This window comes from Apium graveolens, chromosome 6 (assembly GCF_009905375.1).
Source record: "Apium graveolens cultivar Ventura chromosome 6, ASM990537v1, whole genome shotgun sequence".
Classification (NCBI taxonomy): Eukaryota; Viridiplantae; Streptophyta; class Magnoliopsida; order Apiales; family Apiaceae; genus Apium; species Apium graveolens.
The window spans coordinates 67,732,371-67,876,549 of NC_133652.1; the positions used below are offsets into that span (position 1 = coordinate 67,732,371).

Below are 144,179 nucleotides of genomic sequence, written 5' to 3' on the forward strand. Positions count from 1 at the left end.
TTGGTGAGTAAAAGTAACTAAGAAGCTTGAAACAACCCTTGGAAATCCTCACTAAAGCTTTATCTAAACAAAAACACAAGATCAAAATTTCAAGTTCTTGAAAATACTATTCACTCTCTTCTTCCATGAATTATTGGAAGAGATTGTGAAGGAAATGGAAGCTTAGATTCATAGAATATCTATATCTATGTACAAGGAACCTTGGATAATTACCTCACTAATTATCAAAGCTTGGAACTTGAATTTGGATTTTCTTTTCTTGAAAAAGAAGAAGGGCCGAGAGCTTCTTTGCTTGGAAATGAAAGTCAGCTTGTGTTTTTTTGTGTTATGAATTGTTTTTGGCTTGGTTGCTTCCTTTTTTTTGTTTAATTAAATTGTTACCATGGTAAAAATTGTGTGGCTTATAATCAACCAACAAATCCTTCCCATTTTGTCATGCTTATGTCATCCACTTATGTCATCTCCCACACGTGTCTTCTTCTTGTTGGTGTGATGACATCGTCATACATTAACCTCTTTGATTAACTTCTAATTACATGGCTAATGATCGATGATCTGTTATATGGTTCGCTTAACTTTCGTTCTCGTCTATCGTTTGAGGGATCACACCCGGGATCACATTACTTAGGTTCCCTTAAACCTTTCTCAATATTTTATATTCCTTTTATGATCCTCTCTTATAATCCTTAAATTAAAATCCTTTTAATCATGTTACCTTATACTTAATTCTTTCTGTATCTGGTGGGTTTTCGGGAAAAATCAAAGTGTTCGAATTTGGATTCTGACGATCTTTACATACACTTATATACCATATAGAGTACTAATAAGATCTCAGAATAACAATAAAAGAATCTCTACAAAGTGTGGCATGAAAAGTTTTCTTATTCAGCATAATCAGCAAAATCACTATTCATAAGGGTTACAAAAAGTCCAAAATTTTGGGGTTATTACAGTCTCCCCTCCTTAAAAGGATTCCGTCCCGGAATCAAATAGAAAACAAATGGGTGTACTTTTCTAGCATTGTGCTCTCTAGTTCCCAAGTTAATTCTTCCACATTATGATTTTGCCATAGCACTCTAACTAGCTTGATCACTTTGTTCCGAAGCACCTGCTCCTTCTTATCCATAATCTTTATTGGTTTCTCCACGTAAGTCAGATCTGGTTGCATATCCACCTGCTCGTACTCCACTATGTGTCTGGCATCCCGATAATACTTCCTTAGCATTGACACATGGAACACATTATGAACTTGTTGTAGGTTCGGGGGTAAGGCTAACTCATAAGCTAACTTCCCAATCCGTCTTAGTATCTTAAAAGGTCCAATGTATCTTGGGCTTAGTTTCCCTTTCTTTTCGAACCTCATTAATCCCTTCCAAGGGGATACTGTTAGCAGTACTAAGTCCCCTACTTCATACTCCTTGTCCTTTCGGGCTAGGTCTGCATATTTCTTCTGTCTGTCTTGGGCTGCTACCAGCCGTCCTCTGATGAGATCCACTATGTCTTTGGTCCTTTGGACCACTTCGGGTCCGAGCATCTTCCGCTCTCCTACTTCATCCCAATATAAGGGAGATCGACACCTTCTTCCGTACAGGGCCTCATAAGGCGGCATTCCGATGCTGGCATGAAAGCTATTGTTATAAGAAAACTCGATCAACGGTAAGTGATCATCCCAACTTCCTTTAAAGTCTATTGTACAGACTCTCAACATATCCTCTAGTGTCTGGATGGTCCTTTCACTTTGCCCATCTGTTTGGGGATGGTAAGCGATACTCATGTTTAATTTGGTCCCCGCACATTCTTGAAAGCTCTTCCAAAATCTGGAGTTGAACCTGGGTCTCGATCTGAGACAATGGACGCGGGGACTCCATGTCGCGTCACTATTTCCTTAAGGTAAATGTCCACCAGTCTATCGACCGTGTATCTCTCATTGATAGGAATGAAATGAGCTGACTTTGTCAGTCGGTCTATAATTACCCATATAGCATCATGATTGGCTTTGTCTTTGGTAAGCCGACAACAAAATCCATGGCTATCTGTTCCCATTTCCATTCGGGAATCTCCAGGGGTCGTAAAAGTCCACTGGGTCTCTGGTGCTCTGCCTTTACTCTTTGGCAAGTCAAACATTTGCTTACCCATTCTGTTACGTCCCTCGTCATGTTGGGCCACCAGTAATACTCCTTCAAATCCCTATACATCTTGGTGCTTCCCGGGTTAATGGAATACCTTGAACTATGGCTTTCATCCAAAATCTCGTCTTTAAGTTCTTGAACATTCAGAACCCAAATCCTGTAGGAATACCTCATTATCCCCTTATCATCTCTCTCAGTATGGATCTTTTCTCCAGTCATTGACTCTCTGCCTTCATTCATTACTTTTTCTTGGCACAATCTAATCTTTTCCAATAACTCTGGCTGCATCGAGATCTCAAACAGCTTTTCAGTTTCAGCTCCGGTTACCTTTACTTCTATTTCCATTCTCTGGAAATCCCTTATCAATTCCTCCGATGTCATTATCATTTTGAGTCTTTCCTTCCTGCTAAGGGCGTCAGCCACCACATTGGCTTTCCCTAGATGATAGAGAATCTCACAATCATAGTCCTTGATTAGTTCTAACCATCTCCTTTGGCGCATGTTGAGCTCTTTCTGCATGAATATGTACTTGAGGCTCTTATGGTCTGTGAAAATCTCGCACTTCTCTCCATACAAGTAGTGCCTCCAAATTTTTAAGGCAAAAATTATTGCCGCGAGCTCAAGGTCATGAGTAGGATATCTAATCTCGTATTCCTTCAGTTGTCTCGACGCATACGCAATCACCTTACCGTGCTGCATAAGCACACACCCTAATCCTTTGTGCGATGCGTCACTATATATCACAAAATCTCCTTTTCCGTCTGGCAATGCCAACACCGGGGCCATTACCAACCTTTTCTTCAATTCTTGAAAACTGTTCTCACATTTTTCTGTCCATTCAAACTTCTATGTCTTACGAGTAAGTCGTGTCAAAGGGGCTGCGATCTTCGCAAAGTCCTGTACAAATCTACGATAGTAGCCGGCCAATCCTATGAAACTCCTTACCTCTGTGGGTATGGTTGGCCTTTCCCAATTTGAGACCGCCTCTATCTTGGAGGGTTCGAACAATACTCCTTCTTTATTGATCACATGTCCTAAAAACTGTACTTCATTCCGCCAGAATTCACACTTCGAGAATTTGGCAAATAACTGTTCCTCTCTGAGTATTCCTAGAGCTATCCTCAAATGCTCTACATGTTCTACCTCGGTCCTTGAGTAGATTAAAATATCATCAATAAAAACTATCACACACTTGTCCAAGTACTTCTTGAATACTCTGTTCATTAAATCCATGAAAGCCGTTGGGGCGTTGGTTAATCCAAAGGACATTACCAAGAACTCATAGTGCCCATACCTGGTACGCAACACAATCTTGGGAATATCTTCGGGTTTAATCTTTAATCGGTGATATCCAGTTCGTAGGTCAATCTTGGAGAAGTAAACAGCATCCTTTAGTTGATCAAACAGATCATCTATTCTGGGTAACGGGTACCTGTTCTTTATGGTTAGCTTGTTCAACTCTCGGTAGTCGATGCATAGCCTCATACTCCCATCTTTCTTATTAACAAATAATGCTGGTGCTCCCCACGGAGACACACTGGGTCTTATCATACCCTTATCCAAAAGCTCTTGTAATTGGGTAGCCAATTCCTTCATTTCCAATGGGGTTAATCGGTAAGGTGCCTTTGAAACTGGCGCCGTTCCTGGGGCCAAATCAATAGAAAATTCAATCACTCTATCGGGTGGTAATCCCGGAAGGTCTTGTGGAAATACATCTTCAAATTCGTTGACTACCGGAATATCTTGCAAGTTGGGCACCTCCTTCTGCGTGTCCACCACATAGGCTAGGTAAGCCTCATTTCCTTTTCGTAGCATCTTATTAGCCTGGGCCATGGTCAAAAATTTCTGCGTCTGCCTCTTTCCTCTAAATATGACTTCTTTCTTCCCTGGGATATTCAACTTAACTTTCTTTCCCTTACAGTCTATTTGAGCATCATTGCTAGATAGCCAGTCCATTCCTAAAATTACATCAAACTCCCCTAATTTAAAAGGAATCAGATCAACACTAAAAGATTGTTCCCTTATGCCTAACTCACAGGCGGGGTGAATCTGGTTAACAGGATTAATTTCATGGTTGGCTATTTCCACTTGTAAGGGTTCTATCAAGGGTTCAGCCTTAAGACTTAATTTATGCGCAAAGTCCTTTGATATAAAAGATTTAGTTGCTCCAGAATCAAATAAAACATTTGCATTGATTAAATTTAGAGAAAGGGTACCTGCTATCACATCTGAGTCTTTCATAGCATCTTGCACTGTCATGTTGAAAGTCCTCGCGGTAGGTGGCTTATTGGAGGCAGCCCTGCTGGCTCCCGAAGCTGCTGGTTTGTTCATGGGGCATTCCCTCTTCCAATGACCCGTGCGTCCACACTGAAGACAAGTGGTGGTTGGGCGGGTAATGGGGGTTGACGAAGTGCACTTGTCCGAATAGTGAACTTCCCGACCACACTTGAAGCAGATTACCGGCTTTCCTTTACACTCCCCCAGTATGCATCCTTCCACAAGTGTTACAGGCTGGTAATGGGGGTTGAGACTGGTTAGAATAGGACCTTCCTGACTTCTGGCCGCTCTGGCTCACATTCACACTCATTGGCCGCTTAAACCCAGTGCTCTTTCCCGGTAGGGACACTGCTCCTCGATTAAATCTAGTTGGGAAGCTCCCTCCTGCGGAATCTCCACTCATGTTCATACTTTTCCTCTTTATTCCCTTCTTCTCTCTTTCCTTCTGCATCTGTTCACTTCCGGCTTCTGCAATTATTGCTTTTTGCACCAGAGTGGCATAATCAGTAAGCTCAAGGATTGCCACCCTATTCTGAATCCACGGTTTCAGTCCCTGCTGAAACCTCCTAGCTTTCTTTTCCTCGGTGCTCACAAACTCCGGCACAAACCTTGATAACTCAGTAAATTTTGCTTCGTACTCTGCTACAGATAAGTTATTCTGCTTTAGCTCCAAGAACTTGAGCTCCATCTGGTTCTCCATAAACCTCGGTAAATATTATCCCAAAAATAACTGACTGAACCTCTCCCAGGTTATGATATCATCTGTCTCAATGTTTTTCTTGGCCTCTCACCAGTAGTTGGCCTCTCCCTTCAGAAGGTAGGTAGCAAATACAGTCTTTTATGCCTCATCGGTACTCAGAATCTCAAAGGATTTCTCCATTTCCTTTAGCCATGCCCTTGCCTCAACTGGGTCGGCTGATCCGTGGAACTCATGGGGCTTAAGGGACTTGAAAGCCCTGAAAGAGTTTGCCACAGCATTGTTATTTCCTTGAGGGGGTGGGTTGGGTTGACGTTCCAAGTTCTGCCTTAGTAGTTGCATGAACTGTCCCATGGGATCCATGTCTGGGTTTGGTACCGGTTGCTCAACCTCAGTTTCTCCTTCTTTAGCCTCTATCTCAAATCCTTCAACATCAAATGTTTCCTCCTCCTCTTCATACAGAGAGTCATCATGTTCAACATAATCCTCATCTTCCTCTTCACTGTGTTCTTGGTTCCTACCGTCCTGGTTATGGCTTCCCTGGTCCTCAGATTCAGGGTTCGCCCTAGTTCCAATCTTTCTTGGCGGCATGATACTGATAAATTTTTGGGAAAATTCAACGTTAGGTCACAATCATACATAAAATTGTGCCTTGCACAGTTTCTATAATAGGGAGAATGTATCTCGCAATTCTATTATATTATGACATTTCTAATAAGAAGTGCAGTAATAATAACGATAAAAACAGTGATCTCGTCACTAAGGAACTGAACTGAAAGGAAACAAATATATACATAATGCGAGAAATACATATTTCGATCTGGTCAAAGGTACAACAGTGCTACAGTCATCTTCCCAAAAGTGATATACAAGAGTCTATTTGTCTAGTCAGAGAAAGGGATGCTATATACAAGTCAACTATCCCGGAAAATTGGCTCTTACTATGGCCTCGACTAACTAGACGACTAGACTACCACATCACTGGTCCAGAATCATACACCGGAGCGGGTCACCTCCCACACTCTTTCCATCGCACGACGGAAAATGTAGTTAGCCTGCCTCCTAGAGATCCTGCCATGCCTGTCCCCTGGAGTGATCGGAGTCTCGCACGGGCCGTGAGCTCTATCCCATTCAGCTCCCTCCTCAGGGATCGGGGTATGGTAGCTCTAGCCTCATGAGCTCGGGCACGCCTACCAGCCCTCTCCACCTCCAACTCCCTCCTGACCTCATCCAGCCGGGCCTCAACAACAACCACTCGAGTCCTCAGTACATCCTGAACATAGCCGTGAGCTAACAAAGACTGCCTATGGGCAGGGTCGAGAGGTGCTGAATCCGGAGCCGCTGGGGGTGCCTCCTCGGTCTGCCTAGGCTCGGGAGTATGGGTCTCAGAGCTGTCATCATAGGGTCTCCAAGATAGTGGTGGAGGGGTAGGAGCTCTGACCAACGGGAGTGAGGGTAAAGGGGTACCAATGTACTCTACCATAGCTCCGACATGCTCCTCAGCTACTAGGACCTCATCCGGGTCCTCCTCATCTGAAATCGCAACAACCTCCGTCTCCGACTCCTCTGAGGGGTCCTCCTCCTCCTCCTCCATCTCAGGCTCCTCCTAATCCTCGGCATCTAGCAGTGCCTCATCATGCTCACGCTCGAACATCTCTGAGTCCTCTATCTCATGTGCCTACACATTAAACGAGCTAAGTTACTATCATGATAGTTATAAGGGTTCCCGTAAGGGTTGTAACTGTCAGTGCTACTTTAAGTAGTCCGACTATGAACTTAGCAAGAGTTCTTATTATCTTTGTGAGTTTATTATTATATCCCCGCATCATCTATGAGGTTTATAACGCTTGGCTCTGATACCATTTTTGTAACAACCCCAGATCCAGGGTCGGGGATCCAGGTCATCACGGTCTTTCTTGCCACAATATCACTTAACTTAATTAATAATAAATAACCTCATGCTGTGACCCCACACTAACACACACCACAACACGTTATAGTCTCAGAGATGAAATTAAAATAAGTACAAGTCCTTGAATCCATAATTTAAAAGTTATTACAACCCAAAATGATTGCTTGATAAGTTTACAGTTAATTGCCATTATCTGCCACAAGTTATAATTATACATAATTGATTCCCAAAAATAGAATGTCGGATCTACAATAGATCTACCTCTGCAGCTATAGTAGCTACGATATCAACGGAAAGACGCGGGACGCTTCCCACGTGCTTGGGCTGGGTCTGCTTGAGTCTCGCCATCTTTCCTAACTGTTTTTGTGTGATGAAGAAATGAAGCAAAAGTGAGCATTACATCTCGCAAGATAATATATAGTGTAAACAATAATGCAAGTATCTAAATTAATAACTTACTAGAAACCTTTATCAAGTGTAAGGTAATTACTTACTGGATATAAGCTTAAAGGAAGACGAAGTTACCAATTACTTCACTATACTTATATCTTTTTATAAAACTACTTGAACTATCACCGTTCCAAGTATAATAAGTTTTCGAAGTTCATCACATAGGTGGGACTACCACATAAGACTTGCATAGATTCGATCTTTGAAATATTGTTGAATGAAATGAAGTTACGAGATACTTCATTAAGTCCCGATATATATATATATATATATATATATATATATATATATATATATTCATATATATCTCTCATACATTTCCTGAAAATCTCTGTCATGTAAAGTATGAACATAGTTGCAATATCCAATGAATTTTGGAAAGAAAAGAATTTTGGCATAAACCCGATATCTTGCTGATCAGGCAAAGATACCAATAAGTGACCTTTTCTACTAGTAGATGGATGAATCCCCCACCGGTCATCACCCTGGCCGCATTAGGACCTTGTGCTGGACCGCCACCCGTCCTCTTACGCGTTGATGGACTGCCACCCAGCCACTTACACTTTGATAGACCGTACCCCGGCATGTCGCTTATGTCGACTCAATTAGATGGACTTACTTCCCGAACGTTGGGTAAGTAATCAATTCATTTATCAAAACAGCAACCTCGTTGCGAATATAAAATACACCACAGAGCCGGATCCCTTAATTTAAAAGCGAGTATTTAAATCCCCTTCGAAAGGAAAATCTTAAATTTGAAAACGAGTTTTGGGATCCGCTCTAACTTTTAAAATCATTTTGAAGACTCGAAAACATTTTTAAGAATGTTTGGAGTAATGTTGATTTAATAAAATAAATCAGTCCCGATATATTAGAAGTAGAATAATCCTTATTAAAATAATTGAAGTAGAAGTTTTAAAACTTATACTTGAAATGAATAATAAATAACCAAAGATATACTTATACGAAAGTACGATCTTTATTTGAATAATCGAAAATAAGTTTGATTATCGAAATATTATTCTTTAATAAAATAAATAATATTATTTAATAAAAGAAGCGGAGTCATAAGTCCTCGAATGAATATTCAAAATAATATTCATTAAATAAAATAAGCGGAGTCATAAGTCCTCGAATAAATATTCAAAATAATATTCATTAAATAAAATAAAGTTATCGAATAAACCTTAGTCGATTAATAGTTTTGAAAACTATATCTATATCTATATAAATATATATATATTATACTCGGGAACATCGACTCCCGGTTTAGAAAATGTTCACCTTTGGGTCACCTATACCAAGGGTATACGCAACTACTGCTTATCTCTAGCATAGGTATTATGCAACTTATAAGCATTTGAATCAACAATTAGATATCAAGATTACTAAACAGGCATGCATATATACCATATCAGCATGCTCCAATATATCGCAAGATTTGTTAATAACAATTATGCACTTATCACAAGATAATGCATATGCATATATACATCACAACAACAGTATAACGGGTAGAAAACTTGCCTGAGCGACTGGGGGTGATAAAAGGCTCGGAACGAGTCTGGTAACCTATAAATAATATATAAGTTAGAATTAAACCAAAGTCGCTTAAGAATCTATATTTTAACCAATTAGACCCTAACGTTCGCTTTTACGCTTAATGATTCACTTAAGTCGCTCGAGTACCCTCGGCTCCACCATTTTTAATAAATTAACCATTAAGAATTTTAAGGCGATTCTTTCGCGAGTACCCTACCAACTGCCTAATCCACTTTACATAATTGTTCCATACCCCAATTAGTCATTTAAGGGCCTTAACCAAGGTTTCAAAGTAAGGCGAGGGGGTAATGGTTCGTTCGCGAAACGCCGTTACTTAAAACGGTCTTTTCTCCTAAACCGTACATCGGATTTAAGCGAACCACATATCAAAACGAAGCTCGTAACATGAACTATCTAATAATGGCAATGGTCAAAACCTAACAGTGAGTTCACGGGTCCTGATGTTAAGAACAAAAGCAGTCTAAGGTAAATCGGGCATTACGACGGCTATGTTTACCGATTACCAAATTTATACCACTCCAAATCAATCCAAAATCCACCCACAATCATTACTACAACCAAACTCCATCCATACTTTAATACAACAGCCCCAACATCTCAAGATTTCCAATTTATACTACTCTCAATCATGAACTAAAAGCTATACCTAAGTTCATTAACCAATAATCAAGATTTACAACTTCAAACTTATTACAAATCCAACCACACTCTAAGTATACAAGAATCATGCTTCTCATGAACCATATCAATCAAAAAAAACTCTAAATATACAAAAGTAGGACTAGGGTATGAGATTATACCTTCCTTGGTGAGTAAAAGTAACTAAGGAGCTTGAAACAACCCTTGGAAATCCTCACTAAAGCTTTATCTAAACAAAAACACAAGATCAAAATTTCAAGTTCTTGAAAACACTATTCACTCTCTTCTTCCATGAATTATTGGAAGAGATTGTGAAGGAAATGGAAGCTTAGATTCATAGGATATCTATATCTATGTACAAGGAACCTTGGATAATTACCTCACTAATTATCAAAGCTTGGAACTTGAATTTGGATTTTCTTTTCTTTGAAAAAGAAGAAGGGCCGAGAGCTCCTTTGCTTTGAAATGAAAGTCAACTTGTGTTTTTTTGAGTTATGAATTGTTTTTGGCTTGGTTGCTTCCTTTTTGTTTGTTTAATTAAATTATTATCATGGTAAAAATTGTGTGGCTTATAATCAACCAACAAATCTTTCCCATTTGGTCATGCTTATGTCATCCACCTATGCCATCTTCCCATACTTGTCTTCTTCTTGTTGGTGTGATGACATCATCATACATTAACCTCTTTGATTAATTCCTAATTACTTGGATAATGATCGCTGATCTGTTATACGGTTCGCTTAACTTTCGTTCCCGTTTATCGTTTGAGGGATCACACCCGGGATCTCATTACTTAGGTTCCCTTAAACCTTTCTCAATATTTTATATTACTTTTATGATCCTCTCTTATAATCCTTGAATTAAAATCATTTTAATCATGTTACCTTATACTTAATTCTTTCTGTATCTGGTGGGTTTTCGGGAAAAATCAAAGTGTTCGAATTTGGATTCTGACGATCTTTACATACACTTATATACCATATAGAGTACTAATAAGATCTCAGGATAACAATAAAAGAACCTCTATAAAGTATGGCATGAAAAGTTTTCTTATTCAGCATAATCAGCAAAATCAGCAAAATCACTATTCATAAGGGTTACAAAAAGTCCAAAATTTTAGGGTTATTACAGTTCTCCCTCCGATCAGGGTTCGACTCAGCCCATGCCAAAGCCCTCGGCCAAACAAGCTCCACCCCAGGTGCAATCTTAGGAGCATCAGGTAACAACCTCTCGTGTGCCCACAACATCAGTAGCATCGTGCATCCATTAAGCGTTGTTGCACTCTTATGAGCAGCCTTGGTCAAACATCTAAACAAATAGCTCAATACAGCAGCTCCCCATGCATACGATTTAATCCGAGGTGAATCCTGGATGAGCTGTAAGTACCTGCGACACAGGAAATACAGAGTAAGTAAGAATACAAGGCATGATTATGCAAAAATAATGCGGCATTAATGTCAAATTAGAACTAAGATGCTATAAACTACAATTTAAGAACTAAAATGCATCAATTACAAGAATTATAGTGTCAAATTAGAAATAAATGAGAATACAGGGCTTCATATGCAAAATCAAGAAAAAAGGACAAGTGAAAGACTAAGATGCTATAAACTACAATTTAAAAACTGAAATGCAACAAATACAAGTAAATATCTCGGATGCACAGTATGTCGACTCGATAAAGGAAATAATATGCCCCCAATGATGTATGAAAGATAAGCTCGTGTATAAACCACAAGATCATGTTCTGGCCCCCCTCTGGTAGCTCCGCATATCGTTCCCTTAATTTGTAAAGCTTGACCTCGTCCCTGTACATATCTTTATGCCCCACATCATCCAATTTTGTATCCTGCCATTCCCTCATCCAATACGCCTTCGGAGCGTCAAGCTCCCTATGAGTAACTGGACGACCCTTAACGGGGAGGCCCATAATCATGTATTCATCCACGAGGGTGATGGTTAACTCACCAAATGAAAAGTGAAAGGTGTTAGTGTCTAGCCTCCACCTGACGATTCAAATAAATGAGAAAACTGATTACAAATTAGTACCTTTCCACTAAGGCCGTTATCAAACGAATATCGTTCCGAGGAACTGAACGATTGTTCGTGAAAGCCGAGAAATCCCATAGCCTCAGCAACTCACGCTGGGGATCAGAAAGTATCCACTGCTGATGATTAGCTGTGTACTGCCGTACATCCAGCTTATCCCGCACACCTCCCGCTCATATGGCAGTACTAATATGATCATCCTGCATCATCATGAGTGATCTAACAATAGGCCCGCACTCATTCTCTATAGTAATTGCAAAGTGCACAATAAAAAATACTATATAATCGGGAAGTTACTTATACCCAACTTAAACACGAAACATTTATAGAACCGTTATTTTCTATTATTAGTCCTACCGAAAATTCGGCATGACTCATTCGTTTATAAGCTAGCCACAACCAATCAATCAATCAACAAGCATTCCATCCACTGTCTAATCACAACAACATATCTCAACTTACTATGCCAAACTATTACTAGTACATTTCGAACCATTAATTAGCACAAACGAGTCAAATTACTACTAACCATTAAAACTTTTAAAAACCAAAACAAAGAATACCATCTCCGAACCATTAATTAGCACAAAAGATTATACCAATTAGTATATAATTTAGTACGGGTAAAAAATTATAACTTGAAAAGAAGACCAAAGCAATGATTAATAGACAATCAATCACTCCCTGTGCAACATGTTAACAAGCACATCAAATGCGCACAGGAGCAAACTTTAACTCTGGGCAGTAATGTACATGAACGTGATAAGTGGCATTTTATACCACTTAGAACGTCTTAAAATGGCTTAAATTGGTGTCTTGAAATCAAGTATTTTGTGTATTTGATGCGTTTTTCTAGTGTTTATGCATTTCAGGGTATTAGTTGCATTTCGGGGGAGGAATCATCAAGAATAAGCCTTGGCATGTGTTCACCATTGCGAGAGGAAAGGAACGGGCAGATTACGGCGAAGAAACGGAGCAAACTTGGATTTTTTCCAGTAGAGGCCTGCGCGCCCGCGCAGCTATGCTGAGCGGCCGCGCAGGGTCGGGAATTTTGCTGAATTATTTTAGACTTCTACTTCTGTTTGGCTTCCAACTTCTATGTAATCTGAGTTTTATGGGACTATTATATAAGTAGATTTGAGACGTTTTCACACAGGGGATTGAAAAAAAGAAGACTGTGTTTTACGCAAGAAGCGAAGGAGATAAGGAAGAAGACCGATTTAGCACACCGCAACGAAGAGGAAGCATATTTTCTTGTGATTCTTGTTTTGTTGTAACGTTGGATGCTAGTTTTCTTGCTTTGACTTATTTACTCTTGTGACGTACTCTGTTTTAATATAATTAGTTTAGTTATTATTTTCTTGTGTTTGTTTATCATGATTTCATATGAACCCATGATGGCGATAAGTTCTATTATGGGATAATCGTGATCATGGGGTTGCAACAGATTTATTATGGAATTCTTTAGTTAATTGTTTAATACTTTAGTGTGTGATGATTGCATGATATCTAGTATTGGTTGTGCATATTCGTCTTATGTGCGTCGCGAACATATAAGATAGGGTGTTAATCTCTTGTGAAGCGACGGTGGATCTTGAGATTTAGAACTTGCCATGCTAGCATAGGTTCATGTACGTTGTGCATGATTAGTGGGTAACTCTAACAGTTTTATTTGCCCTATGTAATCAAAAAGAATAACTTGTGCTTAAATCGTTGTGTTGTCAATTTCTGTAGACATATGGGAACTCAACATAATTGATGACTATTCAACTTCTATCTTAATTGTGGATGCTTGGTAGAATGGTATTAGTACAATGAAAGTTGGCTTTTATCAGTTTTGTGTTATTCGATTAATATCATCACTGTCACATGCTAAAGGTAATAACAATGGCTATAGAAGGAAGTAATAATGAAGTTGTGATCGCATGAGTGTTTTATTATTGATAAATTGAAGTGTTAGTTAAGTGGTTAATTAAGTAGTTAATTATAGTTACTATTTAATCAACAATTTTAAGTGTTATTATCTTAACATTGAGAAGTAATCATACATTGGTGAGTGAGTTTAATTAGACAATAATTTAGTCTGAGTCTCTGAGGGAACGAACTAGAAAGTATTCTATATTACTTGCGAACGCGTATACTTGCGTGAATATTAGCGCGTGTTTTCGCCCTAACAAGTTTTTGGCGCCGCTGCCGGGGACTCGGCGTATTTGTTTAGTTTATGTACTTACCATCATTGGTCATTAGGACTCAGTGATTAGGACGTAGTAGTTACTTATTTTTTCCAGTTGTGTTTCAGGTACTTTAGCAAGCGTTTATGCAAACTCGTTCTCGTGCTCGCAAGAGGACTTTAGATACAGCTGAGGAGACAGACGAAGTTCTTGATATTCCGGAGAAGTTAGATTTTGAGGATTCGGATTCAGGAACTGAGCAGAAAGAACCAGTAAACATGGGAGATCGTATTGTTCAAGCTGACCCAGCTCTCATGGATTTTTCTCGGCCTAAAATTGATGACATTCAGTCAAGCATCCTTCATCCGGCTATTCAAGCTAACACCTTTGAAATCAAGCCGGGCACTATTCAGATGGTGCAGAATTCTGTTTCTTTTGGAGGAGCGGCAACTGAAGACCCCAACATGCACATAAGGAATTTTGTCGAGATCTGCAGCACTTTTAAGTATAATGGCGTGACTGATGAGGCTATCAAGTTGAGGCTTTTCCCATTCTCACTAAGGGACAAGGCTAAAGACTGGTTACATTCTGAACCAGCTGGGTCCATCACTACGTGGCAAGATCTTGCGCAAAAGTTTCTGGTGAAGTTTTATCCGATGGCAAAGACTGCTGCTATGAGGAGTGCTCTTACTCAGTTTGCGCAGCAACCTACGGAGTCTATGTGCGAGGCTTGGGAACGCTACAAGGAAATTTTGAGAAAATGTCCACATCATGGAATGCCGGATTGGATGGTGATAACTGGTTTCTATAATGGTTTGGGGGCTCAATCTCGGCCCATGCTCGATGCAGCAGCTGGAGGCGCCTTATGGGCTAAAAGCTATACTGAGGCGTATAATCTTATCGAGACGATGGCTGCAAATGAGCATCAAAACCCAACTCAGAGGATGACGCCAGGCAAGGTAGCAGGTATTCTGGAAGTTGATGCAGCCACCGCTATTGCAGCCCAGCTCCAAGCGCTATCAATGAAGGTTGATTCTTTGGCTACGTATGGAGTTAATCAAATAGTTATGGTTTGTGAGCTTTGTGCAGGTTCTCATGCTACGGGTCAGTGTTCTCTTGTAAATGAATCTGTTCAGTATGTGAATAATTATCAGCGACAACAGCAGCCTGTGCCAGCGACCTATCATCCTAACAACAGAAATCATCCAAATTTCAGCTGGGGGAATAATCAGAATGCTATTCAGCCACCATATCAGCAAGGAGTGAGTAAACAGTTTAACCCACCTGGATTCCAGCAACCACAGCAGTATGCTACAATACAATCATATCCTCAACAGGAAAGTGCAGCTGCACCTACTAGTGCTGATTTTGAGGAACTTAAGCTGTTGTGCAAGAGTCAGGCGGTTTTTATCAAGACCTTGGAAAATCAAATCGGTCAATTAGCCAATGCAGTGCTCAATTGTCAACCTGGCACTCTTCCCAGTGACACGGAAGTACCAGGCAGGAAGGAAGCTAAAGAGCAAGTCAAGGCTATTACCTTAAGGTCTGGAAAAGTAGCTGATGCTGAAAAGGCAAAAGAATTAGAAGCTGAAATTAGAGGTGAAGAATCTAAGCAAAAGGAGAAAGTGGCGGAACCAAGGAAGACTACTGTTGAACACACTCTGCCTGAGGCTAATACAGGGGAGAAACAGCTCTATCCTCCACCACCTTTTCCTAAGAGATTGCAGCAACAAAAGCTGGATAGACAGTTCGGGAAGTTTCTGGAGGTGTTCAAGAAACTTCACATCAATATACCTTTCGCTGAAGCTCTTGAACAAATGCCTAGTTATGCGAAGTTTATGAAGACTATTCTTTCAAGGAAGGTGAAACTGGATGACCTTGAAACCGTTGCTCTCACGGAAGAATGCAGTGCTGTTCTGCAACAAAAGTTACCACCAAAACTGAAAGATCCAGGAAGCTTCACCATTCCTTGCACAATTGGCAATCTGACGTTTGACAAGTGCCTTTGTGATTTGGGAGCAAGCATTAATCTGATGCCGTTGTCGATCTTTAAAAAACTGGATCTGCCTGATCCAAAACCCACGTACATGTCACTACAATTGGCTGACCGTTCCATTACTTACCCAAGGGGCATAGTTGAGGATGTGCTCGTCAAGGTGGATAAGCTCTTCTATCCTGCAGATTTTGTTATTCTGGATTTTGAGGAAGATAAGAAGATTCCCATAATCTTGGGAAGGCCTTTCTTGGCTACTGACCGTACCTTGATAGATGTGCAAAAAGGGGAACTTACTATGCGGGTCCAAGATCAGGATGTGACCTTCAACGTATTCAAGGCAGTGAAATTCCCTACAGAAGATGAGGAGTGCTTAAAAGTGGATGTGATTGATTCTGCGGTTACTTCGGAACTCGATCACATGCTAATGTCTGATGCATTGGAAAAGGCCTTAGTGGGGGATTTTGACAGCGATGATGAAGATAGCAACGAGCAATTACAATATCTGAACGCTTCTCCCTGGAAGCGAAAGCTGGACATACCATTTGAATCTCTTGGTACTTCTGACCTCAAGAACGCTGAAGGGAAGCTCAAACCATCAATAGAGGAAGCACCTACCTTGGAGCTCAAGCCATTACCTGAACACTTGAGGTATGCTTTTTTAGGTGATTCATCTACGTTACCTGTTATTATTTCATCTGACCTTTCAGGTAGTGAGGAAGACAAGCTCTTAAGGATTTTGAGAGAATTCAAATCAGCTATAGGATGGACCATAGCAGACATCAAGGGGATAAGTCCTTCATATTGTATGCATAAAATTCTGCTAGAGGAAGGTAGTAAGCCAACTATGGAACAGCAGCGAAGACTGAATCCCATCATGAAGGAGGTGGTGAAGAAAGAAATTCTGAAATGGCTAGATGCAGGCATCATTTATCCTATTTCTGACAGCTCATGGGTGAGCCTCGTACAATGTGTACCTAAGAAGGGAGGTATCACTGTGGTCGCAAATGAAAAGAATGAGCTCATCCCTACTCGAACAGTTACAGGATGGAGAGTATGCATGGATTATAGAAAATTGAACAAAGCCACAAGGAAGGATCACTTCCCCCTTCCATTTATTGATCAGATGCTTGACAGATTGGCGGGTCATGAGTATTTTTGTCTTCTGGATGGTTATTCCGGGTATAATCAGATTTGTATTGCACCAGAGGATCAGGAAAAGACTACCTTCACTTGTCCATTTGGCACGTTTGCTTTTCGCAGAGTTTCGTTTGGGTTATGTGGCGCCTCGGCCACCTTTCAGAGATGTATGATGGCTATATTCTCTGACATGATTGGAAATAACGTCGAAGTGTTCATGGATGACTTCTCCGTCTTTGGACACTCATATGATGAATGTTTGAATAATCTGCGCGCCGTACTCAAAAGATGCGTGGAAACTAATTTGGTGCTTAATTGGGAGAAATGTCACTTTATGGTGCGTGAAGGCATTATCCTTGTGCATAAGGTCTCTAGCAAGGGTCTGGAGGTGGACAAGGCCAAGGTGGGAGTCATTGAAAATCTTCCCCCACCTAATTCTGTGAAAGGAATCCGTAGTTTTCTTGGTCATGCGGGTTTTTATCGGCGATTCATCAAGGACTTTTCAAAGATATCTAAGTCGTTGTGCAATTTGCTTGAGAAAGATGTGCCGTTCAAATTTGATGATGAATGTTTGGCAGCATTCGAGACTCTCAAGAAGAGTTTGATCACGGCACCAGTCATTACAGCACCAGATTGGACAGAACCATTTGAGATGATGTGTGATGCGAATGATTATGCGGTAGGTGCAGTTCTGGGACAGCGCAAGAAAAATCTCTTCCATGTGGTCTACTATACGAGTAAGACTTTAAATGGTGCCCAATTGAACTACACCACTACTGAGAAGGAGCTTTTGGCTATAGTCTTTGGCTTTGAGAAATTTCGATCTTATCTGCTTGGTACGAAAGTAACAGTATTCACTGATCATGCAGCTATTCGCTATCTGGTTTCTAAGAAGGATTCGAAGCCGAGACTCATTCGTTGGGTGCTTTTACTTCAGGAATTTGAGTTAGAGATCAAAGATAGAAAAGGTACTGAGAATCAAGTAGCTGACCATCTCTCTAGGTTGGAGAATCCCGATTCTACTTCACAAGATAGGACGTTAATCAATGAATCTTTTCCGGATGAGCAGTTGTTTGCAATTCAGGAGGAAGAACCATGGTTTGCAGATATTGTAAACTATCTCGTCAGCAATATAATGCCTCCTAATTTGACATCCGCTCAAAAGAAGAAGTTTTTGCATGAGGTGAAGTGGTATATGTGGGATGAACCATATTTGTTTAGACAGGGAGCTGACCAGATCATCAGGAGATGTATCCCGTTCTGTGAGACGGAGGGGATATTACGAGACTGCCATTCCACGGTTTATGGTGGACACTATGGCGGTGAGAAGAAGGCAGCTCGTATTCTGCAAGCAGGTTTTTTCTGGCCTACTTTGTTCAAGGATGCTTATCAGTTTGTTTTAAGGTGTGATCGTTGCCAAAGAGTGGGAAATTTGTCAAGGAAGGATGAAATGCCATTAAATGTGATGCTTGAAGTCGAGGTCTTTGATGTATGGGGAATCGATTTTATGGGGCCTTTTATCTCGTCTTGCAATAATCAGTACATCTTGCTGGCAGTCGATTATGTCTCAAAATGGGTCGAAGTTAAAGCTTTACCGACAAATGATGCAAAGGCAGTGCTACATTTTCTTCATAAGCAAATTTTCACAAGGTTTGGAACACCTCGGGTAATCATAAGTGATGAAGGATCGCATTTTTGCAACCGTAAGTTCACTTCTATGATGCAGCGTTATAATGTGAATCATCGAGTAGCTACTGCCTATCATCCGCAAACAAATGGTCCAGCGGAAGTGTCTAACAGAGAGATAAAGCGCATTCTAGAGAAGGTTGTTTGTCCGTCAAGGAAGGATTGGTCTTTAAAACTCGATGAAGCTGTTTGGGCTTACAGAACAGCATACAAAACTCCACTTGGGATGTCACCGTTTCAGTTGGTGTACGGAAAGGGATGTCATCTACCTGCGGAGCTTGAGCATAAGGCCTACTGGGCATTGAAGAAGTTGAACCTGGATTTAGATGCAGCTGGTAAGAAAAGAATGCTTCAGCTTAATGAACTGGATGAATTTCGACTTCAAGCATACGAAAATAACAAAATGTATAAGGAAAAGGTGAAGAGGTGGCACGATAGGAAGCTACATCCAAAGTTATTTGTGTTAGGGCAACAAGTTCTCTTATTCAACTCTCGGCTCCGACTTTTTCCTGGGAAGTTGAAATCAAGGTGGTCTGGACCTTTTATTGTCAAAACTGTGTTTCCACATGGAGCGGTGGAAATTTTTGAGAATGATCCGGACCAAGCATTCAAGGTTAACGGTCAGCGGTTGAAGCACTACTATGGGGACATGGCAAACCGAGAAGTGGTTAGCGCCATTTTGTTGACTACTTGAGCAGGGTACGAAACGTCAAGCTAATGACGAAAAATAAGCGCTGCGTGGGAGGCAACCCATGAATTATTGTTACAGGAACCCTTAGAAGTTAATAACCTATCCAAAAACACAAAAAAATCAGAAAACAGGGGCTGAAAAAAAAAATTCCAGTGACCCCCTGCGCGCCCGCGCAGCTATGCTGAGCGGTCGCGCAGCAAGCTGAGCGCCCGCGCAGCTATGCTGAGCGGTCGCGCAGGGGTCGAGTACCAGAAATTTTTTTTATAGTTCAGAAAAAAAAAACACAAAAACAGTTTTAGCCCATAAACCCACGATTTGTTCCCACTACCCCATCATTTTATCCCTTAATTCCCAAACCCTAATCTAATCCACACCCTATATATACATACACCTATCCTACATATCTCCCACAAAACTTCCTACACTTAAACCCTCTCACAAACATCAAATATCAGTTCTTACACGCTTTTATTCATGAATCAATGGCACCCAAGAGAGCACGCACTATTGACAGCAGCAGCACAGTTCCTACTGCTGATTCATCGAGGGGTACTGCTGCAAGGCCTCGGTTAACTGACAGAGCCGCGGAGGAGGAGTACACTAGGCTGTTGGGGAAGCCGATTCTGAAGGAGAGGGGGTTTTTGCCATCGGGGAGGGATGGTGAATTGCTACCCATGATTGCAGAAAAGGGGTGGATAGCTTTTTGTGAGTCACCCGAAGCGGTACCGATGAGCGTTGTTCGCGAGTTCTACGCGAACGCGAAGGCCGAAAAGAATGGGTTTTCTGTGGTCCGTGGGCTGACGGTTGATTATCATCCTGCGGCGATTCGCCGTGTGATTGGACAGCGAGAGAGGAAGCCCGAGGAGGAGAACTGGAATGAAAAGACTGCTGAGGATTTTGACTTGGATTTGATTTGTGCGACTCTCTGTCGCCCGGGCACAGTTTGGACCTGCAGTATAGGCAATAATGAGTATCGTCACTTTCCGGCGATCGCCATGAACAGGTATGCCCGTGCATGGAATGCATTTATTTGTGCTAATATTTTGCCTTCTTCACATGCACACGAGGTCACAGTTGAGAGAGCACAGTTGTTGTGGGGAATTCTGAATGAGGAGTACTATGTGGACCTTGGTGAGTTTATCTACCAAGGAATTCTGAAGTTTTTGAGGGGAGCGAAGCATATGAACATCCCTTATGCATCCACGGTTACGAAGCTATGCCGAGCAGTGGGAGTGAACTGGCCGGCTCATGAGCAGTTGCAGTTGACAGCAGCTTCAATTGATTCTGGCACTCTGAATGGGATGCGGGAGTGGACCGGTGGTGAGCCTGAGGAGCATGGGCTGGGTTATCGTCTTCAAGGAGGGCGTCCAGCACGAGGTGCTACTATGGCCAGGCCAGGGCGTGATGAGGCTGGTTCTTCGAGAGCTCAGGAGGGTGCTGGGATGGTTGATGCCCAGTATAGGAGGCTTTCACGGTGGATGGATGCCATGTATGAGACGCAGAGCAGGTTTGCTCAGGAGCTCACCCTTGCGTTAGGGACTGCTTTTAGAGGCCTTGGAGCTGATATCCAGTGGCCAGTTTTTGGTGAGGACTCTGCATACCCGCCGCCTGATACTCCACCCACTGAGGGTGATGATGATGATGACTCCGAGTAGGTATACCCTGTGTTCCTTTTTACTACTTCACTGAGGACAGTGAAGATTTTTAGTTTGGGGGTGGTAGTTAAGGAATATTGTGTGTGTGTCATTTAGTTGCATATTCATGATAGTTTAGTTCATATAGTTGCATAATTTATGTCATATAGTTTTTTTTTTGAATGTCATGTAGCTCATACATTTACCATGATCCTTTTTGCAATGATTTATCGACTGAATTGTGATATTGGTGCGAGTGTAGTGATAGCATTAAAGTGATATTAAGTTGTGTAGGTTGATATACATGCTAGAAACAATTGTAAGTCCACTAAGTCTTAGAGAATGTGTAAGGGCTAGATTGTTGTTATGATTTGGTTATTTTCAAGGTCAATCTACTTATTATGCTTAGAATTCGATTATAGGTTCTTAGTGATAAAGGCATGAAAAAGAAAAAAAATTTGGAGAAAAAAAATATGGAAGTTGTTGCTAGTTGTGGCTAGGCATCAAACGGCTAGTAGCCGGCTCGCATATGTTGCGAGTAGTCTAGGGTTGAGCAAGATGGAGCGAAACGCACTTGCTCAGAAGAAAAAAAAAATTGCATAATTGATCAAGAGTGGACTCTTTGGTATTCGAGTTATTAAGTTCTTAGGGGACTTTGTGCCTAGTGACCTAAGGCTTTTAGAGTCTGGGATCTGCTAACCTAACGCTCGTTACATGGATACCATTGTATAAGTCTCTTGTGGACCTCACTCATTGCACGGTCAAATAAGCATTTGAGTTGTAAATAAAAAGCACGATTCCGTAGTAAGCTCTAGAGTTCTTGTAGTGTTGAATATCACTTTGTGCCTAGAATTTTTTTATTCTTTGTATAATCGTAGGATTGCCTTGAGGATAATCTAGTCATAGTAATTGGTCTAGTTCCGAAGCATATCTGTTAAGCATTTGCACACACCACGTTTCTGGCTGTATGTCCGTTTGCATGAGTTTATTGATCTTTAGTTGTCTAACTGCATTCGTTGAGATGTGGCAATTTGGTTGATTAATTGTAGTAAGGGGGATCGCTGCATTTTCATATAGATTGCATTCATGCATATTTTTATTTGTTTTTGAGTCTGTGACGCTTGAGGGCAAGCATCGATTTAAGTTTGGGGGTGTGATAAGTGGCATTTTATACCACTTAGAACGTCTTAAAATGGCTTAAATTGGTGTCTTGAAATCAAGTATTTTGTGTATTTGATGCGTTTTTCTAGTGTTTATGCATTTCAGGGTATTAGTTGCATTTCGGGGGAGGAATCATCAAGAATAAGCCTTGGCATGTGTTCACCATTGCGAGAGGAAAGGAACGGGCAGATTACGGCGAAGAAACGGAGCAAACTTGGATTTTTTCCAGTAGAGGCCTGCGCGCCCGCGCAGCTATGCTGAGCGGCCGCGCAGGGTCGGGAATTTTGCTGAATTATTTTAGACTTCTACTTCTGTTTGGCTTCCAACTTCTATGTAATCTGAGTTTTATGGGACTATTATATAAGTAGATTTGAGACGTTTTCACACAGGGGATTGAAAAAAAGAAGACTGTGTTTTACGCAAGAAGCGAATGAGATAAGGAAGAAGACCGATTTAGCACACCGCAACGAAGAGGAAGCATATTTTCTTGTGATTCTTGTTTTGTTGTAACGTTGGATGCTAGTTTTCTTGCTTTGACTTATTTACTCTTGTGACGTACTCTGTTTTAATATAATTAGTTTAGTTATTATTTTCTTGTGTTTGTTTATCATGATTTCATATGAACCCATGATGGCGATAAGTTCTATTATGGGCTAATCGTGATCATGGGGTTGCAACAGATTTATTATGGAATTCTTTAGTTAATTGTTTAATACTTTAGTGTGTGATGATTGCATGATATCTAGTATTGGTTGTGCATATTCGTCTTATGTGCGTCGCGAACATATAAGATAGGGTGTTAATCTCTTGTGAAGCGACGGTGGATCTTGAGATTTAGAACTTGCCATGCTAGCATAGGTTCATGTACGTTGTGCATGATTAGTGGGTAACTCTAACAGTTTTATTTGCCCTATGTAATCAAAAAGAATAACTTGTGCTTAAATCGTTGTGTTGTCAATTTCTGTAGATATATGGGAACTCAACATAATTGATGACTATTCAACTTCTATCTTAATTGTGGATGCTTGGTAGAATGGTATTAGTACAATGAAAGTTGGCTTTTATCAGTTTCGTATTATTCGATTAATATCATCATTGTCACATGCTAAAGGTAATAACAATGGCTATAAAAGGAAGTAATAATGAAGTTGTGATCGCATGAGTGTTTTATTATTGATAAATTGAAGTGTTAGTTAAGTGGTTAATTAAGTAGTTAATTATAGTTACTATTTAATCAACAATTTTAAGTGTTATTATCTTAACATTGAGAAGTAATCATACATTGGTGAGTGAGTTTACTTAGACAATAATTTAGTCTGAGTCTCTGAGGGAACGAACTAGAAAGTATTCTATATTACTTGCGAATGCGTATACTTGCGTGAATATTAGCGCGTGTTTTCGCCCTAACAGAACGCGATGCCAGTTGCCAGGATACAAACATGTAATAATGAATTATTAAAACAGCTGATTTTAATTGATATATAAACAACTAATTTTTTGGGAAAATTAAAAAATAAGGCTGGACCTAATCATCGAATAATCAACAAGGCAACATCGAGTAATGCAACATCGAGTAATAAATACCAAAACGAACACAATATTCACTTATATCTAGGGCTCATTGCGGAAGCAGCAATGACCTATTGCGGTAGTATGTAATTGTGTGTGTGTGTGTATATGTGTGTGTATACGTGTGTGTATCATACCTGAGTAGCTGAATCGCCTGAGTAATGTGTTGAAATCCTTTGAAATCGCCTGAAATCGCCTAGAGTGGGAGAATTAGGTTTTTGTTATTATTGAAATTAGGGATTTCAGGAAGAAACGGGTTAAACCCGGGTCTCGTCTGCCGCAATGGGTCATTGCGGCAACGGGTCATTGCGGCAACGGGGGCTGTTCTGTAATTTCGCGAATTTTAAGTAATAGTTTGTTAAAATAAAGAATTTATTAATAGAAATATATAAATACAAAATAAAAAATATAACAACCAAACAATAAATAAATTAGGAATTTAAACATCAACTAAAATTATTTATATATTTATTATCTATTATTTTACAATTATTTAAAAACTAAATTATTTGCAGAAATAAAACATTGCTTAGGCCGCATTGAGTCAAAGCTACATTATTCCCGCAATGTTACATTGCGTTGCCCGCATTGAAGCAAAACTGCTATACTCCCGCAATATGATAATGCGGCAGCTGGTTATAAGAATCATATGTGGCTGTGGAAGGGTACCTATATATATATTATAATATGTTACTACGCAACTTTGAAATGATTGTTTTAAATACTTAATATTTGTATAAGAAATTGTATAATATAACGCTATAAATTACATGAAGTAATTTTGGAATAGTCGTAGGTCATAAACTTGAGAATATATAGAATCAATTTTAATCGATTGTTTCGATAAGCTCTTGTTTCCCATTGGTATGAACATATAATTTTGTTTTATTTGTTATATATTATTTATGAGAATATAAATTATACGTAAAAAAATAATTTTATGAAATAAATTTAGGTTTTAGAAATTTGAAAGTGACCATTATTTAAAGTTTAATGAAACATAATTATTAATCTTGATGCTATTTATTTTATCCAATACATTATCATTTGAATTAAAAATATAATACATAATTGAAAAAAATTATTATTAAAAACCGAAATCATTTAAATTAACGGAGATCGAAAAACTATTTTAAACGGGTTGGGACGATAAAATGAACCAAACCATATGTATTAGTTGGTAACAACAGGAACGCCTAGTTATTCGGATACAACCAAGCTATGGGCTAGTTGTTTAACATCTTCATCCTTACATTCCACTTGTCTTTGTAGAGGAGTTTATATTTGTCAGCTTGAGCTTAACACCATGAGTTAACATATCAATTCCATTTTCATGACGGAAAATAAAGCAAAAAAGATGGCTGACATGCCAAAATAAGGCAAATATTGCATTTCATTACAAGCATACACTCTCAAAAATAATATATAAGGTTACGGTTTTGGCAAAAAAGGATGCTGGGCATGCCAATATAACGCAAAGATTGTGTTTCATCAGAGCATCTCCAATAGAGATTGCTAACAAAGTTGTCAAACCATAACAAATCATTAAATATATTATTTTTTAATTTTCTCTCACATCCATGTCACTCTTGGCAGGCCAAAATAAATAAAAGTAGAAAACATACCGATTTATTTGAAATGTACACGCCTTTCTTTGATCAAATAAAAAGAATCAATGATCTCCTCGGCAGAAATGGTCTCCGCAATCTCCTTTTCAATATACACTATCAAATAATCCCTAAAAAATTCATCTTCCATTCGATTGCAAAGACAGTAAAAGTATTCGAGCCACACCTTCCTAATGGATTTTTAGCAAAAAGAAAACAATAAAAACAATATGCTGCATCTTTTTTTGGGGAGTACTCTAACCAAGGAAATTTATCAAACCAACTCTTTTGAAATCGACGGGGATGATTTTCTGGACCAGAGAAGGGATAAACTTGCACAGGTTGATATGGGCCAAGATCAATGTATTCTCTCCTAATTAAATCTTTTTTATTTGGATGATAAGTCTCAATTTGTTTCCACAAATCAGGATCACGTATTAACGAATTGAAATCAATAATTTCATCAGTGTTCTCAGAATCAATATCTTCATTAACAATCTCTGGATTTTGAGGATTTTACTCGGAGTTTCTGTTTATCCCACCAAAAATCAGAGGCTCAACTCCATCTCCAGTGACTTCAATTGAGGCGGCAGAAGGTTCTTCATCTTCACAAGTAGTTGTTTGCTTCTTCTTGGGTTGAAAATAGGATGTAATCTCTTTTCTCTTACTCATATTTACGGATTAGATGCAAAGGTAGAGTAGATAAAGAGAGATGATATTAGGGATTGTAATTTTGTAACTTGTATGTATAGTGTGTATCGGGGGTTTTGGGACCGGAATAGAACAACTGAACAACTTTTAGATTTTAGTTTTAAGCATCTTTTTTTTTTGTTTCAAATTGTACTATCTTTATCTTATATATTAACAAAATCAATAAAATTTTGTATAATCAATTTTCAATTTCATTTTTTTTTTTAAATCTAGGGGGACAAAAAAAAATTTGATAGTAAATTTTAAAATTTTATATTAAAATTTTGGGGTTATTCCGCAGTTGGCGGGGACCAGGGCTCCCTTCGGTCCCCCCTAGTTCCTCCCCGACTCTTGGCAACATTTATTAAAATTTTTCTCAATAGTTAAGCAACTTTAAAGGTTGTCTATGTGGTCCCTCTATATTAATTTTATATTTAGTTCAATATAAAAGTGGGTTGAATAATATACACTTTAGATGTTTTTTATGACTTTTTATTAATTTAGGAAGTTGTCAAGGGGTTGCTAAGTTTTGGCAACCTTGGTAGGCAACCTTTTGGCAACCTCCTAATTCCAATAGGTAGACAATCAAGGTGTCATGCCACATAAGCTTGGCACATAAGCTTGACAACCCCTATTGGAGATGCTCTTATATACCTTAACTCTCAAAAACCTGTACAGTAGCTTTATCCAGTAAAGCTCAAATTAAACAGCAACCCCCGCCCCTAAACAAAAAAAGGGGTGAAGAACAAATTTAGCCTATTTTTACACAAAATTGACAAAAATAACCAATTTCTGAAAAGTTGGCCAACTTTAGCCGATGGGATACCCAACTGTCAGTGGAGTATCCACTTTATACAAGATACCCAACTGGCAGTGGAGTATCCCATATATGAAATACCCAACTACCAGTGGAGTATCTTATACAAATTGGGATACCCAACTGACAGTGGAGTATTCATTCGGCCAAAATTGGCCACTTTTTTCAGAATGACTATTTTTGTTAAATTTTTTCAAAAATCGGCTATTTTTGTCATTTTTTCCAAAAAAAGGGTTAACGATCACTTCCACTAAAGAATAGACCACAATGGAGAGTCCTGCCAAGTCCAATACTCCTTTCGGTATCTGTTACGTAATATTGCTATTAGTTATAGACTTATAGCCTCCAAAATCGGTTAAGACGAGTAAATTCATCATTTGCCTGTGCATGATTGTGGCCTCGCTTTCTTCTGCCTACACAGAGATATATTATTATAATGAATGAGAATCGGTGCTGGGAGGTCATGGCGACTAGGAAATCAAGATGAGAAACCAACCAAAAAGAGTCTTTCTTTTCCTTCGCTAATAGCTCTTCAAAAGAAATATCGACAAATTTAGTATCTGCATTATCCTCCGGCTCAGCCGTTTTGGCTTTCAACTCCATGCAGGCTCCAATCTCGAGCATCTTCAACAGAAAAGGAGGATCAGAGTTTTCACATACATACTGTACATAAGAATGAAACCTCGACTATGGCAGAAAAGGTTCAGACACAGTAACTAATAAGATTTATAAACTCCAAATTCAGGAAATGAGCAAGAATCAAGATGATCAAATTTATTCAATATGTTATACTTATCTAGTAAATAGAAGATAACATTAAAGTGCACAAATATATCGAAGTATAACAAACACCACTGTAGGGAGTAGGCAGCAAGACATTAAACTGTAGTTCTGTAATTATTTTATTAGTACACCCATCACAAAGATGAGAAAAAACGTTGAGGGAAAAAGAAGTGGCGCAAATGAAAAGAAAAACCAAATAATTATAATAAATATCTTGTTCCCCAAAAGAAAATATAATTGATCCCACTTGAACCAGAAAAAGCTTTTACTTAATACAAAGATAAATCATAAAAGAATAACAGCATACCCTCTTGAATGCTGGTGAGAGCTTCAGCTGTTGTTGGAGCCAGTTATATACAGACACATCCTCCTCTAATCTCTTTTGTTCCATTTCTAGCTTGTAAATCTGCACATTGCAATATAGTGCTGGATAGGTGAGAGAGGAGTACCACACATCAGTTAAAGTCCATAGTAATAGTTACCATACGAAACTTGAAGTACATTGTAATGGTTACCGCACCAACCTGTTGACGAAGACGATCAAATGAAGACCTCTCTGCCTTGGATAAAAGAGCCTTTGCTATAGTATACTTGCGCTGGATGACACAAGATCTGTTTATCATGTAAATAACAATACAATGTGAACTAACCATGGTACATATCAAACAGATGTTCATTCAAATTTCAACCTGAACAAAGATCAAAAGTATGTCCTTCTTTGAAGTAGGGTATGTGGAAACCCTAAGTTACATTAGAAAATATAAACATGAAAGGTCTTAGATACATGGCCATATCCAATTAGGGATTTTCAAAACCTCTACAAACTAGTTATCCACTTCTTAAAGTTAATTTTTTTTGTTTTGTTTTATATAGGACAATCAATTCTAGAAACTAAATACCCACACAGCCTACCCTCTAGGCGATCATCTTGCACAATAGAGCCACAAGCTAACACTCATTTCAAATGCCTTATAATTCCAGACAGAAAACCATGTAGAACTAGGCTATTAAATTGACAGATTCACATATAGAAAACATACTTGTTTTGTAGTTCATTTCTTGTTTCAGTTAAGACGTGCACAAAGTGCCCAACCTGCAATAGTTACAACATGAACAAATAGTGATCAGACTATCAGAAATTTAGAACACTAAGGGCGTTATTTTTTTTTTATTAATGATATTATACAAAGCACAAGTTCAAATTTGCAGTTCATAGCAGGATTGTTTAAGTAACACTCCCAATTCCTTTGGAAGAGATCCAAACTAGCAAAACGAACTAGGTCCTACAAGGAAGATACCTGCATCCATAAACCATATACAACTCTACATAAGGAACATCATATTGCATAGATCCTTATACTTGGCCTGCTCTGTATAAATGTAAGAATCATGGAATGATCCTGGCTAGGAATTGACGAGGTAAAAGACCATGTAAAATATTGTAGGATGATTAGACAATAGATTGTTGATTTGGCAGACATCACTCAAGTGTTTAGATGGTTGATAAACCCATGAGGCCATGACCATAGAAGGACAATATTTAATGTTCACTCTTCTGTGATCTGCCACACAACCTCTCCCAGTTGTCCACTTTAATTTGGAACATTATTTATCTTGAAATGGATCTTATTATGATGTAGCTACTAATATCTACAATTTACTTAACAAAATAAACTGTTTTAGATCAACTCAATGTAAAAACTAATAGATGCCTCCAACTTATAAGGGAAGGTCCTGGGTAATTTTTAGTAGACTGCTTTTATCAGTTGTGCATAGGACCACAGCCACAGGTATATATTTGTGGGACAGCCATGCCCATAGCTTAGAGTAAATCATGAAGCCTGTGTGCATATTTGTGCATCAACTTTTTCTCCTCTAATAGAAATGACGAAGTAACAGGAAAAAATGTACATTTATATACCTTATAGGTCAAACAATATTTGACGGAGACTATCATCGACAAGATAAGAGAAACTTAGACATTTAGGCAAATAGAAAATAGCTTAAAGTTCATTACCAAAGGCTTAGAGGAAGTCAGATAGAAGCTCTAGACAATTAAGCTCAATCACAGTGACAGAAAGCACTCGAAAGAATTGATAGGGTCGAGCAAAATAAAGGGGGTTCATTTTCAGACATATTTTTAAACATTCTCGCTAATAGATGTATAAATGAGGTAGATATCTTAAAGAATAAAGAGACTTGAATATCTACTTCCACTAGCTATGAAAATTATCATAATATTTCAATTAACCTGATAAAAGCATTCTGATCAAGTTCAAGTTCATAACACAACTTGAAAAAGAATCTTACTTAAGCTATGCACATGCGCTCCACACATAAAAACACTACTGAGCATATGTTCCCCACAAAGACATTTTAAGTAGCACGTCTAGTGAAATAGAAAAATCAAGTTCTTCTAATAATTAAGACATATGCACTTGCACGCGCCGTGATAAAAACATATGCATTCTTAATCCAAAACATAAGGAAAAAAAACAAAAAATAACCTGAGCAAGAGTGAGAGCATTAGACTGATGAGACTTAACAAGCTGATCATAATGTTGTTTAATCTTCCTCTGAGTTGCACTAGACGACGTCGTAAAAGGATAAACACAAACAACTTCTTTCTTGTCCTTTTTATCTTCATCTTCCACCTTAACACTCTCTTTTTTCTTCTTAACCCTCTTCTTCTTTTTCTTGCCACACTCAGACACAGACTCCATAACTTCATTATCCAAACCCGACCCATTTGAACCCGGGTCATTATCACCAACCCCTTTAATCAAAGTGGCCCATTTGGGGCTGAGTTTATCATCATCAACATTAGTATTTTTAGTATTAATAAAAAGATTTTCTCTTTTTGTTCTTGTTGTTTTAGTTTGATTGTTGTTGTAGTAAAAAGGAGAAGAGATGAGAATAAAGAAAGAGACTAGAGAGAGAGTGAGGAAGAGAGAGATGAAGAGTAACATGGGTGGTGATGGTGGTTCTTGTTCCAGGAAGCAAAGTGGTGACGCCGCCATGTCAATGCCTTTCATTTAACACAAGCCCACTTTGTTGTGTGAGGATATTTATGAACAAAACACCAATCTTTTTAGTATGTTTCTATTAAGGTCTTTTTTTAATGTGTGTCCAAAGACACACAATAAGCACTAAATTTTATGAGTTTGGTGTATTTTTAGTGTTGTAAATGCAGGGGTCCGTCAATATTTATGATTAGAGGACCAATCAAAATGCACCAAATTCACGAGAGTTAGTGCTTATTGTGTGCATTGGGCACACATTAGAAAACCCGTTTCTATTTTTACAATCTGCATAATACATTCTAACATTTAAATGAATAATAAATATCCCTCTGTCCCGTTATACATTTCCTATTTTGACTTCTGACACTATTTATGGTAAGCGATTGATTATCAATTTACGTCTAATATATAAAATCAAATATAATTATGACTGATCTTATTGAATTCGTATTTATGCGTACTTTAATACAATGAAAATTTTATATTTAATATTAATACAAAATTAAAGATATTAACAATCAAAAGTGTGCATTGGCAAACGTGTACAATACAGAAAGGAAACGTTTTTAGGGACGGAGGGAGTAGTCCGTAACTAATTCATTAAATTATCGATTTATGATTTATCTAGTGAGTGAATTTTAGATGATTTATCGGTGATTTATTGACGATTTTTGAAAAATTGATCGCTTATTATATTGTAATTATTCAATGAAGTTCAAAAATTACAAAAATATCTCATACATTTATAATAAAACAATTATATGTCAGTGTTTTTTTAATTTATTAAGAGTATTAATGTCTGGAATTAAATATATAATCCCATAGGTTGTGTCACGTGTGTATATAAGAATTGTGCTTTAAATTTTGTGGTGTCTATGTATTTTACTATGCCCCTACTAGCCTAGAAAAAACAGTAATAAATCATTTTAGCTCGGACTGTTTTATGGTTCTGGTATAGGGAACATCTGCTGCTGCATGTTACGTATTTGAGAGGTTGAAACTGTTAATCCGTGATTTCTGATGATGCATTGAAGGAGTTTACGGCAAGTTAGTTAGTTAGTTAGATAAGTATTAGACTTTTGTTTAATATTAACTTAATTAACTGGATAACCTTTAACTTATCTTTTCAAAACAAACTTTTTGGATAAACCTAATCTATTTTAAATAACTAATCTTTATCAGGTTTATCTCTTTCAAGAAACAAACTAACGGATTACTGGTTTATACTCATTCAAATATTTCAAACATAATCTCATCTTTTATTATCTTCAAAAGAGTTTGAAATACAATCTATCTGTTACATCTTTTCTATATATAACCGACTTGATGTTTTTCAGAAAACACAACTCTCTGCACTTTCCATCTTACTCTTTTCTGAGAAAAACACTCTCTTGATTACATACATTGCCTATCCAGTTAAGAGATATAGTCGAGTTGTAATCTTTCACATTCCATTCTTTGTACTCGAAAGGTGTATTGTATCACTTGTCCCGGGTTGTGGGAGGTTGATTACAAGATCAAGGCCAAGTAGCTGTGTGCTAGGGAAAGATTTCTTTCAAGTGGACCAAGTTTGTAATCAAGGAAAGTTTGTAAGTACTTTGTTTTAAGTGGATATAATACATTCTCTATGCTAGTTGGCATGTGGATTTGGATGTAGGCCATAGACTAGGTATAGGGGTCAAACCAAGTGAAAAACTCTTTGTGTTCTTGCATTATTTTATTTCCAGCATTGCACGTTTCAGTTTCTGCAATTCACATTCTGCTGTTAAATAGAGTCTGTCTCATTTAGATTCAGTCTGTCTCATTTAGATTCAGTCTGTCTCATTTGCAATAGAGACTGTCCCATTTATGAACAGTCGTACTTTAACTATAATTCGATTGTGCCTACGAATTTCATTTGGTATCAGAGCAGGTGCATTTAACCTGTCTTTTAGTGACTGTTTTGCTAGCGATCCATGGCGCAATCAGAACGTGTGTCAATTAATATCCCTCCTCTCTTAATTGGAGCTGAAAATTACAATGACTGGAAATTTCGAATGAAGATCTTTCTTCAGCGAGATGCTTATGAATGGGATGCTTTTGAGAATGGCATAACTATTCCCATGAAAGAGGGAAAGCCAAAGCCTCTAAAGGATTTGTCTCCTGAAGAAGTCAATGTTTTGAACTACAATGCTAAAGCCATGAATGCCCTTCTAAGTAGAATGGCTGCAACAAAACTACGCAAAGTTTCTACATGTACTACGACTAAACAAATCTGGGATACTATCCAAGTTAGCCACGAAGGAACGTCTAAGGTACGTGAAGTGAAACTTAGTATGCTAATAACTGATTATGAAGCTTTCAGGTTGGAACGAGATGAAAGTGTCAAAGATGCTCAAGGAAGGTTTTTGACCTTGATGAATTTTATCTCACTACTCGACTAGATTATTCCTCAAGCTGAAATCAACAGAAAAATCCTCAGAGCTATGCCTAAGAAGTTCTCCTCAAAGGTCACCATCCTTCAGGATTCTCCATCCATATCAACTATTGAAACTCTCACTCTATTCAGTGAATTAGAGGATTTCGAGAACCAGCTACGTAGATATGATGAAGAAGATGAAGCCCCCAGGAAAAAGACTCTAGCTCTTAATACAGATGCAGGTGATTCTTCTGAAGATTCTGATGAGGAGATTGCACTTCTCACTAAGAAGTTCCACAAATTTCTGGCCAAAAAGAATGCATCTAAACGACCCATGAAGTCTTCATTTCCAAAAAAAGAATTCAGACCTAGTTCAAGCAAGGAAAGTAAAAATAATCAAAACAAGGATGCATGATTTGAGTGTGGAAAGAAAGGTCATTTCAAGAAGGGCTGCTACAAGCTCAAAGCCAAAAAGAAAGCTTTACTCACATGGAGTGACGATGATTCTGAAGTGGAGACTGACTCAGACGATGAATTAGCTCAACTATGCTTTGTTGGACTTGAATATGACTCTAGTGACAATGATGAGGTATATACTGTTCAAATTAATAAAAATTCATCTCAGGATGTACTAACCTTGCAGGCTCAAAATCGAAAGTTAAAAGAAAAGAATGCTTATCTTAAACAAGCATTGAGTGAGGTTCTTAACGAGGTTGATGATTCCATCAAAGATGAATCCTTAGTAGAAGAAAACAAGCTATTATCTGAGAAGGTCTCTAAACTGAAAGAAGAAGTCAACTACCTCAAGAATGAGATCGAGATGAAAGTGCATGTCTTGATGCATTAAAGAAGGAAACTTTTTATGTCGAATCAAATGCATCTTCTGATTCTATAGCCCCTGAACTCGAGCAAAAGGTTACCCAGTTGGAAACTGATCTAGCCAAATGTTTCCATGGAAAAGGAACCCTGAATGCCTTACTTGCCCAACAGAAATCTTCTCTTGACAAAGAAGGTTTGGGGTATGGATCATCCAAGAAGAAAGTCTTTCAAAGTGGCTACAGAAGAACTCCTATGAAATACAAGATGCCTTATGAAAAATGTCAAGACTGTGGCAAATCTGGTCACACTAATTTTGCATCTCGATTATGTGGTATTAAGGGCCACGATCCTAACTCTGCAACTAGATCTAAATATGTGCATAAATCTGTTAATATTGTTCAAATATGGATTAAAAAATCTGACAGGCATTTGTATAAGATTTATGATACTAACATTCAAGGACCCAAAGTCATGTGGGTACCTAAGAGATAAAGGATCTTTTGCAGGTATGCTTTAAAGTCCATGTTCCTCGAAATAAGTGGATTATTGATATTGGTTGCTCTCGTCACATGACTGAAGATAAATCAAAGTTTCTCTCATTAATCGCTAAAGAGGGAGGCTTACTTACTCTTGGAGATTCCAATACCGTACGTATTGTAGGTAAAGGTACCATAGGTAACGACAAGTTTTCTATTAATAATGTTCGTTTAGTTGATGGTCTAAAGTATAATCTTATTAGTGTAAGTCAGTTAACTGATGCTGGTCATAGTGTTAAGTTTGATAAAGATGTTTGTTATATTGGTAATATAGCTAACGAGTTTGCTTTAGTAGCCAAAAAAAGGGAAACATCTTTGTGTTAGATTTTGATGAGCAGCAAGAAGAAATCTGTCTAGCTACTGTTCAAGAACAACAAAATATGTGGCATAGGCGTCTTGGTCATGTTCATATGGATCTACTTCGAAAGATATCTTCACATGAGTTAGTTCGAGGTTTACCAAAGCTATAATACAAGAAGTCAGAACCATGTTCAGCTTGCCAGCTTGGAAAATAGGTGAAAACTTCCTTTACTGTTAAGAATAAAGTATCAACTTCTGTTCATTTGCAGTTGTTACATCTAGATCTCTTTGGTCCAGAAAGATATGTAAGTTTGGGAGGTAAGAATTATGCTTTCGTTATAGTAGATGATTACTCTCGCTTTACTTGGGTGTTATTCTTGCGTACTAAAGATGAAGCTTTTAGTGAATACAAAGATCTTATTACTAACCTCGAGACTAAGTATTCTTTAAAGCTCAAGACTATTCGTAGTGATCATGGAGGAGAATATGAGAAAGATTTCGTAACCTTCTGCAAATCTAGAGGCATTACTCATGAATTCTCTGCCCCATGTACTCCACAACAAAACGGAGTTGTTGAATGCAAGAACAGAACTCTACAGGAAACTACTCGTACTCTACTTCATGAAAGTAATCTGCCACGTAAATTCTGGGCAGAAGCGGTAAACACTTACTGTTATGTGTTAAATAGAGTGATTATTCGTCCTATTTTGCTTAAAACTCCTTATGAATTGCTTAAGAATAAAATGCCTAACATCAGTTATTTTCGAGTATTTGGTTCAAAATGTTTTATCTTAGATACACAGAACACTCAAGGAAAATTTGATACTAAATCTTCGGAAGGAATTTTCTTGGGATACTCTACTACAAGCAAGGCTTATAGAGTTTATAATTCTATCAAGCACAAAGTTAAAGAATTTATCAACATTGCATTCAATGAATCTGCCTTGAAGATATCTCAAATTGAAGAAGATGTTGCTGATCCGCCGTCTCATTCTCAAATGAGACAGTCTCAATCTCAAAAGGGTCAAGTTTTTCAGGAAAAATCAGATTGTCCAAGAACTCCTGATTCATCTACCTCTTCGGGAAATTCTCAAGACTCTCCTCAGACTCTTGATCAATGGTCAAATGACTCTTTCACTTCTCAGCAAGGAAATTCTACTCAAGAAGAAATGAGACAGTTTCATTCCAAGTCTCAGTCTCAATCAAAAGAGACAACACCTATTCCTTATCAAGCAGACAATTCTAACGAAGAGGAAATGATTACTATCCAATTGCCAAAGTCTTCTAGAGCAGTTAAGAATCATCCACCAGATAATCTCCTTACAGATTTGGATCAAGGAATCTCTACGCGAAGCAGACTTCATAACTTATGTGCATTCTGTGCCTTTGTTGCTGAATTTGAACCGAAAAATGCTCAAGAAGCTGTTGCAAATGAATGTTGGTCGGTTTCCATGCAAGAAGAATTGAACCAGTTCGAACATTGTCAAGTTTGGGAACTTGTCTCTCCTCCTTCTAATGCCAAAGTCATTGGTACTCGTTGGGTTTTCAAGAATAAGAAGGATGAAGATGGTAACATCATTCGGAATAAATCTCATTTAGTGGCTCAGGGATACAACCAACAAGAAGGAATTGATTTTGACGGGACATATGCCCCTGTAGCTCGTCTCGAAGCTATTCGAATTCTAATGGCATTTGCAGCTCACAAAGGATTCAAGCTTTACCAAATGGATGTTAAAAGCGCATTTTTGAATGGCTATCTCAAGGAAGAAGTTTACTTAAAGCAGCCCCCAGGTTTCATTCATGAAAAATATCCACACTATGTCTATAAGCTCAAAAAGTCTGTCTATGGATTGAGACAGTCCCCTCGATGTTGGTATGAGCGTCTCAGTCAGTTCTTGCTGAAGAATGGTTTCACTCGTGGTACACTCGATCCAACCCTCTTTATTTTTCATAAACATAATCATTTTCTATTAGTACAAGTTTATGTAGATGATATTGTGTTTGGGTCTACTGATGAATCTTTGTGTAAGTGGTTTTCTAACTGCATGCATAAAGAATTTGATATGAGTTTAATGGGTGAATTGTAATATTTTCTAGGATTGCAAATTAACCAATCTGCTGCAGGTATTTTCATACATCAAAGTAAGTATGTTAATGATTTGCTTAAGAGATTTGCGTAAGAAAATATTTCTGCTAAAGCTACTCCGATGAGTACAACTGTCAAGCTCACTGAGGATGAACAAGGTACACCTGTAGACATTACTAAATATCGAGGTATGATTGGCTCGTTATTATATTTAACTGCTTCTCGTCCTGATATTATGTATAGTGTTTCTCTCTGTGCTCGTTTTCAATCTCAACCTAAAGAATCTATCTGAATGCAGTTAAACGGATTTTCAAGTATCTTAAGGGAACTAAAGATCTTGGAATATTTTATCCCAGTTCTATTTTTTTTAAGTTAATTGGTTTTTCAGATGCTGACTATGCAGGGTCACAGGTTGATAGAAAAAGTACAAGTGATGTGTGTGAATATTTATGTGATTGTTTGATTGCATGGCACAGTAAAAAGCAAACATCTATAGCTCTTTCTACTGCTGAAGGAGAATACATTGCAGTTGGTAGTTGTTGTGCTCAAATTCTCTGGATGCAACAAACATTACAAGATTTTGGTATTTTCTATACAAATATTCCAATTTATTGTGATAATACCTCTGCTATTAACATTTCTAAAAATCCTGTTATGCATTCTCGTGCTAAGCATATTGATGTTCGTCACCATTTTCTGCGAGATAATGTCTCAAAAGGTAATATTGAGTTAATTTATATCTCAACTGATAAACAAAGAGCGGATATTTTCACCAAACCTTTAGATGAAGACCGATTTTGTCTTATGAGACGTGAACTTGGTATGTGCACTATCTATCATTAAGTTATCATATTTTTACATGTGTGCATGCATACTATTTTGTTTATTTATGTCAATTATTTGCATAATTCATCTTTGTGACTAAAATTGCATAATTGAGTGTTTAATTATTTGCTTAATTTAAATGCTAATTGGTCTATAGGATTTATTGATGGATTTTTGCGAATTAATTGCCATGTTTGGTTTAATTTAGTTTGCGTGTTTCAGTCTATAAATATATAATTTATATGTATTTATTTGATGGGACTCTTGGACTTTGGAACTGAACCGAGTTGCATGCATTATCCTTCAAGTCTTTCAATTTGATTTGACTACTCAGTCTGTTTATTCTCAATCTCTGTGCATGTCTCCTCATTTTTCGAGATACACTCTACCTCTCCACTTCTATAACACTTCTATCTCTTCATATTCCTCTCTTCTCTATTAACCTTCACTTCTTTTTCTTTTTCCCTTTTCAAATCTCTCTTCGTCTTCTTCACCATGTCGACTCCTAACACCCGTTCTAAATCTAAACACTCTAAAAACCCTAACACATCCTCTTCTAGTTTGAAACGCCAAAGAACTAATCCTGACACCTCTACTCCAATGTCACCCGAGAAATCTTCTCAGCCTAAAACTTTGTCAAAACCCATTCTTAAAGAACGACTTTGTGATCTTGATTTGCTTCAACAATTTGGGGTTGTTGATTTGTTTTCTGCTCTGGGTTGTGAATCTTTTTTATCTCCACCGGATGTTATTTACCCTTCTCTGGTCCGGGAATTTTATTCTAATTTCACAATGATGAAGGATATATGGTTTATTCTGAGGTTCAAGGTGTTCCGATTGTTTTCAATGCTAATCTGTTATCTCGAGTTTGTGGCGTCACTTGTTCCGGTGTCTGTCCGTATACCACGCATGTAGCTTTCATGGAGATTCCGGGACTGCAGTATGAAAAATAGCTGAAAGTGATTCTTGGTGAAAACTTTGTCGGTACCTCTCTTAAGCCCATGGTACATGATCTTACTCCACTTGCTTTATTGCTTTTTAAATTGTTTCACACCAATATTTTGCCTCGTAAAAGTGGACGTGACCGCGTCACTTATCAGGATGTTGTTTTAATTTCTGTTTTCATGACTAAAACCCCCTGTGATATTGCTTCGTTGATTATCAAGTACATGAGTCATTGTGCGTCTCATGAGTCTATGAATTTGTCCTTTCCTGCTTTGTTGACGAAGATATTTAGACATTTTTCTATTGTTTCTGAGGATGATGACACTGAGCCAGTGTCTAACATGTTTGATCTATCTGTCTTTTCTGCTAATAATATTGAGGTTATTAAGTCTGGTGTTCTTATTTTTAGTGAGGGTCATAAATCTTTTGGTTCATTTCCTGAGTCTCCTCACTATATATCTGATCCTGATCAAGAGGATTCTGTTTTGTTGAACTCGTTATTGTCAAAAGTTTCTGAAAACAACAAGCTTTTAGAGTCTCTTAAAACACAGTTTGCTTCTATTGAGTCTCTGGCATCCTTGACTTCTCAAGTCAGTATGATGCGTGCCTCCTATGAGATGTTTAATAAGTCTGTCACTGCTTCTCTTAAGTCAATAAATACAATATTGGAGATTTTACATGTCCATGATAAGAAAATGAGTAGGGCTATAGATTTTGAGTTTGGTGCGCTGCATGAGGGAATGGTTACCACTGCCAAGGCCTGGGAGGAAGAATTTGTCAAGCTTTTCTATCAACTTGGTACAGAAACCAAGTACATATCTCAGCAGGTCTCTACTCGAAGCATGCCATGGCACCAGAAAAAGGACTGGCTTGGTGATATGACTCTGGCCGAGATTACCTCCTCTTTGCCCCTGCCTGAAGTTCCTCCACCTGAAGCTTTTGGGATGACTCGTGCTGAATATCGCTTATATATCTTGGAATGGCTCTGCAAAAGGGATGGGAAAGCTCCAGATGAAGGCCAGTTGGACAAGCTCTTCACTGAGTATGGTGCTCCGCCAGCCTACCACAACAAGGGAAAGAGAAAGACTCGAGATTCTGCTCCTGTCGAAGTTGATGATTCTGACTAGTTTCTCTATCCACCTTTTATGATGTTGAGGGGGAGAATTTTTATGCTTGTTTTATGTTTTTTTAAGACGATTATTTCATCTGTTTGGTTTTTGTTGGTTAAGACTTGGTTTTTATCTGTGATGATTTTGGTTTGGATAGCACTAGTTTATGTGCTGGATTAAATCACTACGCCATAGATGGCCTATCGCAATGGTTTAATCATGCGTGTTACAAAATTATGTTACCTTAGCTATGCTCATCTTAGCCTACCGCAACGTAGTGTTTTTGATGTTACCATAGCCTTTGTAACATGTTACGATAGATTCAAAGTGTTACATACGGTAACATGTGGAAACTTATGTTACAATAGGGTGTTAATGGATAAAAAAGTAACATTTTATAAACAATTAAATATATATAATTATTTGACTTCAAAATTAATCTGTTTTGATAATATAATTAAACAATAGTATTAATATTAGCTATGATTGCTAAAATATTTTTTTTGTTAAATTTTGTAAATTGCACTATATGGTAACTATAATTTTTTATTAATAAAAATTTGAACACTATTTAAACTTAAAAATTTATTAAAAATAAAAAAGGTGAAATTAGCAATGTTGGGCTCTGTTGGGCTTTCTATCAGGCGGGCTACAGTAGGATTAAAACTTTTGGAGAAGCGGCAATTTTTTAGACAAGTCAAAATTTCACACTCTCCTCTCTCTCGGTTGCTCTCTCTTCTCGCTCTCTCTTCTCACTCTCTCTCTCTAAGTTTTCAATTGAATCGAATCTAATCGTCGATGGACATACTACCTCACAGATCGATGATTCGAGCTAGGGTTTTATATTGATAAAATCTCTCAGATTTGATCTTCAAACTAAACTAGGGTTTTAAATTGGAATTGGGGGTTTTTTTATTTACTGCGAATTTGTGGTCAAATCAGCTTGCGGTACTACCTCTCTCTCCCCCTCTCTCTATGTGCCTCTCTCTCTCCCCCCGCTCTTTCTCTCCTCTAATGATGTATATTTTTGGTTTAATTAATACGCTCTAATTAAAAAAATAAAATTGGGCATTTTTGAAATTCTAATTAGAAATATTTTGTTTATTTTCATTTTGATCCTGTTGTGGGAAGGCAGCCACAAATTGAATGTGTTACTCAAATTCTGGTGCATTCAGGCCTGGTTAATTCTCTTTTGCAGATATGTTTGTGCCCCCTAATTTTTTTCTAACCAAATTTGAGAAGTGATATTCTGACATTTTCTCGCTTTTTAGATGTTTGTTGAGGAAATGATGGAGTTAGTTGAGTTGGATGTGCTAAGAAATGCACTAGTTGGATTATTCACCAAGACCACAATATTTATAGGAAGCTCAGGTTCAGCAAGTTTAAGGGATTCAACTAACAATCTTTATCTCGTGTATCTTATTGGTCGTTTTATTTTTTATGAGGTCGTTTTATGACAGACATGTCACATATTTATATGAATGTGTGATACTGACACATTGGTTGATTAACATAGATACTTATCTGTGTTAGTGCTTTCTCCGGTAGAAATGCTCTTGTCGTAGCTATTTGCGCTTGGATCAGAGTATTAGCTAACAAATCCTGGCTCTTCTTCATATGTGATCAAGTCAATTTTATTAATTTTAAAAGTATTAGTCATTAAAATTCTAGACAATCACAAGATATACATATGCATTAGGCGAGAGTCAAGTGTCTGTTAGCTAGCTATTAAACAGATACGACCCTACTAATAAATAGGGCTTTAATATTTAACAAAGTCAGTTCCTCTTTCTTTAATTATTGGTGAAAATTAATTAAATATTAAAAATACTGATATCACCATTATTTTCACAGATTATCAGCATTCATGGATTCAAATCGCCGCATAAAGTTAAAAAGGTAAGCTGATTTCATAATTATACATACTTACATATATGTTCATATATTGATTCCTTCATTTCGTGTTAATTGTTACTCTGTGTGTGTGTGAAAGATCGGTGAATTGTGGTTCTGAATTATTGGTAGGAGGTGCTGATTGATGCGGTAGACTCGATTAAGCTGATGGATCTGACTCGCTCCATTTTTAATGATGATAACGTGTCATCTAACGTGTTTATCACTTCTCAGGAGGCAATTAAGGACCTAATCTGCCTTAACTGGATTGAATGCTCTGTGACTTCCTTTAAAACGGTGAACTACGACCTGATCAATCTTCAGAATGCTAGTACCTTTGGTTTAAAATTGTTTTCAATAAAGAAGAAGCGGACAAAGATGATCAAATCCAAAGAAGGAATTCAACCGGTTTGCTCATTAGCCTCTGGTGATCAGTGTTCTGTTGCTAAGGGGATCATCAACATCGCTAATTGTGTTGTTGCTGATTATCGCAGTTCGTCTTCTTTGTTGGTAAATTACTTGCATCTTGACTGGTTCTGTAATTATATTTCTTTCTGAATAATTTTATATTCGATATTGATAATGTTCCTGACTTTGAATAATTGATTTCCTTATTATTGGGCTACTCCATTCACTTGCGCTTGTTTTAGAATGAAACATTTTCAGCTGGTAATTTTTAGTCAGTGATATGACTTCTGTTGATACTTGATATTTAATAGTAATACGCATATAGTAATCTGCTGGTGTTTTCGTAGTACAGATTGAATGGAGTGATGATTTAGATCTTATGAAATATATCCCCTACTAATAAATTCTTCTTTGTGAGATTGTATTGTATTGTAACAAAATTATACATACAATGATGTATATTACATTCATTCAAAACTTACTACAAAATTAATATAACTAAAAGTTTTATAACATATTATCAGGGAAGCTCTCAATGAGGTTCCACTTTTAGTAAAGAAGCTTACATGTAATGTTTTTGAAAGTTTAAGGTTGGCTACAAAGTTGTAATTTATATTAAAATTACATAGGCCATATTTTTTTTATTAAAAGATACGACCCTACTAATAAATGCTTCTCTGTGAAATTGTTTTGGAACTTTGGTCTTCTTTTGTATGGCCCTGGTTCTTTTGCTTGAACGTTGCATGCCAAAGCAAACAGTCCAAAACATAGTGATAAAGGTACACACATCCCCTATGATTCTATATTCAACTTGTTAAAATAATTAGATATCTTGTATAAAGAGAATTATATTTGAAGTACTAATAATAATATGTTCTGTTATTGCAGGTTTTGTTGAACCAAATCGTACTTGGTCCATGTGTAATTGTTGTTGTTTTTGCTTGGAATAATCTATGGCTAGGAAAGCTCTCTGAGCTTCCCAATAAGTACCAAAAAAATGTGCTTCCTATACTTCTATTCGGTACAAACTTGTTTTTTATGGCCTTTGTACTGTAATGGTTCCTATGATATTGTATATTAACATAATATTTTCTGGGATTTATGCAAGATTTAGCTTTTGGATCCCTGTTAGTGCATTGAATTTCTGGTCTCTATAGGAGGCTCAGCCCACCTCACACACTCCTCAAATGTAGTCTCGAAGTTTAGATCTTCCTTATGCATTACCAGATATTCGGTACCATCACACACATCTCTGTACTTATCTAACCTTGTATTCGTCGAACAATCCCATAATAACTCGAGTGTTGAAAATGATTATCATAAAAGGGCGAGTAAATGGTGTCAACAATTTTTCCTAAACCAGAGTTAGTAGCATCATCAAGTTAAGGCCAGAGTGCTTGTGCCAGGTTTTAAATTGTGGTGGTTCTCTTGGGCTCACCATCAACCAAACCCAGGCTTTGCCTACTACATGCAATGTTAAAACTCAAGACCTTAGTAGTTGTAAAGGTAACAATTCACTTATACAACCTGTGTTGACTGAGATTCTATTCGCACTTGCAGGAAATACATATATTATCAATATATAGTTTTGTTGCTTACTTATATTTGATTCCATCTTGGTAGCAGACGGTCTGAACAGAACTCCAGCGAGAAACCCAGATTCAACCAAAGACGCACCTCCAGGTAATTCAGTTTTAACATATCTTGTCAATCCACATGATTTTGTATCTTGTTGCTATCGGTAACAGTACTTTTCTCGCCTTGTATACCATTAGAGATTCTAAAAACATGTTCTAAATATATGATTATTAACTAGTTATTATTTAAGAAACAGGTACTGGTTCATCACATGGAAGCCTCAACAATTTGGCAAATAAACCAGCCATAATCCTTGTAAGCAAATAAACCAGCCATAATCCCAAGCCATACTGCCAACACCCAAACTCTTTGCCAGTTATCATGTACGAAGTAATTAATATCTTTATATGGTCTCGAAATTATTTGGTCTATTACAATTTGATGCTGCATTGATTAAGTAGGTTGTTTACTAAATTATGAACCATATTGTCATTACTTTTGACCACATTAATGTCAGAATTAAAAGAATCTTTTGAAATGTCTGTTCTTCTTATAGAATGACGCAGTCCTAAAGGCATGTGCTAAGCCACCCAAAACTGCACAGATGGACAATGAGGGATTACAGTCAAAGAAAGAATGATTTAGTAGTACACATCAAACTGTGGTGTAACCTAAAGGTAACAATGCCACTCATCAGCCTTGCCATTCTTCTTTTCTGTCAAATTTGTGTTGTCTAACTAATTTGTGCATTGTTATCTTTGAGGTATCTTGCAGTTAGGGACATGCTGGTAAAGGAGGACACTTAACAAAAAGTGGACCAAACGCTTGCGTCTGAAGTCAAGGAGAATGTGAAGAGTTTCTAGTGTTACTATTTATTAAGTTTATCTTTTTTTTCTAATATTTAATAAAGAACCTGAACTATTTTGTTTAGTTAAAATAATTGTTGTTGTCGTAGTTTTAGACATGTGATGGTTTAAATGTTTGAGTTAGTTTGGATGTAATACATTTTGTGGTATGTAATGATATTTTGGGATTGTTCGATTTTGAATAGCAGAATTTCATGTAGTATTGCTTTTTACGTATGAAAAACATGTTAATGGTATATATCTTCAATTTATAAAGAAATCATGTCAAATTAATATAATACAAATTATTATAAAAAATGGGGCCCACATTGTTGTTGTCGTAGTTTTAGACATGTGATGGTTTAAATGTTTGAGTTAGTTTGGATGTAATACATTTTGTGGTATGTAATGATATTTTGGGATTGTTCGATTTTGAATAGCAGAATTTCATGTAGTATTGCTTTTTACGTATGAAAAACATGTTAATGGTATATATCTTCAATTTATAAAGAAATCATGTCAAATTAATATAATACAAATTATTATAAAAAATGGGGCCCACATGTGGGCCCCACTGGCGGGCCCCATTTTTTTGAAAATTTTGAGTCCAAAGGTAACATACATATTGTGATACTATAGACATAGATTAATGTTACCTTTGACAACTATTGTAACACAAAAGTGAATGTTACAGCAGGGCAAAAGTAATGTTACCTTAGGAGTCAAAGGTAACTCGAAAAAAAGCAACTTAATTTTTATGTTACCATAGGCCTTTTTCTGGCTGTGGTAACACTTTTTTGGGCATGTTGTAACATTTTCTTGGTGTTGCTGTAGGCCATTTATGGTGTAGTGAATGTTTAAGGTTTTATGACTTTAAGCACTGTTGGTTGCTTGGTTTTTAATCTTGATTTTTAATCTTATTTTTCGTCCCATTTATTTACCTGTCTCATTTGATAAGTCATATGTTTCATTTGCATATTCACATGATTATCAACTGATTGTTGCATATATACACTGTTATTATCTAACATATTGCAACAGGTGATTAAAGTGTTTTTGATAGGGGGAGCATAACACTTCTTTACCCTTGGCATCATCATAAAAGGGGGAGAATGTTAATCCGTGATTTCTGATGATACATTGAAGAAGTCTACAGCAAGTCAGTTTGTTAGTTAGTTAGATAAGTATTAGAGTTTTATTTAATGTTAACTTAGTTAACTGGATAACCTTTGACTTATCTTTTCAAAACAAACTCTATTTTGGATAAACCTAATCTATTTTAAATAACCAATCTTTATCAGGTTTATCTCTTTCAAGAAACAAACTAACGGATTACTGGTTTATACTCATTCAAATATTTCAAACATAATCTTATCTTTTATTATCTTCAAAAGAGTTTGAAATACAATCTATCCGTTACATGTTTTCTATATATAACCGACTTGATGTTTTTCAGAAAACACAACTCTCTGCACTTTCCATCTTACTCTTTTCTGAGAAAAACACTCTCTTGATTACATACATTGCCTATCCAATTAATTAAGAGATATAGTCAAGTTAAAATCTTTCACATTCTATTCTTTGTACTCGAAAGGTGTATTGTATCACTTGTCCCGGGTTGTGGGAGGTTGATTACAAGATCAAGGCCAAGTAGTTGTGTGCTAGGTAGCTGTGTGCTAGGGAAAGATTTCTTTCAAGTGGGCCAAGTTTGTAATTAAGGAAAGTTTGTAAGTACCTTGTTTTAAGTGAATATAATACATTCTCTATGCTAGTTGGCATGGAGACTTGGATGTAGGCCATAGATTATGTATAGGGGCCGAAACAAGTGAAAAACTCTTGGTGTTCTTGCATTATTTTATTTCCAGCATTGCACGTTTCAGTTTCTGCAATTTACATTCTGCTGTTAAATAGGGTCCGTCTCATTTAGATTCAGTCTGTCTCATTTGCAATAGAGACTGTCCCATTTGTGAACAGTCGTACTTTAACTGTAATTCGATTGTGCCTGCGAATTTCAGAAACACTGTGTTCATCCTCTACTGACATGTCCATACTCGGAAACAATCATCAGACGGGTACTACAGGCTTCTCATGTTAAGCCCTGTCTCGTAAAATGCGGGCATTATTAGCTATCAACTCGGGGAATCACATTGGCTCTTATGTTAAGCCCCCTGTCTTGTAAAATGCTGGCATTGTTAGCATTGCAGGTTTTTAACTACAGATACATGGAGGCAAAGAGATGTTCTAATCACAGGCTCACACCTGAAGCTTTCATAGCACTAATCACGCCTGATATAAGGATGTACAACTTCTCCCTCCACTTGGCTTCAAAAGAGCCTTCAAAAACTTTCAAGACAATGTTATATAACTTCTTACTTGAGCTACTGTAGCTTAGTAAGCCAGCTTTGCTTTGTTTTACCTGTAACCTTAGCTTAAGAAAAACACTTGATTTACCATTTTACAAACTATCATATTAATCACAACTGGGGATCAATATAAGAAAGTATTACCTTTTTCGGGTTAAATATCAAAGTGGTCACTTAACTGAAGATTATATATCAGTTTAATCATCAAACTTAACGGATATCATTTGAATCACTAAAGTAATAATAAATATTAAGCAGATACCTCAAAATATGTGCTCGAAAATCAAAATTTATTTTATGGAGTTCTAAACTTTTTTTTTAAATCTTATTACAACCAAATGAAAAGTTATGAATTCATAGTATTTTAGATGATTTTTTGAGATTTTTAAAATTTATCTACTAATTATTTTTATTTAAATAAAGCAAATGACTACAAAATTAAAAATAAATAGTAAATAAATTTTAAAAAATCTTATTATATTATAGAAAATACTAGAATTCATACATTTTCATTTGATTGTAATACGATTCAAAAAAAATATATAGAACTCCATAAAATAAATTTTATTTCTCGAACACATATTTTGAGGTATATGTATGATATTTATTATAACTTTAGTGATTCAAATGATACCCCGTTAACTTTGATGATTAAACTGATATATGACATTCAGTTGAATGACGACTTTGATATTTAACCCTATAAATCTCTTGTTGATAATAGAAAAAGTTCAGAGGCATCTTTTTATATATTGTAAATGATGGGCTATGTTTAAGTGGGCAAGGCTTAAAGGTCGAGGTCCTTCTTTCGGTGTTGATGATGGCTTATTTTATCATTTCGGATTAAATTTTTTTATTCTAATACAACCTAGTACTATATGTCTAAAGTGAGTGTTTATTTAATCAGAATGTTAGTTAGATCTTAGAGCACTAAACAATTTACTAATATGTACTCATTATCGTCCATTTCACTATTTGAACCACTAAAGCAGATTCCCAGTTTAACACAGAACATAGGTTGTAGTGTAATGTAGGTCTGTTATCCGGGCTCGGTTGAAGTGTCCAACATGGATTTTCAATTTCAAATATTGAATTTCGGCATTCTACAATATATTTTGAAAACGAAAAGGTCAAGACAACTAAGGATTCGATAGTTTCATTATTGTAATAGTACCAAACATATAAACCTAAATTATAAACTCTTAACTAAATTAACAAAATATGCTCTGGAAGAATCAGAATGGTATTATTTTCAGAACCTTGTCAATAAGTGTGTATAATAACCATTTCAATACAGGAGATTGAATAAATTTACAAATGCTTAAATGAATACAAGAGCTTTTTAACTACTTACACAGCACATGGTCTTGTCATGTAGATGTGCTCAGGAGAGCCCCTTGGCCTCTTTGACTTGGCTGACAAAGAATGTGAGCGAGCTACACTGCTAACATCAATTAATCTTCTCCGCGTTTGTGTTCAAAATTTATAGGCTCTGAAGCACATGGTGTGTTGTATTATGTATGTACAACTTCCCATGTGCCAAAGCCAAATTAAATGGTTTTGGATTGTAGCAGTCCTTAAGTGGTGTGTGCTTGAAGGTTTCAAAGAATTAGTCTCGTAGTTACCAATTTACTGTTACTTGCTTTAGGATGTCAGTTATTTTAGCTGCAGATCACTTCCACAGAAAGTTTCTTCATTATATTAGGACATGGATCTCCTCCAAACACCCCAGGTGTTACTCCCACTGAGCATGCATTTTGACCAATGCAATTCTGCAACAGAGAAAATCAGAACAGATTGTTGAAATTAGCACAGAGTAGTAGTACAAGATAACTTCAAATAATTTCAAAGAATGACTCTACTCTCTAGAAAGACTCTACTCTCTAGGAACTAGTTTGTTATAATTATGAACTTGTTTGTAAAAGTGTAGTAATTTATATGAAAGAGTTGTGTCAAAGTTGGTCATCCTACATGGCAAACAAAAAAAAGTTGGTCATCCTACTGATTCTGATATGTAAAGCCAGTATTTTAACTTCAAAAAACATGTGAGATTAGTAAGGCCGAGATTTATTCATACCCTTTCAAAGATGTCATAAGATTTATGTGCATGACAGCTACCCTCGAGGAAGCTTCCACATGCACCTTCTGGTGTTCCAAAACTGGCAAACTTGATCGACGTGATTTTCTGACCAGGTGCGCACCAGAGGTGGGCTTTTGGCCTTAAAGGTTTATTTACTTTACCGGAGTGCTGCATTTGCCAATTCATTAGGGTTGGTTGCCACTCGTAGATATCAGCACATACACTTGCTAATTCTCTCTTCACTAAAAAGATCCCAAATGGAATACCACCCAACTCTTCGAATACAACCAACAAATTTCCTGTTGGCTTCAACCAAGAACGTGGTATGTGATACCTGAAATCAAAATCCTCATCAAGTCAACTAATATGATCACCTGGAAAATAAAGAGAAAAGTTTCTAGCACGTAGTTTGCACTTACCATCTTTGGGAAGCCTCACCGCAATTACTGAGGCACTTCTTCTCATCATACCAACCAGCATAGCTACAACCACTGCAAGTACCAGAAGCTTTGTATGCAGGCCAGTGGCGTCCAATGCTTCGACCATTTATCCAAATTTGGCCTTTACCCATCGTGTTCATATCTAAAGCAAGAGGCTGGTCTCCTTCTGGAGTTTCAAAAGTCGTCTGGAAAATGAAAGAATATGTCAGCATCACAGCAGTGAAAATATGCCAAACTTATCAATAAGTATTGTATTGGCTTTAATAAGTTGTTGGATGACTGGGTACATAGGTATGCGTTAAATCTCATTGCTGAGAAATTGAACATAGCTAACCTTGTACCACGTTAGCGGTTGGTCTTGAGCTACCAAAGAACCTTCAGCCCACTCTGTGCTTGAACTTCCACCTAGTGAGTGAAGACTTAGGGCTTCTCCATTTAGACCCACCTATTCACAAAAATGAAGTCAGACACATTGTTCTGCATAGTATTTTGGTTAGTAGTAAGATCATAAGACAGACCTTGTAAGACCAGTTCTGCCATGTTAAGTCCCTTCTGCCTTCATTAAGCCCATAGAGTGTAACTGGTCCTAAAACTCCAGCATTCCATGTCTCGAAATGTGGACCAACATTCTGTAACCAGACAGAAAATATAGAATTAGTAAACTTTCATTTATTAGGTTAGCAAACACAATCCCTACTCTGTGCTGCTTCCTTTTATTCTCCTCAATGAGTGGCTGCACTAGTGTGGCAATTGTCTCGTGTGTCTTACAAGAGAGAGGATAACTTACAGGAAGTCCAACAGCAATGCTTAACAACGAGATCTTGTTGACCCCGGATCTCAAATTTACACCACTACTGAAAGTTATTTTCGGGTTTTCTATGCTTCCATAGACAGTTCCTGTAATAAATGAAGAAAAGTGCAACAGATTTAACAAATTAATATGAAAACTTTCAAGGAGATGTGACATTGCTTCCCTGTGTTGAAAATGAATAAGTAACAGAAGAATATGCTAAAAACTGTCATGCGTTGTTATTTAGAAAATCAAAAACCAATCTTTTAAAATGAAAATAATATATGGAGTTAAGCATATCACTAACAGTATCATTTCTACTTTTTCAGCTTGAAAGATGTAACATTTATAATGAGTATATCACACTTCATACTAAACAAAAGTAATACAGTGCAATAAAACACACCCACAAAGGTCTAGAAAAACTGCACACCTGTTAGGTGATCGTTAATGAAAACATGCAAAGCATGCCCAGCTGAAAAGACTGTTAAAACAGGCCACTCTCCACCTCTCAGAAATCCTTCATCAGAGTCGATCCTGACACTGGAGGATGAGCAAAAAAGAAAGGAGATTTTAAATTAAAAATATGATCTATGGATAAAGGAAAAGATAATAAAACCATGCGAAGGATAACACTCACTCTGTCATGTACCACAAGTAATCAGAAACATCTCTAGTGGTATTTATTTGTTCCAGCAACCCAACTATTGTAAATGTATTGTCTGCATAAGATGTTGTCTCATCATTGTATGAATGCCAAGCCAATGGTCTGCCAACAGGAGTCATCTTCATTTGTGCACTTTGCGCACTTATCTGTAAATTAAAAAGATATGTAACAACACAGTGAGATTTATGAAAGGTAGAAGAAATACATTGGGCTGCAATGTATACTTTTTGCTCCAGTTGAAGGTTATGAACTAAATGAAGTGCAAGAAGTGTTTGAAATACAAGAGGTTCTTTCTAACCCTTGCTGTGTTATAAACAGTGTTCTTGCAGTCTGGGAGGATGCTGATAGACCAAGGAGGTAAATTGTAATGCATACTATTAAAAGCCACTTTAGCAAAAGAGCTTTTGTCGTAATTTGCAAGGAATGCAGCACAAGCTCCTGATTTCGAGTTGAAGACACTGGCCTGTACACAGAAGAAGATTTTAGAATTCATGGTTCATCTAAAATTTTGAATGACTAATTAATTTGGATAGCTGTTGACCTCTTGATTGTTGCCTAGTGGTGTTCTAATGGGATCTTCAGACACTAAAGCTGGCTCACACAACTTTATTGCTCTATGGAGATCTTTTAGATGACCCCATTTAGGTTGCCTTAGTAAGCCTAGATACAGACATGAAAACTTATTGTCAGCATCTTACGAATTGTAAATGTTCAAAGCTGAGCACAAATCAATATATTCAAAGATAAAAGCGACAAAGACTCTGCAGAAGACGGAAAGACTTTCTTCATATAGTTAAAATATTTTACAAGTATAAGTACATTCATCTTTAATAATAATGGCAGGTAACCAGTATATCAGTCAGATTAAACCAACAGTTCCATAAGTCATTTGCTTTGACGTAGCAACTATCATGAGTTTGACCATAATTTGTAGTTATCTCTCTGTAATATGTATATAGGTATTGTGGTTGAAAGACAATGGTAGCAATTCTTCTTGCCTACATTGCTACTGATTAATTTTTAAGCTTTCAGCTTTGTAGTATATACATATATTTCCCAAAACAATTGAAAATGTAGCACACCGACACTGAAAAGATTAATTATACTTCACCAAACACAGTAGAAATAGCAAAGTTTCTCCCTCTTATTTTTCAAAAGATAGATGCAATCATCTTCATCATGAGAAGCATGAGTGCAATCATCTTCATGTTTGGCTACATCTTTTTAGGAAAAAATCAAATTAAATGAAATGAAAAGCTATCATATAAAATGTTCCTGCCTAATTCTTTACGGCATCAAAAAAGTGGAGAAAACAATTTGACTGATAATGCTATCTTGCATTCTTACCAAATTCATCAAGAGGAGCATCATAGTCATAACTAGTAGCAATAAATGGACCGCCTGCTGTCCTGCCAAAGTTCGTTCCTCCATGATACTGGAAGCACAGAAGCAAATATCCAGATATCGTTAGATTTAATTGTTATATGGTAGAATTGCGAAGCACAACATCACTTTAAGTTTACATACCATGTAATAATTAATGAAGGATCCACCCTTCAGTATAAACCTTGCAACTGAAAATGCCAAGTCTTCAGCTGGACGGTAAGGAACTGCACCTCCGAAATTAGTAAACCTACGGTAGCATTAATAAGATATGATTTTCGGAGATTACCTACAACTACAAGCACTCTTATAAAGTCATGGCCCTCAAGTAAAAGGTACAGACATGATAAGTAAGTTTATTTGCAAATTTACCAGCCGGTCCAGTTTTCAGTCCACATCTTTGGTTTATAATCCTTATTAGGAGAGAAGTAGTCACAGTAGAAACCATTGCAAGCATTGATCTGTATATAACAACATTGTGTTAAGTTGGATTATAAGCATGTAAATAGAGTAAAATAATCATACAAAAAAAGTAGATATAAGTTTGCAAGCAATATAAACAATCCATTGAATGTCTTAAATCTAAGAATATTAGATCTAATAATATGTACCCCGGAGATAAGATAAAAAGAAAATAATATTGTTTATGCATTCTATTTACGATAATTGATAGCATACATGTTAACATAAGACATGGCAACTTAACTATCTGTCAATCATCATGCTTTTGAAGGCCCGTGAATAATTATGAAAATCGTGATACATGACAAGGCCAAATCCCTTCATGTGAAATAACTTGATTTGTGTTTTGACCACAGAAACAAACAAAACGTCACCAACTGAGTTCTCCACGGGGAAGGGAGACCATAACATGAAAACCATCAATTTATAGGCATCAAAAATGACACAGAAAAAGGTGAAAATCATTGCAAAAAGCAGGGAGACATACAGTGGGATCAGGAGCATCGTCTTGCTTGCACATAACCCACGGAACTCCTGTATCTAGACCAACTGCCATCTGGGCTGCCCATTTAGTATAAGCTTCACCAGGAGCACCAAGTTCATATTCTACGGGTCCATATTCATTCTCAATCTGTTGTATATGATATATGCACGCAAAAAAGTAATTCTCAGAATCCATCTTTCTCGAATGAACAACTATACATTTAAAGCAATTTACGACATACTGGAGCATCATGTGTATTTACGAGTTACGACATATCAATTTGCTTGCTGACATATTTTCTCTATGTATTTATTGTTAACTTTTTAGATATTGATACAATGGCCTTGACCTCATTATCATCAGGTTAGCAGTCACATCTGCCAACTCATTTATAACAGAGTAATTGGGCAAAAAACAAAAAACAAAAACTGATGCCACATTCTGGAAGCAAGAGTACTGCTTTTTTGCATAAATTAGTAACAATTTTTTTTTGTCAGGACATAAATTAGTAACATTAGTGATTAATAGAAATCGGAATTTTGAGAAAGAAATGAATTTTTCTAGTTTAGTTACCTGAGACATTATTATTGGACCCCCTTGAGTTTCGTATAACTCCTCTGCTTTCATCATATTCACTATCTTTGTTGTGAACTTCTGCATAGCATCCTTCATTTACAATTCATTCACATACAATTAGTACAGTCATTAAATAAAATAAAAAGTTGAAAAATTAATATAAAGAAAATCGGGTCTAAGACTGAATGGATTTTCGAACCTTGAAAGGTCCATTATCTGTTCTGAAACTGATCCCCGGAACATATTTCAACCAAACAGGAAAGCCCCTGAATTGATCAAGTCAAGTGCACATGTAACTATTACTTCTAATAATATAAAAGATAATTACACATAAAGAGTTGCAGTTCTTTTATAATACCCAAAGTTCCACTCAGCACAAGCATAAGGACCAATCCTAAGATGAACATAAAGCCCTGCTTGCTGCACTGTCTTTATAAACTTTACCAAATCATATCTGCCCTCGAAATAATACTACAAGCCAAAAGAACCAAACTTTAGTAAATAAAATATGAAAAACTGAAACAAATTAAATTTTCCCAGTAAGTAATAACAAAGATTACTTGTCCAGGTTGGGGCTCATGCCCATTCCAAAAAACATAAGTCTGGATCACATCCAAACCTCCTTCTTTTGCCTTGGCAATAAGATCTGGCCACATCTATCATAACCCAAAAACAACAACAAAAATTGTACCTTAAAAAAAACTATCACATGAGTTTTATAAAACCCCCAAAAAAAAAAATTGTAACTTGAAAACTATCACATTCTACAAACATTCAAGAAAGCAAAACACACAGTTGAAGTACATTGAGGTACCTCAGGAGTGCTTCTTGGGTAATGAATGGATCCAGAGATAAGAATTCTTCTGACACCATTAACAACAATGGCTTTATGATCATAAGAAACAGAAGCTGTACTAAAACAAACCCATGAGCTCAAAAACACCACCAACAGGTTCCACATTACAATCTTCAAGTTCATGACTAAAATAATCAAGATTTTTGCTTTCTTGTCATAAAAAGAGGACTGGCAATTCTCCACTGTTTTTACTTGCTTGCACTTTATTCTATTCTTCTAGGACAGGGAGATAAGGAGAAAGTGGAGAAAGAAAAACAAGAGATGTGTGTAATGTGTGTGTGTGAGTGTGTTTTTTTCTAAGTTATGGAGCTTCCCCCTTTTTTTTGTGGAAAGAGACAAAAGACAGCACGGCTAAAGGAGTATAGCAAGTATAAGTGTGTCCCTAGTGGCTTTGAGATACTTGCATTTCACCTTGCCTTTATATACTAAACTATTTTATAATGATCAGAACTCCTTAACTATCAATGGATGGAAAAATCAACAACTGAAATTTTTCGAAAACAGTACTTATTTGGTTTTCCGGCAAACGATAAGCACGAAATTTATAAATTTTAGTTATATTAATTAATATTTTTTTTGTGTAGGCAGGCAACCACCACCATTAAAAAAAATGCGCATATTATATATCCATGACAGCCGATAGAAAATTAGATACTCATTTTAGGAAGAGCAACATAATATTTAGAAGAGAAAGTTGGGTCCGAGGCCCCGAGAGTGTACTCAACAAATTATCTAATAACTTGTTTGGAAAACTGTATTTTATTTAGAATTTTGAATTTGATTAAATAAATTATTTAACAACTTGGATTTGTATTTTATTTAAAAACATTCAAATATTATTATAAATATGAAAATATGAAATAACAACTCAAATCCTGTTATTTGAAATCTCTCATTTAAAATAAAATGCAAAATTACAAACGCTCTCTAAGTTTAAAATATTTTGTTTAAAATTTTTAATAACAAATTTGTAAATATAAACACAATTCTTATATTCACGAAAATATTAATATACTATATTTTTCTTTTTTTAATCTCGTGACATGTCTTCTAAGGTTGCCCGACAATTCCATTTTAAAAAATAATTGTTTTTTAAAATAAATATTTTTTTTAATGAAGGATATTTTTAACTGTACTTTCACTTATAGTAAACATTTTTAAATATGAAACTACTAATAAATTTAAATATAATCTTTAAACGAGTTTAATTGTAAACATTTATAGTATTATTATTGTTACAACGAATTAATTTCAGGCTTGTGTTTCCCGAATTTATTAACCGTGTGTGCCCGGATACCACACACATTCTGCTCTGGCCCAGGACTCGTGTTTCGTATTATGGCCGGCAATAGAAATGTCAATTGTTGTGTAGTAATCTCGTTGTTGTCTTTATGCTTCTTCTTGTTTTGTTCATAGCTGAAAAAAAATATAGAGTAATTAAGCACGGGTCTTGTTAAATATTTATATATTTTTATTTCTATTTTATATAATTTTATTAAAATTTTATATAAATAATGATTAAATAATTATATTTTGATTGTGTATAATTTAAGTTAAGTTCAAATAATATAAATAATATATGATTTATGAGATCTACGTAAATGTTTGTTATTAGTGAAATTCAAACCTAAAAACTTATATATATTTTTATAAATAATAATATAAATATTTTTTATTAACGAGATTCGAAACTGAGAACTTATATGTATCTTTATAAATAATAATATACATGCTTGTTGTTGACGGAATTCGAACCTGAGAACTTGTATAATGCATTTTTTTAGATTTTGGATCTAACGCTTCTGATTATTTGATGAAGAAAATGTAAAGATCGAAAAAAATAACCAAAATAAGAGATTAACCAAATTACAAATTATAACTCATCCCGTTATTGTAGTATAATATAATATAAATATATCTGCTCTTGTATTTACGCAAAAGAGTCAGACATTTTACTGTTGGATCACATGGAGTAATCAGCTGGTCATATTTTGAAGTGCTTTAGAGCAACTACAACGTTGGCATGAAGGTCCCAATTTGGATCTAGTCCAAATTTACCCAATATGTTATAAATCTAATTTCAAATTTGGACCAATATTAAAATAATAGTTTTTAATTTTTTTTATTTAATTTTATTACATATAATTTTGATTTTAGATATTTATTAATGTAACTGATATTTATTAATGTAATTAACTAATATTTGAATTCATTATTATTTATTTATAATTTTATACTAATAAAATACTAAAACATAACTAAATTAAAAATGTTTGCATTTCTTAAATCAGAAATAAGAAGGCTCATATTGCGCTTAGATATGCACTAATTGAGTATTTGTGGGAAAAATATATTAATTTTGATAATTAGTATTAATAAACAATATATTAATATTTAAATAATATTTGTACTCTTATTATTTGAATACAATGTTTATTATTAATGTTTTTATTATAAAAATAAAAAGTAAATTTGTTTACTATTTTTAATATATATATTAAAATTTTAATTAGAATTACATTACTTGTTATTAATTTTATATTTAAAATAATACATTTAATTAATAATAGTAATAATCAAATATTAAAATAAAATTAAATATCATACAAGAATGAAATGGTTTTTATTATAAAAGCTTAAATATTAAAAAAAATTATTTTATAATTTGGACCGAAATTTGGACCAAACTGTTGGAGTTGAAGAGATGCTCAGTCCAAATTTGGACCGAAGTTGGGTCCAAATTCGGTCCAAATTTAGACAAATTGTTGGAGTTGCTCTTAAGCCATACTCAAAATATTTTTGTTTAATTTTTTTTGGTAAATATAAATATCTATTCATAAGAAATGCTTCAAATATTTAAAATTCTAGTAATCGCTATTAATCTTTATTACAAGATAGATGTTTTATAATAATGAATTAAACAATAAATATGCATTATTACATTAACATTAATTCAGTTTGTTGCCAAATTTAATTTCAATTTATTAAATAAATGTTATATATAAGCTCGAATCATCATGCCAGCCGGGAGGAGTGTGTGTATCAACACTCGACAACACAATGTCGGCGAATATATAATTGTATTATATATATGTTGTCTGTATTTGATTTAGCCGGTACTGTACACAGACTAATTATAATATTTTTGTAATTTTATAATTTTATAAAAATAAATTATAAAAATAATAATCAAATATTATTGGGATTTTGAAAGTTAAAATATTTATTTTGTATATATTATATTATTGAAGGATTCAGAATTTAGACAGTTAAAATCTTAAATGGTCCTTCGTTGCGTGGTGCAAAGTTTATAGGAAAGTGGGAGTTTTGAATAGTATTGGTGTATGGAGATGATTTGGTATTTTTTAATATATATATTTTTAATTATTTCTTGATTTAATATTTTTTTGGTATATTATAATTTGAATTGTTAAAATTAATGTCGTAAGTGTTTGATTCCCTAAAAAAATGTAAAAAAGAAGTTGGATGATATTAGAAATTTAGTTTGGATAAGAGCTCGTAAAGTTTATAATTATATTAGATACATAATTTAATTTTTTAATTAAATTATATGGAAAGTGTTAACATACTTTTTGAAAGATGTTAACTAACCCACCAAACGAAACCATGTTTCGCTTATAATAATATAGTATAGATTAGGTACCCCGATGATCATTATATACCAATTTTTTTAAAAATAATTTTTACTCAAACGTGAATTTGTTAAAATAAAAATTGTGAGAATTGATAATTTTCGTAATTAAAATTAGTAATTTTATAAAAATTAAAAATTTTAATTTAAACAAAATTATCAATTAACCAAATTTTAGATTTTTCAAAAAATCACCAATTTTAATTTGGCCTACTACTAAACCCATTTTTTTATTAAAAAAAATAAAGAACGCTCATACAGTCATACTCAATATGTAGCGACTTTGATAGTAGGGTCATGTTCCTGACAATCATGTGTTAGGGAACCTTTAACCAACACATCACTTCGTGGTCGTTGGATGAACAATCCAACGGCCAGGATTAAAAAAAAAAATCGACCTTCCGCGCTTTTTTTTCCGCGGACTGCTACCTTTCCGCGATTTTTTTGCGCGGAACCTCTTTCCCTTCCGCGGATAATATTAGCGGGACGACTGTACTTGCAGTTTATAACCCTAAAACGATCGCACTGTCCTTTTTGTGCAGCATTTGTCAAATTGCAGAGAAAATTTGGGGGAATTCTTAATTTTGTTCATCCTTAATCACTAATTACATTTGGTAAGTTCAATTTCTTGCTTTTTTCTTGTTGTAGTTATGGATAAGATGTTTGCTAGGTTTCAAGGTAGAAAAGCTTTGTAAAAAAGTGATAATGTTGTAAATAGTGAGGTTGTTGATATTAGTGGTAGTTGCTTACGTGATGATAATGTAAATTATGTTAACCTCGTTGATGTAAATTATGTTAACCTCGTTGATGATTGCGATGAAGATGTTTATGTTAGTGAACATAGATTTGAAAATGAAGATTTGTATGAAAATAGTGAGTTTATGCATGAGAGTAGGGATAAGAGTGTTGTTGGGGAAGAAGATATTGTAATTCCTTTCTTGAGTCAAAATTTTCCTAATTTGGTAGCCACCGAAAATGTAATTAGGGCCTACGCTTTGAAAAACGGGTTTGCAATTAAAATCCAAAATACACAAAGGCGTGTGGACAAAACAATATATGCCCGTACTTATATTTGTAATTTAGCGGGAGAAAACCGCGATAAAAAACCCGTAGAGGATGAAGAAGTTTTGATAGGAAGTGTCAGTAGTGAGAAGAAGAAAAGGCGTAGAGATAAATTTCCTAGAAGTGGATGTAAGTTTAGGATCTATGTGATTAATAGGCGAAATACAAGGCATTGGGAGATAACATCGTTAGAGTTAAATCACAATCACGATGTTATATCGCCTTCTAAGATGAATTTGATTAAAAGGGAGCGACATGTAACCGACGCCCAAAAGAATTTAATTATGAGTTTACATGTTTCGGGTATTGCGCCTAGACAACAAATGAATATATTTGGAAAAATGCACGGAGGAGAGGAGCAAGTAGGGTTTCATGCCCAACACTTGAGAAATGTCCTGCGAGATTTTAGAAAAGATAATTTGGGTGTGAATGATGCGCAAGCGGGCTTGGATTTGTTACATAGGTTAGAAGAGGAAAGTGGATGAATTTTTTTTATTCGGACTCTAATTGATGAAGAAGGAAGATTGAAGTGTCTTTTATGGGTTGACCCCCGGTCGTTGTTGGCCTATAAAAATTTTGGTGATGTGGTTGCATTCGATACAACATATCGAACAAATAGGTATGTTATGCCATTTGTACCGTTCACCGGGGTGAATCATCACTATCAATCGGTTCTCTTTGGATTTGCACTAATGCGTGATGAATTGATGGCTACATTTGAGTGGGTTTTGGGTACTTGGTTAGAGGCCGTTGAAGGAAAAGCACCTTTGGCTATTATCACCGATCAAGATCAAGGGATGGCGGGGGCAATTCAATCTCAACTACCGAACACGACACATTTGTTGTGTTCGTGGCACATTAGTAACAAATTTCCGGAGAAGCTCTCAAGAGAAATTTAAAGGTGACTTCAACAATTGCATATATCACTAGTTGACCGAAGAAATTTTTGAGGATATGTGTAAAACATTGATCTTGAAGTACAAGTTGGAGGATAATACATGATTGCAAGGCTTGTATAATTTGAAGCATAAGTGGATCGATTCTTATACACGTAACATTTTTTCCACGGGTCAAAAAATAACTTCAAGAAGTGAAGGAATGAATGCCTTTTTTATGCTTATGTAGGGTCTTGCACGGGGTTGAAAGAATTTGTTGAGGGTGCACAAAAAGCGTTAGAAAAACAATTTATGCGTGAGAAAGAAGAGGATTATAATACACGTTATAAAATTCGTTGCATGCGACTGAAGATTTCCTTGGAGCAACATGCCGCTTCCATTTATACGAAAGAGATGTTCAAAAAATTTCAAGACCAATTGGTTGAGGCCGCAAAGTACTTTGTGGAGAAGGATAGAGACCGTTCCTTAGAAGATGTGGAAGATACGTACTACAAATGTTATCGACCATTAATGGTTGAGTCTAATAGAACCACTTATCTCGTTACCTTCAACAAGTTGTCATTTCGGGGTTCTTGCATATGTAAAATGTTTTAGCATTCGGCATGTCGTGTCGTCATATTATTGTCGTGTTGACAAAGAGGTGTGTGGCTGAATTACCGGAACATTTTGTGAAACGGAGGTGGACTAGGGATCCTAATAGAGTTGATGGTGTGTTTCCATATCACATGCCCGGAGATGATGCCCCATCCCATGATTTGACTCCAACGGAAAGATTTAATCACATGACTTTACTCACTATGGGGTTTAGTCATAGTTGCATGGCGTCGAAGGAACATTATGAATATGCCGTGAAAGTTATTAATCGAGAGACCGAAATTATTTAGAAAATGCCCGTGCATGGGGTGGAAGGTGTTGGAATTGAATTTGATACCAAAATTACTCAAGAAAGTGGAGAGAAGTTGCATGAAACTATTCTTGACCCCATTGTTTTGAAAACCAAAGGACGCAAAAAAGAGCACCGAATTAAAAGTCTCGTTGAGGAACTTGCAAAGAAAAAAAGGAAATGCGGACATTGCAACATTGAGGGACATGATGCTAGAAAACGTTTAGTGAAATTGGAAGAATTGAGAAAAAGTCAAAGTGACCAATTGTAATTCAAATTGTATATAACAATCTCTTATATATTGTTTTGTCGTGCTTTTAGTAGTTTCACCTCATTTTGCTAACATGCATTTGTTCCACCTTATTTTGCTGACATGCATTTGTTCTTGTTATATGTAGGTGAAATGGCCAATACTTCAGATGACGAGTCGGTGTCTCACGTTAGCAACACATTCTCGGACTCGGACTCCGAATTCGAGGATTTTATGTCACGAACATTTAGCGAGTTGGATGTAATCGCTCGTGAATGGAGCGAGGAACTAGCACAGTTTAATAAAGGACCTCCCCTAGTGGAGGTTGAAGACCCGGAGTTGCACCTTCCAGAAGAAGAGGCATACCATTCAAGGTTTTGGGCCAAAGCATACCACTGGTTAACCCTTCCTTGCATGTTTGTAAGAGTTTGGAGCAATGTGCTGCCTTACTTTCTCCCGTTTTTGAACTTGGGTAAGGAGTCCCCCGATGGCCCTTGGAGACTGTCCGAATGGGATGGCGGTAAAATTGTGAAATGTGATAGAATCACGGCCATACATAAGTTGAAGCCTCGTGAGGGTGCCACCCGGGACCAAGTACACATTGATCACGTCAAGGGTTGGGTGTCCCACTTACGTGGTGACGATACCACTGCATGGGCTTGGAGGCGTGCACCATGGTGCAAATTCACTCTCTACGACGGGTCAAGCACCATTCCCGTCACAATATGGAATAATCACGAGACCCATGTCGAAGTCACTGAAGGTGTGCTCCGCGAAGGATGTGTTGTTGTGCTCTATTGGGTTACATGCATTGTCAGGGACGACCCCCCCCCCCGGGGTCTCAACGCACCGACTATTGGGCGGCTTCTCTATCTTTTTAGAGATATTTAGTTAGTTAGGGTAATTCATACGAGAATTCCCTTTGTTTAAGTATTTTGTTGTATTTCGATGTAATTTTGTCAAAGTAGACAAGTTATGCACTTATTTGGATTTGAATTGCGACAATTATGTAATTTCTAATTTGTCATTGATCCATTACTTGAAAACATATTATGTCGAAATACAACTCTTTTAATGTGATATGAAATAGAATGCACATTTATTTTGTAATATTTATGCTTGTCATGCATGAGAATTTACATGCAAAGTTGGAAAAATGACCATATGCTAGTCATTATAGTCAAGTAATTCTTAAATTTTGGAAATCATAAAAAACGATGTTCTAATCAACATTTTATTGCATAATGCAGTTCATATAGTTGAAATACATCATTATTTTATAGATTTCACATAAAATAGGGGATAAAAATTTCAGAATCTTTATGTCCTTTCTGCGGAAAATAACTGCGGAAGGCATTAACCCTTCCGCGGTTATTTTCCGCGGAAAGGACATAAAGTTTTTTGGAAATGTGCCTTCTGTAAAGGCACCATCCCACCTGTTTTATAGGATACCAACTAAACAACCAACAGTATATGCACAGTTAAACAACAACAACCTGTAAATTATAAAAAAAAATCGCCAAATTTAGGCACCCCTCCAAATATGGGCCAAATCGCCAAAAATTTACAAAACCTCAAATTTTGTAATTTCTCCGAACCTTTTAAAATTTGCACACAAGTGCATCGGGGCCATTATATATACAAATCAATAAAAAATAGAAACAAAAAAACTAAATAAAGGGACGGGAAGGGACACGGTCGATAAACGACCGATATAAACGAAAAAAGTTTCAATTGTCATTAAACCAAATAAAGGGAACGCGATGATGTTCGGATGTAACGAAACAAGTTCAACTACACTACACAAGCATAAGATTAAGTCACAAGTTAAACTAAACTACACAACTAGACGAATGACTTAACTACTACTTTTTCCGGCTACCCTCTCCATCTTTTACCTCATGCGATGTGTTGGTATGGGTTTAGCCATCCCTCTTTGAACTCCTTCGCAATCCTATAACGAAAGGTCTCCACGTCCGAGGTCATATATCTGCAAGGTATAGTCCATATATTTGCACACGTACACACCGCAATCTGAGTAGTTATCTTGTTTAGGCATTGCATCCCAAACATGAACTAAAGGCTCTTCATCTGGGAAATTTCTATTCTTCCCAACATAACCAAGCATACCTATAACAACTCTAACCTAACACACAAGAAAAAACAACATTAGTTCACGAAAGTAATAAGAAAAGATTTAGAAATTACAATATAAGGTGTCGTCGAGGAATTATTACCACACACTATTCCTCTTCGGGATATTTAGCGTTGTAGTTCATAGGATCAAGTACCATCACGCCCCATTGATTCACTGTATACCATGAGAATCCAATGGTTCTGGTTCACGTTCGCGGGAAGAAATATGTAGTCCACCTGGTTAATTGGTGGACCTACCCCACAACTCGCCCAATTAAGAAAGAAATGAAAGGTCCTTGTAGAATAGGGACGTGAGTAGTCCACTTTCTTTGCCAACTCCATAAAAAGTGGATCCATGAAGTAGTATGAAGGCATCCTCGGATACACCCCCGCGGCAGCTATGGCCTCCTCATGATCACGCAACAACCACTGCAAGAAACAGGTTATACCATAAATGAAATAAAAAGAACAACATAAATGAAAGAAGGTCAAAGATTATACCATGTAGGCATATATGATCATATCATCTAGCCATCCTTTGGGTTCTAAACTATGCATAACACTTGTGTCTAAGGTCCACTTAAGATCGTGTTTAATAGGACCACCCCCGGGCAAACCACCCCATCCCCAATCCCTCCTAATAGCGTCCATCCTCTCCCACTTTAGTCTCTTATTTATCTCCCATTTATCCTCTACAGGGCGGCGGATATCCATCTTCTCAGCCCTCGAAGATGACCCTGCTGCAAATACAGATGCCTGTGTCGGGCCCTGTGACACCTGCTGAGACGCATGTGTCATGTCAATTACATCGGCCACTCGAGTCTCTCCAACTGTAGTCCTCATCGCCTCGGGAGAAAGATAAACATGCTGGAACACTGGAGCCATATATGTCGAACCTCTAACATCCTGCATGAATCGACAATACGACTCGAGAAACATAGGGGCAATCCTCCCAAACTCCTGCTCATACTCAGGGGGAATGCTACTATCCATATCTTGCAGACATGCCAACCACTTCTGTATCTGCAAAATACATTTATGGCATATAATCAGATGTTACTACAATGCAAAGGAGAAAATAATTCTAAAAAATATCGGGGAAACAATTATTAACAAACTTACAAGGTCAAATGTCTGGGAGTTGTTAAACAACTCCCGGGTGCTGTACTGTGGCTCTGGCAATGGCTGTGGCTTCCCAACACGCATCCGTGCAATGCCTGAGTACCACTACATGTAGCCTGTGTCATTCACTGTATCTGACTGATGAGCAACTCCAACCTCGGGGTGCTGACTAAAATGGGTCCACTCACCAATCTCAGCAAACCATATACCCCGCCAGTCATGGGGATTAAACGGAATCATAGGCTTCCTATACTCTGTCATGTTAACAGGTGACCGTGGAATACCCTATCTGAACCCGAACTGTCTCATCACTCTATCAGAATGCTGATACTCAACAACATCATAGCATAGCACTGGAATCTTGGCAAGACCAAATAAATGAGCCTCTCAATCCTCAGCCGATATATCATGATCCCTATCTGAATCATCCTCCACCTCGTGAAAGTGGGCATATGGCATCCACACCACAATATCAGATGCAACTCCATCAAACTCCCCTCTATAATGTGGCAAACTATAATGAGGCGCCAATCGACTATCACGCCTACCTATAGCCCGTTTCCTCTTAAGAACAATCCCAGTCCCAGGAATATCCTCATCCATAGGATCATCAGGAACAACATCAGCCTGCACCTTACCCTTCCCTCCCTTTCCCCTACCCTTACCCCTAACCTCCTTCACCTCCATCACCTTTTTCCCCCTAACCTCCTTCCCCTGCTTTCCTTTCACCTCCTTCCCCTTCACCTCATTTCCCTTCTTCCCCTCCTTCCCCTTAGGCTCCTCCTCCGCCTCCTCCTCGGCCTCCTCCTCCTCATCAACAACCTCATCAACCGGCCTAGCCCAGGACTCAGCAACTGGATATGAATCCCTGATAGGATCAGGAAGAGGTCTCCCAATCAAGAACCGCTCATATGCCCACAACTGCAACAACCACGTACAACATGCAATCCTCTTGGCCCTTTTCTGTACTGTATGCTCGAGCCCCCTATACAGATATGAAAGAACCGCAGAACCCCAAGACCATCTCTGCACACCCGTAAGATAGCGGAGGTGTCCAATATACTTCGGGTGCACCACATTCCTACTACTGGTGGGAAATAGAACAGAACCAACAACCAAGAGCAAGTATGCTTGTGTGTGGATAACAATCCTCCTCGGATCAGGACCCAGATCTGCCCTCCCATATCTCTGATACAACCATATATACTTTATGTCGGCTCTGGCCCATGCCACCTTCACCTCGTCTTCATCCAACGGCTCAAACCAGTGTCTCGAAAAATATGCCAAACCACTATCCAGACCGTCCCCAACTAACGTATGTCCAGCAACCGGTAAACCCAAGATATAACCAACATCCTCCAAAGTCACTGTCATTTCCCCTGTCTCACGAAGAAGGTGTTGGTCTCGGGACGCCACCTCTCCATAAGTGCCGTGACAAGCCTAGCATCATTCTGTAAAACCACACCCGGATTTGCAAACACACCAAAACCAATGCTATGCAACAAGTCCATCTGTGCATCAGACAAAACCCACATACACATGTTCCTGTTCCCACAATAACACTCCAAAGGACCCCGCTCATGTCCCTCCCAAACATCCGAACTCACATGATAGAAGTTATTAAAGATATTGTCATGACTAACTGGACCCGGCAATATGTTATCCATCCTGAAACAATAAACATGAAAATAATTTAATAAACATGAAAACAGTTCATGTATGCATAAGTTATTCCAATTATATAAGCACAACTATGAATACAAATACAAAACCGCAACACAAAAACTCTAATTCTAGAAATCTCAAACAATATCATACACCAATTCTATAAATTCAATACCGCAATGCAAAAATTCTATACTCGCAACATCCACTAGCAACATCCACTCGCAATTATCCAACTCGCAACATCAATACACTTAAACACGACTAGGGGATAGTCACAGTCCAACCAATAGTATAATATTTGTTCCTCAGCCAGGGAATTCATAGGTTGTCATATATACACGATCATATATACACTTAAACACGATCAAAATTCAAAATCCACGATCATATATACACTTAAACACAATCAAAATTCAAAATTCAAAAACACAGTCGAATATATAGACAATCACAGTCGAATATATACAATTAAATGCAGTCGAATATATACACAATCACAGTCATACATACAATTATATGTAGAACCCTAGAATCTGAGACTGGGAAATTTATACATGCAATTATACATACAAACACATAAATTTGTATGTAGAACGAACCTTAGAGACTGGGAAATCGAAGGAAGCGTGAGATCGCCTTAAAATCATGATGGAACCGCCTTCAAATCGCAAATAGCCTCGCCTGTGTTTATAATTTAGGTCAAAACTGCTAAATGGGTCGTTTCAACCCGTTAAATCAGTTTCCCAGACCTTCCGCGGATATTATACGCGGAAGGTAATTACGGGTAAAAGAGTAATTACTCGTTCCGCACTTATTTTACGCGAAAAGACAGCATTTCACCATTTTTTTACGCGGACAGAGGAATTTTTTTTTAATCCTGGCCGTTGGATTGTTCATCCAACGGCCAGGAAGTGATGTGTTGGTTAACAGTTCCCTGACACATTATTTTCAGGGAACAGGACCCTTGATAGTATGATCATATATCAAAATAATTCACGGGTTAGCATTACCCCATCACCAGGCACAATGCACCAATAATAACAAACATATTAGACTGCGAATGTAACGTGAGCTTGATTAGTTAATCATCTGTGATGATTTACGAATAAAAAATTGGAAATATAGTTCTTTTTTATTGCAATTTTAATATCATCATATTTCTAAACTGTCATGGAATAAAAACCTGAGCGCGTTAGTATTTAATGCTAGGGTTTGTGAGTTTTAAGCTTTAATGGATGCTCTTGCGTTCAGGACTATCCGTCCTTACAAGATGCCTACTGATAGGGTGTGAGCAACCCAGCTAGACCACAATCCAGATATAAGGCAAGACAAACTCAATTGATGGACCAAGACCCCCTCACCCAAAATAGTCAAGTGGGGAGACCTGGTCTCAGAGCCAACCCAGGATCAGGATCACCTCCCAGCCAGGATCAACCCAGGACCAGGATCACCTCCCAGCCAGGATCCAGCCCAATAAGAGTAGACCCGAGGCCCCCCTAAGCGCGAGCATACACTACGACCCAACAGGAAGGGGCACGTGGGCACGTGACGGTGACAGCTATCAACAACTAACATCCCAGATAAACATGACGCGTGTCAGCCTACCGTTGGGGCATCCTAAAGGTGGTCCTTACCTAAACACGTGTATGCAATCTACCCAAGCCAGATGTCCTCCGCCTCCAACAACGAATGACCCTGATCTAAAGGTACCAACCCCTAAAACCTACCTTTGGGCTATATATACCCCAAAGGGAAAGGATTTAGGGGTTAGACACATTTTACACACACACTCTCTTACACACAAGCATATACACACACAACCACCACTTGTCCTATCTATCTTCATCTCCCCTGATCAAGCTCTTACTCTCACACCGGAGGCGCCACAGGGCTCAAACCCCCCTCCGGTGTTATTTTGCAGACACCCCACAACAGCCACACCTCACTTACCGCAAGAAGGTCCAGGCACCGTGTCGGAAGGAGCCGCCCCACTCACCGGAGTTATCATGTGGCGCTAGAAGAAGGGGCCTCTCCATCCTTGGGTCTCGGTGCCCCTGGATTCACATTCATCAGCAAACTCTTAAAAGAGTCCAATTTTCTAACCTGTAAGAACACAAGCAACCATACCCTATCTTAACTATGAATGTTGTTTATCTAAGCCACGTTTGTGTGTGCTCGTTATTTTATGCCACATTTGTGTGAGCTCAGTTTCCCTTATTTTTAAGCCACGTTTATGTATGTTATAGTTAGTTTTGGTCATCTTCAAACCCCAATATGCTTTAGCTTGCATATTATCTTCGTGTTTTAGACCCTGATATACTTGTTCAAACGATATTGTTAGCAGCACCAAGAAAGTTTGTTTGGTGTTATTCTGGATTTTTTTATCCTCAAAAAGCAACCTTAGATCTACATTTTTAGTTTCTAATCTTGGTCAGTTGTTGTTTGTACACTTGAGATAATTGTAAGAACAGGAAAGAGTACGGTTGGAAGACCCTCCGCTAGTACCCAGTCCAGGAACAGGACCACTCTCAGGTTCAAGACCTTGGGGGCGATCGAGAGACCCTCCAGTAGAAACCATTGACACAACATACCCCGGTCATGGAGAGGGTAATAACACCCCAGGACGCAAGGAACCTAACTGAGCTCAATCAATACATGTATACCAATGTTTCAGTGGCCGAGGAGCATATGGCCAACCTAACAAGCAATGAGTTGGCTGAAGCAATCAGGCTCTACAAAGAAGAGCAAGCCCGGGCTCAGATAGAATATGAACAAGAAGATGACCAAGAAGAGTCTGGGGACTCTCCACAATCTAGGAAATCTGTCTTCGACCGAATCGGGGCCAAGGGAAAGAAAAATCAGAAAGAGCAAAGTTAGAAAGAGACAGAAGCAACGAGGAAGAAGAGGTTGGAAGAAATGAGGGAACAGATAAGGAGAGAAGAAGAAGCAAAGCTTGAGTTGAAGATTCAAAAAAGAATGCAGTTAGAAGAGGAGAGGCTCCTAGCTAAGGCCAAGGGCAAGAGAACCTGGAGGGACCACACCCCCGATGACATTTCTGATGATGATGAGGAGGGGCGGAAGGACCTGAAAGATATGATCTACGAACTTCAAAGAAAAATGGAGAAGGACTCTGGAATGGAGATTGGGGAAACTCTTACATCCTTTAGCCATTCTTTAGAGGCCATTCCCCGGTAGATAAACCTCAAGCATTACAATTTTGATTCTTTCGACGGATTGAGGTATCCAGAAGAGCACTTGAATTATTTTGAGCAAATTGCACAAATATACTACTACAACGACTTAACAAAGTCCAGGTTCTTCGCCTCGACTATCAAGGGGGGCTCAGAGGTGGTTTAGCAGGATCCCCTCCCGAAGCATCCAAAACTAGAAAGACTTTCGCGTGGCCTTCCTCAGGAGGTTCTGAGCAAACAAGACACACGAGCTGCACATGTGCCATCTCGAAACTATACGTCGGTATGACAACGAAACTCTCTCTGCCTATATGAGGCGCTTTCAGGAGGCAATAAACAAGATATCAAACTTAGATGAGCGGGAGGCACTAAGCATATTTTGAAGGAACCTGGATTCAGAACACAATGAAAGGTATATCGTAGAGCTGATCAACAAGGAACCAAAGAGCCTAGATGCTTCCTACTCTATGGCAGCCAGATTCATCAAGGAAACAGATGTGCTCCAGGATATGAGGATGGCCCGGAACTGGGGATCCAGGAGCAAGAACTCTGATGACCGACCGAAAGGGGGTTACCATCAGGACAAGAAATTCAAGCAAAGCCAACAAACCCACCAGACCAATGTGGTCCAGAACACTCCAATATTTCAAAGACCGGGTCCTAAGACAAAATCTAAAAGCGACCCTGAGCCAACTAGGCAAGCCAGGGAGCCTAGGAAGTAGCCAGATTGGACCCCACTGAATAGGACCAGGGAGGAAATACTGAAGAAAATCAAAGGCAAGCCATTCTACTACCCACCCAAGCCTATACAAACCCCACCGGAGAGCCGGCCTTACAATAGAAAATGTGATTATCATGAAACGTATGGGCACAAAACCGAGAATTGTCTATCTCTCAAATACTTCATCAAAGATCAAGTCAAGAAGGGTAACCTAAATCCGTATGTCTCCCGGGATACCAATCAGAAAGAAGAAAGATCAAGAAAAAGAAAGAACGTAGTGAATGTAGTCCTATGAGGCTCTCACTCACCCCCCCCCCCCGCAACCCGAACTCATGTGATGAGGTATTCTCTATCCAATCCTACCCGGAGATAGTAATTTTATTCAGCAACAAGGATTATGAAGGGGTCAATCCCAACCATAATGAAGCTTTGGTAGTAACACTTTATATCTTTGACAATGAGGTGAGGAGGATGCTGATAGATAATGGCTCTTCGGTAAACATTCTATTTAAGCATACAGTGGATCGTATGAAGCTAGGGAGTGTGTGATCAAATGAATGTCAGGAAGATCCCCTTTATAGGTTCAGGAATAAGTTGGTCCCGATCCAGGGAACCATAAACATGTCAGTGATATTCAGATCAACTCCAAACCAGGTCACCCATGTGATAAAATTCTATGTGATCAACACTCCCTCATCCTACAACGGAATAATTGTCGCTCAGCTCTAACCAGGATACAAGCGATCACATCTATATCACACCTGAAAAACAAATTCCCAACTCTAACGGGGATGGGAGTAGTTAAAGGAGACTACGAGGTTGCTGAAAGATGCTACAGCCAGGCTATGATCATGGCCAAAACTTACTAAGACAACAAAAGGAAGGCCACAATCCTTCGAAAGCAGCGAAGCATTAAGAAACACCGCCCCCACTCAAGGGATGTTGCAAGAAGAGAACTCCAAGTTATATAATCCAACCTGGATCCAAAAGCAACCAAGCCAGACTCGAAAGATCCAGAAAGTAACCAAGTCATAGTAGAGGTTGAAATGAACCCAGGTCTCAGCCAGGGAAATCCTACTATGCAAGCAACCAGCCCCGAAATAAATGAAGTAAGGGGAAGCAACCAAGAAAAGATGACAAACCAGGGTCAAATCTATATGAAGAAGAATACAAAAGCCCGGATCCAGCAATTGGTATCAAACAAGGATCAAGCCAAGATCGAAGCAGCATTGGAGACGGAAACAATTCTGATCGATGAAAGCAATCATTCTAAGAAGGTAAAGATAGGATCCGGACTTGGAACTATTTTCAGAAGAGATCTGGTGTCATTTCTCCGAAGCTATGCTGATATATTTGCTTGGAGCCCAAGAGACATGCCAGGGCTGCATGAACCCATAGCAATGTATGGCTTGGATGTCAACCCAGGGAGGAAACCAGTTAAACAAAAGAAAAGAAATTTTGCCCTAGAGAGGCAGAAAGCAATAGACGAAGAAGTTGAGAAACTACTCAAAGCTAGGATCATATGTGAAGTTAAGTACCCAGAATGGCTGGCCAACGTGGTGATGGTAAAGAAGCCAAACGGGAAATGGGGAATGTTTGTCAATTACACTAACTTGAATATTACATGCCTAAAGGATCCATACACTCTGCCAAACATTGATCAACTGATAGACGCCACATCTGGGCATGTAATGCTAAGCTTCATGCATGCCTTCTCGGGGTACAACCAGATGAATCTGAAAGATATCCAGAAGACAACATTCAGCACCCACAGGGCAGTCTGTGCCTATGTCATGTTGCCTTTCGGATTGACGAATGCAGGCTCAACCTACCAAATAGCAATGAATAAAATCTTCAAGACCCAGCTTGGAAGAAACCTAGAATCCTATGTTGATGACATGATTGCAAAGTCAACAAGCATCCCAGGTCACATAGAAGATGTAAAAGAATGCTTTGACAATTTAAGGAAATACTCACTAAAGCTGAATCCGGAAAAATGCACATTTGGAGTGGGGGCGGGAAAATTTCTAGGATTCATGATAAGCAACCAGGGAATTAGAGCCAACCCATAAAAGATAAAGGCAATCCAGGAAATGAAACCTCCTAGGACCCAGAAAGATGTCCAGAAACTATAAGGGTCACTAGCAGCACTTGGAAGATTCATCTCAAAGCTAGCTGAGAGATGCCTACCTTTCTTTTACCTATTGAAATGAGCAACCAACAAGTGGGAAGTCAATTGGAACCCGGAATGCCAAAGCGCATTTGAAGAAATAAAAAGATATCTCTCTCAGCCACCAATTTTAACCAAAGCCTAACCCGGGGAGCCCATATTCCTCTACTTATCAGCAGGTGCCCTGGCAGTTGGAGCATCACTGATCAGGGAAGAGAATGGAAAACAACAACCAATCTACTATATAAGCCAAGTACTAAAAGATGCGGAGATTTGATACCTAAGGCTAGAAAAGTTTGTTTTTGCCTTAGTCATAGCATCCAGAAAGCTCAGACATTACTTCCAAGGAAGGGAGATCTGGGTTGTGACTAATCAACCCTAAAGGAAGATAATACACAAGCCAGATGTCTCAGGAAGGCTGGTAAACTGGACAATCGAGCTAAGTCAGTTCAATTTGAGTTTCATTCCAAGAACATCTATCAAAGCCCAGGCACTCGCTGACTTCATCATAAAATGCAACTTTGCGGAAGATGAGCCTAGACCCATGAGCATTGACCCAGAGAGAAGAAATGATCATAACCCGAGAGTCTGGGACCTCAAAGTCGATGGATCTTCAACAAATGAAAGGTCGGGAGCAGGGCTCATTCTAAAGAGCCCAAATGGTTTTATAATTCAAACTGCCATCTCTTTCGGCTTTTCAGCAACAAACAACCAGGCAGAATATGAAGCCCTAATAGCAGGGTTGAAGCTAGCCAAAACCCTCAGGATCTAGGACCTTGGTATCTATAGCGACTCCCAGATTGTAGTCAAGAAAAAAAACGGTGAGTATATAGCCAAAGATCCAGTTTTAGCCAAGTATTAGGCTCTGGTCCAAAGCTACCTTGCCTCAATACCACGAAGTCAAGTCCTATAAATCTGCCAAGAAGAGAATTCAGAGGCCGATAACATGTCCAAGCTGGTTCAGAATTCAACAGACCTAGATTGCTCTGTCTACTTCAAGGAATTACAAAAGCCTAGTATAGAATCTGAAGAAGTCATGGAGATAGACAACAACCCGAATTGGATGACTCATTTCATCAACTACCTGGAAAAGGGAGAACTTCCAGAAGAGAAAGGGAAGGATCAAAGATTAAAAGCTAAGGCAACAAAGTTCTTTCTTGAAGAAGAAATACTCTATCACCGAACCTTCTTCTCACTATCCTGAAATGTGTTGGACCAACGGAAGTAGAATATTGCCTAATGGAAGTCCATGAAGGGATATACGGAGATCATATGTCTATGAAGGCCCTGGATTACAAGATAATAAGGCAAGGTTACTATTGGCTAACAATCCACCAAGATGCAAGTGACTTTGTGAAAAAATGCAAATAGTGCCAGATTTTCAACAACGTATCCTGAATGAGCCCAGTCCTACCCTCATCACTCCTATCTCCAATCCCCATCGATGTTTGGGGGACAGATATCATGGGACCCCTCCCCAGGCTAGAGGAGACCTGAGATACCTACTAGTCTCAATCGACTATATGATTAAGTGGGTGGAAGCAAAGGCAATGAGAACCATAAACCAGCAGGATTGCATAAAATTCATGGATAACATTTTGTTGAGGTTCGGAATCCCAAGAGTCCTGGTATCAGATAATGGGCCACAATTTGTTGGATCAGAGTTCGAATCCTATCTCCAAGAGCGGGGCATCAAGCATAGGAAATCATCAGTAGCATACCCTTAATGCAATGGTCAAGTGGAAGTAACAAACCGGATCCTTCTCCTGGGCATCGAGAAGAGGCTTAGAGAAAGTAAAAACAAGTGGCTAGAAGAATTGCCAAATGTTCTATGGGCCTACAGGACTAGTCCGAGGACAAGCATAGGTGAAACACCATTCAAGCTACCCTACGGAACAGAATCAATGCTACCTATAGAGGTCATCTCCCCTTCCCACCGAGCAATCAACTTCGAAGAAATAGCAAATGAGGGGGGCTCAGAACAAACCTTGAGTTTTTGATGAGATCCGAGACCAGGCTGTAGCAAGAATGGAAAAATACAAGGAGAAGACTAAGGAACACTTCAGCAAAAAGTACAGGGTCAAGAACTTTCAAGTTAGAGACCTAGTACTTCGAGACACAGAAGCCTCGAATCCAACCAATACTGGAAAGCTGATGCCCAGGTGAGAGGGACCTTACAAAGTCAAAGAAGTGTTAAGGCCAGAAACCTACAAGTTGATGAACTTGGATGAATCCGAGATCGCCAACACATGGCACGGACTCAAGCTCAGAAAATTCTATAAATAGAAAAAGCGACCAAAAGCAATAAAAAACTTGTAGCCTAAGGAAAGCAACCAATATATGATTCAAACTCTTGTATGAAAAACATTGCAAATTAATGAAAAATAATTTTCTTGTTTCATCAATCTATTATTTAAGCAATCATTATGAATCAAGCAAACGTCAAACAAGGAATGTAATAATTCCAGGTTTAGATGCAATCACTCCAAGCATATAAGCAACCCGGATATGGATTCATACCCGGGTCTAGACCGACTATAAATCCATACCCGGGTTGGAGGAAACCACCCTGTACTTAGAACATTTTCTAAGTGCAGAACAAAACTAAAAACCAAACAATGGTCCGGATGTGGAATCATAGTCGGATTAAAAGCAAATATCAAAAGCTACTTTAAACCCAGCTGCAAATACATAACCGGGTTAGAAGCAACTGTCTTGTACTTAGAATATTTTCTAGGTACAGACCAAGCAAAAAAGGCAAACAAGCCGGTAGGAATTCATACCCGGATCAAAGCCACTCATTTAAAGCAAACTCCAGCCCGGCTATAAATTCTTACCCTGGTTGGAAGCATCCATCTTCTACTTAGAATAATTTTTAAGTACGAGCCAAGAAAAAAGGGCAAACAGATCCGGGTAGGGGATCATACCCGGACCAAAAGCATCCATTTAAAGCTAGCCTCAACCCGGATATGAACTCATACCCGGGTCATAGGCAAGTACTTATGCTCGGAGTATTTTCTAATTGTAAAGCAACATCAAATAACACCCATCATTTAGGATATGCGTTAATACCAGGATCCAAAGCAAATGTCTGAAATCCATTTCATCCCGGGTATTAACTCACTCCCGGGATGGGGGCAGTTATTTTGTACTCCGTGTATTTCCCAAGTACAAAATAAGCCAGAAAGCAAACAAACCCCGACACGCTTTTATACCCGGATCAAAAGCATAAATAAACTACTTAGAATATTTTCTAAACAAGCGAATTAACCAAGAAACAATCAGATATAAAGCGTTATTCCGGATTGGCCACCAATCCGAGCAAATTCAAATATTACAAATCGTTCAAGAGCAAAGTAAGAAAGACAAATAAAATACCAGAAGGAAACAAATTATATGGGCAAGGCCCGGAAAGCTTGGCATTAGCTTAGAGATGTCTAGATGAAACTGGGACTAGGACCGTCATAAGGTTGCGGCTCCCCCCTGACCCTGTTCAACGGATGCCTTAGCTACCAGAAACTCCTGGATAAAACTCTCCCAGTTGTTCAGGGGGTCCGTCTTGACATGCCTTTCTGCCACGAGCCAGGCCCTACGAACTTCAGAAACCCCGGCTTGAGCGATTTCAAAATCATACTCATAGCTTGCCTTGAATTCGGTAATGATGGCTTCTTTGTTCAGGTTCTCCTTTGCAGCCAGGTCGGCCTTCAGCTTCTCCACCTCCTCGGAAAGACCATCAGCCTGGGCCTTCTCATCCTGAAGCAGCCCCTTCAACCCGGACTCTACAGGCTTGAACCCCTCCCGGGCCTCATCCAGCCCGTCTTTCAGATTATCAGCGCTATCTTTCTCAGCCTTGGTCTTGTTGTTGGCCTCCCGGGCCTCATTGAAGGTGATATTAGAGCAAATAGCTATGGCACTCCCAACCTGAATGAAAACAAAGAAAAACATCGAAGTAAAACAATACGACCCGAGTAGAAAGCCAAATGATATTACGAATATACCTGTCCCCAGTGCCCGGTGACCCTCTTAAAAACAACAACCATCCCGGTACCCTCTACTTCATCCCAATCTTCCTCAGTCGGGATGTCTGACATAAACTCAACCAAATCAATTAAATACTTGGTTCCAACCTTCACTGGCCTCCCATCCGGGCCCCTTCCCTCCGAGTCACAAGCAACCCGATTGGTCACAACATTCTTTCCCGGGGAGGCTTCACCGAGACGCTCTTCCACTTCTTTCGAGGGGGATCATTATCATCAGGTATCTCCTGGATAACAGGCTCGAAGTCCCTAGACTCGTTACCCGGATCAGGAACATTCTGGGGAGCGGATGATTCGGCTCTACCCTCAGCATCAGCAGATCCGGATCCTGGACCAGGGGCCCCTTTGGTGGTCTTTAAAGCAAGGTCCAGAGTGTTGAAAGCAGAAGCATAATCAGAGAAATGAATGATTCCCGTAAGAGCAGGGTTATAATGTGGCAAACCTGAAAGGAGATGAGAAAAGATACAATTTAAAGACCAATATTACTATACAACAATCCGGGACAAAATATATGTCAAATAATCTGGATCGAACAAAACAAATACTTCTTCAAAGGAAGTTCTACAAGTTAAATAAAGAACATGATTCGATCAAGCAAAACAGCCAATTCTATGAAGGGAATTTTATAAGCAGAAGAAAGGACGTGATCCGGTTCTACATGTACAACAAACAATCCGGATCAAGCAAAACAACTATTTTTACGAAGAAAATTCTACAAGTAAAAACACAAGTAGGATCTGGGAAAATATATACATCTTACAATCTGGATCAGATAAACAACTATTTTTAAAAAGGAAAAATCTCCGAGTGCAAAACAGAGAAGATCCGGGGAGATATCAAAAATAACAATCAAGGTAAATAAGAAACCAACAACCAAGTTCAAAAAGTAACTTATGACTCATAAAGGTATCCCGGGTTGGCTAGAATCCGAAAAAGTCACAGAATGCCCTAATCTGGTTCAGAGCCTCCCCTTCTATAATAGCAGGCTGGAATTTAGTCTGGATACCCTGTATAGTAAAATAAGGCAAATAAGCCAAGTCAACACCCTTCAGGAGAATTATCTCATCGTTCCCGTACTTCAGAGAAGTTTGATGCATTACAGGTTTAGCTCTACCCGGACCATACCCACACTCAGAGGCCCAGAATCTGATCTCATAGAAAGGTTTATGGCTAGACTTAGAGAGGTAAAAGATCTGATGGATAGCTTCAAGGTAGGCTGGAACTCGGTTTTGTTGCAATAGGCTATGAACCAAATCATGGACTTAATCCCATTCGGGGTGATCTGCATGGGAGAAATCTTATACACATGCTTGTAGAGATGCTTGAAAAACATGTGGCAGCGAGGGCTCCACCCGGATCTGAGGTGCTCCAGCCAAACCGGAACAAAACCATCGGCTGAATGATGATAGATTCTCTCATGAGGTTCCGACCACCTCCATGCAACTTCAGGGGTTAACTGGAACGCGGCCCAAATAGCCTTATCCATATCATCCGGGTTGACTTCAACAAAAAAGTCTTTCAGTTGGTAATGGTCCCGGCTGATGGGGAATTCGGAGAAAACCCTCTCAAGTGCCTCCTTGTTGTAGAACCCGGGATGACCATTACTCTGCCTCTCATATTTGATCATACCATAGTATACGCTATTGTCAACCTCCTTGCACTTAGTGACAAAATGATATTTTACATCTGTCCAGTACCCCTCGGGAGTGAAGGGAACTGAGTGTTCCGGGAGCCTCTTATACCGGAACTTGGTAATTACTTCTGCAAATGTGGAAACCTTTTAACCCATTTCAGTCCGGATTTGTGTTCTCTCAGATGAATCAGGATCACTCTCCTCACGGGAACAACCAGGATAGTAATTGAAAGATCTTCTAGGAAGCCGATTGATCCGGAACATATACCTATTAAAATCAAGGTGAGTTAGTCTGGGATCCTACAAATTTTATATCTCTTGCTAAGCGGTCCGGATCAAGCACGTTATATTAGCGCTACCATAACCTACTAATTCGGGCCACTAATGCAAGTCTAACCCAGCCAAACATCAACGATCCGGATTATCTACACTACAACATACAAACCCAAACCCTTAAACACTTATACAAATCAAAATTTAAACCAAACCTGGATCACAATGAAGTAACCAAGAACCCGGATCCGGTTCCATAAGCCTCACCCGGATCTAAACAGCCTAAAAACATAAATAATTTTAAATATTCAGATTCATCCATTTGGACTAACCTAGATCCGGGATATACACCCCCATACCCGGATCAAGACAGAACCCCTCTCCCACAAACAGCCTACCCAAGAATCAAAAAGCAAAATATGCAAGTTTTTACATATACATACATTCATTTTTACCAAGAACACGAAGCACAACTCTGAAAACCCCAGAAAAAAGAACAAAATCCAACGAAAATCGACCCAAAAGCAGCCTATAATTTACAGATCTAAAGGGGAAACGAAGCCAAACAACAAAACACAAAAACTCACCACGAAAACAAACCAAAAATTATAACCTCTACAATAAATTCATGGATAAACAAAAGTAAAGCATGCACGAACTTGAAAAACAAGAGGGAGGAGAAGAATAAGAGAAGCTTACAAGTTGATCGGAGCGGAGAGAGAAACAAAGGAAGGAAACGATACACGGCGGAGCACGGAGACCTTTCGACTATCACGAAAATCGAGAAAATAAGGAGAGAAAAATGAGTGACTGTTGGGTTTTTTTGTGGAAGAATAAAAATGCAGAAAGGGAGAGAAGGCGACCTTTTATAGGCATGAGGAGAGAACTACCCTGCCACGTGGCAGGGCTTCATTGGCCCAGAAAACAGCTAAAAAAGAAAATATATATATACACATTTATATATATATGTTGAGTGGTATTTATGACACTTTATAATGCTCTAATAAGCTTTGAATTGATGCATTTGTACTCAAGTTGTTAAGTGTTTTAACATGTTTTCGAGTGTTTTTGCATTACAGGCATTATCTAGGTAATCAGGTGAATTAGCATTATTTTGGTGCTAATTTGGTGTCGAGGTGGTGTAGGAATAAAAGCTCGTTGAAAGCCAGCTCGATGCTGCAAGAAAAATGAAGAAAATAAAATCCGGCAGAAGCCCAGCGCGCCCGCGCTGATCAAGCGCGCGGCCGCGCCCGAAGTACAGAAAGCCAGCACGCCCGCGCTGATCAAGCGCGCGGCTGTGCCGTGTCGGGATGACAAATTCCTATTTCTACTTAGTTTCTAAGAGTAAGAATTCTACACTGCATGGGGCTGCTATATAAACATCTTTAGGTCGTTTTTAATAATATATCAAGATATATCAAGCTATATCAAGCTAGAGACATATCAAGGAGAGCCGTAAAAAGACCGTATTAGCACGATTCAATGAATACGAAGAAGACCTTGTTTTTACTTGTGAACTTTGTTTTAAGTTGTAATTGGATGCTAGTTTTATTACTTGTGAACCTTAATCTTGTTTTGTACTTGATTTTATTTATTCGCTATAAAGACTATATTTGTTATACTATGCTTTCATCGGAACCCACGTTGATGATGAGTCCAATTATGGGTTAATCGTTATCGTGGGGTTCTAGCGGATTTATTTATGGATTTCTTTAGTTAAATCGTATTGATGCCTTAGTATGTGGTGATTGATTGATATCCTAGTATTGGTTGTGCGTATTCGTCTTATGAACGTCGTGAACTTATATAATAGTGTGTTAATTCTTAATGAAGCGACAGTGAATTTAAGGATTTAGAACTTGCCATGCTAGCAAAAGTTCATGTATGTGTTATGCATGATTCGTAGGTAATTTTAACCATCTTACTTGCCTTGTGTAATCAAGATAGATAACTTATGCTTAAACCGTTATGTTGTCAAATTTTATAGACATATAGGGTCTCAATATAATTGGTGTCTATTCAGCTTCTATCTCTTTTGTGGATGTCTGGTAGTATGGTACTCGTGCAACGAAAGTTGGTGTTTATCAGTTTCGTGTTATCTGATTAGTGTCATCACCACAAGGTTAAGAACAATAAGGCTATTGAATGAAGTAATTAATGAAGTTAGAATCTCATGTTTGTCATATATATTAATTCAGTCAATCTTAATCTCGTAGTTATAATTGTTAGCTTAATTCTTAGTTATAAACAACACAATTGTTATCGTCTTAGCATTGAATAATAACCATACATTGTTGCTTAAGTGTGTGAATTAATTAGTTAACCAATACAATCTCTGTGGGAATGAATAATAAAAGATTCTATACTACTTGTAAACTCGTATACTTGCGTGTATCATTAGCGCGTGTTTAGCGACTAAATAGTTTTTGGTGCCGCTGTCGGGGACTGCAGTGTTAATTTATAGTTTATGTGCTTTTCATCAGTGGTCGTTAAAGTTCATTGACTCGGACATTGTTACTTATCTGTTTCCTTGTCTTATTTCAGGTACTCTAGCGAGGGTTTATGCATACGCGTTCGCGTACTCATAAGAGAACACTAGATAAAGCCGATGAAGAAGTTGTGGTAGTTCGTAAGAAAGTTTTCAATTAAGAAAAGAAGGTAGAAGAAGAATTGAAAGTTGAAGAAACAGCTTTAGTAGAGATGGGTGATCAAGCAGAAAATCCAAAGGCTTTGATGGACTATTCTCAGCCCAAAATTAATGACATTCAGTCAAGCATCATTAGACCAGCCATCAGTGCTAATACTTTTGAGATCAAGTCAAGCACGATTCAGATGATACAGAACTCAGTTCAGTTTGGGGGTTCTCCTACTGAAGACCCCAATATGCACATCAGGGATTTCATCGAGATCTGCGACACCTTCAAGTTTAATAATGTGATTGAAGATGCTATCAAGCTACGCCTCTTCCCATTCTCTCTTAGAGACAAAACTAAGTGCTGGTTATATTCTCTACCAGCAGGGTCTATCACCACTTGCGAAGATCTTACTCAAAAGTTTCTCACTAAATTCTTCCCTATGGCAAAGACTGCTACAATCATGAATGCTCTTACTCAGTTTGCTCAGCAAACTGGGGAATCTCTGTGTGAGGCTTGGGATCGATATAAGGAGATGTTAAGAAAATGCCCACACCATGGCATGCCTGATTGGATGATTATTAACTGCTTCTACAATGGATTGGGTGCTACTTCTAGACCCATGCTTGATGCAATATCAGGAGGAGCCTTGTGGGCTAAAAGCTATGATGAAGCTTATGAACTTATTGAACTGATGGCTGCTAATGAGTACCAGAATCCTTCCCAGAGACTGACTCAGGGAAAGGTAGAAGGAATTCTGGAGTTGGATGCACCAACTGCTATAGTTGCCCAACTTAAGGCTTTAACGATGAAGGTGGACACTTTGGCTAATTATGGAGTTAATCAAATCGCCAGTGTCTGTGAGCTTGTGCTGGTGCCTATGATAATGATCAGTACGCAATTTCTAGTGAATCAACTCAGTTCGTGAGCAACTTTCAGCATTCGCAGCAACCTGTTCCAGCCATTTATCATCCCAACAACCGCAATCATCTTAGTTTCAGTTGGAGCAACACTCAGAATGCGGTTCAACAGCCTTATCAGCAATATCCAGCTAAGCAGTACAACCCCCTGGTTTTTAGCAACCACAATATGCATCTAGACAGCAACTCCAGCTGCAACAAGCCAATGAAAAATATAAATTAGAGGAGTTGAAGCTTATGTGCAAAAGTCAGTTGTTTCTATCAAGACCTTGGAAAATCAAATTGGGCAAATTGCCAATTCCTTGCTAAATCGTCAGCCTGGTACACTACCTAGTGACACTGAAGTGCCAGGAAAGAGAGAAGCTAAGGAGCAGGTAAAGGCAATCATTTTAAGGTCTGGAAAGGTTGCGAATCCCGAACAAACTCAAGAGTTAACTGAAGAAGCTGGGGCTGAGAAAGAAGTAGAGCAGCAGGATGAAAAAGTGGAACCAAGAAAGACTACTAATGAGCATACTCCGCCTGAGGGTAATACAGGGGAGAAACAGATCTATCCTCCACCGCCTTTTCCTAAGCGGCTGCAGAAGAAAAAGCTGGACAAGCAATTTGAGAAGTTTCTGGATGTGTTCAAGAAACTTCATATCAACATACCTTTCGCTGAGGCTCTTGAGAAGATGCTTAGTTATGCAAAGTTTATGAAAGGTATTCTCTCTCGGAAAGTGAAGCTAGATGATTTAGAGACAGTCGCTCTTACGGAGGAATGCAGTGCTGTGCTGCAACAGAAATTACCTCCGAAGTTTAAGGATCCAGGAAGCTTCACTATTCCATGTACTATTGGAAAAGTGTCTTTTGACAGATGCTTATGTGACTTGGGAGCTAGCATCAATTTGATGCCTTTGTCAATCTTCAAGCAGTTGGACTTACCTGATCCCAAACCGACTTATATGGCATTGTAGTTGGCCGATCGTTCTGTTACATATCCGAGAGGTATTGTGGAGGATGTCTTGGTCAAGGTTGATAAACTCATCTTCCCTGATGATTTCATAATTCTTGATTTCAAGGAGGATAAGAAGATTCCCATAATCTTGGGGAGACCTTTCTTGGCAACTGGCCGAATCTTGATAGATGTGCAAAAGGGTGAGCTCACAATGCGAGTTCTGGATCAGGATGTTACTTTTAATGTGTTCAACGCTATGAAATTTCCTACTGATAATGAGGAGTGCTTAAAAGTGGAGTTGGTCGATTCGGTGGTCACATCGAAACTTGATAAATTGCTAAGGTCTAATGCCTTAGAAAAAAGCCTTATTGGGGAATTCGGATAGTGAAAATGACGAAGGTGAAGAACAATTGCAGTATTTGAATGCTTCTCCCTGGAAAAGGAAGATATATATGCCTTTTGAATCTCTTGGAATGGAGGAATTAAACAAAGCTCATAAATGCCTCAAGCCATCTATTGAGGAAGCTCCCACTCTTGAGCTTAAGCCTTTACCTGAGCATTTGAGGTATGCATTTTTAGGTGATACATCTATTCTGCCTGTTATTATTGCATCTGCCCTTTCCGGTAGTGATGATGAAAAGCTTCTGAGGATTCTGAGAGAGTTCAAATCGTCAATTGGCTGGACTATAGCAGATATAAAGGGAATCAGCCCTTCTTACTGCATGCATAAAATACTGCTAGAGGAAGGTAGCAAGCCTACGGTTGAGCAGCAAAGAAGACTTAATCCAATCATGAAGGAAGTAGTGAAGAAGGAAATTCTTAAGTGGCTAGATGCAGGAATCATCTATCCTATATTTGAAAGTTCATGGGTAAGCCCTGTTCAATGTGTGCCAAAAAAGGGTGGTATTACAGTGGTAGCAAATGAGAAGGATGAGCTTATTCCTACTAGAACAGTCACGGGGTGGAGAGTTTGCATGGACTACAGGAAGCTGAACAAAGCCACTAGGAATGACCACTTCCCATTGCCCTTCATTGATCAGATGCTTGACAGGTTGGCCGGCCAAGAGTACTACTGTCTTCTGGATGGTTATTCGGGTTATAATCAAATTTGTATCGCTCCATAAAATCAGGATAAAACAACCTTCACTTGTCCATTTGGTACTTTCGCCTTCAGACGAGTTTCTTTTGGTCTTTGTAGTGCACCAGCCACATTTCAGAGATGTATGATGGCCATCTTTTCTGACATGATTGGCCAGAATATGGACGTGTTCATGGACGACTTCTCAGTCTTTGGAGATTCTTTTGATGAATGCTTGCAAAATCTTGGACATGTTCTCAAAAGGTGTGTTGAGACCAATCTAGTTCTCAATTGGGAGAAATGTCACTTTATGGTGCGTCAGAGCATTATTCTTGGGCACAAGGTTTCTAGTAAGGGTCTAGAGGTGGAAAAGGCCAAGGTGGGGGTCATTGAGAATCTTCCTCCACCCATTTCTATTAAAGGGAATTCGCAGTTTTCTTGGTCATGCGGGTTTCCATAGGCGTTTTATCAAAGACTTCTCAAAAATTTCGAAGCCATTGTGTAGTTTGCTAGAGAAAGATGTTCCTTTAAAATTTGATGACGAGTGCCTTGCAGCTTTTGAGACATTAAAAAAGAGTTTAATAACGACACCGGTCATAACTGCACCTGATTGGAATGAACCTTTGGAGATGATGTGCGATGCAAGTGACTATGCAGTTGGAGCAGTTCTTGGACATAGGAAGAATAATATATTCCATGTGGTCTACAATGCTAGTAAGATTCTTAATGATGCTCAACTGAATTATACTACTACGGAGAAAGAACTTTTGGCTATTGTCTATGGTTTTGAGAAATTTCGATCTTATTTACTTGGGACTAAGGTGACAGTTTTCATTGATCACGCTGCAATTCGATATCTCGTCTCAAAGAAGGACTCGGAGCCTAGATTGATTAGATGGGTTCTTTTGCTCCAAGAATTTGAACTAGAGATCAAGGACAGAAAAGGAACTGAAAATCAAGTCGCTGATCATCTCTCGCATTTAGAGAATCATAATGCTACTTCATTGGATAAGATATTGATAAATGAATCTTTTCCCGACGAGCAGCTGTTTGGCATGCAAGAAGAAGAACCGTGATTTGCAGATATTATGAACTAACTTGTGAGTAATATCATGCCTCCCGACATATGCTCAAAAGAAGAAGTTTCTACATGAAGTAAAGTGGTATATGTGGGATGAGCCGTTTCTTTTTCGACAAGGAGCTGACCAAATCATCAGGAGATGTATCCCTCATAACGAAACGGGTGGATCTTGCGAGATTTCCGCTCAATGGCTTATGGAGGACATTATGGTGGAAAAAAGACAGCAGCTCATGTTCTTCAAGCAGGTTTCTTTTGGCTGACATTATTTAAAGATGCTCACCAGTTCGTTTTGAAATGTGATCAATGTCAACATGTGGGTAATATGTCTAAGAGGGATGAGATGCCTCTTAATGTTCTTCTCGAGGTTGAGGTCTTTGATGTTTGGGGAATTGACTTCATGGGGCCATTTGTCTCATCTTGTAATAATCAGTATATCTTATTGGCGGTTGATTACGTGTCGAAATGGGTTGAAGTTAAGGCATTGCTGATGAACGATGCGAAAGTGGTGCTTAATTTTCTTCACAAGCAGATATTCACCAGGTTTGGAACTCCAAGAGTCATAATCAGTGATGAGGGGTCACATTTCTACAATCACAAGTTCACTGCTATGATGAAAAGGTATAATGTGAACCATCACATTGCTACGGCTTATCATCCTCAGATGAATGGTCAAGCTGAGGTATCTAACAGAGAGATCAAGTGCATCTTAGAGAAAGTCGTGTGTCCATCAAGGAAAGATTGGTCTTTGAAGCTTGATGAGGCTGTTTGGGCGTATATAATAGCTTACAAAACTCCTTTAGGAATGTCACCATTTTAGTTTGTTTATGGTAAGGGGTGCCATTTGCCTGTGGAGCTCGAGCATAAGGCATATTGGGCTTTAAAGAAGTTGAATCTTGATTTGGATGCGGCTGGAAAGAAGAGGATGCTTCAATTGAATGAACTCGACGAATTTCAACTTCAAGCTTATGAGAACAACAATATGTATAAGGAGAAAGTCAAGAGGTGACACGACCGAGGTCTGGTGCTCAAATCATTTGTGTCGGGGCAACAAGTTCTTCTGTTCAACTCTCATCTCCGTCTTTTTCCTGGAAAGTTGAAGTCAAGATGGTTAGGGCCGTTTATTGTCAAAACTGTGTTTCCACATGGAGCGGTGGAAATTTTTGAGAATGATATGGGCCAAGAATTCAAGGTAAATGGTCAGAGGTTGAAGTATTATTATGGTGACACGGCAAACCACGAGGTGGTTAGTGTCGTTATATTGTCCATTTGAGCTCAAGGTTCTACGTCGAGCTAGAGACGTAAAAGAAGCGCTTCTTGGGAGGCAACCCAAGTATGTTGTACATTAGTAGGTAGAGGAAACAAGAAGAAAGGAGAAACACACAAAAAAAAATCAGAAAAAGGAAAAAAATCAGGGCCAACTACAGAAGCTGGGCATGCCCGCGCTGATCAAGCGCGCGCCCGCGCTATTTTTCCAATAACCAAGCGCGCCCGCGCTGTCCTAGTATGTGGTCACGCCGATTTTCCACAGAGTGAGCGCGCCCTCCCTGTCCTAGCGCGTGGCCGCGCCGGGTCCTCGTTCGAAAAAAAAATAAAATAACAGATTCATAAGGTAATTTTGGGACTTTTAATCAAAAAATAATTCCAACCCGACTTTTACTCTTCCACATCCCATAATTCCCTCTCCTAATCAATTCCATTATTCCTACGATTCCCACAATCAATTCCCAGTTATATTCCTTATCAAATTCACACCTCTCCACCTATAAATATATACACTTATACACAAATTATCCACCACATCACAAATTCTCAAACACAAATCTCTCTCAAACACTTAAATTTTTATTCTCTTTTCGTCAATCCTAATGGCACCCAAGAGACAAAGAACACAAGTTGACAGCAGCACCACTGAAGCCTATTACTAAGGAGGAGTACACGAGGCTTCTCTCAAAGCCTATTGCTAAGAAGCGAGGTTTTCTGCCATCAAGGAAGGATGGTAAGCTGTTAGAGATGATTCTCGAGATGGGTTGGATTCCTTTTTGTGAGGCTCCCGCTGTTGTGCCCATGAGTGTGGTGCAGAAGTTCTATGCAAATGCCAAGGCGGAGAAGAATGGCTTCACGGTGGTGAGGGGGAGGACTGTAGAGGACAGTGCTGATGCTATCAGGATGGTGATTGAGCAACCCGCGAGGAAGGTGGGTCAGGACACTTAGAATGATAGGACTCCGGAGGACTTTGATTTGGATCTCATCGTTGCTACTCACTGTGTGCCTAAGACTCATTGGAAGTTCAAGAGGGGTACTACCGATTACTCCACGTTCCCTGCTTCATGCATGAACAGGTTTGCACGGGCTTGAAACTCATTTATTTGTGCTAACATCATATCATCTTCCCATATGCATGAGATTACTATGGAGCGTGCTCGTCTGCTGTGGGGGATTCTTCAGGGGGATTACATTGATTTGGGGATGGTGATTTATCAGGGGATTCTGAGATTCTTGAGAGGAGGTACTATATGTGCTATTCTGTATGTGTCCATTATGATGAAGTTGTGCGTGGCAGTTGGTGTTCATTGGCCCGTACATGAGCAGCTTCAGCTTCCCAGCGCTCCTACTGACAGTTCTACGCTGCATAGCATGGTTGAGTGGGGAGGAGGTAAACCCGATCCTAAGGGGCTTGGTTACACGTTTGATCATCTGCCAGGAGGTGTGCCCCACGACCAGATGTATGTTGGTGGTACGCAGCAAGCAAGTAGAGTAGCTTGGAGAGCTCAATTAGGAGAGGAGGTTGGTTCCTCGCAGCAGCAGCAGCAGGAGGAGGCAGCAGGAGCAAATATTGGAGCTGGTTTGAGTTCGACGCAATATAGGTGTCTAGCTAGGAGGATGGATGCGATGCACGACATCCATAGTCAGTTTGCACACGATCTCACCCAGGCACTTGGACAGCTTTCAGAGCCACCGGTGTTGACATCCAGTGGCAGTGGCCGGTCTTTGGTGAGGATTCCGTGTATCCGCCTCCAGACACGCCTGATACTCCACCCGTTGAGGGTGAGGATTCTGATTCACAGTAGGTATGCCTGAATTCCTTACTATTACTTTCACTGGGGACAGTGAATATTTTAAGTTTGGGGGTAGTAGTTGAAGGAATATATAGTTTTGTGTGAGTCACATATAGTTGCATATTTCATGATAGTTTAGTTCATGTAGTTGCATATTTTTCCATGTAGTTTTTTTTTTTATTCTTATTTTTGGTAGTTTTATAATATTTTGTTCATGTAGTTTCATGCATTTGCATTATAACATGTTCCCTTAGATGATTTTTCCGATTGATTGGTGATATTGATGCTAGTGTAGTGATGTCGTATTTAGTGATGTTGAGTCTTATTGGATTGATTTGCATGCTAGAGATAATTATATTTCACTAAGTCTTATAGGTTGATAGAGTGCTAGATCATGATCATGGTTTATTTGTTTGTTGAGGATTAATCGCTTGTTTATATTTGAAATTTAGGATATTCTCTTAATAATTAAAGACATGGATATTTAAAAATTGGAGAAAATTGGATTTCATTGCTAGTTGTGTGGCTATGTGTCAAATGGCTAGTAGCCGGCTCATATTTTTATGAGTAGTCTAGGGTTGAGCGAGATGAAGCGAAACGCACTCGTTCAGAAATTCGTTGAAAAAAAATAGAAAAAGAAAGAAAAGAAAAATAAGAATAAGTGTTATGTATAATTGATCACGAGTGAGCTCTTTAGTACTCGAGTTATTAAGTTCTTTGGGGACTTTGTGCCTAGTGACCTAAGGCTTTTATAGTCTGGGATCCACTAACCTAACGCTCGCTATATGGGTACTATTGTATAAGTCTTTTGTGGACCTCACATCCTCACTCATTGCACGATCAAATAAGCATACTTGTGTTTTTTATTGTGAATAAAAGCATGAATACATGTTAAAATCCGATATAAGAATTGAAGTGTTACAAGTTATTTTGAGTCTAGCTTTTATTCTATTTATAAGCTTGCGATTGTCTTGGTAAGTAGAGAGTCATGAGTGTCGATCTAGTTGCGATAGTATATCTGTAAGCATTTGCACACATGCACGTCTCTGGTTTGTAGGTTGATTTGTGAGATTTGATTAATCTTATGCGAATAATTGCATTTGCTGAGGTATTGCTTGTCAATTGGTTTAGTTGTTCTTTAGGGATCGTTGCATTCATTTAGTTGCATTCATGCATTTTTATTTTCTTGTTCTTTGAGTCTATTTATGCTTGAGGACAAGCATTGATTCAAGTTTGGGGGTATGTTGAGTGGCATTTATGACACTTTATAATGCTCTAATAAGCTTTGAATTGATGCATTTGTACTCAAGTTGTTAAGTGTTTTAACGTGTTTTTGAGTGTTTTTACATTTCAGGCATTATCTAGGTAATCAGGTGAATTAGCATTGTTTTGGTGCTAATTTGGTGTCAAGGTGGTGTTGGAATAAAAGCTCGTTGAAAGCCGCTCGAAGCTGCAAGAAAAATGAAGAAAATAAATTCTGGCAGAAGCCCAGCGCGCCCGCGCTGATCAAGCGCGCGTCCGCGCCCGAAGTACAGAATAGCAACGCGCCCGCACTAATTAAGTGCGCGGCCGCGCCGTGTCGGGATGACAAATTCCTGTTTCTACTTGGTTTCCGAGAGAAAGAATTTTACACTGCATGGGGCTGCTATATAAATATTCTTAGGTCATTTTTAATAATATATCAAGATATATCAAGCTATATCAAGCCAGAGACATATCAAGGAGAGCCGTAAGAAGACCGTATTAACACGATTCAACGAAGATGAAGAAGACCTTGTTTTCACTTGTGAACTTTGTTTTAAGTTGTAATTGGATGCTAGTTTTCTTACTTGTGAACCTTAATCTTGGTTTTTACTTGGTTTTATTTATTCGTTATCAAGACTACGTTTGTTATACCATGCTTTCATCGGAACCCACGTTGATGATGAGTCTGATTATGGGCTAATCGTTATCGTGGGGTTCTAGCGGATTTATTTATGGATTTCTTTAGTTAAATTGTATTGATGCCTTAGTATGTGGTGATTGATTGATATCCTAGTATTGGTTGTGTGTATTCTTCTTATGAGTGTCGCGAACTTATAAGATAGTGTGTTAATTCTTAATGAAACGACAATGAATTTAAGGATTTAGAACTTGCCATGCTAGCATAGGTTCATGTATGTGTTATGCATGATTCGTAGGTAATTTTAACCATCTTACTTGCCCTGTGTAACCAAGATAGATAACTTGTGCTTAAACCATTATATTGTCAAATTTTATAGACATATAGGGTCTCAATATAATTGGTGTCTATTCAGCTTCTATCTCTTTTGTGGATGTCTGGTAGTATGGTACTCGTGCAACGAAAGTTGGCGTTTATCATTTTCGTGTTATCTAATTAGTGTCATCACCATTGCATGCTAAGGTTAAGAACGATAAGGCTATTGAATGAAGTATTTAATGAAGTGAGAATCCCATGTTTATCATATATATTAATTCAGTCAATCTTAATCTCATAGTTATAATTGTTAGCTTAATTCGTAGGTATAAACAACCCAATTGTTATCGTCTTAGCATTGAATAATAACCATACATTATTGCTTAAGTGCGTGAATTAATTAGTTAATCAATATAGTCTATGTGGGAACGAACTAGAAAAGATTCTATACTACTTGCGAACTCGTATACTTTCATGTATCATTAGCGTGTGTTTAGCGACTAACAATATACACTTAAAGCCCTATTAAACCACGTAATCATTAAGGGTGATTTTCAAGGAAAGTAACTGCCAATAATTCAAAATCATGGGTGGGGAAGATGAAAAACCTTACAAATTCCCCCATTTTTCAGAATTCAAAGCCTCCTACCCGGATCATAGACCCCTACCCAGATCAATGACAAGCCGGATTGGTCTCAACAACACCAGACCCGGATTTGGGGGCAAGAAGGAAGCAAAATTTTTTCAAAGGCAACCACTTTCTTTTACCTGAATCTGGATTTGTCTCTACAACACTAGACCCGGATTTGGGGGCAAGAAAGAAGCATAATTTTTTCTAAGCCAACCACTTTCTTTTACCTGAATCCGGATTGGTCTCTATAACACCAGACCCGGATTGGGGGCAAGAAAGAAGTATAAAATTTTCAAAGGCAACTAATTTCTTTTACCTGAATCTGGATTAGTCTCTACAACACCATACCCGGATTGGGGGCAAGAAAGAAGTAGATTTTTTTCAAAGGCAACCACTTTCTTTTACCTGAATCCGGATTGGTCTCTACAACACCAGACCTGGATTAGGGGGCAACAAAAAAGTAGAATTTTTTCAAAGGCAAACACTTTCTTTTACCTGAATCCGGATTGGTCTTTACAATACTATACCCGAATTGGGGGCAAGAAAGAAGCATAATATTTTCAAAGGCAACCACTTTCTTTTTACCTGAATCTGGATTGGTCTCTACAACATCATACCCGGATTGGGGGCAACAAAAAGCAGAATTTTTTCAGTCAGCCACTCTTTATAACCGAAATCCGGATTGGTATCTTCAACACCAGACCCGAATTGTGGGGCAAAAAGAAGCAGATTTTTTTCCAAGTCAACAATAGCTACATAAAACTTCTCTACTCCCTCATCCAGAAAATCTGCATCAGGGAGTGAGGGGGCAAATGATAGGGTGTGAGCAACCCCGCTAGACCCCAACTCAGATCTAAGGCAAGGCAGGCTCAATTGGTGGACCAAGACCCACCTCAACCAAAGCAGTCAAGTGGGGAGACTCGGGCTCAGAGCCAACCCAGGACCAGGATCACCTCCTAGCCAGGATCCAACCCAGGACCGGGATCACCTCCCAGCCCAACTAGAGTAGACCCGAGGGGGGTCCCCCCCAAGTGCGAGCATACCCCACGACCTACCGAGGAGGGGAACGTAGGCACGTGATGGTGACAACTATCAACAACTAACATCCCAGATAAACATGATGCGTGTCAGCATACCGGTGGGGCGTCTTAAAGGTGGTCCTTACCTTGACACGTGTATGCAATCTACCCAAGCTAAGCATCCTCTGCCTCCAACAACGAACGACCCTGATCTAAAGGTACCAACCCCTAAACCCTACCTTCGGGCTATAAATACCCCAAAGGGAAATGTTTTAGGGGTTAGACACATTTTTACACACACACACTCTCTCTTACATACAAGCATATACACATACAACCACCTCTTCTTTTGTAGACACCCCACAACAGCCACACCTCACTCACCGCAAGAAGGTCCAGGCACAGCGTAGGAATGAGCCGCCCCGCTCACCGGAGTTATCTCTGTGTTGTAGAGAATCAAACCAAAAATGTAGTTCTAGGTTGAGGGGCAGAGCCTTTTATATAGAGGTGAGTCTAGAGTTAGACTTGTGTTGGGAGACTTGGTGGACAAGTCTCCAACTTAGATGGTAATTAGTAGTCCTATAAGGGAAGGAACTCGGAACCTTCTGTGTAGGACTTTGAGCCCGTTTGGGACACGTGTCTATGCTCTTCAAGCCGTATTGGTCCTAGTCCGTGAACAGCTCGTGTTCGTGGACCTTGACGACCTTAGTTGATGGGCCTTGTCTACGTGGGCCGTCTTGAGTATGCTAGGAGCTCAGACCAGACAGGTCTGTACTGGACTTTAGACAAGAAGCCCAAATGTAATTAATGCGATATTTAATGTTTCTTTAGGATTTATTTTCTATCCATATCATTTGCCCCCAACTTTCGTGAATGCTGCTCGAGTTTTCGTGGAAGTTATAATGGTCTTTTCGTGACTCGGGATATTTTTGGCCCTTCCCGGGTATCGACCCTTTATAGGTATCGGCCCTTCATGGATATCGCCATTTTATCATAAATTGTGGAGCAACCTACACATTTATAATGACTTATTAGTGTGAGTATACACACTTAATGCCTTTGCACATGCTATTTCGATAGTGTTTAACCCTAAACAGTCCTAATCGGGACTAAAAAATGACCGTTTATCACCCCTTAACCTTCGTCAAGGTTAATTATAGGGTGAAAGCTGCTAAATGGCCCTAATCGGGGGTAATTTCCATGTACAAGCTGTTAATTAGGCTTAAAAGATCCTAATTTTAAACTAGAATGCACCAATTGGCCTTAATCAAGGCTAATCTGCCCTAATCGGGGCTACTCAAGACTAATCAGTATGCATAAGATACTATTATCCCTAATTCACACTAATTATAAGAGTGAATAGGTTAAACGACCCTAATCTGAGCTAATTTCATCACATGAATCACTAATTCTCCCTAATTCGGGCTAATTACACTTAATATACACTAATAGACCCTAATCTGGACTAATTTTCACTAATCGTCCCTAATCTGGGCTTTATCTATAAATTCCGAAAAGTTAAAAAATTCAAAAAAATTCTGATTTTTTCCCATTTTTTCAAAAATTTTGAAAATTTTCGAAGGGGGTCACCGGGGCCGAGCAGAATCTTCTGCTGCAGAAGGCTCTGCTCGGCCACATGCCCTTGCATGTGGGCTGCTCGGTTTGCAGTGGTCGGCCACTCCTGGTCGGCCGGGAGCAGGTCCTCCTACTCCGTGCTGTCCTGGGGTGCCTGCTCCAAATTTTTTTTAGAACCTCTTACTCAGAGTTAGTTCTTCCACATAACTTTCCATGCCCTTGTTGCTCTTGGTTGTCCATGAAATTAATCCCATAGCTTCCCTTGAGTTCTTCAAGGCTCTACTATGGCTGTTTCAGTGAACATTCTGCTACAGCTGTTTTAGTGAACGTTCTGCTACGGTTGTTTTAGTGAACGGTCTATAGAACTTGTTCTATTGGAAGCTTTATACTTCATTGAACTTTGTCCAAACTTCATTTGTTAGATGTTGTGTACTCCAACGAGCTCGTTCTCGTGGACGTTCTAATCTCCACAAAACTTAGTTCTGCTGAGAGTTATCCTTTCCAAGAAATATCTAAAGACCTCTCAAGAGGGCCTCCAGAGCAACTTTTGAAGGCCTCATGGCTCTCCTAGAGGAGCTTCTGGTCGGCCAAAAGGCCTCAATTTGTTGGTTGGTCGGCCAGGGCACTACGAAAGTAAATTGTGGTCGTCTTAGCTCTGCTACGGAGGTTCCTGGTTGGCCAAAAGGTCTCAATTTGTGGGCTGGTCGGCCGGGAGCACGAGGCAAATTGTGTCCATCATGGCTCTACTACGGAGGCTCGTGGTCGGCCATATGCCCCCCATTTGTTGGTTGGTCGGCCAGGGCCACTACGGAGGTAAGTTGTGGCCGTAATGGCTGTACTATGGAGGATCCCGGTCGGCCATATGCCCCCCATTTGTTGGTTGGTCGGCCAAGGCTACTACAGAAGTAAGTTGTGGCCGTCATGGCTCTAATACGGAGGCATCTAATCGGCCATATGCCCTCCATTTATTGGTTGGTCGGTTAGGGCCACTACGGAAGTAAGTTGTGGCCATCATGGCTCTACTACGAAAGCTCCTGGTTGGGAATATGCCCCCATTTGTTGGCTGGTCGGCCAGGGCCACTATAAAAGTAAGTTGTGGTCGTCATGGCTCTACTTCGGAGGCTCTTGATTGGCCAAAAGGTCCCAATTTGTGGGATGGTTGGCCGGGAGCACTACGGGAGCAAATTGTGGCCGTCATGGCTCTGCTACGGAGGCTTCTGATTGGCCAAAAGGTCCCAATTTGTGGGTTGCTCGGCCAGGAACACTACAGGAGCAAATTGTGGTCGTCATGGCTCTGCTACGGAGGCTCCAGGTCGGCCATATGCCCCCCACTTGTGGGTTGGATCGGCCAGGAGTGGTCTTAATGAACCTTGGGAGCGTCCTGCAGGGTAGTGTGATCCGTGAGGAGGGGAACATTTTGTTCTTTTAATCGTGAGTTCAGCTGTAAACCTAATCTTGCCTTAATTTTTATTAGTCTGCTAATCATGATGATTAACGTAATCATCCCTTAGTTAAGACTAATGACTTGTATTTAGTCCCAACCAGGCTTTTCTTGGAGGATCGATACGATAAGCGATGTCCGGCACCGTATTTTTTGTTTATTATGTCGTCTTTTCTTATCTTTTGATCATTCTTCTCCACCATTTGCGGTGTTCTTTTAGTGAGGTATCTGCTAGCACGAACCAGGCGGACTTACGACCTGATGTAGCAGGTGACCTTTTTTCTATAAAAGAAGATGAGAAGTGCTCATTTTCATTCACACTTTCATTTCTCAACTTCTCAAATTCTCTCAAGCTTTTATCTTTCTTCAAGCTCTTCAAGAATGTCTAGCGGACATGGTCCTAACAAGACCTCTTTATCTCGGAAGGAAGCTTTGCACAAAAGGGCCACTCTTCGCTCCCTTCAAGGTATAGCTCTTGTCTCCCTCTTCTCCATTAACCGTTATTCAAACAGCCTGAGGAGTATGTTAGACGAGAGGGCAGACGAGTACCCTGGTACCGTTCATTTTGATGCATTTTATCACATAAGTATGCTCCGTGAGAAGAATGTCAAAGAGATTAAGTCGACTTACTCCCGACCCAACTCCTTAAAAATTCGTAAAGCTAAGCCTAATGAGAGGTCTTGCAACCTCTGCCACCAAAGGCTATTCGTGTACAAAGCGGCCCTTAAGTCCGGGACACAGTTTCCCCTGCACCCTTTCATTCTGAGGCTTCTAGTTGAGCTCAAGATTCATCCATTCCAGCTTTACCCCAACAAGTAGTCTTTCATTATTATTTTCATAGTGAGGTGTCATGACTTGGGCATCCTGAAAGGAATATGTCCTAAGACCAATCATGTATTAGGATTTAGGAATAACTTCCTGTATAATCTGTTTTGATTTCATTGAGTAAAGCTTTTTATGGATTATGACGAGATCATAATAGTGAGACCTAAAAGATGATAACTCTAAACTTAAATAGTTCCTGGTCGTAGGATTACTAACTGGTAATTAATAATCCGCAGAGATCGGTACATAGTATGCTTGCTTCATTATGAAGGATGTCTGTTCTCATAGACATTTGTGTGGTGACACTATAGCTAGTATGTAGGTGCTTATTATGAAATAAGTTCACTGAACATGACTCGCACAGCTGAACAACTGATGGAGTTCACTCACGTGTCAGCAGTTGTTCACATAGTGATAGTTGTACAAGTATCCTTAGACTTGGGGTCATCATAGTCATCTTGTGTACACTGAACTATGCTTTGGTTTAGTTCTTAGTCTCCGTGGACAATTATTAGGGCTCTACTGGGTATAGGAATTTGTACACGAAGATAGTGTATGATCAATACCCCTTCCAGCGAAGGAAGCGAATGTTCAAGGCTGATCCACTTATGCTAGTTCAGGAATCTCTGGCCAGAGTGAATGAAATTAGAAAGGAGTTTCTAATTTGCATAGAACTACGCATAGTAAATGGTAAGCAAGTGATTAAATTAGATAGGCTTGACACGAGATCCATGCCTTGTATTTAATCGGGATATTGTAGGGTAGAAGGAGTTTAATCGAAGGAGCTGTTCGGTTGTAGGATGTCTAAGGGATCATCTGTGAATGACCATGTACTTAAGATGATCAATTTGATTGAACGTCTTGGACAACTTGGTTTTGCCATGGATGGGGAGTTGAGCCAAGACCTGGTCTTGCAATCGCTTCCGAGTTCGTTCTCGCAGTTTGTTGTGAACTTTTACATGAATAAGTTGGATGTCAGCCTGCCTGAACTCCACAACATGTTGAAGACTGCGGAATCGAATTTTCCCCCTAATAAGAGTTCTGTTCTTCTAATTGGTGAAGGTTCCAATCCTAAGAAAAGGAAGAGGAACCCTTCCAAGAAGAAGAAAGTAGGTGAGAAAATGCCGGTTCCACCAAAAGCTGAAGACCCCAAGAGCAAAGTTGTTTGCTTTCACTGTAACAAGGTGGGGCACTGGAAGAGGAATTGCAAGGTTTACCTTGCAGAATTGAAGAAGAAGAAGGGTAGTGAGACTACCGCTTCTGATTCAGGTATGTTCATGATAGAAGTGAATATGTCATTAAATCAAATTTCTACTTGGGTATTAGATACCGCCTGTGGTTCTCAAATCTGCAATTTGTTGCAGAGACCAAGGAGAAGTAGGACTCTTGAGGAAGAGGAGGTGATTCTACTGATGGGAAATGGAGCAAGAGTTGCTGCTGAAGATGTAGAATCATTTCATTTACATATGCCTACGGGCAAGACTATTGTTTTAAATAATTGTTATTTTGTTCCCTCGATTGTGAGGAATATTATTCCCATGTTAGACTTGGCTGGATTTTCATTTATTATTGAGAATAATGAATGTTCTATTCTTAGAGATAATATTCTTTATGGACGTGGTACTTTAAATAATGGTCTGTATAAATGTGACATAATTTACTTCAGATTGAACAAACTAATAAAAGAAAAGGGATGATGTAAATCTCACTTCATAGTGGCACTGTAGTCTCCATTTAGTTGACATGGAGAGAGGACTGTAAATTTGCTAGGAATGGTACACACAGATGTATGTGGACCAATGTCTACGCAAGCCATGGGTGGATTTTCATACTTCATTACTTTCATAGATGATAGATCTAGATTCGAATATGTGTTTGATGAAACACAAGTCTGAGGCCTTTGAAAAGTTTAAAGAATATAATTATGTAGTGGAGAAACAACCAAACATAGTATTATAATTCTTCGATTAGATCGAGGTGGTGAATACTTGAATGGAGAGTTTCTGGATTATCTCAAAGTAAATGGTATAGTCTCCCAGTGGACGCCTCCAGATTGGTATCTGAAAGGAGAAATCGAACTTTGTTAGACATAGTTCGGTCCATGATGAGCTATGCAAATCTTCCAGTATTCCTATGGGGTTATGCATTGAAAACCTCAGCATATTTACTGAATAAGGTGCCTTCCAAAATATGTTCCTTAAACTCCGTATGAGATATGGAAAGAAAGGAAACCGAGTCTTAAACACGTTAAGATTTGGGGATGTCCAGCTTATGTCAAGTAAGTTGACCCAGATAAGCTGGAATATCGATCCGTAAAATGTAGTTTTGTGGGATATCCTAAAAAGACTTTAGGGTATTACTTTTACACCGATCATCGGGTGTTTGTCTCCAGACATGCTACCTTCTTGGAAAAGGAGTTTATTCTTGAAGGAAACAGTGGGAGCAAAATTGAACTTGATGAAGTTCAAGAAGCACAAACTACTACGGATTAAGTGGAAACACATGTTCTGACTGAACAACCTTTTGTGGAACAGCCCATTCATAGATCAGGGAGAGTGTCTCACCAACCTGAGAGGTATTATGGCCTGGTCATTGAGAATGACAATGAGTTGTCGATCATTGATGATGACGACCCTGTGACCTATAATGAGGCTATGAGTAGTGTTGACTTAGAGAAATGGCATAGTGCCATGAAATCCGAAATAGAATCTATGTATACGGTATATGAAAGAATGATTGGAGCAGATGGCCAGGTGGAGACCTATAAGGCCAGGCTTGTGGCAAAAGGATTTAAACAAAGGCAATGGATTGACTTTGATGAAACCTTTTACCTGTAGCCCTGTTAAAATTAGTTCGGATTTTGCTTGCGATTGCTGCTTACTACGACTATGAGATCTGGCATATAGCCAGATGGTTTTCTTTCCAGGGGAAATAAAAACCTAGTGTGTAAGCTACTGCGAACCATATGTGGTTTAAAGCAAGCTTCTCGAAAGATGGAACATTCGTTTTGATGAGACAATCAAAGAGTTTGATTTTATCGAAAATGTAGATGAACCATGTGTCTACAAAAGGGTTAGTGGGAGCGCGGTAACATTTCTTGTTTTGTATTGAATTAGAGTTGACACACATAACAACATAGCAGACCCACTCACAAAGCTAATTTATGAAAGTCACTTTGATCGTCATAAAGACAAGATGGGTATTAGATACCACAGTGATTGGCTTTAGTACAAGTGGGAGATTGAAAGGAATATGTCCTAAGACCAATCATGTATTAGGATTTAGGAATAACTTTCTGTGTAATCTGTTTTGATTTCATTGATATTAATAAAAGACGTATTTTGTTTTTTATAACGGGCTTTATCTATTTAAGTGTTTAAATAAGATATACCATAGTTTAGAGTAAAGCTTTTTATGGATTATGATGAGATCATAATAGTGAGACCTAAAAGATGATAACTCTAAACTTAAATAGTTCCTGGTCGTAGGATTACTGACTGGTAATTAATAATCCGCAGAGATCGGTACATACTATGCTTGCTTCATTATGAAGGATGTCTGTTCTCATAGACATTTGTGTGGTGACACTATAGCTAGTATGTAGGTGCTTATTATGGAATAAGTTCACTGAACATGACTCGCACAGCTGAACAACTGATGGAGTTCACTCACGTGTCAGCAGTTGTTCACATAGTGATAGTTGTACAAGTATCCTTAGACTTGAGGTCATCATAGTCATCTTGTGTACACTGAACTATGCTTTGGTTTAGTTCATAGTCTCCAGGGACAATTATTAGGGCTCTACTGGGTATAGGAATTTGTACACGAAGATAGTGTATGATCAATAAAGGATCTACCCCTTCCAGTGAAGGAAGCGAATGTTCAAGGCTGATCCACTTATGCTAGTTCAGGAATCTCTGGCCAGAGTGAATGAAATTAGAAAGGAGTTTCTAATTTGCATAGAACTACGCATAGTAAATGGTAAGCAAGTGATTAAATTAGATAGGCTTGACACAAGATCCATGCCTTGTATTTAATCGGGACATTGTAGGGTAGAAGGAGTTTATTGTACGGTAACTATTCACTGAATAGGTTCTTGGTATTCTAAGCAGTGAATTCGTATTATCCGGATAGTCGCGATATGCTGAGAAGTATCCCTCACGATGTAGAATAAATGTGATTAATTAATTAATCATATTTAATAAATTAGAGAATTTATATAAATAATGATAAAATAGTTTTATTATTATTTATTTCTGCTACCGGCTTAATATTGAACCTACAGGGTCACACCATAAAAAGAGAATGATTTAATGGTGGAGGAATTAATTAATAATGGCTAATAATTATTTATTTGTGAAATAAATAATTAATTGGCAAATTTAATAATTGATTAAATGAGATTTAATTGATTATAAATTAATTAAGAAAAGTTCTTAATATTATTAATTGTTATGGATAAAAACTAAGGTTATTATTTGCTGTATTTATTACCAAGATTCAGGAGCTCAAGGCCTTTAATGGCTGCTCTCGTGTTTCGTAGCTTAATTCTGCCTTTACGAGATGCCTACGTATCTCTGTGAATTAGAGAATCAAGCCAAAAACGTAGTTCTGATTGGTGGGGTAAGACCCCTTATATAGATGTTGGGAGTCCTTGAATTGGACTTAGTATAGGAGACTTGATGGGCAAGTCTCATAATTAGAATGGACTTTGGAGTCCTAGATAGTAGGAAACTGATTCCTTATCCTTTTAGGTCCCCTTGGGGCTAATCTATAAGGATTTATATCCTTATCGGGACTCTTCTCAATAGCTGATTTTTCCCTTATTAATTAATTACGAAATTAATTAATAATCAGGGCTTTTGGGCCTTCTTTATTCCATCAGGCCTGATCTGGTCCATCAGGCTTAACCTTTCCGATCTGAGTATCACATATCTTTTTATTGGGCCTAGCAGCCCATACCTTGCAGTATTTAACTATCATAATTTATTTATCCCTATCATTTGCCCCCCAACTTTTGGGAAACATCGATTAGGTTTCGCAGAAGTTAAGTCTATTCATTCCCTTACAGGGTTTTGTTTTTACGTAAAGTGTGGAGCGACCTACACATTTACAATGAATCTTCCTTTTATTCAGGAATTATCTTAATTTCCAGGGATTTTTCCCTAATTTTCTGGGATTTTCCCTAATTTTCTGGGGTTTTATCCTTAATTTCTGGATTTTCCCTAATTTTCTGGGGTTTATCCTTAATTTCTAGATTTTCCCTAATTTTCTGGGATTTTCCCTAATTTTCTGGATTTTTCCCTAATTTTCTGGATTTTTCCCTAATTTTCTGGGGTTTATCCTTAATTTCTGGATTTTTCCCTAATTTTCTGGGATTTCCCTAATTTTCTGGATTTTTCCCTAATTTTCTGGATTTTTCCCTAATTTTTTGGGATTTATCCTTATTTTTCTGGATTTTCCCCTAATTTTCTGGGATTTATCCTTATTTTTCTGGATTTTCCCTAATTTCTGGGATTTATCCTTATTTTTTCTGGATTTATTCCTTATTCCTGAAAATATTAGTATTTTTCAGAAATTATTTAAGGAATTTCCTTATTTTTCTGCAATTTTCCAGGAATTTTTCCTTCCCTTTTTCTTCCTTTTCTTTCTTTTTTTTTTTTTACAGATTTCGACCAGGAATCCATTCGACCAGGATCCTGGTCGAATTAACCTTCAAGTTGCCCTGGTCGACAGGATTTCGGGCAGGATGCTTTCGATCAGGAATCCTGGTCGATTTTCGGCCAGGATTTTTACTCCCTTTTTCCTTTTTTTTTTTTTTGTCGACTAAGAATTTTTCGACTAGGATTTTCGTCCCTTTCGGTCAGGATTTTTGTGTTTCTGACCGAATTAACCCTCTTTCTTGCCTTGGTCGAAGCAATTTCGAGCAGGATTGTTTCGACCAGGATTTTCATTTGATTTCTAATCGAATGATTTTAAATTCTGGTCGATTTATGCTTAGTTTTCAGCCTTGATCGACAGAACTTTGACCTCAGGAGCTTCAATCAGGATTCCATCGTGATTCTTGGTCGAATGGACCTTCTTTCTGGTTGAATTAAGGCCGTTTTTAGCCTTGATCGACAGGGTTTCGAGCTCAAGTTATTCGACCAAGATTTCCTCACGTTTTCTGGTCGAATGGGTCAGGAATAATTATTTTTATATCCTTTTACCTTGAAGTTGGGCCATACGTCTGGGCTGGACTCTTTTGGGTCCTTGATTTGGGCCTGGATTTCTTGGGCCACCCTCTTAATGGGTCTTCATCCTGGGCCCATTTCTTAAATCTGGGCTTTGTTTGTCAATTAACTGGGCCCTCTTTCTGGGCTTTCTTGGACTGGGCCTTCTCTATATTTTTTATCATGTTTTAATATCCAAAGCCCATTCAAACTTGGGTTGGGCTTGAACTCTTAAGCCTGACTTCCAGAATATTCTGGAATTTCTATATCATTCCAGATTTTTCCATAATTTTCTAAGATTTTTCTAAAATAATCTGGAACATTCCAGATTCTTCCATTTTTGGGCCCATATGGGCTTTTTGAGGCCCAATTTAGCTTTCAGGTGCCTATATATAGGTGGGGGGAGTGTGCATTCACTTCACACTCTTCACTCTCCACTCTTCCTTTCATCTCAAACCTTCTAACCTTCTCCTCTCTCAAATCCCCTCCTTTAGCTTTCCAAGCCTTTTCCAGCTTTACTAAATGGCTGACAAGAGTTCCGAGAGGGCGGCCAAGATAGCCTCGGCTTTAAAACGAGGTAAGGATATCGAGATCCGTTCTTCGTATATGTCTTTAATTGATATGATTAACACTAGGGGGGATGAATATCCCTCCACTGCACATCTCGACTCTTTTAATCATTGTAATACTTGGCACAACATAGATTTCAATAAACTAAATGCTCGTTATAACGCCCTTCCTCCTCTTAGATTAGTTCCAGTCTCTGGTGGTGACCGTACTTGCCACTGGAGACCCGACACTCTCTTCATTTACACAGATGCCCTTAATGCTGGGCTTAGGTTTCCTTTCCATCCTTTTATTCCTCATCTTTTGGCTGATTTACAAATCAACCCGTGTCAGCTTCCTCCAAACGCCTGGAGGAACATTCTATGTTTTATGGTCTGCTGCCTTAGGGAGGGCTTCCCTCTTTCTGTAGCTGTTTTTAGGAAGGTCTTTCAATGCTATAATAGTTCTTCCAGTAATCGTGGCTGGGTCTATGTCAAGCAAAGGCCCAAAAGCAAACATATCTTTAACAGCGCCTCTATTCCTGATAATAATCAAAATTGGAGGAATAGTTTCGTTGGGTTATGTTGGAAGAATGGTGACTGGGGCACACTTTTTCGATCTTCCTTCGGGAAGGTCAGTGATGGTAGCCTCAAATCCATTCACTTAACTCCTGAAGAAACTATTATTTATAATGGGCTTACTCAGGATGATGGCACTACCACCAGCTGGACTCTCTTAGAGGAGTTTTCCCTGATTCATGTGGGACTATCCTCTGTTTCTCAAGAGGGTATTTTTCTTCCCTTCTCAACTTTATTTCATTTCATGCATTATTAACATCACTTATTTTATCCTTTGCTTTGTTTCAGCTGCTAAGGAGATTAACGAGGATAATGTTCCTCTGGTTGAGGAGACAGCTAGGATGAAGAAAGCTCGGCTCGCATGCCTAGACACCCGGGGAAAGGCCACGGAGCCTAGCTTTTTGAGAAAGCATAAAGAGCCTATAGGGGAGGCTTCAACTGAAGGAGTTGGGGGCCATAGTGCTCCTATCACTGCTGCTGCCCCTACTGCTGCTGCCACAAGTGCCTTCCAGCCTCTCTGGGGATTCCGTCGAGGGGACACCGTGGTTGGTTCGACGAAACATGCTTGGGATTGGTCCTACCATAGCGTGACTCCCAAGGACTTTACTGATATGGTGGCCACCCCTGATCTTGAGAGGATTAAGCTCATGGGAGCTCAGTCTCTGGCTTCGGTATGCCTTCTCTTTTTTGAACTTATCTTTCGTTCTTGTAGCATTTTCTTGCCTTATACTTTGTTAATTGCTTTGTTTCAGTCTAACGCCTACTTTCAAGGCGCTGTGAGGCAAGCCGAGTCATGGAAGCGGGCTTCTGATAAGGCCGATAATGCCCTCAGAAGGCAACAGAAGAAGTACGCTACCCTAGAGAAGAAGCTCAAGCGCAAGGAGGAAGAACTCGGAGATTCTAACGCCGAGCTGGTGGTACTTCGGGTGGAGAAGGATAAAGCTATAGACAACTATCTGGACTCGGAGGAGTTTGCCCAATCCATGAGGATTAGGGATGATTCAGTCTTTCCCGGGTTTTTTAGGACTGGTTGGGACACGGCCCTTGGGACCGTGAATGAGGCTTGTCCTGATATTAACCCGGCGGACTATATCTGCCCTGATGACGAGGCTTTGCTGCAGAGGTTTCGTACCCGAGTAGTTGTCTCGGGTCATGTTCCTCAGGATCCACTCCTTCCTCCTCCCGAGTCTTCTTCCAGACCTGCTGATGACGATAGCTCTTCCTCCTCCTCCGAGATGACAGAGACATCCAGCGAGAGTGGAGAGGACGATGATATGGATGCCGAGGGTACTTCAGCTCCTTAGAGCTTTTTCAGCCCTGCGTGGCTTGTTTTATCCTATTTTCGAGACTTTATTTATCAAACTTTTGTAATATCTATCAGATCTATTTTATTTATCACCTTTCATGCTTGCATCCATGCATTTGGTTTTTATTTGTTAGGCCACAAACATACTTTGAAGAACTCATGAATTTCATAAAATTGTCTGGGATTCGTCCCTTGCACAAGTAATAAAACTAAAACATATAAATCCTAAGCAAGCAAAGCTTCAAGGTGCTTTTCAACCTACTCGCCATCCTGACGAGTGAGAATCGTATCCGGCTGCCCTACACATAGTAAACCTTCAGGTTTTGTGCATGCCAAGTTCTCGGGACTTCAAAACCATCCATAGTCTCTAGCTTGTAGGTTCCTCTACCTTGAACACTCTTGACTCTGTACGGCCCTTCCCAATTCGGGGCAAGCTTCCTTTTTGTCCTACACCAGATGCTTCTATCTTCCTCAAGACTAGATCGCCTTGTTTAAAAAACCTTTCTTTAACCCTTAGGTTGTAGTAGAATGAAGCCTTTTTCTGATATTCTACTATCTTTGCATGTGTTGTATCTCGCACTTCATCGATCAGATCCAGGGCTAACCTCTGCCCTTCCTCATTTTCTTCTGCATTGAAAGCCTGAATCCTTGGAGAGGAATGTGATATCTCTACTGGAACTACTGCTTCTGCCCCATATGCCAACATGAAGGGAGTTGCTCCTGTCGTGACTCTACAGGTAGTCCTATAGGCCCATAATATGGGAAGTATCTCATCCACCCAATTATTTCTTGACTTCTCGATCCTTTTCTTTAATCCATCCAGGATTATTCGATTTGCTACTTCTGCTTGCCCATTAGCTTGTGGGTGAGCCACAGAGGTGAACCGTAACTCAATTTCATTTTCTTCACAATACTTCTTGAATTCCTCGTTGTTGAATTGTGTTCCATTGTCAGTGACGAGGATACGGGGAATTCCATATCGGCACATAATGTTTTCCCACAGGAATTGTGCAACCTGCTTAGTTGTGATTTTGGCCAAGGGTTTGGCTTCAATCCACTTGGTGAAATAATCAATGGCTACAATCAAAAACTTCCTTTGTGCCGTGGCCATAGGAAAAGGCCCTAGAATATCCATCCCCCACATAGAAAAGGGAATAGGCGAGTTGATAGAGGTCAGCATCTCGGGGGGGGGGGGGGGTTGTCTAACAACTGGTGCATGCTTCTGACAGCGATCACACTTCTTTACATATTGTTTGGCATCAGCCATCATTTCTGGCCAATAAAAGCCTAAACGGGTTATCTTATGAGCTAAGGCCCTACCCCCCAAGTGTTATCCACAAATACCTTCATGCACTTCCTCAAGAGCCAAGCGTACCTCATCGGGCCTGAGACACCTCAAGTAAGGAACCACGAAAGATCTTTTATACAGAATCCCATCTATCAAAGAGTACCTTAGTGCTCGAACAGTTAACTTCCGTGCTTCAGTTGCATCGCTTGGCAGACATCCAGTTTGAATGTGAGCCTTAATGGGATCGATCCATGACGTCCCCAGGCCTACGGGAGCCACAAGCTTAACATCTATGCTTCGTGTCTTCAAAACACGGAAGTACACACTTCCTGAACTTTCTTCAATCTCAGATGAAGCAAACTTTGATAGCGCATCTGCTTTAGCATTTTCTTCCCTTGGAATGTGTTCAACATGGCATTCATTAAATTGGGTCATCACAGCCCTTACTAGGCGAACATATTTAGCCATCGTATCATCCCTTGCCTCAAATTCTCCCTTTACCTGGGATATGATAAACTTCGAGTCTCCACGGACCTTTAAGTTTTTGACTCTAAGTGTCCCAGCTAGACCAAGGCCAGCAATCAGGGCTTCATACTCTGCCTCATTATTTGTGGTTGGGAAGTCTAGCTTCATAGTATACTCAATTAAGAATCCATCAGGGCTTTGCAAAACCAACCCTGCTCCACTGGAATTTATTTTTGATGCTCCATCAAAATAGAGAACCCAATATTCTTTCTCCTTATCATCCTTCTCCCTGTCCCCATTGTCGACTCCCTTGTCTTGAGGTGTGGTATCTTCCTGCCCCCCGACTTCTTGGTTGGGTATGGTACATTCCACCACAAAGTCAGCTAGTGCCTGGGCTTTTATAGCCGTGCATGGCTTATACTTGAGATCGAACTCTCCCAACTCTATTGCCCACTTAATCAGTCTCCCACTCTCCTTGGGACTGTGAATGATGTTTCTCAGTGGCTGATTTGTTAGCACTTCAATCTGGTGAGCTTGAAAATAAGGACGCAGCTTTCTTGAAGCCATTACCAAGGCTAAAGCGAATTTCTCAATAGTTGAATAATTCAACTCAGCACCATGCAAGATTTTGCTGACATAGTATACGGGTTTCTGGACTTTCAGTTCCTCCTTAACCAACACCGCGCTCAAGGCGCTCTCTGAACAGCCAAGTACAAGAATAAAACTTCACTCAGAACTGGCTTGGCCAACAACGGGGCCTGGCCCATATACTTCTTTAACTCTTCAAATGCCTTCTGATTTTCCTCACTCCATACAAAGTCTTTAATGTTCTTTAGTGACTTGAAGAATGACAAGCACTTGTCTCCTGACTTGGAGATGAATCGTCCTAGCGAGCAACCCTTCCTGTGAGCTTCTGAACATCCTTGATAGTTTTTGGTGGTTCCATGTCCAGGATCGCCTTTATTTTATCGGGGATAGCCTCAATTCCTCTTTTTGAGACCATTAATCCCAAGAATTTTCCAGATCCTACTCCGAAAGCACACTTCGTAGGATTCAACATCATCTTGTGGTACCTCAGGACCTCAAAAGCTTCCCTTAAATGGGCTATATGATCAGTCTTTACTAGACTCTTGACTAACATGTCATCAACATAGACTTCCATAGTCTTACCAATAAGATCCTTAAAAATTCTATTCACCAACCTTTGATAGGTGGCTCCTGCATTCTTGAGACCAAATACCATAACAAGATAACAATAAACACCAAAGTCAGTGATAAATGATACCTTTGGAATGTCATCCTTATGCATTTTGATTTGGTTATATCCGCTAAATCCATCCATGAAACTCAGCATCTCATGTCCAGCAGTGGCATCAATCAAAATATCAATTCTAGGCAGCGGAAAACAGTCTTTGGGGCATGCATCATTCAGATCAGTGAAGTCTATACACATCCTCCACTTTCCATTAGCCTTCTTCACCATTACAGGGTTTGCTAACCACTCCGGAAATTGAATCTCCTCAATGAAACCAGCCTCTAAGAGCTTTTCTACTTCCTGTTTTATAGCCTCTTGTCTTTCCGGGGCAAAATTTCTTTTCTTTTGTTTTACTGTCTTCCGGCTTGGATCCACATTTAGCTTGTGAGTAATTAACTCCGGGTCTATGCCTGGCATATCAGCTGCTGACCATGCAAACACATCATTATTTTCTTGCAAAAATTTCACTAACTTCCCTCTAAGGGGCTCCTCTAATGTGGCTCCAATGAAAGTCATCCTCTCAGGATTCTCGGGGTCTAAAGGAACCGAAACCAATTCTTCTGCTGGCCTTCCTCTATTCTCATCATTTTCTCGAACATCCATATCTTCAATAGGAAGAACCTGCCCCCCGACTCCATCTGCCCTCAAAGAGGCCACATAACAGCTTCTAGCCATTTTTTGATCTCCTCTCTCTTCTCCAATCCCGTTTCGGGTGGGAAACTTCATGACTGAATGGTAGGAAGAGGGGACTGCCTTGAAGGCATGTATCCCTGTTCTCCCCATGATAGCATTATAAGTTGAACTAGCCTTTACCACCACGAAATCCAACATCTGCGTTGCTTGCCTTGGCTCCGTACCTATGGTGGTCGGCAATTTGATTATCCCTTCCACAGGACATTCTACTCCAGCAAATCCATATATCGGCATGTCGGTTGGTGTCAACTGGGAGTCGTTATACCCCATCCTTAGAAAGGTGTCATGGAGTAAGATATCCACAGAAGCACCATTATCCACAAGGACCCTCTTAACCGGGCTATTTCCTATTATCGGTGTTATGACGAGCGGGTCGTCATGGGGAAACTTCACACCCTCTAGGTCGGAATCATCAAAAGCCAATATTACTTCTGTCCTGGCCCTCTTCGGGGCTTCGCCAACAATATGCATAACCTCCCTGGTGTATGCCTTTCTGGAATTTTTGGACAATCCAGCAGCAGTTGGACCTCCAAAGATCGTGTTTATCACAGGTCCTCGAGGGCGTCGTGGTCCTCCAAAAATTGCATTTATAACCGGCCCTCTAGGTTGGGGATTCCGCCCCTGATCATCTTGTTCCCTCCTACGATCTTCAAAGTTCTTCCTTCCATTATTGTTTCTGTCCCCTCCATCTCCAGTATACTTGTTCAACCTTCCTTTTCGAATCAAAAACTCAATTTCATCTTTCAATTGCCTACTCTCATCGGTGTCATGGCCAACATCCTTGTGAAACCTGCAATACTTGCTCTTATCTAGCTTGGCGGGATCAGCCTTCAAGGGCTTAGGCCAGCGAATATCTCTATCTTTCTCAATCTCCATCAAAATCTGACTTCTAGGAGCACTCAGCTTAGCGTATTCAGTGAACTTTTGCCCAGGTCCTCCCTTCTTGGGGGTTGAATCAGGGTTTTGTTCGGTTCTAGGATATTTGTCCTTAGCGATATACTCCAGATCAGTTTTTCTCTTCTTGCCTCCAGTGGGCTCATTACTTACTACGGTCTTCCTCATGCTTTCTTTAACCTTGATATACTTCCCTGCCCTCTCTTGGAGTTGCAACATGTTTTCAGGGGGACGTTTGGCCAAGGACATCTTGAAAAACTCATCCCTAGTTCCTTGTTGCAGTGCTATCATGGCTACCTTATCATCAAGGTCCGGGACTTTTAAAGCCTCCTTTGTGAAACGATTCAGGTAATCTCTCAAGGATTCCTTAGCTCCCTGCACAAGACTCATAAGAGATGCTGAACTTTTCTCATGGACTCTTCCACTGATGAATTGCTTAATAAAAGCCTGACTTAATTCTCTGAACGATCCAATAGAATTTGGGGGCAGGCGACTGTACCATCTTTGAGCCATACCCGACAGGGTTTGAGGGAAGGCCCGACACTTTATAGCATCATTCACGGGTTGCAGCAGCAGTGCATTAGAGAATGTCCTAACATGATTAGCGGGGTCTCCCGTTTCATCATAGGCTTTGATAGTGGGCATCTTGAATTTCCTTGAGATATGGGCATTCATTATCTCTTCTGTGAAGGGTGGAGTTGGATCATCAGGATCTCCAAGGGGAAGGAGATTGTTTGGATCAGTTCTTGGAACAACAGCCCTTCTTCGTACGGACCATCCAGGTCTATGATAGGAGGAGGATTTCTCCCCCTAGGAGGTATCTGGGGTCTGGTGGCCTGGTGAGCCTCCAAATCACGCCTCAGCCTTTGAATTTCAGCCTCATGAGCCCTGATCCTTTCCTGCACTTCTTGGGGATTCGCCCCTGGGGTGCTTTGGGGGCGTTGCCTTCCATCGGCCATTGGCTCTTTTCCAGGACGCCTCCTTCTCGGGGCCACTTCATTATTCGAAGATTCAGAGTCTCTCTCAGTGTAAGGACCAGAAAATTCCCGATCCTCAGGGATAGGACCCAAACCTCGTATATAGGGGGGCGACTGCCCTCGTGCTTCGCTTCGCCCAGCATATCCGCTTCCTCCAACCTCAGGGTGAAGGGGCATCCCATAAGGGGGGTTAGTAGTAACAATAGTTGAATATTCATACCCGACGGGTCGAGAATTCACAGGTATATGTACTTGTTGAACTTGAGGATTCGTACCTTGAATAGTCGGGGGAGTTGTCCCTTGTAGCTGAGGTTGAGTTGCCCATGTCTGGGCTTCCCCCTGAGTAGATGCATAAGTTGAATGGGGAGGAACCTCCACGGTTGATTAAATCACCTGGGTTGTCTCTGATGGTGTTCCTTCCTCTAGAGCTCCAATTGTTCTCCGTATTCTCGCCATGGTTGTTGTTGTTTCCCACAGACGGCGCCAAATGTTATGGATAAAAACTAAGATTATTATTTGCTGTATTTATTACCAAGATTCAGGAGCTCAAGGCCTTTAATGGCTGCTCTCGTGTTTCGTAGCTTAATTCTGCCTTTACGAGATGCCTACGTATCTCTGTGAATTAGAGAATCAAGCCAAAAACGTAGTTCTGATTGGTGGGGTAAGACCCCTTATATAGATGTTGGGAGTCCTTGAATTGGACTTAGTATAGGAGACTTGATGGGCAAGTCTCATAATTAAAATGGACTTTGGAGTCCTAGATAGTAGGAAACTGATTCCTTATCCTTTTAGGTCCCCTTGGGGCTAATCTATAAGGATTTATATCCTTATCGGGACTCTTCTCAATAGCTGATTTTTCCCTTATTAATTAATTACGAAATTAATTAATAATCAGGGCTTTTGGGCCTTCTTTATTCCATCAGGCCTGATCTGGTCCATCAGGCTTAACCTTTCCGGTCTGAGTATCACATATCTTTTTATTGGGCCTAGCAGCCCATACCTTGCAGTATTTAACTATCATAATTTATTTATCCCTATTATTAATTAAGGATTTAATTTTTGGAAATGAAATCAAGAGAGAGAATTATTTCTAAAGTGTTTAGAAAAAGGATTAATAATTAAAAGGTGTTTTAATTATTAATGAGAATAATAAATGAGATAATAATAATAATATTTATGGGAAAATTTCAGCTGAAAATTTTGCCTATAAATACACTATTATAGACCCTATTTTTATACAAACCCCAAAAACCCAAAAAGTTTGGAAAACCCAATTCTCTCCACCTCCTTCCTCCTCCTTAACATCGTTTTCTTGGTGGATACCGGTGGAGTGCTTCACACTTGAGGGGCAACTGCTAAGGATCTCTGATCGTTGTCTCCGAATTATTTTAAAGGTTAGATTCGATCCCTCGAATTTTTATTCATGATCAATATGCTTTTATTTGGATTTTATGTGTGTAAAAGTGTTTTACCATGCCCCCGCTGCGTTTAAAATCCAACACATCCCCTTGAGTGTGATGATGTTCCATGGCATTTTCATGATGAATGTAACACCCCCAAATCCGGGGTCGGGGATCCGGGTTGTCACAAGTTCCATTTCCCTTAATAACACACAATCTTAATAAATAATCAACTACTCTGTACTGTAACCCCACAATAAACACACACACCACAAGTTATAGTCTCAGAGATGAATATCCAAAAATAATCACAAGTCATTTTATTCCACAATTATATGCGAATACACCTTAAAAAGGTTTCTGAATAAATTTACATTTCTTTGCCATTATTACAATTCATAAATATACATAATCTGGTACATCAAAAGTTGAAAGCCTAGCCTATTGGTAGTTTCTACCTCAGCTATAGCGACATCAACGCCTTTAGGAAACTGCGGAACGTTTCCTATCCACTCGCGAATCGGGAGCTTGGTCCTGTTCATCTTTTCTATCTGTTATTGTGTGATGAAAGAAGAAAACAAGGGTGAGCAGCAAGCCCACCAAAATAATATGTATGATAATTAACAATATATGAGCCTTCTCATAGTACTCATGAAAGTCTTGGTTAAAAGAAATGAACCAAGTTTGATATCTTAATGCGATGAAGTCGCAAAATATTCAGTATATATACATATATACTTTTCAAAATCTTGGAAGTCCTCTTCAACACATAATATACACAGAGTTCCAGTTTATAACTGTATAAAAATAAATATCGTTGCAAGGTGATCTCATATATCTAACCATGTCTCAACGTTTTTCTGAAAGTCTTTGATATGCATAAGATAATCATTTACTAAATATAAGTTTAAAAGATGAAGTTACAAGATACTCCAATATACTTATATCTTTTCCGAATAATACTTGAACTACCACCGTTAAAGTTATAATTAGTTTCAAAAGTTCATCACACTGATGAGATTACAAGATAAGACTTGAATAGATTCAATCTTTCAAATATTTTGAAGGAAATGAAGTTATGATATACTTCATTAAGTTCTGATATATATATATATATATATATATATATATATATATATATCCACATATATATCTTCTTTATACATTTCCTGAAAACCTCTGTCATGTAAAGTATGAACAGAGTTTGTAACATCCAATAAATTTTTGGAAGGAAAAAGAATTGTGGCATAAACCCGATATCTTGCTGATCAGGCAAAGATACCAATAAGTAACCTTTTCTACTAGTAGATGGACGAATTCCCCACTGGTCATCACCCTGGTCGCAATAGGACCTTATGCTGGACTGCCACTCAGCCACTTACGCATTTGATGGACTCCCACTGAGCCACTTACACTATCATGGACGCCCACTGAGCCCATGTTGCTTATGCCGACTCGATAGATGGACTTACTTCCCGAACGTTGGGTAAGTAATCAATTCATTTACCAAAACTGCAACCTTTTTGCGAATATAAAATACACCATAGAGTCGGATCCCTCAGTGTTATGGATAAAAAGCTAAGGTTATTACTTGCTGTATTTATTACTAAGATTCGGGAGCTCAAGGCCTTTAATGGCTGCTCTCGTGTTTCGTGACTCAATCTGCCTTTACGAGATGCCTACGTATCTCTGTGAATTAGAGAATCAAGCCAAAAAACGTAGTTCTGATTGGTGGGGGTGAGACCCCTTATATAGATGTTGGGAGTCCTTGAATTGGACTTGGTATAGGAGACTTGGTGGGCAAGTCTCATAGTTAGAATGGACTTTGGAGTCCTAGATAGTAGGAAATTGATTCCTTATCCTTTTAGGTCCCATTGAGGCTAATCTCCAAGGATTTATATTCTTATCGGGACTCTTTTCAACATCTGTTTTGTCCTTTATTAATTAATTACGAAATTAATTAATAATCAGGGCTTTTGGGCCTTTTTTATTCCATCAGGCCTGATCTGGTCCATCAGGCTTAACCTTTCTGGTCTGAGTATCATATATCTTTTTATTGGGTCTAGCAGCCCATAAATTGTACAATTAATGCAGTATTTAATAATACAATCATAATTTATTTATCCCTATCATTTGCCCCCCAACTTTTGGGAAACATCGATTAGGTTTCGCAGAAGTTAAGTCTATTCGTTCCCTTACAGGGTTTCATTTTTCCGTAAAGTGTGGAGCGACCTACACATTTACAATGAATTTTCCCTTTTATTCAGGAATTATCTTAATTTCCAGGAATTTTTCCCTTATTTCCGGGATTCTTCCCTTATTTTCTGGATTTTTCCCTAATTTTCTGGGATTTTCCCTAATTTTCTGGGATTTTCCCTAATTTCTGGGATTTTCCCTAATTTTCTGGGATTTTCCCTAATTTTCTGGGATTTTTCCCTAATTTTCTGGGATTTTCCCTAATTTCTGGGATTTTCCCTAATTTTCTGGGATTTTCCCTAATTTTCTGGGATTCTTCCCTAATTTTCTGGGATTTTTCCCTAATTTTCTGGGATTTTCCCTAATTTTCTGGAAATATTAACATTTTTCAGAAAATATTTAAGGAATTTTCTTATTTTTTTTAAATAATCAGAAAAACAGAATTTTTGTTGCTCAATACATCCTAGGCGTTGTTGATCCACGCCTAGGAGACAGTTTCCTAACAACGTCTAGGAAAACTTGCGTCATGGGCGTTGTTGGAGGCTGATGCTTCCTGGGCGTTGTTGATCCACGCCTAGGAGACGGTTTCCTAACAACGTCTAGGAAACTTGCGTCCTGGGCGTTGTTGAATACAGATGCTTTCATAGATCCTAGACGTTGTGCACCCACGCTTAGGAGACAGTTTTCTAACAACGTCTAGAAAACTGGCGTCCTGGGCGTTGTTGAATACAGATGCTTCCTGGGCGTTGTTGTACCACGCCTAGGAGCCACACTTCTAACAACGGCTAGGGACGATGTATCCTGAGCGTTGTTGAATACAGATGCTTCCTGGGCGTTGTTGTACCACGCCTAGGAGCCACACTTCTAACAACGGCTAGGGACGATGTATCCTGAGCGTTGTTGAATACAGATGCTTCCTGGGCATTGTTGTACCACGCCTAGGAGCCACACTTCTAACAACGGCTAGGGACGATGTATCCTGAGCGTTGTTGAGGCTGTTCGAGCCTTGATTCATTCATTGAACTTTGATTTTAAATCTTTTCAAAATTCAAATCTTATGGGCTTCCCGCCTTTTTCTTAGGCCCAGGCCCGTTTGTGCATCTTTGAGCTCCTCTATATAAGAGGTGGAGTGTGAGTTCATTTCTCACACTTCACTTTCACAAAAATTTCTAAATTTCAACTCTGCAATTAGTCTCTCAAGAATCGCCACCTCCAAGCGATTTCCGGCTTTCTACTCCGCCGCTTTTCTGGGCTTATTTTGAAGATTCCGTTTGAATCTTCATCTTCTTTACTTACTTTCAAGAGCTTCCTGGGTTTTTGTCTTCATCCATGGCGGATTCCGATTCATCTCACTCCCATGTCCCCCAAGCTGTTGCCCGTCCCTCTAGGGCCAGCCGAGGTAAAAAATCTCTTGTACATTCCTCAGTTATTTCTCTTAGGGATCTTTTAACCGAATTTGGGCAAGCCTTTCCTAACATGTTACACTTAGATGCATATAATTATCCTTCTAGATTTGGTCCAGATCAAGTAGGTACCATAGCCCGCCTTTTTGGCATTTCCCACCCTTATAGGGCCGAGGCTCCAGGCCCAAATGATAGGGCCTGCTACCCAAAACCTGGGGCCATTCGGGTCTATAAGGAAACCTTCTATGCTGGTTTTCGCCTACCTCCTCATCCTTTTGTTTTTCGCCTTTTGGCTGAGGCCCGAGTCTGTCCGACCCAACTCACACCCAACTCTTGGCGTTTTATTCACTGTTATATGGCCCAATCTCGTAAACACGGTTTTGAGCCAAATGTTTGTGTCTTTCGTTATTTATTTAAATTTGTAAATGCTTCTGAGGACCAAGGATGGGTCAAAATAGTTCATAGATCCTTGGCTCGTTCCTGCTTTATTTCTGGCACCAATCCCGACTCGTATCCAACATGGAAAAGTGAGTGGTTTTATATATTTCTGGATTCCGAGGAGGGTTGGGACCATTTTTTCAGGCCCAACTTCTCAAAAAGTATAGACGGGTCTTTAAGAGACCTAAAATTGGGGATAGATGAGGATGCGGCCATCAAGGCCATTACTGCTGATAACTTGCACCATTGCGCTCTCATCCTTTCAGAGGGTAATTTGCAAGGTGTAGGTCTAAGTGACCTTGGTCCCGAGGGTATTTCTTTCCCCTTTTTGTTCCATTTCCTCCATTCTCTATTTGTCCTTTTTCTTATGTGCTCGTATTTGCCTGCAGCTAGGGCCGCTTTGGACACGATCTTCAAGAAGCGGGAGGCCCGTGCCGCCAAGGGCTCTGCTGTTGAGAGCCACCGCGACAAGCGGGTTAGGATTGGTGACGGCCCTTCAGTCACGGTTCAGGAGGCCGTCCCTACTTTTTTATCCCAGAGGCCTCCTAGCCTTGATGAAGATAACTCTCCCTTCACCGTCACTTGGGGCCTTCAGAGGAGGGACACGGTGGTAGGGAGTTCCGAGGCTGCCGCCGTTTGGTCTCAGAGTGTGATCACGCCTCGTGACAGGGCTGAGATCGTCGAGTCTTCTGATGACCTACAGATTGAACGTCTGGGTGCTCAGGCCGTGGCTTCTGTAAGCCTCTTCCTTTTTTAACTGTTTTTTTTTTTTTTTGCTTATTATTACTTACTTACTACATGTTCATGCAGATGAATACCTATCTCCAGGCTGCCCTTCACAATTTGAAGGATGTGAGGACCAGCCTAACTATTGCTGAGAGGGACAGGGATAGGTACCTCAAGGCTTCCGAGGCCAACTTCACTCGTTTTCGTGAGGTAGAAAAGGAGCTGGCGGACGAGAAGGAGAAAGTTCGTAAGCTGGAGCTGGATGCTCAAAGGGCCCGAGCTGAGGTGATAGCTGAGTATAAGGCATCTCAGGACTTTCAGGATGTCCTAAATGCTGAGTACGATGCTAACTTCCCGGAGACCTTTTCTAGCTGTTGGGAGCAGATAGTAGAGGAGATTGGGAAGAAGATTCCGGAGGTGACTCTTACTGCCTATCCAGTCCCTGATATTCCTGGGAAAGAGCCTCTTCTTGATGACATCCCTCTTTCTCCTATTCTTGCTTCTTCTGCTGAGGCCGAAGCTGTTTCTCCTCGAGGTGCTGATCATGTTCCAGTTCCTTCTTCTGCTGCCAATGAAGGAAACATCGATGATGACTTCTTCAAGGATCTTTGAGTATTTTGTTTTTCTTGTTTGGCCCATTGTGGCTTTCTATGTATTGACTTAATCGCATTCAGAACTTATTACCCTTCGGGGCTTGTATTCTATATGTTGCTTTTCTTGCCTTTTTCTGTTTTATCTTTACAATCTTAATATGCATTTGAACCTTAAACATCCTTAGATAGAAATAATTTCAAACTCTTTAATATGAAGTCTGGTTTTCCAAAACCTTACATAGCATGGGTTCGACCCTAATCAACAATAACTAGACAATGTAAATTCTACTGGAATATAAAATCCTATGCAAGCAAAGCTTCAAGGTGCTTTTAAACCTACTTGTCAATGACAAGTGAGAATCGTACTTCTCCTATCTTACACATAGTAAACCTTCAGGTTTTGTGCGTGCCAGGTCCTCGGGACTTCAAAACCTTCCATAGTTTCCAGCTTGTAGGTTCCTCTACCCTGAACGCTCTTGACTCTGTACGGCCCTTCCCAATTCGGGGCAAGCTTCCCTTTTTGTCCTACACCAGATGCTTCTATCTTCCTCAGGATTAGATCGCCTTGTTTAAAAAACCTTTCTTTAACCCTTAGGTTGTAGTAGAATGAAGCTTTTTTCTGATATTCTACTATCTTTGCATGTGCTTTATCTCGCACTTCATCAATTAAATCCAGGGCTAATCTCTGCCCTTCCTCATTTTCTTTCTCATCGAAAGCCTGAATCCTTGGAGAGGAATGTGATATCTCCACGGGAACTACTGCTTCCGCCCCATATGCCAACATGAAAGGAGTTGCATCTGTCGTGACTCTACAAGTAGTCCTGTAGGCCCATAATATTGGAAGTATCTCATCTACCCAATTATTTCTTGACTTCTCGATCCTCTTCTTTAGTCCATCCAGGATTATCCGATTTGCTACCTCCGCTTGCCCATTGGCTTGCGGGTGAGCCACAGAGGTGAATCGTAACTCAATTTCATTTTCTTCACAATACTTCTTGAATTCCTCATTGTTGAATTGTGTTCCATTGTCAGTGACGAGGATACGGGGAATTCCATATCGGCACATAATGTTTTCCCACAGGAATTGTGCAACCTGCTTAGTTGTGATTTTGGCCAAGGGTTTGGCTTCGATCCAATTGGTGAAATAATCAATGGCTACAATCAGAAATTTCCTTTGTGCCGTGGCCATAGGAAAAGGCCCTAGAATATCCATCCCCCACATGGCAAAGGGAATAGGCGAGTTGATAGAGGTCAGCATCTCGGGGGGTTGTCTAACAACTGGTGCATGCTTCTGACAGCGATCACACTTCTTCACATATTCTTTGGCATCAGCCATCATTTCTGGCCAATAGAAGCCTAAACGGGTTATTTTATGAGCCAAGGCCCTGCCCCCCAGGTGTTGTCCACAAATACCTTCATGCACTTCTTCAAGAGCCAAGCGTGCCTCATCGGGCCTGAGACACCTCAGGTAAGGAACCACGAAAGATCTTTTATATAGAATCCCATCTATCAAAGAGTACCTTAGTGCTCGAACAGTTAACTTCCGTGCCTCAATTGCATCGCTTGGCAACCAACCGGTCTGAATGTGAGCCTTGATGGGATCAATCCATGACGTCCCCAAGCCTACGGGAGCCACAAGCTTAACATCCATGCTTCGTGTCTTCAAAACACGGAAGTACACACTTCCTGAACTTTCTTCAATCTCAGATGAAGCAAACTTTGATAGCGCATCTGCTTTAGCATTTTCTTCCCTTGGAATGTGTTCAACATGGCATTCATTAAATTGGGTCATCACAGCCCTTACTAGGCGAACATACTTAGCCATCGTATCATCCCTTGCCTCAAATTCTCCCTTTACCTGGGATATGATCAGCTTCGAGTCTCCACGGACCTTTAAGTTTTTGACTCTAAGTGTCCCAGCTAGACCAAGGCCAGCAATCAGGGCTTCATACTCTGCCTCATTGTTTGTTGTTGGGAAGTCTAGCTTCATGGCATACTCAATTAAGAATCCATCAGGGCTTTGCAAAACCAACCCTGCTCCACTGGAATTTGTTTTTGATGCTCCATCAAAATAGAGAACCCAATATTCTTTCTCCTTGTCCCCATTGTCGACTCCCTTGTCTTGAGGTATGGTATCTTCCTGCCCCCCGACTTCTTGGTTGGGTATGGTACATTCCACCAGGAAGTCAGCTAGTGCCTGGGCTTTTATGGCCGTACGTGGCTTATACTTGAGATCGAACTCTCCCAACTCTATTGCCCACTTAATCAGTCTCCCACTTGCCTTGGGACTGTGAATGATATTTCTCAGTGGCTGATTTGTTAGCACTTCAATTTGGTGAGCTTGAAAATAAGGACGCAGCTTTCTTGAAGCCATTACCAAGGCTAAAGCGAATTTCTCAATGGCTGAATAATTCAACTCAGCACCGTGCAAAATTTTGCTGACATAGTATACGGGTTTCTGGACTTTCAGTTCCTCCTTAACCAACACGGCGCTCAAGGCGCTCTCTGAAACAGCCAAGTACAAAAATAAAACTTCATTCAGAACTGGCTTGGCCAACAACGGGGCCTGGCCCATATACTTCTTTAACTCTTCAAATGCCTTCTGATTTTCCTCATTCCATACAAAGTCTTTGATATTCTTCAGTGACTTGAAAAATGACAAGCACTTGTCTCCTGACTTGGAGATGAATCGTCCTAACGCAGCAACCCTTCCTGTGAGTTTCTGAACATCCTTGACAGTTTTGGGGGGTTCCATGTCTAGGATCGCCTTTATTTTATTGGGATTTGCCTCAATTCCCCTCTTCGAGACCATCAATCCCAAGAATTTTCCAGATCCTACGCCGAAAGCACACTTCGTCGGATTCAACATCATCTTGTGGTACCTCAGGACCTCAAAAGCTTCCCTTAAATGGGCTATATGATCAGTCTTTACTAGACTCTTGACTAACATGTCATCAACATAGACTTCCATAGTCTTACCAATAAGATCCTTAAAAATTCTATTCGCCAACCTTTGATAGGTGGCTCCTGCATTCTTGAGACCAAACGCCATAACAAGATAACAATAAACACCAAAGTCAGTGATAAATGATACCTTTGGAATGTCATCCTTATGCATTTTGATCTGGTTGTATCCGCTAAACCCATCCATGAAACTCAGCATCTCATGTCCAGCGGTAGCATCAATCAAAGTATCAATTCTAGGCAGCGGAAAACAGTCTTTGGGGCATGCATCATTCAGATCGGTGAAGTCTATACACATCCTCCACTTTCCATTAGCCTTCTTCACCATTACAGGGTTTGCTAACCACTCCGGAAATTGAATCTCCTCAATGAAACCAGCCTCTAAGAGCTTCTCCATTTCCTGCTTTATAGCCTCTTGTCTTTCCGGGGCAAAATTTCTTTTCTTTTGTTTCACTGTCTTCCGGCTTGGATCCACGTTTAACTTGTGAGTAATTAACTCCGGGTCTATGCCTGGCATATCAGCTGCTGACCATGCAAACACATCACTATTTTCTTGCAAAAATTTCACTAACTTCCCTCTAAGGGGCTCCTCTAATGTGGCTCCAATGAAAGTCATCCTCTCAGGATTCTTGGGATCTAAAGGAACCGAAACCAATTCTTCTGCTGGCCTTCCTCTATTCTCATCATTTTCTCGAACATCCATATCTTCAATAGGAAGAACCTGCCCCCCGACTTCATCTGCCCTCAAAGAGGCCACATAACAGCTTCTAGCCATTTTTTGATCTCCTCTCTCTTCTCCAATCCTGTTTCGGGTGGGAAACTTCATGACTGAATGGTAGGAAGAGGGGACTGCCTTGAAGGCATGTATCCCTGTTCTTCCCATGATAGCATTATAAGTTGAACTAGCCTTTACCACCACAAAATCCAGCATCTGCGTTGCTTGCCTTGGCTCCATACCTATGGTGGTTGGCAATTTAATTATCCCTTCCACAGGACATTCTACTCCAGCAAATCCATATATCGGCATGTCGGTTGGTGTCAACTGAGAGTCGTTATACCCCATCCTTAGAAAGGTGTCGTGGAGCAAGATATCCACAGAAGCACCATTATCCACAAGGACCCTCTTAACCGGGCTATTTCCTATTATCGGCGTTATGACCAGCGGGTCGTCATGGGGAAACTTCACACCCTCTAGATCGGAATCATCAAAAGCCAATGTTACTTCTGTCCTGGCCCTCTTCGGGGCTTCTCCAACAATATGCATAACCTCTCTAGTATATGCCTTTCTGGAATTTTTGGACAATCCAGCAGCAGTTGGACCTCCAAAGATCGTGTTTATCACAGGCCCTCGAGGTCTCGGCCCTCCATAAATGGTGTTTATAACTGGTCCTCTAGGTTGGGGATTCCGCCCCTGATCATCTTGGTCCCTCCTACGATCTTCAAAGTTCTTCCTTCCATTACTATTTCTGTCTCCTCCATCTCCAGTATACTTGTTCAATCTTCCTTTTCGAATCAAAAACTCAATTTCATCTTTCAACTGCCTACACTCATCGGTGTCATGGCCAACATCTTTGTGAAACCTGCAATACTTGCCCTTATCTAGCTTGGCGGGATCAGCCTTCAAGGGCTTAGGCCAGCGAATATCTCTGTCTTTCTCAATCTCCATCAAAATCTGACTTCTGGGAGCATTCAGCTTAGCGTATTCAGTGAACTTTTGCCCAGGTCCTCCCTTCTTGGGGGTTGAATCAGGGTTTTGTTCAGTTCTAGGATATTTATCCTTAGCGATATACTCCAAATCAGTTTTTCGTTTCTTGCCTCCAGTGGGCTCATTACTTACTACGGTCTTCCTCATACTTTCTTCAACCTTGATATACTTCCCTGCCCTCTCTTGGAGCTGCAACATGCTCTCAGGGGGTCGTTTGGCCAAAGACATCTTGAAAAACTCATCCCTAGTTCCTTGTTGCAGTGCTATCATGGCTACCTTATCATCAAGGTCTGGGACTTTTAAAGCCTCCTTTGTAAAACGATTCAGGTAATCTTTTAAGGATTCCTTAGCTCCCTGCACAAGACTCATAAGAGATGCTGAACTTTTCTCATGGACTCTTCCACTGATGAATTGCTTAATAAAAGCCTGACTTAATTCTCTGAATGATCCAATAGAATTTGGGGGTAGGCGACTGTACCATCTTTGAGCCATACCCGACAGGGTTTGAGGAAAGGCCCGACATTTTATAGCATCGTTCACGGGTTGCAGCAGCAGTGCATTAGAGAATGTCCTAACATGATTAGCGGGGTCTCCCGTGCCATCATAGGCTTTGATAGTGGGCATCTTGAATTTCCTTGAGATATGGGCATTCATTATCTCTTCTGTGAAGGGTGGAGTTGGATCATCAGGATCTCCAAGGGGAAGGAGATTGCTTGGATCAGTTCTTGGGACAGCAGCCCTTCTTCTTACCGGACCATCCAGGTCTATGATGGGAGGAGGATTTCTCCCCCTAGGAGGTATGTGGGCTCTGGTGGCTTGGTGAGCCTCCAAGTCCCGCCTCAGCCTTTGGATTTCAGCCTCATGAGCCCTGATCTTTTCCTGCACTTCTTGGGGATTCACCCCTGGGGTGCTTTGGGGGCGTTGCCTTCCATCGGCCATTGGCTCTTTTCCAGGACGCCTCCTTCTCGGGGCCACTTCATCATCCGAAGATTCGGAGTCTCTCTCAGTGTATGGACCAGAAAATTCCCGATCCTCAGGGATAGGATCCAAACCTCGTATATAGGGGGGTGACCGCCCTCGTGCTTCGCTTCGCCCAGCATATCCGCTTCCTCCAACCTCAGGATGAAGGGGCATCCCATAAGGGGGGTTAGTAGTAACAATAGTTGAATATTCATACCCGACGGGTCGAGAATTCACAGGTATATGTACTTGTTGAACTTGAGGATTCGTACCTTGAATAGTCGGGGGAGTTGTCCCTTGTGGCTGAGGATGAGTTGCCCCTGTCTGGGCTTCCCCCTGAGTAGATGCATAAGTTGAATGGGGAGGAACCTCCACGGTTGATGAAATCACCTGGGTTGCCTCTAATGGTGTTCCTTCCTCTAGAGCTCCAATTGTTCTCCGTGTTCTCGCCATGGTTGTTGTTGCTTTCCCACAGACGGCGCCAAATATTATGGATAAAAAGCTAAGGTTATTACTTGCTGTATTTATTACTAAGATTCGGGAGCTCAAGGCCTTTAATGGCTGCTCTCGTGTTTCGTGACTCAATCTGCCTTTACGAGATGCCTACGTATCTCTGTGAATTAGAGAATCAAGCCAAAAAACGTAGTTCTGATTGGTGGGGGTGAGACCCCTTATATAGATGTTGGGAGTCCTTGAATTGGACTTGGTATAGGAGACTTGGTGGGCAAGTCTCATAGTTAGAATGGACTTTGGAGTCCTAGATAGTAGGAAATTGATTCCTTATCCTTTTAGGTCCCATTGAGGCTAATCTCCAAGGATTTATATTCTTATCGGGACTCTTTTCAACATCTGTTTTGTCCTTTATTAATTAATTACGAAATTAATTAATAATCAGGGCTTTTGGGCCTTTTTTATTCCATCAGGCCTGATCTGGTCCATCAGGCTTAACCTTTCTGGTCTGAGTATCATATATCTTTTTATTGGGTCTAGCAGCCCATAAATTGTACAATTAATGCAGTATTTAATAATACAATCATAATTTATTTATCCCTATCACTCAGGTTTTGAGCGAGTATTTAAATCCCCTTTAAAAGGAAGATCTTAAATAAAAAAAATGAGTTTTGGGATCCGCTCTAACTTTTAAAAATTATTTTGAAGACTCGAAAACACTTTAAAGAGTGTTTGGAATAATGCTGATTTAATAAAGTAAATCAGTCTCAATATAAAAGAAATATCTGAATACTATTGTTTAAATAATATTCCCATAAAGAATAATTGAGGTAGAAGTTGGAAAACTTATAATTGAAATGAATAGTAAATAATCGAAGATATACTTATACGAAAGTAATATCTTTATTTGAATAATCAAAAGTAAGTTTGATTATCGAACATTATTCTTTAATAAAATAAAGAATATTAATAAATAATAAGCGGAGTCATAATACCTCGAATGAATATTATAAATAACATCCATTAAATAAAATAAAGGAGTCATACATCCTCAAATGAATATCCAATTAATAATCATTAATAATATAAACTGAGTCATAAGCCCTCGAATGAATATTCGAAATAATATTCAATAAATAAATAAGCCGAGTCATAAGCCCTCGAATGAATATTCGAAATAATATTCATTAAATAATATAAAGTTAAAGTTATCGAATAAACCTTATTCGATTAATAGTTTTGAAAACTATAACCATATATATATAAAATATATATATTATACTCGGGAACATCGACTCCCGGTTTAGAAATATGTTCACCTTTTGATCCCCTATACTAAGGGTAAACTCAAATACCGCTTATCTATAGCATAGGTATTATGCAACTATAAGCATTTGAACCAACAGATATATAAATCAAGAATATGAAACAGGCATGCATATATACCATATCACATGCTACAATATATCGCAAGAATTTGCTAATAACAATCATGCATTTATCGCAAGATCATGCATATACACATATACATCACAACAACAGTTATACGGGTAGAAAACTTGCCTGAGTGCTCCCGGATAGACTTAAGCTTAGTGTGGGTCCGATAACCTATGAATAACAACATAAGTCAGAATTAAACCCCGGTCGCTTAAGAAACTAGACTTTAACCATTTAGAGTCCTAATGTTCGCTTTCGCGCTTAAAGATTCACTTAAGTCGCTCGAGTTCCCTCGGCTCCACCATTTTTAATAAATTAACCATTAAGGGTTTTAAGGCGATTCTTTCGCGAGTGTCTTACCAACTTCCTAATACACTTTATATAAATGATTCATACTCCAATTAGTCCTTTAAGGTCTTTAACCTATGTTTCAAAGTAAGGCGAGGGGTAATGTTTCGTTCGCGAAACGTCGTTACTTAAAACGGCCGTTTCTCCTAAACCGTACATCGGAATCAAACGAACCACATATCAACACGAACTCGTAACATGAACTATCTAATCATGGCAATGGTCAAAACCTATCAGGGGGTTCTCGGGTCCTAATGTTATGAACAAAAGCAGTCTAAAATAAATCGGACATTACGACGGCTATGTTTACGCGATTTCCCAAATTTATAACACTCCAATTCACATCAATCCAACTACCAATCAATCACAATACAACCATATGACCATATCACTCATCAACCACTTTAAACCATATAAACCAAGCCCAAATCATACCATGAATCATCAAGAACAACTAGTGCTACTTTTTAACTCCAAAATCAACAAAAGCACTTAACCACTAAGATCTCAACATGACAAAACAACTACTACACTTAATCTATCATTCCATCATCATAAACATTTATACCAAACAACTAAATGCTAAGATAATGAAGAGTTATACCTTCCTTGAAGCTTTTAATCAATGAAAGATCCTTGGAATGCCCATGGAAGCCTTGATCTATGCTTAAGCTACCTTGAACTTTCAAAAAACATCAAGAAAACCAAAGTTATTTCTTGAAGGTTACTATTCACCATCTCCTTCCTTGATTTTTAGGAAGAGATTGTGAATGATTTAGGAGCTCAAACTTCTAGGATATCCATAACTATGCATAAGGTGTCTTAGATAATTACCTTGTGATTTAACAATGCTTGGAGCTAGGATTTTGATTTTTATATCCTTGGAAAAGATGAAAAGCCGAGAGCAAGATGAAGAAGATGAAATGATTTTTGTGTTTTGCTTTGATTTGTTTTGGTTGGTTGTTTTTTATTTGTTTTTTGGTTAATTACCTTATTAACGTTGAAAATTGTGTGGTTAAAAACCAACCACACCTCCTTCCCCTTATGTCATGCTTATGTCATATTGCTATGTCATCATCCCTTTCGTGCCCTCTTCTCATTGGTTGGATGGCATCATCTCCTCTAATCTCTTTGATTAGCTTCTAATTGTTTGCCTAATGACCGTTGATCTGTTATACAGTTCGCTTAACTTTCGTTCTCGTTTCTCGTTTGAGGGATCATACCCGGGATCTTATTACTTGGGTTTCCTTAACCTTTCTCAATACATTATAATCCTTTTATGATCCTTTCTTATAATCCTTTTTTTTAAATCCTTTTTATCCTGTTACCTTATACTCAATTCTTTTAGTATCTAGTGGATTTCCGGGAAAAATCAAAGTGTTCGGAATTGGATTCTGACGATCTTTACATACACTTATATACCATATAGAGTACTAATAAAATCTCAGAATATCCATAACAGAACCCTACATAGTGTGGCATGAAAAGTTTTCTCATTCAGCAAAAACACTATTCATAAGGGTTACAAAAAGTTCAAAAATTGGGGTTATTACAGTCTCCCCTCCTTTAAAGGATTCCGTCCCGGAATCAGATAGAAAAAAAATGGGGGTACTTTTCTAGCATTGCACTTTCTAACTCTCAAGTAAATTTTCCCCACATTGTGGTTCTTCCATCAAACTCTGACTAGTTCTAAGCACTTGTTCCTTTTCAATCTATAACCCTTCCTGGTTGCTCCATATAGGTTACGTATGGTTGCATGTCTAAGCACTCATATGCCCCTATTTATCTGGCATCCGAATTACACTTCCTTAACATTGATACGTGGAACACGTTATGATCTTTCTACATGTTCAGGGGTAGGGTTAGCTTGTATGCTAACTTCCCAATATGTTTTAGTATATCCAACGGTCCGATAAATTGTGGACTTAGCTTTCCTTTCTTTCCGAATCTCATCAATCCTTTCCAAGGGTTTCCAAGGGGATACCTTTAACAACACTAGGTCCCCTACTTCCTATTCTTTGTCCTTTCGTGTCAAATCAACATACTTCTTATGTCCATCTGGAGCTACTACCATCCGTTCTCTGATTAGATCTATTATATCCTTGGTCCTTTGGACTACTGCGGGTCCGAGCATCTTGCGCTCTACAACTTCATCCTAACATAAGGGAGATCGACATTGTCTTCCCTCAAGGATCTCATAAGGCGATATCTCAATACTGACATATGATCTATTGTCGTGAGAAAACTCAATCCGTGTTAAGTGATCATTCCAATTTCTTTCAAGTCTATTGCACAGACTCTCATTATAGCTTTTAGCATTAGAGCTTTTGCTTCTCAATACCCACTCTTTTCCAGTTCGTAATCGCTACTACCTTCCGTTCCTAATATTTTACTGGTTATACTTTTGCTCGTTAGCGTTCTATAACCTTTTAATAACCACGTCAACCTTAGTATCACGAACGCGTTAGAATCGGAATACCACCATACTGATACTACCTCCTTTAGCTGCTTCCATCTTCGAAAGCTTGATCCATCATATAGAAGTAAAGGAATTTGTTGAGAGATCACTATGATCATGAACACTTGTTCTATTGCATAGTTAGTACAGAAGGTGGCCAGCCTTTAGTACTTGACAAGCAATTAAACAATAGCTGGTATCCTACTCGGCTTCTATCACACAGATAGATAGTCATTCGGTAATACCTCCCCTTCTGGAAGGGTTGTTCTTCTCAGTTTATATGAAATGAAAAGAAGAGAAAAGAACGAATTGAAGAGAATTGTAAATATAAAAAAATATACGGCCACAAAATATCTGGCTTGGAACCTACCTCTGAACTATAGAGGTTTGTCATAGGAGAACAAAACATATATGTATCTATATCAACATCAAGTATTATAGCATCATATTTCACATGCCTAAATATTTTTGCTATTCCGTCCATCATTCTATGGACCCATGCTCTTCCTCGAGCTTATACACAATCACCTTTGAAACTCCCTCGATATCGAAAATCGAATCTGGGATCTCATTCTAGACATCATCGTTACTAGAATTCTATGCTTGCACCGCAACCTTCCTCATATAGTAATACGACTCTCTTTTCATAAGAAGGAATAAATATTCAATAGGTAGATACTCTACTTAATTAGTCTATCAATGATAACTTATACACTACCACGACCCGATTAGTGGTACTTAATCTCAACATCCATTCCAATACAACTCTCACGGTTGTAATCAGCTCATTACTCGCAGAGTCATTGCTGCATTACTATGGTCCACCACTGACCTACTGTCGTCATTCACTTTCCATGAAATCTTAATATCTAACCATACGGAGTCCATACATGTCGTATAGAATACTTCTAAGGAGTTAACATAATTCCCATTCATGATTCATGAAGAACACTCTAGATCCTGATGTACATACATGACATGAAGCAGATAAAATTGCAGAAGAGTTTCAATCAAAGCAACGATAGCAGGTTAATACCATTCTTAATCATATACCTTCCATAGAAGACTTAACTCGAAGGTTCGTCTAGTCCTTTTTGAAACATGGTCCTGGCTTATCTCAAGATAGTACCTTCTGAGATAGATAGCCCGCTCATGGCGATTAAACGAATTAAACCTTTACCAACTACTATTACGGTTGGGTATTGCACAGTCATCAGAAGGAATGTCAATCTTCCAAACCATAATACAACCTTCAACTTTAACCATCATCACTGTAATCCTTTGGCACAAGCGCCTATAATTATCCTCTTACCTTTAAAGTGTCGGCCACATCTTTGGCCCTTCCTGATAGTAAAATTTCCTTACAGTCAATGTCATTTTAACCACCTCCAAATAAATTTTCTACCTCATTTCAATCACAGCTTATGTGAAGATGTTTTCCTTAAAATCTGATGAGTAAAAAAAAATCACCATTTTTCCATAAGTTATTGCCTCAGTCTTTAGAGGTTAATCACTGTCACGACTGACTCTCAATCATACTTAGAACATCTTTAATCTTAGGTCCTAATTGCCTGGAATAAATTCGACCTTTACTGGTTCGATCCATACTTTCTCGTGGTTTAACACGTGCCCACCTGGCATTATTATAATTACGCCATATTTCCTTCATCAAAATTTCTATTCTTGAGAACTTTGAATATTACCTTTCTCCTTATAAAACCTCTTAAGGTTTTCCTTAAATCCTTCATCAGGTACACCCTAGGCACAGGGCATATCAAGATACCATTTATTAATACCAGAATCATTGTCTATATACTTCTGAAAAATTTCTCCACTGATCCTTAAAGGTTGTTATTACCTTAATCCTTTCCAATTCATACTGTCAAAACTCATACTATCCCTATTAAGGGTGAAATGCCAACCTTTATGCATACCCCTAAGATTCATTTTAAGTTACCGATGTTCTATCCTTAATTCCACCTTTAAAAAAAAGTACATGCATCCTTCCATGGATAAATCAAGTCATATATCCCTGATAAGGGTGTCTTATTCAATCATTCCCACCTCGATAGTATATGCCTAATTTCACAATAACATTTGTATTCAAAATGAGGTCAATCAATATGGCCTCCAAAAGATAACAACGGTTATCCGCTTTTCTTGCCTAATTTGGTAATGATAACAGGGATGTTCTGGAAGATATTGGTCGTGTTCAACGTGAACTTCTTCTTAATAATTCCTTATTTACTTTTGTTATTTATCCCAACAGTCATCTCAATGTTGCGATATCTTTCATACCGGGCGTCTCCCTTTCTGGGTATCATGCCACCAGTCTTACACTTCACATTCTTGAAGGTCACTTCCTTCATCCAATTTTCCTAATTTCTTACTTCCTTGCCTCCTCAGTCTATCTGCGTCTCATTATTTATCCTTTGAACTACCTCAAGGTTTCCTCGAATCCTTCCAACTTACAGGGGATAAATATATGTGTCTCTTATGCCTTCAACCATCAATTTAACTCATGGTGAATCACCCTCATCCTGACGAAGGCATACTTTTCTATGTCTATTGCTACTAGTCTTTAGGGTTTCCTCATACCCAACTCCTTTATCATACCTCAAACTCTATTGCCCTTGTATTCCTTTCCACTTTCAGTTTCTTTTTATTTTCCTTTCTCTTATCATTATTTCATGAACCAACACAACATAAGCATTGATTTCAAACATCCCGTCATTCTGGATTCGTGTCCTTAGAACGAATCTTGACAACTTTTACAACTTAGATTCACAATTCATCATACTCGTCCGCCTTTGTTCTGGCTCTAAAGCTTTTACATTATCTCCATAACCTTGGGAAGTACTTTCCTGAAACAATTGACTGAACTTTAATCAGTTTATTCTAACCTCTGGCTCCGTGCCTTTCTTGGTCTTTCACCAGCGGGTGGCCTCTTTCTTAGGAGGGTAAGTGACAAAAACAGTCTTTTGTACTCCTTCAATCATTTAGAATCTCAAATGATTCCTCAATTTCCTTTAGCCAGGCTTTTTCCTCGACTGGGTCAACTTGTTCCTTGGAACACTGAGAGCTTAGCGATTTAAAGGTCCTGAAAGAATTTCCCACTACATTGTTTCCCTCAAGGTGGTGGTTGGGAATAAAGTATAAGTTCTGTTTAGACAGGTCCATGAATTTCCGTATAGGAGTACCGTCTCGGGTCTCGTTATCTCGCTCGACTTTTGTTTTCTTAGTCTAAATATTTCTTCCTACTCCCCATAATTGGGGTCATCTTTTAATTTAAAAATCCTCATTTTCCACTTTATTATATTTTGGGTTCCTTATATCTTAATTGCGACCTCCCTGATTATCACATTCAAGGTTTGCCCCTAATCTTATTCCTTGTGGGGGCATATTACTTGGAACATTTTGAGAATCTCTGGATATTTGTCTTACTTACTTTGCTTAAGTCTTTCCCTCGTTCAGTCCTTGCACGATTGCAAATTATGAATTCTTAAGTTCAATAAACTTCATGACACTCTCTTAAGTGTTAATAGTGCAATTAACAGTGTGATTTTATCACAAACAAACTGATCTGAACTGAAATTAACAAATATATACATAACCATTTGTTCGAGGGTACAACTACTGAACACATTAAAGAGAATTACATCATTTGATCTGATCGCTTCTATCCCAAAAGTACTACCATAGATAATCATCTAGTCATTAAAACTAATCATCCATAACTTAGGCTAATCCTCCAAAAGCGGTGATGCATGAAATTCTTGTCAGATTGCTCAGACTCTGCACACTATTATGGATCAAGAAATGCGGGCACGCACAACATCCCTAACCTGCTCATTAAAGCGGTGATGAGGTCCAAGATAGTTGCAAGTAGAGCTGGATCAATCTGACCCTCAAGATGGCCTCTAGCTGTAACACGGGTGGTAGCCTCAATCCTTTCCATGTTATACGCTACTCCTGCCGGAAGTACTCCGCCCTCAATCCTTGGTGTAGTGAGTCGATCCAATAGATCACTCCTAACATTACGGGCCTCAGACAGGCCACCCAAAGTCATATGATAATTGGCGATAAGAGAAGCCTGAGTGGTAGCATCTAGCAGTCCATGGGGTGCAGGTGGTGCAGACCCAGGAGATCCAAACGGATAACCAAGTACGGTATCAAGCGAAAATGGTGCAGGAGATAAAGGTGGCATTTCCTCAGTAGGTGCTGGGCTCTGTACCGGGGATGGAACAGGAATTGGTGGAACCTCATGGATGTCTACACGAACCTCTGGAAGAGGGTCTGATACTGGTATAATTGGTGTCGTGGAAGGCCCCACTCCTTCTGCCCTCATTAACCTTTGTGCCCTTGGTAACTCTTCATCCTCTAGTGCCACCCTCGCGGCCATTCTTGCTCTGGTAGTCGCCCTGACTACGGTCATCAATTCCTCAGCGGTCCTCTCTTCATTCTCATCAGGATCCTCCCTGAGATCCTCCTCAGCCACAATCCTTTCCGGAATAACATCCTCTACCGCAACATTCTCAATATGAATCTCATCCGGTCCCTCATTAGGGTACTCTATCGGATTCACAATTTGATCTCCAACTTGTAATAAAACATCCTCATGCTGATGCTCCTGAACCTCAGGGTTCGGTGCCCCGCTGCCCTATACGAGAATGAACTATGTTACTATCACGATATTTATAAGGGTTCCCGTAAGGGTTTTAACTGTCAGTACTACGTTAGGTAGCCCGACTATGAACTTGGCAAGAGTTCTTATCATCTTAGTGAACTTATGATCTTAACGTCACATCATCTCTAAGGTTTATAACGCTTAGCTCTGATACCATTTCTGTAACACCCCCAAATCCGGGGTCGGGGATCCGGGTTGTCACAAGTTCCATTTCCCTTAATAACACCCAATCTTAATAAATAATCAACTACTATGTACTGTAACCCAACAATAAACACCCACACCACAAGTTATAGTCTCAGAGATGAATATCCAAAAATAATCACAAGTCGTTTTATTCCACAATTATATGCGAATACACCTTAAAAGGGTTTCTGAATAAATTTACATTTCTTTGCCATTATTAAAATTTATAAATATACATAATCTGGTACATCAAAAGTTGAAAGCCTAGCCTATTGGTAGTTTCTACCTCAGCTATAGCGACATCAACGCCTATAGGAAACTGCGGAACGTTTCCTATCCGCTCGCGAATCGGGAACTTGGTCCTGTTCATCTTTTCTATCTGTTGTTGTGTGATGAAAGAAGAAAGCAAGGGTGAGCAGCAGGCCCACAAAAATAATATGTATAATAATTAACAATATATGAGCCTTCTCATAGTACTCATGAAAGTCTTGGTTAAAAGAAATGAACCAAGTTTGATATCTTAATGCGATGAAGTCGCAAAATATTCAGTATATATACATATATACTTTTCAAAATCTTGGAAGTCCTCTTCAATGCATAATATACACAGAGTTCCAGTTTATAACTGTATAAAAATAAATATCGTTGCAAGGTGATCTCATATATCTAACCTTGTCTCAACATTTTTCTAAAAGTCTTTGATATGCATAAGATAATCATTTACTAGATATAAGTTTAAAAGATGAAGTTACAAGATACTCCAATATACTTATATCTTTTTCGAATACTACTTGAACTACCACCGTTCAAGTTATAATTAGTTTCAAAAGTTCATCACACTGATGAGACTACAAGATAAGACTTGAATAGATTCAATCTTTGAAATATTTTGAAGGAAATGAAGTTATGATATACTTCATTAAGTTATGATATATATATATATATCCACATATACATCTTCTTTATACATTTCCTGAAAACCTCTGTCATGTAAAGTATGAACAGAGTTTGTAACATCCAATAAATTTTTGGAAGGAAAAAGAATTGTGGCATAAACCCGATATCTTGCTGATCAGGCAAAGATACCAATAAGTAACCTTTTCTACTAGTAGATGGACGAATTCCCCACTGGTCATCACCCTGGTCGCAATAGGACCTTATGCTAGACTGCCACTCAGCCACTTACGCATTTGATGGACTCTCACTGAGCCACTTACACTATCATGGATGCCCACTGAGCCCATGTTGCTTATGCCGACTCGATAGATGGACTTACTTCCCGAATGTTGGGTAAGTAATCAATTCATTTACCAAAACTGCAACCTTGTTGCGAATATAAAATACATCATAGAGTCGGATCCCTCAGGTTTTGAGCGAGTATTTAAATCTCCTTTAAAAGGAAGATCTTAAATAAAAAAATGAGTTTTGGGATCCGCTCTAAATTTTAAAAATCATTTTGAAGACTCGAAAACACTTTATAGAGTATTTGGAATAATGCTGATTTAATAAAGTAAATCAGTCTCAATATAAAAGAAATATCTGAATACTATTGTTTAAATAATATTCCCATAAAGAATAATTGAGGTAGAAGTTGGAAAACTTATAATTGAAATGAATAGTAAATAATCAAAGATATACTTATACGAAAGTAATATCTTTATTTGAATAATCAAAAGTAAGTTTGATTATCGAACATTATTCTTTAATAAAATAAAGAATATTAATAAATAATAAGCGGAGTCATAATACCTAGAATGAATATTATAAATAACATTCATTAAATAAAATAAAGGAGTCATACATCCTCAAATGAATATCCAATTAATAATCATTAATAATATAAACTGAGTCATAAGCCCTCGAATGAATATTCGAAATAATATTCAGTAAATAAATAAGCTGAGTCATAAGCCCTCGAATGAATATTCGAAATAATATTCATTAAATAATATAAAGTTAAAGTTATCGAATAAACCTTATTTGATTAATAGTTTTGAAAACTATAACCATATATATATAATATATATATTATACTCGGGAACATCGACTCCCGGTTTAGAAATATGTTCACCTTTTGATCCCCTATACTAAGGGTAAACTCAAATACCGCTTATCTCTAGCATAGGTATTATGCAACTATAAGCATTTGAACCAACAGATATATAAATCAAGAATATGAAACAGGCATGCATATATACCATATCACATGCTACAATATATCGCAAGAATTTGCTAATAACAATCATGCATTTATCGCAAGATCATGCATATACACATATACATCACAACAACAGTTATACGGGTAGAAAACTTGCCTGAGTGCTCCCGGATAGACTTAAGCTTAGTGTGGGTCTGATAACCTATGAATAAAAACATAAGTCGGAATTAAACCCCGGTCGCTTAATAAACTAGACTTTAACCATTTAGAGTCCTAATGTTCGCTTTCGCGCTTAAAGATTCACTTAAGTCGCTCGAGTACCCTCGGCTCCACCATTTTTAATAAATTAACCATTAAGGGTTTTAAGGCGATTCTTTCACGAGTGTCTTACCAACTTCCTAATACACTTTACATAAATGATTCATACTCCAATTAGTCCTTTAAGGTCTTTAACCTATGTTTCAAAGTAAGGCGAGGGGTAATGTTTCGTTCGCGAAACGTCGTTACTTAAAACGGCCGTTTCTCCTAAACCGTACATCAGAATCAAACGAACCACATATCAACACGAAGCTCGTAACATGAACTGTCTAATCATGGCAATGGTCAAAACCTAGCAGGGGGTTCTCGGGTCCTAATGTTATGAACAAAAGCAGTCTAAAGTAAATCGGACATTACGACGGCTATGTTTACGCGATTTCCCAAATTTATAACACTCCAATTCACATCAATCCAACTACCAATCAATCCCAATACAACCATATGACCATATCACTCATCAACCACTTTAAACCATATAAACCAAGCCCAAATCATACCATGAATCATCAAGAACAACTAGTGCTACTTTTTAACTCCAAAATCAACAAAAGCACTTAACCACTAAGATCTCAACATGACAAAACAACTACTACACTTAATCTATCATTCCATCATCATAAACATTTATACCAAACAACTAAATGCTAAGATAATGAAGAGTTATACCTTCCTTGAAGCTTTTAATCAATGAAAGATCCTTGGAATGCCCATGGAAGCCTTGATCTATGCTTAAGCTACCTTGAACTTTCAAAAAACATCAAGAAAACCAAAGTTATTTCTTGAAGGTTACTATTCACCATCTCCTTCCTTGATTTTTAGGAAGAGATTGTGAATGATTTAGGAGCTCAAACTTCTAGGATATCCATAACTATGCATAATGAGTCTTAGATAATTACCTTGTGATTTAACAATGCTTGGAGCTAGGATTTTGATTTTTCTATCCTTGGAAAAGATGAAAAGCCGAGAGCAAGATGAAGAAGATGAAATGATTTTTGTGTTTTGCTTTGATTTGTTTTGGTTGGTTGTTTTTGATTTGTTTTTTGGTTAATTAACTTATTAACCTTGAAAATTGTGTGGTTAAAAACCAACCACACCTCCTTCCCCTTATGTCATGCTTATGTCATATTGCTATGTCATCATCCCTTTCTTGCCCTCTTCTCATTGGTTGGATGACATCATCCCCTCTAATCTCTTTGATTAGCTTCTAATTGTTTGCCTAATGACCGCTGATCTGTTATACGGTTCGCTTAACTTTCGTTCTCGTTTCTCGTTTGAGGGATCATACCCGGGATCTTATTACTTGGGTTCCCTTAACCTTTCTCAATACATTATAATCCTTTTATGATCTTTTCTTATAATACTTTTTTTTAAATCCTTTTTATCCTGTTACCTTATACTCAATTCTTTCAGTATCTAGTGGATTTCCGGGAAAAATCAAAGTGTTCGGAATTGGATTCTGACGATCTTTACATACACTTATATACCATATAGAGTACTAATAAAATCTCAGAATATCCATAACAGAACCCCTACATAGTGTGGCATGAAAAGTTTTCTCATTCAGCAAAAACACTATTCATAAGGGTTACAAAAAGTTCAAAAATTGGGGTTATTACAATGAAGGCTTCTCCTTTGAGTCGACCTGGTTGGGCTGTTGTACAACACAGAGCTCATGTTCCTCATATGGTGAACACCAACTCTCTCCATGACTCAAACCACAAATGGAACAAGAGGTTTGTGGTTGTTGAATGAAAGGGTGGAGACTGGGGGACGTACTTCAGACGTGACTTTAGCAACCCAGTTGATAGTTCTAATTTCATTCTTGATCTTTCAATATTAGTCATCGGCTCTTTACCAACACACCTCCTTCCTGGAGCAACATCATCATTTGATGATTCGGAGTCTCTATCAGTATAAGGCCCAGAGAATTCTTGATCCTCCGGAATAGGAGCCATGCCACGTATGTATTGGGGCATCCGCCCTTGTGATTCACTCCTATTAGAGTGTCTACTCCCTCCAGCTTCTGGGTATAGAGGCATCTCATAAGGGAGTTAGTAGTCACAATCGTCGAGTACTCATACCCAACGGGTTGAGTGTTCACAGGTACACGTACCTGCTGAAATTAGGGATTCGTCCCTTGAGGAGCTGGGGGATTTGTCCCTTGTGGCTGAGCCTCAGTTGCCCCTACCAGGGTTCCTCCTTGGGTGGAGGCATAGGTTGAGTGCGGTGATACTTCCACCACTGATTCGATCGTTCGCGATGGGACATGAGTGCATGTTCCACTATTGTTTATGCTTTGTGTATGCACCATGGTTGTTGTAGTCTTCCAACAGACGATGTCAAATGTTGTGGAATAAAAACCTGAGTGTGTTAATATTTAATGCTAGGGTTTGTGAGCTTCGAGCTTTAATGGTTGCTCTTGTATTCGGGACTATCGGTCCTTACAAGATGCCTACGTATCTTTGTGTTGTAGAGAATTAAGCCAAAAACGCAGTTCTAGGTTGAGGGGTGTTGTGTATATGTTGTGAACTTGATGATTTCATTAACAAAATACCTTGGCAGATTTTACTTAGTGAAATTGTAGCACTCGACGGATAAGAATTATAGTCCCGATGGATGACTCAATATAGTCCCGATGGATGATGATTTATTATCCATCGAGTGAGTAGCTTATGTAACAATAAGTCTGTAGCACGTTTCTGCATACACATTGTTTAGAATCTGTAGTAGTACTTAAGTCATGTTGACTTTAACTAAATATGCAGAATAGGTTGATTAATTGTACATAGATGATGTCTTGTAATTCTGCATAAATAAAATGAAGTCTAGTGCCTGATTGCTACCCGACGGATAAACAACAATGAATTCGACGGATGATCAATAACTCGACGGATAATCATGAACCCGACGGATAAAGAATTCAAATATCTGTTGACAGTGACAACACAGTCACATGCGTCGAGTGTATGCAAATGGAATGTGGTAGCCTATTCAACTGGGTTTTTGAGAACAAAGAAGCATTGCCATTTCCATGCTATTATGAAGATATTCAAAGATGCTGGAATAGAGTAATGAAGTAGCATTGTATTAGACTTGATAGTTTTTGTTTTAGTATCATGTCTTATTACTTTGTAATCTTGGTGATATATATATAAACCAAGAAGCAGCACATAGAATAGCAACTAAGGAACTAAGAAACTCAGATAGAAAGAGAGAAACATTTGTAAGTTGTATTCTTAGCATTTCTCTCATTCTTAGTTGTTATCATTTTGTAAGCAGCTGTGAGCTTTTTGCACACAAAGTTGTCTCGATATATATTATATATCTCTGGTGGAATCATTCAAATCCCCCAGAAAGTTTTTAAAGACTCTTGTTTTTAATTACTTGTGTTTTGAATCATTTCAAGTAACTATTCCGCATTCTGCTAATAAATTCACACTTATATATATATTTGAGTTAGAACATTTTTATTCAAGAAAAAGTTTCAAGAATTCCATTCAACCCCCCTTCTGTAATTCTTGTTATATTGTTAAGGGACTAACAATTGGTATCAGAGCAAGCTCTTGAAGAACAAAGAGTTTAAAGATCAAAATAATACAGCAAGATGAACAAGAATGATGTTGGAGTCAAGATTCCTTTTCTGGATAAAGACAATTACCATCATTGGAAGGTAAAGATGTATCTTCATTTACTTTATCAAGATGAAGCCTATGTGGACTGCATAGAAAGAGGCCCTCATGTACCAATGAGAGCTGCAACTGGAAATGAGTCATCTGTCCCCAAGCCAAGGCATGAATGGTCTGATCCTGATATTGAACAAGTCAGGAAGGATAAAAAGGCCATGAATATCATGTTTAATGGAGTTGACGGTGATATGTTTGACAACATTGTCAACTGCAAAACTGCCAAGGATATTTGGGATACAATATAGATCATCTGTGATGGCATTGAGCAAGTTAGAGAAAACAAGATGCAACTACTGATTCAGCAATATGAGCATTTTCATAATGAAGAAAGTGAGTCTCCCACTTACATTTTTAGTAGGTTTCAAAAACTGCTAAATGCTTTAAAGTTGCATGGAAGGGTCTATCAGACAAAAGACTCCAATCTGAAATTCCTTAGATCTCTTCCAAAGGAATGGAAAACAATGACAGTCTCATTGAGAAACTCACAAGATTATAAGGAGTTTACTTTGGAGAGACTGTATGGCATCCTGAAAACTTATGAGCTTGAAATAGAGCAAGATAAGAGGATGGAGAAAGGAAAGAAGAAAGGAGGGTCCATTGCACTAGTTGTTGAGTTAGAAAAAGAGAAGGAGATGAAGATGGAAGCTGTTGAGTCAACTTCAAGGGTCTGTGAAAGCAAGGGCAAGGGGCTTGCAGTAAAAAGTGAAGATTCTTTGAGCCAAGATGACATGGAAGATATTGATGAACATTTAGCATTTCTTTCCAGAATATTTTCCAAGCTCAAGTTCAAAAAGAACTTTGGAGCAGCCAAGCCAAATAGAAACATGGTGGATAAATCAAAATTCAAATGTTTCAAATGTGGCTTGGCAGGGCACTTTGCCAGTGAGTGTAGAAAGTCAGATTCCAGCAAGAAAAAGTTTGAGCCTGTGGATTATAAGCAAAAATACTTTGAGCTGCTCAAACAAAAGGAGAGGGATTTCATTACACAAGAAAACGACTGGGCAGCAGATGGTTTGGATAAAGATGAAGATGTCAGCTATGTCAATCTAGCCCTAATGGCCAAGTCTGATGAAATAGAAACAAGTTCTTCAAGTAATCAGGGAAACAGAAAGAATCTTTGGTACTTGGATAGTAGTTGTTTAAGACACATGACTAGTGATTTTATCCTGCTCACAGAGTTCAAGGAGAGAGCTGAACCAAGTATTACTTTTGGAGATGACATCAAGGGTTATACAGGGGGATATGACTTGATTTCAAAGGACAATGTCATCATTGAGGAGGTTGCCTTAGTGGATGGTCTCAAACACAACTTGTTGAGTATCAGCCAGCTTTGTGATAAAGGCAATTCAGTAACCTTCAACTCAGAAGCCTGTGTTGTGACTAACAAAAGAAGCAACAAAATGGTTCTCACTGGTGTGAGAAAAGGAAATGTGTACCTAGCTGATTTCAACTCATCTAATGTAGAACCTGTTACTTGTCTTCTCAGTAAAGCAAGTCAGGATGAAAGTTGGCTATGGCACAAGAAGCTATCCCATTTAAACTTCAAGACCATGAATGAGCTAGTAAAGAAAGAACTTGTTAGAGGCATTCCTCTAGTGGAGTTTTCTAAGAATGGATTGTGTGATGCCTGCCAAAAAAGGAAGCAGATTATAGCATCATTCAGGAAGAAACTTGATTCAACAATTGAAGAACCTTTGCAACTGCTACACATGGATTTGTTTGGACCAGTCAATGTGTTGTCCATCTCAAGGAAAAGATTTTGCCTAGTAATTGTAGATGATTTCTCAAAGTTCTCTTGGACATATTTCCTAAAGTCTAAAGATGAGGCTAGTGAAATCATCATCAATCACATAAGGCAAGTCAATAATCATCCTGATTTCAAGGTTAGAAGAATCAGGAGTGACAATGGAACCGAGTTCAAGAATTCTGTCATGAGAGCATTTTGTGAGGAAAATGGGATTATGCATGAGTTTTCAGCAGCAAGAACTCCACAACAGAATTGAGTAGTGAAAAGGAAGAACATATCACTTATTGAGGCTGCCAGGACAATGCTTGAAGAATCTAAACTGCCAACATATTTCTGGGATGAAGCTGTAAATACTGCATGCTACACTCAGAATATTTCCCTGGTTAATCAAGCAAGATGCATGACTCCCTATCAATTATTCAAGAATAAGAAGCCAACTCTAAATTTTCTTCATGTCTTTGGCTGCAAATGCTATATTCTGAGAAATCAAACTGATCAAAATGGGAAGTTTGATACTAAAACAGATGAAGGAATTTTTGTTGGATATGCCGTTGGTAAAGCATATAGAGTCTACAATCTAAGAACCAACATTATTGTGGAATCAATACATGTTGTGTTTGATGATAAAAAGATTGAAGGACTTCAAGATGGAGATTACCATGAGAGCCTCAAATTCGACAATGTGGACATGGTTAGTGATGACAGTGATGATGAAAGTAATCAAGAAACAGTATCAAAGGATAATGCAGAAAAATCTACTACCAATGAAGCACAAAATTCAACATCTATCGAATTGCAAAATGTTTCATCCATCGGGAGACAACCCGCTTCATCCGTCAGAAGGCAACCCGCTTCATCCGTCGGTACTTAAAATTCACCATCTGTTGGGTTATCAAAAGGAGCAGGAAGTCAGGATAGATCACCTATGGAAAGTTCCCCTTTCTCAAATCAAAGATCCACAAACTCAGGGGGAGTTTCTAACAATCAAAACTCAATCACACATCAAGACAACAATGAGGCCTCTTCATCTAGAGCTAATCTACCTCAACAAAGGAAATGGACAAAAGATCACCCATTTGAGCTCATAATTGGTGATGTTTCTTCTAGAGTTCAAATCAGGAGAGTAACTCAAGAAGAATGTCTATACAACAGCTTTCTTTCCAAGGAAGAACCAAAGAAGGTAGAATAAGCTTTATTGGATCCTGATTGGATTTTAGCTATGCAGGAGGAGCTAAACCAATTTGAAAGGAATAATGTATGGAAGCTGGTGCCCAAGCCTAAAGGAAAGAATCTAATAGACACCAAATGGGTATTCAGAAACAAGATGGATGAAAATGGCATAGTAGTCAGGAACAAAACTAGATTGGTTGCTAAGGGCTACTGTCAACAAGAAGGAATAGATTTTGATGAAACATTTGCTCCTGTTGCAAGACTTGAAGCCATCAGAATCTTTTTAGCCTATGCAGACCATGCCAATTTCAGGGTCTATCAAATGGATGTCAAAAGTGCCTTTCTGAATGGAGATTTGGAGGAGGAAGTCTATGTCAGTCAACCTCCTGGTCTTGAAGATCCAAATTTTCCAGAACATGTATATTATCTTTTGAAAGCACTTTATGGATTGAAGCAAGCACCTAGAGCCTGGTATGACACTTTATCAAAGTTCCTTTTAGAAAATCATTTTATAAGAGGTACTGTAGATAAAAATTTATTCTTTAGAAATGTTAATGGCTCTAGTATACTTGTTCAAATTTATGTAGATGATATTATTTTTGGTTCTACAGATGAGAAACTTTGTAAAAAGTTTTCCAAATTGATGCAAAGTAAGTATGAAATGAGTATGATGGGAGAACTAACTTACTTTCTTGGTTTGCAAGTTAAGCAAGTTAGTGATGGAATATTCATTAGTCAAACTAAATATATTTTTGATCTGTTAAAGAAGTTTGATCTAATGGATTGCACATCTTCAAAAACTCCCATGGCTATTGCAACTAAGCTTGAATTAAACACTACTGAAAAGTCTGTGGATATTTCAAGTTATAGGGGCATGGTTGGCTCACTTCTGTACTTAACAGCTAGTATGCCAGATATAATGTTTGCTACATGTTTATGTGCTAGATTTCAGGATGATCCTAGAGAATCTCACTTAATAGCTATTAAGAGAATTTTCAGATATCTCAAGGGAACACCAAAATTTGGCATTTGGTACCCTAGAGATTCTGGTTTTGATCTAACTGGTTATTCAGATGCAGATTATGCAGGTTGTAGAATTGATAGAAAAAGTACAACAGGAACCTGTCAATTTCTAGGAAACAAGCTTGTGTCCTGGTTCAGTAAAAAGCAAAATTCAGTTTCTACTTCTACAGCTGAAGCTGAATATATAGCTGCTGGCAGTTGCTGTGCACAGATTTTATGGATGAAAAATCAATTGCTAGACTATGGTTTGCAAGTTGAAAGGATTCCTATCTTCTGTGATAACACAAGTGCAATTGCCATTACTGAAAATCCAGTACAACATTCAAGGACAAAGCACATAGACATCAAGTACCATTTTATAAGGGAACATGTAATGAATGGTATTGTGGAACTACATGTTGTTCCAAGTGAGAAGCAGCTTGCAGATATTTTTACCAAGCCACTGGATGAATCCACCTTTTCAATGTTGGTTAGTGAGTTAGGTATGCTTAATTATTCTTAAATCTATATGAGATAATTTGCAAGTTGAAATGCAACCAGAAATTTAATTGATTTTTCAGTCTTGGATGAAATTTTGGCTAAGTCAAAATTTACATCTCGACGGATGATCCTTATCCATCGAGTTTGATCATCCGTCGGTATACTATTTGCTAATAAAAAAAGAAATCAATTATTTTTCTGGAATACTTTATGACTCGACGGATAACAGTTTATCCTCATCCGTCAAATTATCTTAATCTCAGCCGTTAATTTCCTGAACATTATCCATCGAGTATACTTACAGTTTGTAAGCATGACACGACGGATAATGGGTGGAATTTTTACAGTTTGTTTTTAAAATGGCTATTTTAGGCAATTTTCATTGGTTACTTTATTTTACGTTATTATTTTTAGCAGTTATTTTTGAGATAGTATAAGAGCTTATTTCATTTCAATTGCTTTTCTTTTATCATTCTCAAATCAACTGCTCCAATTTTTTTCTCTCTCAAAGCACTTACTCTCTCGTTTCAAGCTCTCATTCTCTAACAATGGCGCCCATTGTCAAGATTATGTCTCAAACTGGGTTTATTTATGAGAAGAACAATTTCACTGCACTAGTAAACAAGGGTATTCAGCAATTTGGTGACTATCACAAGATGATGGACTTTGTGAAGAATTACAAGCTTAGCTATGCCATGCGGGAATCACCCACAATCTTTTGTGAAGTTGTTGAAGAGATGTGGACCACTGCCACATACAACTCAAAAAAATAAGACAATCACACTCACCGTTAAAGGTAAGGAATTCTTTATCAATAGTGATGTCATAAAAGTATGTTTCAAGATTCCTGATAACACTGTGAGCTCACCGCACACTGACACTGACATAATCAATATGCTTAATTCCATGAACTATGCTCTTTCTACTTCTAAGTTAAGTGACATTAGGAGACTGGGCCTTAGGAAAGAATGGAGTTTTATATGTGATGTAGTGATAAAGGTCTTTTCAGGTAAAGTCAGTAATTTTGATTCAGTCAATATCTCCATGCTTAACATGCTCTACATGCTAGTTACAGATAAGTTCTATAATTTCAGTGACCTTGTTTTGTTTAAGTTGGGTTTCAAACTAGGAGAGTTAAATAAAAGAAGTAAGAATGTGTATTATGCTAGATTCTTTATGATGTTAGCTAATCATCTCTCTGAGGGTATTGTGCTTGAGAACCCTAACAACAAATTAGATTGTTGGGTTCAAGAGAGAAGGCTCATTGCAGATTTGAACATGGCCAATCATCACAAGGAGGTCCACTGTTCTATTTTCATGCAATACCTCAGGTAAGTGAGGTAAGTTCATCTATCCTTGCTATTCCAACCTCACAAGCTTCTTTGAGTTCTAGTGTGGCTATGGCAACTGTGTCAATGATCCAACAGTTGCCTACCCAAGCTACCAAACCTGCAAATATTTCAAAACCCAAATCAAAGAAAGCCCCCTATGGTATCTCTCAAAAGATGCAAGTTGCAAAATCCACCAAAACCAAAGAGGGGAGGGTGAAGGTGAGCAAGGTAGGTGAGGGAAGGGGTGAACATAAAAGAAACCCGAAGGATAAGGATGGAGAGTTGAGTGGTTCCCAACCTAGGCACACTGCAGTTTTCCAACAAACTGCAGTGCTTAAAAAGGATAAAAGCTCATTTCTAGCTGCATCCTCCCAAAAGGATGTAGCTATTGAACAAAGCTCTCAACCAAGAGCACATGTCAAGAGGGTTAGGGACACAAGCTCACCCCAAACTTATGCCAGAAAGAAGAAATCTAAAACCCTTGGGGATGTAC

The 144,179-nt window shown here is 38.9% G+C and overlaps 3 protein-coding genes, 1 long non-coding RNA gene and 2 other non-coding genes across 7 annotated transcripts; 2 read left to right on the forward strand and 4 right to left on the reverse strand.

The window, feature by feature from the left end:
- Nucleotides 1-14,558: 14,558 nt before the first annotated feature.
- Nucleotides 14,559-14,665, reverse strand: LOC141669536 (small nucleolar RNA R71). Its single transcript, XR_012553810.1, has one exon. It is a non-coding gene; the product is annotated as a small nucleolar RNA R71 (small nucleolar RNA).
- Nucleotides 14,666-25,121: 10,456 nt separating this feature from the next.
- Nucleotides 25,122-30,741, reverse strand: LOC141663681 (uncharacterized). 2 transcript variants are annotated; one of them, XM_074469472.1, is made up of 6 exons: nucleotides 30,166-30,741; nucleotides 28,699-28,751; nucleotides 28,183-28,270; nucleotides 27,966-28,064; nucleotides 27,372-27,499; nucleotides 25,122-27,284 (listed from the first exon to the last, which is right to left on the reverse strand). In XM_074469472.1, coding segments are annotated over exons 1-6 (897 nt in total). In that variant the 5' UTR covers nucleotides 30,694-30,741; the 3' UTR covers nucleotides 25,122-27,283. The 2 variants fall into 2 exon arrangements, with proteins under 2 accessions (XP_074325573.1, XP_074325572.1); XM_074469471.1 differs by having other exon boundaries at nucleotides 25,130-27,288; nucleotides 30,166-30,738.
- An 11,946-nt stretch (nucleotides 30,742-42,687) lies between these two features.
- LOC141664127 (uncharacterized) lies at nucleotides 42,688-44,417 on the forward strand. Its single transcript, XR_012551846.1, has 7 exons — nucleotides 42,688-42,779; nucleotides 42,889-43,021; nucleotides 43,109-43,506; nucleotides 43,627-43,683; nucleotides 43,835-43,961; nucleotides 44,135-44,255; nucleotides 44,353-44,417. It is a non-coding gene; the product is annotated as an uncharacterized LOC141664127 (long non-coding RNA).
- Nucleotides 44,418-48,013: 3,596 nt separating this feature from the next.
- Nucleotides 48,014-54,905, reverse strand: LOC141664300 (beta-galactosidase-like). Its single transcript, XM_074470219.1, has 19 exons — nucleotides 54,483-54,905; nucleotides 54,229-54,324; nucleotides 54,027-54,139; nucleotides 53,868-53,934; nucleotides 53,666-53,758; nucleotides 53,096-53,239; nucleotides 52,519-52,607; nucleotides 52,291-52,396; nucleotides 52,111-52,198; nucleotides 51,305-51,423; nucleotides 51,062-51,226; nucleotides 50,737-50,909; nucleotides 50,530-50,639; nucleotides 50,094-50,203; nucleotides 49,825-49,935; nucleotides 49,641-49,751; nucleotides 49,286-49,491; nucleotides 48,864-49,200; nucleotides 48,014-48,558 (listed from the first exon to the last, which is right to left on the reverse strand). Exons 1-19 carry the CDS (start codon nucleotides 54,645-54,647, stop codon nucleotides 48,448-48,450), a joined length of 2,514 nt encoding a protein of 837 aa, XP_074326320.1. The 5' UTR covers nucleotides 54,648-54,905; the 3' UTR covers nucleotides 48,014-48,447.
- A 4,959-nt stretch (nucleotides 54,906-59,864) lies between these two features.
- LOC141665212 (protein FAR1-RELATED SEQUENCE 3-like) lies at nucleotides 59,865-61,018 on the forward strand. The gene is made up of 3 exons (XM_074471192.1): nucleotides 59,865-60,084; nucleotides 60,364-60,630; nucleotides 60,729-61,018. The coding sequence occupies exons 1-3, from the start codon at nucleotides 59,865-59,867 to the stop codon at nucleotides 61,016-61,018; spliced, it is 777 nt and encodes a 258-aa protein (XP_074327293.1).
- Nucleotides 61,019-81,308: 20,290 nt separating this feature from the next.
- Nucleotides 81,309-81,415, reverse strand: LOC141669913 (small nucleolar RNA R71). Its single transcript, XR_012554160.1, has one exon. It is a non-coding gene; the product is annotated as a small nucleolar RNA R71 (small nucleolar RNA).
- Between the last annotated feature and the right edge of the window lie 62,764 nt (nucleotides 81,416-144,179).

Excerpts from the sequence above, each read along its gene's own strand:
- LOC141664300 (XM_074470219.1), bottom strand. The coding sequence starts at position 54,647 with ATGAACTTGAAGATTGTAATGTGGAACCTGTTGGTGGTGTTTTTGAGC. Across the intron at positions 49,752-49,824 it reads GGCAGAACTGGTCTTACAAG|GTGGGTCTAAATGGAGAAGC; the intron begins GTCTGTCTTATG and ends TTTTGTGAATAG. Across the intron at positions 49,492-49,640 it reads AACCGCTAACGTGGTACAAG|ACGACTTTTGAAACTCCAGA; the intron begins GTTAGCTATGTT and ends TTCATTTTCCAG.
- LOC141665212 (XM_074471192.1), top strand. The coding sequence starts at position 59,865 with ATGCCATTTGTACCGTTCACCGGGGTGAATCATCACTATCAATCGGTT. Across the intron at positions 60,085-60,363 it reads GAACACGACACATTTGTTGT|GGTCTTGCACGGGGTTGAAA; the intron begins GTTCGTGGCACA and ends ATGCTTATGTAG. Across the intron at positions 60,631-60,728 it reads GGAAGATACGTACTACAAAT|CATTCGGCATGTCGTGTCGT; the intron begins GTTATCGACCAT and ends AAAATGTTTTAG.
- LOC141663681 (XM_074469471.1), bottom strand. The coding sequence starts at position 30,693 with ATGAAAGGCATTGACATGGCGGCGTCACCACTTTGCTTCCTGGAACAA. Across the intron at positions 28,752-30,165 it reads ATGCTCTCACTCTTGCTCAG|GTTGGGCACTTTGTGCACGT; the intron begins GTTATTTTTTGT and ends TAACTATTGCAG. Across the intron at positions 28,271-28,698 it reads AGAAATGAACTACAAAACAA|ATCTTGTGTCATCCAGCGCA; the intron begins GTATGTTTTCTA and ends CATGATAAACAG.